Raw genomic sequence first — 144,179 nt, 5'->3', positions numbered from 1 at the left:
GGACAGTTGATTATTGAGCAAATCATCTTTTTTCAAATAAGCGTGTCTGGCAATCTCTTCTAAGAGATTAAGCCTCCTCCCCTTTAGAGCGTCGTGTAAGTCCTCGAGGTTAGCAAGCATGGGTGGTCAATGTCTACTTACTCTAAGATGTTCAGCGAAGGTAGACCGATTTTTAATCTGTCCCTTTATTGTCAGCAAGTTTCTTTCTGAATTTATGCTTTTAAATCGTCCCAGTAGTATGGAATATGACTATCCTTGCTGTTTATAACTTTGTTCTCCACGATTATCTGATGAAGCCCTACCCAGACGAAACGCGTAATAAATAAATTACACACTTACAACCTACGACTGTTTTTCCAGTCAGCACATAATATGATTGCTCTATCAATCCACCATCATGGAATGTAATAGATTTTAAGTGGAGACTTGTCTACACAGTTGTTTTTTCTAAGAGATTCATCCAATTTTATCTTTAACTTGAATGAAGGTAGAAACGTGAGAAAAATGCTCACTCACACATACGATTATAAAGATTTTTTATTTTCAAAAGAACTGCAACAACGCTACTCATGCTTACTTTCGAAAATGTGACATGTGGACAGTTCACGTGGCAGTTGTCGTTGGACGTGTACACTTCGGACACATGCCACAGAAGTTCTGTCACTCACTTTGCGTCATAGATCTCGCACGCTCGTAGGACCATTGATTACACCCGTCGTGATTGTAACGAAGATCGAGGATTTTCTAAATCTGCTGAATAGTTTTGTATTTTTTTTTAATTCCAGAATACTTTATTGCCATGGTGCAATGCGAGCCACCACATTTTGTCACAATCCCAATGAAAAGATTACATATGAATTAGAAACGTACTGTCGCACGATATACAGCGTGGTCCAAAAGTCAGTTAACTTTTGAAAATTCAATACCACATGAAATAATGTCGGTAGAGAGGTACAAACTGACACACATGCTTGAAAAGATATTGGCTTTTATTGGAACCAAAAAAAAGTGCACAAAATGATGACCAACAAATGGTGTTTCTTACGATACAAAAGCAATAATTAGCATAACAGTTGATTTTTGTCAAAGACGATGTTCTTTATAAAAAACGTTCAGCATATCGGCCGTCATTCATCAACAATACTTGTAGTCAAGGGACAACGTTCTGAACAGCACTGCACACAGTAGATATGGTGAGAAACTCCAGTCGGATGTTGTCTTGTAGCATCCCTAATGAGTTCGCGGTAGACTTGAGATTTCAGGTATTCCCACAACCAATTAACACAGGGATTGAGGTCCGGGAACCTGTGGAGCTAAGCAACACGGACGTAACGGTTCAGCACACGATCTTCATCGAACAATGTGCGCAAGAGATCGTTCACACATGTTAGTTGCCAGTATGGGGTGGAGCGCCATCCTGCATAAAAGTCGTACCTTCCAGCAAGTGTTTATCAGCCTGGCCAGAGATGTTGCGATTCTGTAACATATCGGCGTACCTCGCAGGCGTCACACTAACAGCACCTCGCCTTTCGTCAGAGAAAAAGCGTCCAATCACGGACGATGTGGTAAATTTACAGCACACCCTGAGTTTCTAGTCACACAGTGGGGTTTCCATGACAGTTCTAGAATTTTCGGCAGCCCAGATTCTGCAGTTGTGGATGTTGACAGACCCTCAGAGTGTGAAATGGGCTCCGTCAGTCCACAGCACGTTAGACACCAGTCGTCATTTTCCCCCATTTTTTGAAATACGCACAACGCCAACTTGCCGCGTTTGCTGGCACAACTGACTCCCTCTGCCACTACAGCTCATTTTATGTAAGATTGTCATTCGGCGTCACCGATTTGTTGCTGTCCAGAGACATTTTTTGACCAGTTTTTGCACTCGTTTTTGGTTTCAATAAAGTCCCATGTCATTACAGGTATGTGTGTCAATTTTTACCCTTCTATGTACATTATCACTTAAATAAGTGCATCTTCAAATGTTAACGTCCTTTTGGGTCACCTTTACATGGCAGAGCTACTTTATTTTCCTTAATCTCCTTCCTAAAGTAAATTTCAAACCATAACTTACAGAAACTAACTTTCATACTTTACTGCCAAGATTGATCCGACAAACTCAACTTCCAAAACTGAAGTGACGCCACAGACCTGCTATGATCTGTTCTAAGAGTTTCTGTTCTCCTTTCAACAATATGGAAATGGAAGTGCCCTGTAGCTAGGGCCTCCCCTCGGGTAGACCGTTCGCCTGGTGCAAGTCTTTCGAGTTGAAGCCACTGCGGCGATGGGGATGAAATGATGATGATAAGGACAACACAACACTCAGTCCCTGAGCGGAGAAAATCTCCAACCCAGCCGGGAATCGAACCCGGGCCGTTAGGTATGACATTCCGTAGCGCTGACCACTTACTATTTTTTTTTTTCTTTTCATCGTTGTCTTTGGTCGTTGCGGATGTAACGTGACATCCGTTCAAGTTCGTTTGTTGATCCTTGCACTCAGTTTTTTATTACAGAAGCCAACCAGCTCTCTGACCGAACACGCTGAGCTACCGTGCCGGCTACCACTCAGCTACCAGGAGCGGACTTTCAGACATCAAAGGCCAGGAAAGGCAATGCATCAATGGGGGACGAGAAAACATACTTCTCTGTTCATGAAAGAACATCTATGAGTCTTCTGTCTTTTCAGGTGTCCATGCATCATGACACAGTATGTGTTGCCCAGCTGGGTTTAAGCCGTATTGTACCATTACGTCTTCCTCAAGGGCCATCTAGCTATTAATATTAAACAAAAATACGATTTTAGATGGGTACATTATCACATGCGTGCATATACAGCCTTGGGATGATTTTGTCAGTTATGCCAGTTACGTTTAACAAGGGGAGGCCGCCAATTGTGAAATTCAGATTCGATTCATATTGCGCATAATAAAAGCTCATAGCCAGAGGTGTAATGTGGCAAAGCACCAAGATGCACTTCTCAGCCGTTGTCGAGAAAATCGACAGTTAAAAGAAACCGTTGAGGTGAAATACTCTCTACGATTTGTAATTTTCTACAGCGTCGTGGCGCAGCAGTAAGCGCTCGGGTTCGTAATCCGAAGGTCACCGGATCGAATCTCGCGCCATGCAACTTTTTTTTTAGTATTTGTTATTTGTAATATATATATATATATATATATATATATATATATATATATAATTCCCGGCAATCAGTTACAACAATTATGCATATAATAAGTTGTTGAAAGTCGTGTGTCGTGGAAAAACTGGCGACTTCGAACATGATTATGTTTTCTGCAAACACAGGTGTATTTCACAAATGTTATTAATTGTCTTCATAATGTTTACACGTGTAGTTAACGGAAGACGTAGAAACGATATTCCGAAACGAATACCTATAGTGTAAGTCAAACGTTCGAATTAGAGACCCCATGATATATATATATATATATATATATATATATATATATATATATATATATATATATATATTTGAATTACAAAAAACAAATACTAAAAAAAATTTGCATGGCGCGAGATTCGATCCCGCGACCTTTAGATTGCGCTGCGCTGCGCTACGACGCTATAGGAAGTTATAATTCGTAGAGAGTATTTCACCGCAACGGTTTCTATTAACTGTCGATTTTCGCGACAACGGCTGAGAAGTGCATCTTGGTGCTTTGCCACATTACACCTCTGGCCATGAGCTTTTATTATGCGCAGTATGAATCGAATCTGAATTTCACAATTGGCGGCCTCCCCTTGTAAGATAAAAATGTTTATTTATCTTTCGCAAATATTCAATGTGCCCTCCACTGGACACAAACACAGTTTCAGCCGATAGTCGAACTCGTTCCATACTTTTCTGAGCATGGCCTGAGTTACTGCATTCATCGGTGTTGCTATGCGGCGGCAGAGTTAATCCAAAGCTGTTGGAAATGGAAGTAACAGACGGAAACTTTCAAAATTATCCACCGTCATTAAAAATTAAAAATAAAATCAAATGCTGTGATATCAAGTGACCTTGGAGGCGAATGGGGCAATGTGAGACTTCTACACGTGAATGAAGTTGAGTGATTCGGTCTCCCAGAATTGCGATGAGGTAAGTTGAATTTGATGTACGGCTGAACGCTAGCGGGCCAGGACTTAGGGCGCGCCGCAGTACGTCCGGTTAGACGACCGATACGGCTGTCACCAGATACCAAGAGGAGCAGTGTTGCCGGAAATTAGTTTATCGCAAAGCTGCGAATTTGGATGGCTGTCGCTCGCATGGCCTTTGTGCAAGAGATGCACCAAAAATGGCGGAGTGTCATGCAAGATGAAAGATGGCTTATTACAGCTCTTTGATAATCTACAATAATTTACAGTCGAACGTTAATGCAGATCTGAATACATATCTGAAAAAATGAGACTCATCCAATGACACAACAACAATTTCAGTATCTTTAAAACAGCAAATATTAATAATTTAGAACGACTAAATATTTTCACAGTGAACCTCTGAATTAATAAGTTTTGAATGCCTCATACGATTTCAACAAATAACATCTCAGATAATAGCAGTGCATTATAGCTTTCATCTTTGAGAGCTACCCATGTGTACCTATTTTATTTCTTTATTTATTACTATTTTATATATTTTCATTATGCAAACATTTGTCAGAACATCGTTTCCTCCACAGTTACACAGCAAATGCACACCTCACATTTTTTCACACTTGTGCAATTTATTTAATGAACAACTTATTGCCGGCCGCGGTGGTCTAGCGGTTCTAGGCGCTCAGTCAGGAACCGCGCGACCGCTACGGTCGCAGGTTCGAATCCTGCCTCGGGCATGGATGTGTGTGATGTCCTTAGGTTAGTTAGGTTTAAGTAGTTCCAAGTTCTAGGGGACTTATGACCACAGATGTTGAGTCCCATAGTGCTCAGAGCCATTTGAACAACTTATTAATTTGTCAGTAGTTTTATTTAAATATTAATTACAATTGATAATACAAAATCAAGATAACCTAAGAAATGGTCAATTTGCGTGTGTTAGCTGACACTACCTTTGTAAAAGAGTGCCAAAAGACGATTCAGATCATGCCTCAATAACTGCTTAAACAATATTTAACGACAATCTGTTGTCACTGATCATGAAAGCAATTGTGAAGATTGCTGGCATATTTAGTTGTGGACAAACCTTTATTTACGTTCATTGTGAATTATATGAATATAACTGAACGTTTGTGACACTTCTTTATTTAAATATTGCTGTAACATGTTAGTCTGGTCTGGAAAGTGGTCAGGTAGAGTCAAATGAAGTCCGCACAGCTGAAGAACAATGTATTTTTGGTGGAGACGACCTTCGGCCAATGGAAAAGCAGACAATAATGGAAGACTACGTTAGTCGAGTGGAGACAAGGACTTCTTTCAGTGAAGGACTCAAGGGAGTCATTCTGGGCCCTTTTACGCAATTTCTAGAAGTAGAAAGGCCTGCCTTTGGCAACGAGTGGTATTCGATCATGCAGGTGTTTTGAATCTGAGTGGTGAATGGCTCCTATCATACCTAAACCTCTGGTGGGACTTTATATTTCGAGAGGTCTGAATGTGCCAGTGTAGGACTTTTACTGCTTGTATCATGGAACTGAGGATAGGCAGAGTATGAGTTACTATTCTTTGTATCACGTGTGTTGTTTGTAAATCATCATGTCAAGCTCTGAACTGTCATTTCATGTATTTTGATTGCAAAGTGGACTTAGTTTTTGTATATCTCTTATTACATTTTAGTTTGGAGATTTTGCTACCACTCTCGTAACACTCTCAACGTAACCCTAATGCGTTTGATAGGAGTATTTTCTGTTTGTATCTCAACTGAAAGTCTTTCTCGTTTATTGGAGATGGCCATTGTTGAATAAACATTATTCAGCATAATTCTCTGTTGTCTACATCAATTAAAGATTACCCTTGTTATGTAATTATTCCTTTATTTTTATTTTTATTTTTATTTTACTAACTCACAATTCTAGCCAGTGTATAGAATATTAGACTGTAGGACCACAGCTTCAGGTTATTATTTGCAACGAATTAGCTGTGAGGCTCGAAAGCAGATGTGCGTGGTTCGACCCTATGATTACATCGAGCTATTCTTTTTTAACTGGGTCGAGCGTAGCTCGAGTACCTAAAGTACGAATAATCATAGGAAAAAACGCAACTGGTTTGCACCTATGGGATGCTGCATAGAGGAGCTACTACACTATCAGTAACCCTTAGGTACTGTTGGAGCCCCTTGCGGCCAATCCATCGTCGACGGTGCTCACTGTCAACAAATGGTCTTAAATGCACGAGCCAATGAAGCTATTCTCCTTCCTGTTGAAAAATTAAATTTTCGTCATTTTATCGCAACTGTAGAAAAACGCCAGGTCTGCAACTTATCCTTTTCCTCAAAAAATAGACTCTAAACCTCCTCCTCTCGGGAAACGGTGCAAAATACAGGAAACTATGAAGAATGTCTTCCGTGCTATGGTATGAGGACGATGTGTTCCGCACATAATTACGTTTTGGTGGTTCACTTTTCCTCTTAAACGAAGCACCGTCCACTAAACGTGAAAGGAAATTGTTGTCTTTCATTTCCCAGCTGACAATACATTCTTAAAATTCTACACGTTGTTCTTTATCCCCATCATGAGCGTCTTGTACTAAGCGAATACTGTTCGAAGTGAAACACAAACGTTACCGCAAAGAGATATGAGGAATGGCTAACTCTTGGCTGGCATGGCGAACAGACCATTGCAGACTGCGTTCAAAACTGTTGCATGTTCTGTACGTTCTGAACGAGCACACAGGAGCGACCTGTGGACTTCCCTTTACATAAACAATCAGTGTCCGCAACTGCTGGTGCCGTCGTCGAATGTTTTTTAGCTATTGATGGTGCAATATCTTTCCCTTGACGAAAGTCACAAGGCACAGTTGCAGCTTAATTGTTCCTTGTGTAGCGAAGAAAGCTAAACTGTTGTTATAGCTATGTTAGCGCCATCTCGCCCCGACGTACATAAGGTAATGAACGAATGAGCAGACGAGATAACTGCACTATGGAGACCTCTACCGGCAACCACTTGAACCGGCATTTTACAGCTAATGCCATGCGTAAGTTAAAATTCTCCCCAAGTTTCCGTCTTTATTCAGGCAGAACGTAGTTAGATGTGTAAAATCGGACGAATCTTTTTGAAGCTACACAGAAATGGATGTGTGTGTGTGTTTCTCTGTCTGTGTTTCAGCCTAACTTTGGAACTTTGTGATAAGGTCTTACGGGACCAAACTGCTGAAGTCATCGGTCCCTAAGCCTACACACTACTTAATCTAACTTAAACTAATTTACGCTTGACAACACACACACCCATGCCCGGGTGAGAACTCGACCCGCGCCTAAGACCGCGCGGTGTTTCAGCCTAACTCTGTAACTCCTGCGGAAACTTCAGCCAAACCTGATATACATCTAAATTACCATCTGAAAAAAGTTATTGATGGAAGAAGAAATTCCTGGCCCTCTTAGGAGTCATAGTTATGAAATGAGTGACGTGAAAAATTAATCGAAAACAAACTAATTTACTATCGACTCCATAGTTTTCGCGGGTCCTAGGTTGATTGATGACAGTCCCGATGACATCTATTCTCTGTGTACCTTTGTTGCTGCAGAACTTCTAAACATCACATTTGTGAGGACATCTGCTATTTTTTATCTGTCCAAATAACTCATGATTCTTTGAGGGATTGCTGAAAAGTAATGCCTCAGAATTTTTTATGTGAAAATTCTTAAAGCTTTAAAATAAAACAAACGTTATTAACATTCTACATCTTTATTCTTCATGTATATGTATTTATTTCTCAACATAGACACAGATGAAAACTGGATGGAGCTAAGTCGGGACTGCATAGAGGATAATAGACGCTGTTTGTCATGCACCGAGATGGCGGCGTTACATACCGCCATGTTACATGCGACAATTCTGAACCTTCTAACGGCAGAGGGCTGCAAATACGGTGATAGAAAAAAAATCGCAACACCGAAAACGAATTGTGTGATATAAACGAAAGTCGGTATACATTCTTCTACATCTGAAAGATGATATCTATTCAGATTTCGCGCGAGTCGCATTAAGAGTGACGTCAGTAGCGCCACTATGAGGATTCAAATCAGGTTTGCTTTAAATACATGCTTAACGGTCGTGAGCGTTGGTTGGCTTTGAGACTGGGTGTGGAGAGCTGATGTTAGTCAAAAATGTTTTTAAGGCAGCAAAGACGCCTTATCAACACGTCACTGAGTTTTAATGAGATCGTCTACTAGGGCTAGAAAAGCTGGATGTTCCTTCTACGATACTGCAGAAAAACTTGGCAGTAATGTAGCCACAGTACATAGTTGTTGGCAGCGGTGGTCACAAGAATATACGGTCGCAAGAAGACGGGGCTCTAGGGACGGCCTCGAGACACTTCCGAGAGGGAAGGCCATCGACATCGGCGTGAAACGTCCCCTCTGAAAAATTATGACTGACAGTGCTGGAAAAACTCGTACGTTATTTGATACAGCTGAGTAAAACTCAACGTACTCAGACAGTTTTCTCTTTACTTATTCTGATCATCACTAAACTGACACAATATTTTTAGCGCAACGCAATCTGACCTTCAGTAACCCCTACAAAAGAATGGCCCTGACTGACAATAACCTATACCGTTCATGAATCACTTACCTCACAAAAATCTTCGTTACTCGAACTACTGCAATACAGTGAGCGCCAATACTGCCAGCTAAATAAAAGATTCTAACTACTATAGGCACTAACTACTGATAGGCATAGTTAGCAAATGAAAGATTTTGATAGAGAACAAACAATGTATTTACCTTAATAATGTTCAAAAGTCATCATATATATATATATCGTTTCATGACATCCATCTTTACAAATTTCCTTTTTCTGTCGGACACACGTCCAGATCGTCCGCTTATAGTAACCTCTCAAAACTCTGGCACCTCTCTCTCCACTTCCACCGCTGCTGGCGGCTCACCAATTGCCCAACGCCTCGCGCTGTTCACATCCAACAACCCAACAGCACACAAGCGAATATTCCAACAATGAGTCCAACCAACCACAGACTGCACACAGCGCAGTCAGTGATTTTCATACAGAGCACTACGTGGCAGCGAATATTCCAACAATGAGTCCAACCAACCACAGACTGCACACAGCGCAGTCAGTGATTTTCATACAGAGCACTACGTGGCGTTACCAACATAAAAACCTAAACACCCTACTTGCAAGCGTTTGGCTCTGGCGCATTGTACTGCATCTGCAGCAGCAATTTGAGCAGAAGTTGGCACCTCAGTGACACGACCAACTGTTACAAATCGATTGCTTCAAGGACAGCTCCGATTCAGACACCCTGTAGCGTGCATTCCACTGACCTCACATCACCGCTACTTGTAACTTCTGTGGTGTCAAGTGAGAGCCCACTGGAGAGCAGGGTGGAAGTCTATTGTTTTTTCTGATGAAAGCTGGTTTCCGCCTCCGTGCCAGTGATGGCCATGGGTTGGTTAGGAGGTCAGTTGTGGGTCTGTAAACAACCCATCTACGTGATATAAACGCTGGACTACACCTGGAGTTCTGGTCTGGGGTGCGATTTGTATAACATCAGGACCACTCTCGTGGTTGTAGCATGCACCCTGACTGCAAATTTATACGTCAGTCTGGTGACTGGACCTCTTGTGCTGCCATTCATGAACAGTATTCCAGGGTGTATTTTCCATCTGGATAACGCTCACCCATATACCGCTATTGCAACCCAGAATGCTTTCACAGAGTGACGACATATTGGCTTGGCCTGTTCGATCACCAGATCTGTCTCCAATCGAGCACACATAGGACATCATCGAACAACAACTTCAGCGTCATCCACAAAGAGCATTAACAGACCCTGTATTGACCGACCAAGCGCAACAGGCATGGAACTCCATTCCACAAGCTGACATCCGGCATCTGTACAATGCAATGTATGCACGTTTGCATGCTTGCATTCAATATTCTGGCAGTTACACTGGTTAATAATGTATGAGCATTTCACATTTGCAGCGGCTTATGTCACGCTTACATTAACATGCAAGCTTGCTATGTTAATCACATATGTTACCTAGACAAATGTATTCCCGAAATTTCATTACTCTACATTAATTATTTTTTGATGTTGCAGTTTTTTCCGTCAGAGTACGCTGACGAGAAGAATAAAGATTTATAATATTAATAACGTATGTTCATTTAAAAAGCTTTCAGAGTTTTCACATAAAAAATTCGGAGGCGTTACTTTTCAGCACATCCTCGTACATCCCACATTCTTCACCCTGCTGTCATTTGCTGCGTGACCTTTCTGGACTGAGTCCCTAATTAATGCCTTCATGTTGTCTATGACCATTCTAAGTCCAACACTAGATTGTCTGATGTTTGATACTCGGAACATTGACCCCAACTTTTCCTGCAGCCGTTGATGTTCATAGCTAGCAACAAACCTTATCTTTTCCTGTCTAACTGACATTCCAGTTTGGCTGAAATCATCTTCCTACAAGTAGATCCTGTTTCCTGTACTTTTTGGCTATTCCTTTTGGTAAGAGGCTATGGTTGTACTCCTCTGTCGGTCTTCGCCTGAGATAAATTAATTTCTTACTGCATCGACTACACCTGTGCGACTAACTGAAATAATTACATAGAATACTATCGCCATAGTAACAGTTCCTCTCTCTGATATTCCTCTGAAAGAGTGACGGCGCACATTAATCGAAATGCTCTGGTTCAAAGGGCATGAGATTCCTGGTATAAACGGCATGTCTTCTTAATGCATTTCAATACACAAGCTACAACGAGAAAAATCCGGATATGTGCGAGCAAGAGTCACTCACCAAGGGTTCCGTACATACTTTATTATGTATATGGATAGCTCATCCATCCCGGGAACCGGGAATCTCGACGATTTTTGCCTATTATCGACATCGATACTGGCAAGATATTTGTCCCTAGACTTCCAAGACTTTGGAGAATGTTTTAATTTCAAACTTTAAATCGGATAAAAAAATGATAAAAGAAATATTTTTTGAGTGATATAACCACATATTAACAATATTTAATATTTTTTCCTTTATTTTTACTGTGAAACGTTGTTTCTTGCCACATTTCATGATTCGCACGACTAAACTACACTCCTGGAAATTGAAATAAGAACACCGTGAATTCATTGTCCCAGGAAGGGGAACTTTATTGACACATTCCTGGGGTCAGATACATCACATGATCACACTGACAGAACCACAGGCACATAGACACAGGCAACAGAGCATGCACAATGTCGGCACTAGTACAGTGTATATCCACCTTTCGCAGCAATGCAGGCTGCTATTCTCCCATGGAGACGATCGTAGAGATGCTGGATGTAGTCCTGTGGAACGGCTTGCCATGCCATTTCCACCTGGCGCCTCAGCTGGACCAGCGTTCGTGCCGGACGTGCAGACCGCGTGAGATGACGCTTCATCCAGTCCCAAACATGCTCAATGGGGGACAGATCCGGAGATCTTGCTGGCCAGGGTAGTTGACTTACACCTTCTAGAGCACGTTGGGTGGCACGGGATACATGCGGACGTGCATTGTCCTGTTGGAACAGCAAGTTCCCTTGCCGGTCTAGGAATGGTAGAACGATGGGTTCGATGACGGTTTGGATGTACCGTGCACTATTCAGTGTCCCCTCGACGATCACCAGTGGTGTACGGCCTGTGTAGGAGATCGCTCCCCACACCATGATGCCGGGTGTTGGCCCTGTGTGCCTCGGTCGTATGCAGTCCTGATTGTGGCGCTCACCTGCACGGCGCCAAACACGCATACGACCATCATTGGCACCAAGGCAGAAGCGACTCTCATCGCTGAAGACGACACGTCTCCATTCGTCCCTCCATTCACGCCTGTCGCGACACCACTGGAGGCGGGCTGCACGATGTTGGGGCGTGAGCGGAAGACGGCCTAACGGTGTGCGGGACCGTAGCCCAGCTTCATGGAGACGGTTGCGAATGGTCCTCGCCGATACCCCAGGAGCAACAGTGTCCCTAATTTGCTGGGAAGTGGCGGTGCGGTCCCCTACGGCACTGCGTAGGATCCTACGGTCTTGGCGTGCATCCGTGCGTCGCTGCGGTCGGGTCCCAGGTCGACGGGCACGTGCACCTTCCCCGACCACTGGCGACAACATCGATGTACTGTGGAGACCTCACGCCCCACGTGTTGAGCAATTCGGCGGTACGTCCACCCGGCCTCCCGCATGCCCACTATACGCCCTCGCTCAAAGTCCGTCAACTGCACATACGGTTCACGTCCACGCTGTCGCGGCATGCTACCAGTGTCAAAGACTGCGATGGAGCTCCGTATGCCACGGCAAACTGGCTGACACTGACGGCGGCGGTGCACAAATGCTGCGCAGCTAGCGCCATTCGACGGCCAACACCGCGGTTCCTGGTGTGTCCGCTGTGCCGTGCGTGTGATCATTGCTTGTACAGCCCTCTCGCAGTGTCCGGAGCAAGTATGATGGGTCTGACACACCGGTGTCAATGTGTTCTTTTTTCCATTTCCAGGAGTGTACGTTCGAAGTAACTGAGTTCTTCTGACCGAATCATCCTGCTGTTACTCTTTCGGTTCTAACAACAAAATACTCCCAGCCTTCTTTTATACTGATGGTCAACTCTGTGTTACAGACGTCCGGATACTTTTCATCAGACAGTGTATGATATACCAGGGTCGTTCGATAAGTAATGAACCAGTTTTTTCGAGGCCAGTTTCAATTGGAAAAATCTGGAAATTGTTTGGGACAACGTTGAATATTTCCACTTCAGTTTCTACAGTTTCATGAAGTTCCGACAGACAGGTGGCAGCGCTATACGAAACCCTCGAAATGGCGTCTGTAAAGGAGGTCAGTTCCAAGCAGAGAGCACTCATTAAGTTTGTTTTGACGGAAAACCAGAGCACTGCAGACATTCATAGGCGCGTGCAGAATGTCTACGGAGACCTGGCAGTGAACAAAAGCATGCTGAGCCGTTGAGCGAGGTGTCTGTCATCATCGCAACAAAGCCGCGCAAACTATCTCCCGTGTGCAGGCCGGGCGTACATAGTTGTAATACTTACAGAGTTGTAATGCGCAGACACTCCTCCTCGAAGTGTTCGACAGATTACAGACAAACAACTCGGTGAACAACTGCACGTTTCTGTTGGCACCGGCTGGGGTACACAGCGGTCTAATAGAAGACCACAATGAGCAATGAAGGACCATTTGGCGGAGTTTATTGCGCGTTACTAGGCTCATCGTGACAATTTTTTTGTCGAACATCGTCACAGGTGATGAAAAAATATGGGTGTATCACTTCGAACCAGAAACAAAAGGATAATCCGTGAAATGGCAGCACACCACGTCTTCTCTGAGGAAAACCTTCAAAGCCACATCCTCAGCAAGTAAAGTCATCGTGACTATCGTCTGGGACTCTGAAGGAATTGTTGTGTTTGATGTCCTCAACCATAGCACAACGATCAACTGTTCACTGTAGTGTGTTACCATCAGGTAATTGAAGAAACCACTTCAGCGTGTTCGTCACCACAAAAACGCAAACGAAATTCTCTTTCTCCATGATAACGCAAGGCCTCAAACAAGTCTGCGCAGCCGAGAGGAGCTCACAAAACTTCATCAGACTGTTCGTCCTCATCCACACTACAGTGAGTATCTCGAAACTCGGCGTCGACCAGTAGACTGGTACGGTGCGGGCATACAGGCCTTCCCAGAACGTATTATATGTTGAAAAATATGGACTTTTAGCCAAAAGAGTGGGGAATTAGATTAGATTTACTTTCATTCCATTTGATCCGTAGTGAGGAGGTCCTCCATGATGTGGAACATGTCAGAAAAACAATAATACATGACAAATATTTACTATTAAAACAAATAAGCTAATGTACCATTCCACAGGTCCCAAATGGAATGATCGTCATTTTTTAATGAACACTATATGAAAGAGTCATTTTACAAATACTAATGCACTGAATTTAAAATAAAAAAGTTTTTATTTATTTATAAGGTAATAAATGTGTAATACAACTACTATAATACTTATTTACAATGAACACATTACTGCACTGAAATGGTGCAGATGTTAGATTGTACTTCCACAGACCACACACACACACACACACACACACACACACACACACACACACACACACGCACACACACACACACATATTTACAATGAACACATTACTGCATTACTGAATAATATGGTGTATTCGAATCCCGAGGAAAACCAACGTGCTTTCAGAAAAAAAATTGTTCAAATGGCTCTAAGCACTATGGACTTAACATCTGAGGTCATCAGTCCCCTACACTTAGAGCTACTTAAACCTAACTAACCTAAGGACATCACACACATGCATACCCGAGGCACGATTCGAACCTGCGACCGTAGCAGCAGCGCGGTTCCAGACTGAAGCGCCTATAACCGCTCGGCCACTGCGGCCGGCTGTCCCTGAGTAAGCTTTGCATCTTTCAGTGCTGGTTGGACAGATAAATTAAGACCTTTTTACTTCAGCGTTTGTGGTTGTGAGTATACAGTGCTCGAAACGACCGGTTATGCAAGCGTAGCTATTTTGTATGGCTGAAGGAAACATTCGCCATCATGTTTTCTAATCCAGAATGAAATTTTCACTCTGCAGCGGGGTGCGCTGATATGAAAGTTCCTGGCAAATTAAAACTGTTTGCTGGACCTTTGGCTTTCACGGGTAAGTGCTCCATCGACAAAGGTACCCAAGCACGACCCACGACACGTCCTCAGAGCTTCACATCCATTCAGTCGATAGAGCACTTGCCCAAGAAAGGCAAAGGTTCCGAGCTCGAGTCTCGCTTCGGCACACAGTTTTAATCTGCTAAGAACTTTCATACGAACGCACACTCCGCTGCAGAGTGAAAATTTCACTCTGGCAACACCCCCTCAGGCTGTGGTTACGCTATCTCTCTGCAATATCCTTTATTCCAGGAGTGCGAGTCTTGCAAGCAGGAGAGCTTCTGTGAAGTTTGGAAGGTAGGAGACAAGGCGCTGGCGGGTGTAAAGTTGTGCGGAAAGGTTGTGCGTCGTGCTTGGGTAGTTCAGTCGGTAGAGCACTAGTCTGCGTAAGGTAAAGATTCTGAGTTCGAGTCTCACTCCGGCACAGAGTTAATTTGCCAGAAAGCTGCAGGATTTATAAATTTGGTGACGTCGACTTTATGCGGCGCAGTTCCTGTTTACATAACTAGCGGTTTGCCAGTTTAGTATTATATCTTCATATGATTCTTACTTAAATATTTGTTAGCTACAGAAGCTAATGCGTGGCACTGGTCGTAGTACGAGCTTGGAGAAATTAATCCTGTGTCGTTTCAGGTATGCAGAATGTATCGGAAATGATAGTGTATCATGCTACCTGGAAGCATGTTGATGGAGCTTCATTTTGTATATTAGTGCAGATCACTGACCAGTCTTTTTCAGGGTATCTGATATGTATTGGGAGTTGGGGCAGGTTTTGAAGAGCATTTGTTAGATCTCTCTCGTTGTCTTTTGCACCGATCGAGCTATGTAGGCGCCAATCACAGCTTCACTGCCACCAATATTGCTCCCAAACTTTACAGAAACGCTCCGGTATACTTTGCGGGACTAACACTCCTGAAAAGAAAGGATACTGCGGAGAAATGGCTTAGCCAAAGCCTAGGGGTTGCGTCCAGAATGAGTCTTTTACTGTGCTTTTGAAACTTTCTGACGAATTAAAACCATGAGTTGTGAGGGCAGATAGTGAGCTACTCCTCGATAGCTCTGTCGGTAAGTGCGTTGCCAATGAAAGGAAAAGTTCGGGTTTCAGTCCCGGTCCATCACACAGTTTTAACCCACCACGAAGTTTCAAAACTAGTGCACACTCTACTGCAGGCTGATAGATTCATTCTGGAGACTCGAATAACGTTTTGATGTAAAAGCGGTCTTAGGATACACATTATAGCATCAAATATTTTAATTTTCCTCGTATTTTATATGTTACTAGAAGTAATAATAGTAATAATAATAATAATAATAGAGAGAGTACAAAAAGTAGGAGAATAGTCTTGCTTGGACATGTCCTTAGTAGAGGTATTGGAAGAACGGTTAAAAAGGCTTTTGAATAAAGGCCAACTGGAAGATGGTCACGAAGGACATGAAAGTGGTGGACAGACGATGTGGGAGAAGATATAAAATCTCTCAGTCAGAGGAAGGCAGAGTACCAGGCTGAAAAAGTCAAAATCAAGGAAACTTGTTGAAGAGACTAAGAACCACACAGGGTTGTAATGTCACGGGAAGAAGGAGAGAGACAGGTAGCACAACAAGTACGACGGGTAAAAGGTACGAAACAACATTGTAGGTATAATTGAAGCTTTTATCCAGAAGTAATCACCAGAGGCCTGGGCACAACTACCCCAATGTTTCATGAGGGGAAGGATTCCCCGTTCCCAGAATTCCTGTAACTATGACAGCAGCCAGTCCTCCTTCTCTCCTCTTTCTTTAAATTTTTTTTTTTAAGTGGGCCAAATACACGAAAATTGCAGGGCAACATGTCCGGGCTGTAGGGAGGATGATGCCCGTGATGACTGCACGACACAACGTTTACGCCTCGCCTGGGCCCGTCAAGATGGCGAGTCTCGTTTCAAATTGTATCGAGAGCATGGACGTGTACGGGTATGGAGACAACCTCATGAATCCATGTAGCCTCCAGATCGACAGGGGACTGATCAAGCTGGTGGAGACTCTTTAATGGTGTGTAGTGGTGTGTGTGTGTGTGGGGGGGGGGGGTGCAGTTGGAGTGATATGGAACCCCTGATAGTCTGATACGACTCTGACAGATGACACGTACGTAAGCATCCTGTCTAATCACCTGCATCTGTTCATGTCTATTATGCATTCCGACGGGCTTGGGCCATTCCAGCAGGACAATGGGACATCCCACACGTATAGAATTGCTATAGAGTGGCTCCAGAAATATTCTTCTGAGTTTAAACACTTCCGCTGGCCACCAAACTCCACAGACATTAACATATCTGGGATGCCTTGCAACGTGCTGTTCAGGAGAGGTCTCCACACCCTCGTACTCTTACGGATTTATGGACATCCCTGCAGGATTCCTGGTGTCAGTTCACTCCAGCACTAATTCAGACATTAGTCGAGTCCATGCCACGTCGTGCTGCGGTACTTCTGCGTGCTCGCGAGGGGCCTACACGATATTAAGCAGGTGTACCAGTTTGTTTGGCTCTGCTGTGTAGTATTTAAACGGTGGACCATAAAGTTCTTGCAGAAAATGAATGAAAAATAAAATAAAATTCAGTTAATCTATCGAGGGAAGTGACGGGAGATTTTTGAAAATGACACGGTCGATTCCCTAGTCTTCGTTTCGAATTTGTGACTGGTTACTAATGACCTCGACGTGGACGAGACATCCAGCCTCCATCTTCCTTCCTGTATCCTCAAAATTTCACGGTTTCGTCCAAATGTGAGAAATTGTAGCCGTCTCTGTACCGATTTCTCTATGTGCTGAAAGGCTACTTTGACAATGTAGGTATCACCTATTCCACCACACTGCTGTGACATAGAAGAAACCATAATTTACAGTCCCACATAAAACACACCCAGATTAACTAACTTAAGACAGTCTCCACGTTTATCATTCAAGGCTTGTGGATGACATCGGAAGTTCACTGAGGCATTTTGCGGATGATGCTGTGGTATATCGAGAGGTTGTAGCAATGGAAAATTGTACTGAAATGCAAGAGGATCTGCAGCGAATTGACGCATGGTGCAGGGAATGGCAATTGAATCTCAATGTAGACAAGTGTAATGTGCTGCGAATACATAGAAAGAAAGATCCTTTATCATTTAGCTACAATATAGCAGGTCAGCAACTGGAAGCAGTTAATTCCATACATTATCTGGGAGTACGCATTAGGAGTGATTTAAAATGGAATGATCATATAAAGTTGATCGGCGGTAAAGCAGATGCCAGACTGAGATTCATTGGAAGAATCCTAAGGAAATGCAATCCGAAAACAAAGGAAGTAGGTTACAGTACGCTTGTTCGCCCACTGCTTGAATACTGCTCAGCAGTGTGGGATCCGTACCAGATAGGGTTGATAGAAGAGATAGAGAAGATCCAACGGAGAGCAGCGCGCTTCGTTACAGGATCATTTAGTAATCGCGAAAGCGTTACGGAGATGACAGATAAACTCCAGTGGAAGACTCTGCAAGAGAGACGCTCAGTAGCTCGTTACTGGCTTTTGTTGAAGTTTCGAGAACGTACCTTCACCGAGGAGGCAATATTGCTCCCTCCTAGGTATATCTCGCGAAGAGACCATGAGGATAAAATCAGAGAGATTAGAGCCCACACAGAGGCATACCGACAATCCTTCTTTCCACGAACAATACGAGACTGGAATAGAAGGGAGAACCGATAGAGGTACTCAAGGTACTCGCCGCCACACACCGTCAGGTGGCTTGCGGAGTATGGATGTAGATGTAGATGTAGATGTAGATAATAGGTAACGATCGTAGAAAAATCAGATGAAAGACTGAGATGAATGAGGATAATCATATCGAAAAAAGTAGCTTGCGAAGTTCTCGTTCTATCTATACTTTAGTATTGCTTGTTTGTCGGGAACTGTTAACAGATGGGATTGTTGAAACAAATAGAGTGTACTGAAAGAAGAGCAGGACGTTTCGTCACGGATTGCGAAAGCGTTACGGAAACTCCAGTTGCATCAATTTTCCGTGGTGCATTGTCCATTTCTGAGTGGTTCTGTTCTGAAATTCTGAGGGCGTACATGCGTATAAAACCCAATCAACATGTTGCTTTCTCCTAGGTATATCGTATGAAAAAAGCACGAAGCTAAAATTAGAAAGGATATGAATTCAACACGGCGAAGTACGATTAATATTTATTTCTAGGCACCATTACCAACTGGAATAAGAAAGGGGCAAATAATACGGTAATGTTTTCGCGTGGCGCAAGTCTTTCAATTCCGCGCCACTTCGATGACTTGCCTGTCCCTCACACAGCCCAGCAATCCTACCGGGAAAGAGAAGCTATTAGTTTCACGCGGAATCTGACTTACGTGGCGTTCCTGACAAATTCTGACATCATGATGAGATTAAAAGTGGACTTCAAACTCCCCTCGGTCCGACCGGAATTCTATTCCACAACCTTCCGGTTTCCATGGAGCACGATATCACAGACTGGCAGTTCACCACAAGACCAGAAGTCTCAAGAGTGATGCACAAAGCGCCCTCTAACACATACTAAAGTGGCTTGCGGAGTACACTCACTATCTGATCTATACACCTGTATGCCATGCGGAAATGAAAATTACATTTCACGAGAGGTGAAACCTCCCGTATAAAATAAAGGCGGGGAATATCGTGTTGTAAATAGACATGCTGTAACAGCAGAATGTGAACAAGTCATTCGATGTCAGCTGAGTGATGTGAGTTAACGAGCATTGCGCTCTCATTCAAATATATGGCCGAAAGAGTCGGCTTACAGGAATTGTGAAACGACCCCTGTCGTCCAAGACCGCGTGCTACAAAGGGCGCAGATTCACTACGAGATGGGGAAACTCACAGGCGTCTATTGTCAATTGAGGCCTAAGCGCTGTAATGTGCAAGTGAGACAGACGAGAACCTACATCATAGGGAGACCCAATAGAAGCCAATGAGACGTTGTTGTTGTTGTTGTCTTCAGTCCTGAGACTGGTTTGATGCAGCTCTCCATGCTACTCTATCCTGTGCAAGCTTCTTCATCTCCCAGTACTTACTGCAACCTACATCCTTCTGAATCTGCTTAGTGTATTCATCTCTTGGTCTCCCTCTACGATTTTTACCCTCCACGCTGCCCTCCAATGCTAAATTTGTGATCCCTTCATGCCTCAGAACATGTCCTACCAACCGGTCCCTTCTTCTTGTCAAGTTGTGCCACAAATTCCTCTTCTCCCCAATTCTATTCAATACCTCCTCATTAGTTATGTGACCTACCCATCTAATCTTCAGAATTCTTTTGTAACACCACATTTCGAAAGCTTCTATTCTCTTCTTGCCTAAACTATTTATCGTCCATGTTTCACTTCCATGCATGGCCACACTCCATACAAATACTTTCAGAAACGACTTCCTGACACTTAAATCCATACTCGATGTTAACAAATTTCTCTTCTTCAGAAACGCTTTCCTTGCCATTGCCAGTCTACATTTTATATCCTCTCTACTTCGACCATCATCAGTTATTTTGCTCCCCAAATAGCAAAACTCCTTTACTATTTTAAGTGTCTCATTTCCTAATCTAATTCCCTCAGCATCACCCGACTTAATTCGACTACATTCAATTATCCTCGTTTTGCTTTTGTTAATGTTCATCTTATATCCTCCTTTCAAGACATTGTCCATTCCGTTCAACTGCTCTTCCAAGTCCTTTGCTGTCGATGACAGAATTACAATGGCATCGGCGAACCTCAACATTTTTATTTCTTCTCCATGGACTTTAATACCTACTCCGAACTTTTCTTTTGTTTCCTTTACTGCTTGCTCAATATACAGATTGAAGAACATCGGGGACAGGCTACAACCCTGTCTCACTCCCTTCCCAACCGCTGCTTCCCTTTCATGCCCTTGGCCCTTATAACTGCCATCTGGTTTCTGTACAAATTGTAAATAGCCTTGCGCTCCCTGTATTTTACCCTTGCCATCTTTAGAATATGAAAAAGAGTACTCCAGTCATCATTGTTAAAAGCTTTCTCTAAGTCTACAAATGCTACAAACGTAGGTTTGCCTTTCCTTAATCTATTTTCTAAGATAAGTCGTAGGGTCAGTATTGCCTCACGCGTTCCAACATTTCTGCGGAATCCAAACTGATCTTCCTCGAAGTCGGCTTCTATCAGTTTTTCCATTCGTCTGTAAAGAATTCGTGTTAGTATTTTGCAGCTGTGACTTATTAAGCTGATAGTTCGGTAATTTTCACATCTGTCAACACCTGCTTTCTTTGGGATTGGAATTATTATATTCTTCTTGAAGTCTGTGGGTATTTCGCCTGTCTCATACATCTTGCTCACCAGATGGTAGAGTTTTGTCATGACTGGCTCTCCCGAGGCTATCAGTAGTTCTAATGGAATGTTGTCTACTCCCGGGGCCTTGTTTCGACTTAGATTTTTCAGTGCTCTGTCAAACTTTTCACGCAGTATCTTATCTCCCATTTCATCTTCATCTACATCCTCTTCCATTTCCATAATATTGTCCTCAACTACATCGCCCTTGTATAGACGCTCTATATACTCCTTCACACCTTTCTGCTTTCCCTTCTTTGCTTATAACTGGGTTTCCATCTGAGCTCTTGATATTCATACAAGTGGTTCTCTTTTCTCCAAAGGTCTCTTTAATTTTCCTGTAGGCAGTATCTATCTTACCCCTAGTGAGATAAGCCTCTATATCCTTACATTTGTCCTCTAGCCATCCCTGTTTAGCCATTTTGCACTTTCTATCGATCTCATTTTTGAAACGTTTGTATTCCTTTTTGCCTGCTTCATTTACTGCGTTTTTATATTTTCTCCTTTCATCAATTAAATTCAATATTTCTTCTGTTACCCAAGGATTTCTACTAGCCCTTGTCTTTTTACCTACTTGATCTTCTGCTGCCTTCACTACTTCATATCTCAGAGCTACCCATTCTTCTTCTACTGTATTTCTTTCCCCCATTCCTGTCAATTGTTCCCTTATGTTCTCCCTGAAACTCTGTACAACCTCTGGTTCTTTCAGTTTATCCAGGTCCCATCTCCTTAAATTCCCACATTTTTTTATGTTTCTTCAGTTTTAATCTACAGTTCATAACCAACAGATTGTGGTCAGAGTCCACATCTGCCCCTGGAAATGTCTTACAATTTAAAACCTGGTTCCTAAATCTCTGTCTTACCATTATATAATCTATCTGATACCTTCTAGTATCTCCAGGATTCTTCCATGTACACAACCTTCTTTTATGATTATTGAACCAAGTGTTTACTATGATTAAGTTACGCTCTGTGCAAAATTCTACCAGACGGTTTCCTCTTTCATTTCTCTCCCCCAATCCATATTCACCCACTATGTTTTCTTCTCTCCCTTTTCCTACTGACGAATTCCAGTCACCCATGACTATTAAATTTTCATCCCCCTTCACTACCTGAATAATTTTTTGTATCTCATCATACATTTCATCAATTTCTTCATCATCTGCAGAGCCAGTTGGCATATAAACTTGAACTGCCGTAGTAAGCATGGGCTTCGTGTCTATCTTGGCCACAATAATGCGTTCACTATGCTGTTTGTAGTAGCTTACCCGCACTCCTATTTTTTTATTCATTATTAAACCTACTCCTGCATAGCCCCTATTTGATTTTGTATTTATAACCCTGTATTCACCTGACCAAAAGTCTTGTTCCTCCTGCCACCGAACTTCACTAATTCCCACTAGATCTAACTTTAACCTATCCATTTCCCTTTTTAAATTTTCTAACCTACCTGCTCGATTAAGGGATCTGACATTCCACGCTCCGATCCGTAGAACGCCAGTTTTCTTTCTCCCGATAATGACGTCCTCTTGAGTAGTCCCTGCCGAGAGACCCGAATGGGGGACTATTTTACCTCCGGAATATTTTACCCAAGAGGACGCCATCATTATTTAACCATACAGTAAAGCTGCATGCCCTCGGGAAAAATTACGGCTGTAGTTTCCCCTTGCTTTCAGCCGTTCGCAGTACCAGCACAGCAAGGCCGTTTTGGTTAGTGTTACAAGGCCAGATCTGTCAATCATCCAGACTGTTGCCCCTGCAACTACTGAAAAGGCTGCTGCCCCTCTTCAGGAACCACACGTTTGTCTGGCCTCTCAACAGATACCCCTCCGTTGTGGTTGCACCTACGGTACGGCCATCTGTATTGTTGATGCACGCAAGCCTACCCACCAACGGCAAGGTCCATGGTTCATGGGGGTAGCAGTGTTAAATATGGCGGACCTAAGATCGACCATAAACGGAAGCATTTATGAAAACTATTTACTGCTGTAGTAATGCAGGGAATCAAGACAAAGTAATTATAATCTGCCATCCTCCATAAATTTTCATGGCGATCCCAATAAAACTTGAATATTGATCATATCTATAATAGTTTAGAATTTACTGTTACAGTGAAATAAACAAGTTTTGTGTCAAAGACCTGAATGCTAAAATCTGAACACTTTGATCGATCTTAACTTAGATCGACATTTCATATAGAAGCGCGTCATTAAAATGACAAAGATTGTAAATATCAACCCTGTAACTTTATTTGTTTAAAAGATATAGTAAATTTAAATTATCAGTATTTTCAGTTAAGCATGAGATCATCATTTGCTCCACACAAAACACATTGAACGATGACAGCATGACACCTTATTGAATCACTAGGTAATAGAATATTTGTTGTAAAGTTTATTGCATAATAGTTACTTTTGTTCTTTTTTTTTTATCAGAAAGTACATTGGTGCAACGCTGCTGGCCGTGACATTCAAAGTTAAGAAGTAAATTATATTGGTTTTAAGTAAAAGAATTTAATGTTTATTATGTAATGAATATTATTCTTACTTTACTTAGAACGTGAAAGTGGTCAAGCTTTGATTATTTAAATACGTTAAAATGTAAAATAATGTAGAATAATCTGTAGGCAATCATATGGATGGTTTCAGGAGCGGGAACTGCGCTAATCAGTTGAGCAAAGATGTTCGGCTCGCGGGAAACGCGGTCGGAGGCGGGCAGTGGGCAGTTCTGGTCGAGACATCAAATAGTACAGTTCGGCTGGAGACGCAAAAGCGGACAGTCGGTCTTCAGGCAGCTAGGAAGGGAAACGACTTAGAAAATTTCACGTTGTGTGGTATCGCGGGACTTAGTCTCTAAGCGGTGAGCAGCCGCGCGCCTGGTGTGAACTATTAACTTTTCGCATAGTTAACGAGGTAAAGTATCGAACTTGTGACTCTCGATGAGACTGTGAATGATCGAACTGTGTCAAATGGATATGCGCTCGAGTGTAACAGTAACTCTAAAACGATCACTTTTGTTATTAGTTTGCTTTCTGAATAAACACTATCCTAACCAAATCGCAACTGTGTGGCCTACATCGTTTATGGGTCGTTAATTTAGTTCCCGATATTATTATAACTTTTATTATGTGTTATGTTAACTTTGTATTTCGCAAACTTTGCATCGTCCAAACAATTTAACCAAAGGGTCACAATTGTCTAATTTAGGGCGTGTAATGCTACACATGCGGCTGAACCCCTAGACGAGTTTGGGCCAAGATATTTCGACGAAGAGGAACCGCATCTCTGGGATGTTAGCTCGCAGTGACAAGCCAATAAGGAACTGTTCAATCCTTCTAACCATGTCCAAGCCGAGTATTGATGATGTGACTGTCAAGTGCAGACGCGAAGGAACTTCCACTGCTAAAACAAGTGCAGGCAGGTACGTCGCACAGGGGCTTTCAATCACTGCGGACGGTGGCTCAAAATATCGCATGAAATCAGTGGAAAGATTCATTAGTGAATTCGAAAGACTACCAGCAGTCCAGCTGGCACAGTAACCGTGCTCAGGGAGTTAACAACATCGGGGTACAAAGATGGAGCAGTTCCTCACAGACCACACATCTCTATAAGCAGTGCCAAGCTACGCTTGCGGTGGCGTGAAGAGTGACGTCACCGGACGGTGGGTGACTGGAAATTCTACACTCCGGGAAATGGAAAAAAGAACACATTGACACCGGTGTGTCAGACCCACCATACTTGCTCCGGACACTGCGAGAGGGCTGTACAAGCAATGATCACACGCACGGCACAGCGGACACACCAGGAACCGCGGTGTTGGCCGTCGAATGGCGCTAGCTGCGCAGCATTTGTGCACCGCCGCCGTCAGTGTCAGCCAGTTTGCCGTGGCATACGGAGCTCCATCGCAGTCTTTAACACTGGTAGCATGCCGCGACAGCGTGGACGTGAACCGTATGTGCAGTTGACGGACTTTGAGCGAGGGCGTATAGTGGGCATGCGGGAGGTCGGGTGGACGTACCGCCGAATTGCTCAACACGTGGGGCGTGAGGTCTCCACAGTACATCGATGTTGTCGCCAGTGGTCGGCGGAAGGTGCACGTGCCCGTCGACCTGGGACCGGACCGCAGCGACGCACGGATGCACGCCAAGACCGTAGGATCCTACGCAGTGCCGTAGGGGACCGCACCGCCACTTCCCAGCAAATTAGGGGCACTGTTGCTCCTGGGGTATCGGCGAGGACCATTCGCAACCGTCTCCATGAAGCTGGGCTACGGTCCCGCACACCGTTAGGCCGTCTTCCGCTCACGCCCCAACATCGTGCAGCCCGCCTCCAGTGGTGTCGCGACAGGCGTGTCGTCTTCAGCGATGAGAGTCGCTTCTGCCTTGGTGCCAATGATGCTCGTATGCGTGTTTGGCGCCGTGCAGGTGAGCGCCACAATCAGGACTGCATACGACCGAGGCACACAGGGCCAACACCCGGCATCATGGTGTGGGGAGCGATCTCCTACACTGGCCGTACACCACTGGTGATCGTCGAGGGGACACTGAATAGTGCACGGTACATCCAAACCGTCATCGAACCCATCGTTCTACCATTCCTAGACCGGCAAGGGAACTTGCTGTTCCAACAGGACAATGCACGTCCGCATGCACCCCGTGCCAACCAACGTGCTCTAGAAGGTGTAAGTCAACTACCCTGGCCAGCAAGATCTCCGGATCTGTCCCCCATTGAGCATGTTTGGGACTGGATGAAGCGTCGTCTCACGCGGTCTGCACGTCCAGCACGAACGCTGGTCCAACTGAGGCGCCAGGTGGAAATGGCATGGCAAGCCGTTCCACAGGACTACATCCAGCATCTCTACGATCGTCTCCATGGGAGAATAGCAGCCTGCATTGCTGCGAAAGGTGGATATACACTGTACTAGTGCCGACATTGTGCATGCTCTGTTGCCTGTGTCTATGTGCCTGTGGTTCTGTCAGTGTGATCATGTGATGTATCTGACCACAGGAATGTGTCAATAAAGTTTCCCCTTCCTGGGACAATGAATTCACGGTGTTCTTATTTCAATTTCCAGGAGTGTATACTCTTTGGCAATCCAATGGAAGGGTTCGGGTTTGGCGAATGTCTAGAGCTCATTAGGTGTCATCATATGTAGTGCTAACAGTGAAGTACAGGGGTGGTGATGTTACAGTAAATGGGCGTTTTTCGTGGTTGGTGTGTGGTCTCCTAACTACGCTTCAGAAAATGCTATATGGATACAATTTACATAATGTTTACCGCTTGCAGCGGAGGAGCAATTCGGAGACGTTGTTTGTTTGTATCAGGAATCCAATATATACCGCCATAAAGTAGCATCTGTGAGGGAATGGTTTGTGGACAATAACATTCCAGACATGGACTGATCTGCCCAGAGTCCCGACCTGAACCCAAAGGAACACCTTCGGAATGAGTTATGACGTTGGTTCAATGGGAAATGAAGCTTTATTCCTGTAGCTCATACCTAGATTACTGTACACAACTACGCAGCCTGGTCCGAGATGCCTGCTTGGCAGTGTTTGCACCGCAAATGCAGGTTGCGGCCACCCTGCTCTCACATTCTAGAACATTTCCCGAATTTTTTACAACTTTTCGACGTTAACATTAATAAACGCTATATCACTGTGATTGTCTTCTCACGAACAGCGAACGCAGCTAATAAAAGTATACAGTTCCATTTACAAAAAAAAGTGTTTATTTACTTCAATATCTCAGTTGATACCAGCGCTAAAAACATTAACCAAACAAAATAAAATCCGTGCCCCTCGACGCTCTAACATTTGTCGAAAAATGCGTTTCGATATGTGTAAACGATCACGAAATAAAAAGCGTGCTGGCCTTACGTGACTCACGAGTTGTATGTTATTCTCATCGGTAAAATACAGCCACTCTTCTCCTGCCACTCTCCTGCTATTATACAGGGTGTCCCATTCATCTTGACTACCCTAAATAACTATTTGTCCAGATGTAAATTGCAAAATGTTTCAAGCAAATGTTCTTTAGCCGTCAGGGGGACATCACTCAGCATGATCGTCTTCGTTGTAGCTTTGTTTTTACAAAGATATGAACAGCGGTATGACTTTTTAAAATGGTACCCTGTATGTTTTATTCGGTAATTTATTTCCTCTCCTAAAGACCTATTCCAAAATGTATCACAGTGTACCATTCACTGAAACACAACGTTATTAATTACATAAAACAACACTGACTTTGAGCCCGGAATCACAAACTCGTCCGCTCGCTGGAGTTGTCAGAAAACAAATGTAAACCAAGTAAAAACATAAAATTGACTTTGACTCCTCCTCGACCAATCCATCTGGCACGATACCTTCGGTTCAGAGGACGACGTGCACACAAGGCTTTATGTGCTGGACATCTATAGTGTTGATACCACATAAGCATTCTGGTTCTTAGCGGCACTTCATCCAGAAGAGGAGGAAGAATTCGTCCGAGGAAGTTGGCATACGCTGTGCCGTTTGGACTACCATTGATGAAATAAGGGCCAATATTGTAGTACCAAGCATCCCACACGAGACGTTAACTGTCCATGGACGCTGATGTTAAACCTGTCTGAGCCATCGTGGGTTGTCGCTGGACCAATAATGCATGTTCCTTGTATTTACTTGTCCTTCGTTTGAGAAGGAACATTCATCGGTAAATATAACATGGGAGAAGAAGTTCGGGTAGGCGAGGATTTGCTGTTGTGCCCACTGACAGAACTGTACACGATTCTGGAAATCATTCGCATGCAATTCTTGATGTAGGTGCACATGGTAAGGATGGAACCAGTGACGTGTAGGAATACGATGTACACTGGTTTTAGCAATGCCAATCTCGTGTTCAAGCTGTCGTGTGCTCACATGTGGATTCATAGCTACGGAAACGAGAACAGCAACTTCGGCAGCTTCGTCTGTGCTAGTGATACGAGGATTGCGTTGTTGTGGGTTGAAACTTCCCGATTCCTGAAGCATCGCAACAAGACGAGAAAACATCCGTCGGGAAGGTGGTTTCTTGTTAGGATATCGCTCTCTGTACAGTTCCGCTGCCTGCGTAGAATTTCGCCTACCTTCAACAACAACGATAAAAAAACTTTATGCCGATGCAGTTTGAAGGAAAGACAGCCTTTACTGTATGCCTACTCTACACAACAGTATTTAAGAGGACTAAACAACTGTACTAAATGTAGCCATACATAAGAAAACAGTATTGCAATTACTGTTCTGCTAACTTACATTCCCCATAGATGAGTAGCATTTCTACATTCTCTTCGTTGGTGTACATTCTACTCATACAACTCTTCAACTGACGATGGTTGACGAATTGACGGGTATGCATTCTACTTACGTTTACGTTTCTCCTCTGTCAAAGTCAGCTCGTGGATGTGTTCCATTACTCCAAGTACCTGCACTAAGCGCTGGGAGCGTCAACGTCAGTGTTGTGTTAGGTAATTAATAACGTTGTGTTTCAGTGAATGGTACGCTGGGATACATTTTTGAATAGGTCTTTAGGAGAGGAAATAAATTACCGAATAAAAAATACAGGGTGTCATTTAAAAAAGTCATACCGCTGTTGATATCATTGTAAAAAGCAAAGCTAGAACGAAGGCAGTCATGCTGATTGATGTCCCCCTGACGGCTTAAGAACATTTGCTTGAAACATTTTGTAATTTGCATCTGGACAAACAGTTATTTAGGGTGGTCAAGATAAATTGGACACCATATATACCGAGACAGATAGACAGACAGAGAGAGAGAGAGAGAGAGAGAGAGAGAGAGAGGGAGGAAGGTAGGGAGATAGCTGGGGAGCTGGGGGTTGTATATTATTCTCATCGGTGAAAAACTAATCACTCTTCTCATGCTATTAATTTGCTTGGCACGGTGGATACTGGGGCGTTGTAAGGAAGGCGTGAACAACCGAGACTTTAACGTGCGCAAGCGAGAGACAGATCTCGCCGGGGGCGATAACAGATAGCCGGCCACTTTATCGCGGGGTGTCGCAGGAGCGGAACGCGCAATTAAGCTGAAAGGGCCTTCTGGAAACTCGAGCGCTGCGCTACACGCCAGAACAAGTTGTACTCGTACTTGTTACTCGCGGTAACAATTACATGCGAACGTGGCCGACGCACGCGATGGCGTGACGGAAACACTGTGTGGTTCCGGGGCACGCGAGACGCGTCCGTGTCACAGTGAGGGCGCAATTTCTGTTCCGTGCCGTGCAAAGGACCTCCCACCACGGCCGTAACGACAGCCTCCGTCCCGCCGTCTGCCGAGGCCTGTCTGCCCGACGACCCAGTCGCATTCGTTCCAAATGTATACTTCCCAGGGCCGTCGCAGGAAATCCTGTCAAATCACTAAGAGTCTCAGGCTGCTTGTTAATGTCGCTCTGAGTCATACAAACAAATTACAGCGGAAGTATTGCTCTGAAATCGTGCCCAATTGAAGGAAAATTTCTCTGATTAGATTTTCAGAAGCAGCAGTCAGGTACTCAGCAAAATTTCGGTTCCGGAGCAGATCACAATTTCTTACTATCTTAACCCCCAACCCCTTCCGCACCACCAATCATTCAGATAGCGTGACGCCTCACATTGCTGCCTGCTGGCACGTCCACCATCGGCGAAAGTGTAATATCCTTTTTCTGTGCCCAGTCAGTATTCTTCAGGTCGTCGAAATACTTGAAAGCGAGGCGACACAACGCTATCTGTTAGTGCAGTCAGTATATGTTCTTCATGTCTGCTATTTGCGTTAATTTGAATCAGTATCTTTCGTTAATAAGTTTAGATTCAAGTTATTATTATCGGTTAGGTGCGGTTGCCGCCAAAGATGCTCGTTAACAGTTACTAGACCACCGATTCGAGTTTCAAAATGAACTGATATCTCTGATTTGTGAATCACAATCATGTACCCCTAATAAATTCCTTCAAAACTCACAAAGTTCATTTGACACAACACGATGTTTTGTCCGTTGAAGATTATGCTCTTTAATATTAATGTGGAATAAACTATTATTATTATTGCCCAGAGATAATCCAATAACGGTTCACTTCTCGTGATACTCCGTTCGAAATCGTAGGACACTATAGATTTTCCTGACACAGCTTTACGGTATGGTTAAATGATGATGGCGTCCTCCTGGGTAAAATATTCCGGAAGTAAAATAGTCTCCCATTCGGATCTCCGGGCGACTACTCAGGAGGACGTCGTCATCAGGAGAAAGAAAACTGGTCTTCTACGGATCGGAGTGTGGAATGTAAGATCCCTCAATTGGGTAGGTAGGTTAGAAAATTTAAAAAAGGAAATGGATAGATAAAAGTTAGATACGGTGGGAATTACTGAAGTTCGGTGGCAGGAGGAACAAGACTTCTCGTCAGGTGAATACAGGGCTATATACAAAATCAAATATGGGTTATGGAGGACTAGGTTCAACAACGAATAAAAAAATAGGAGCTTGGGCAAGCCACTACGAACAGCATATTAACGCATTACTGTAGACAAGATAGACACGAATCCCACGCCTACCACAGTAGTACAAGTTTATATGCCAACCAGCTTCGCAGATGAAAAAGAGATGTATGATGTGACAAAAGAAATTATTCAGATAATGAAGGAAGACGAAAATTTAATAGTCATGGGGGACCGGAATTCAATAGTATGAAAAGGAAGAGAGGGAAAAGTAGTAGGTGAATATGGAATGAGGGTAAGGAATGAAAGAGGAAGCCGCCTGGTAGAATTTGCACAGCACGTAACTTAATCATAGCTAACACTTGGTTTAAGAATCATGAAAGAAAGTTGGACACGTGGAAGATGGCCTGGAGACACGGGCAGGATTCAGATAAATTTTATAATGGTAAGACAGACATTTACGAACCAGGTTTTAAATTGTAAGACATTTCCAGCGGCAGATGTGCACTCCGACCACAATTTAATGTTGATGAACTGTAGACGAAAACTGAAGAAACTGCAAAAAGGTGGGAATTTAAGGAGACGGGACCTGGATAAACTGAAAGAACCAGAGGTTATAGAGAGTTTCAGAGAGAGCATTAGGGAACACTGACAAGAACGGGGGAAAGAAATACAGTAGAAGAAGAATGGGTAGCTTTGAGGGATGAAGTAGTGAAGGCAGCAGAGGATCAAGTAGGTAAAAAGACGATGGCCTGTAGAAAGCCTTGAGTAACAGAAGAGATATTGAATTTAATCGATGAAAGGAAAAAATATAAAAATGCAATTAATGAACTGGTGAAACAGAAAACAAACTTAAAAAAAATAGATTGACAGGAAGTGCAAAACGGCTAAGCATGAAAGGCTAGAGGACAGGATGTAGAGGTATATATAACTAGGGGTAAAATAGACTCCAACCATAGGAAAGTTAAAGAGACCTTTGAAGAAAAGAGAAGCAATTTTATGAATAGCAAGAGCTCAGATGGAAAATCAGTTCTAAGCAAAGAAGGGAAACCAGAAAGGTGGAAGAGTATATAGAGGGTCTACACAAGGGCGAGTACATGAGGACAATATTATGAAAATGGAAGAGGTCGTAGATGAAGATGAAATGGGAGATATGATATTGCTTGAAGAATCTGACAGAGCATGAAAGACCTGAGTCACAAAAAGGCCCCGGGAGTAGACAATATTTCATTAGAACTAGCATTAGCACTGGGAGAGCCAGCCATGACGAAACTCTACCATCTGGTGAGCAAGTTGTATGAGACAGGCGAAATACCCTCAGACTTCAAGAAGAATACAATAATTCCAATCCCAAAGAAAGCAGGTGTTGACAGGTGTGAAAATTACCAAACTATCAGTTTAATAAGTCACAGCTGCAAAATACTAACACGAATTCTTTACAGACGAATGGAAAAACTGATAGACGCTGATCTCGGGGAAGATCAGTATGGATTCCGTAGAAATATTGCAACACGTGAGGCAATATTGATCCTACGATTTATCTTAGAAGATAGATTAAAGAAAGGCAAACCTACATTTTTAGGATTTGTAGAATTAGAAAAAGCTTTTGACAATGTTGACCGGAATACTCTCTTTCAAATTCTGAAGGTGGCAGGGGTAAAATACAGGGAGCGCAAGGCTATTTACAATTTGTACAGAAACCAGATGGCAGTTATAAGAGTCGAGGGGCATGAAGGGGAAGTAGTGGTTGAAAAGGGAGTGAGACGGGGTTGTAGCCTATCCCCGATGTTATTCAATCTGTATATTGAGCAAGCAAAGAAAAATTTCGATTAGGGATTAAAATCCATGGAGGTTCGCCGACGACGTTGTAATTCTGTCAGAGTCGACAAAGGACTTGGAAGGGAAGTTGAACGGAATGGACAATGTCTTCAAAGGAGGATATAGGATGAACATCAACAAAAGCAAAACGAGTATAATGGAATGTAGTCGAATTAAATCAGGGGACGCTGAGGGAATTAGATTAGGAAATGAGACACTTAAAGTAGTAAACGAGTTTCGCTATTTGAGGAGCAAAATAACTGATGAAAGTCGAAGTATAGAGGATATAAAATGTAGATTGGCAATGGTAAGAAAAGCGTTTCTGAAGAAGACAAATTTTTAACATCAATTATAGATTTAAGTTCAAATGTCTCTGAGCACTATGGGACTTAACATCTGAGGTCATCAGTCCCCTAGAACTTAGAACTACTTAAACCTAAGTAACCTAAGTACATCACACACAAACATTTCCGAGGCAGGATTCGAACCTGCGACCGTAGCGGATAGATTTAAGTATCAGGAAGTATTTTCTGAAAGTATTTGTATGGAGTGTAGCCATATATGGAAGTGAAACATGGACGATAAATAGTTTAGAGAAGAAGAGAATAGATGCGTTCAAAATGTGGTGCTACAGAAGAATGCTGTAGATAAGATTGGTAGATCACGTAACTGATGAGGAGGTACTGAAGAGAATTGGGGAGAAGGAAATTTGTGGCACAATTTGACTAGAAGAGGGGATAGGTTGGTAGGACATGTTCTGAGGCATCAAGGGATCACAAATTTAGCATTGGAGGTCAGCGCGGAGGGTAAAAATCGTAAAGGGAGACCAAGAGATGAATACACCAAGCAGGTTCAGAAGGATGTAGGTTTCAGTAAGTACTGGGAGATGAAGAAGCTTGCACAGGATAGAGTAGCATGGAGAGCTGCATCAAACCAATCTCTGGACTGAAGACCACAACAACAAAACAACGGTTTTTATTAACGCAGTTTCTTTTATATGATTGACTTCTATGAACAGTCACTCTTTAGCCCGATGATAAATGTGCAAACAGGGTCAACAATCGAAAGTCAAGTTGCGGCGCGATGTTTGAACTGTAGCTTCGGCACAACTGAAGTTCTTAAATTGAAATTAATGATATCGATCTTTTATCAATTGAGATGATCGCTGTATGTTAGCGTTATCTCAGTTTTCGCACTTTCGACAGTAAACAAACGAACAGAAACTTACTTTTAATGAGCCCTGCTTCCAATGAAATTAACTATTTCACGCTGTGGCGCATGAAGTTAAGAGACACGAATACTCAGAACTCAAACGATAAAGCTCGGACACTACAATTTCTAACACAAAGACTCCCAGATGCTAAAGACTCCCAAACGCTAGAGACGTTAACAAGACGTGTGTTGGGTTTATATAGTAGTTGTGAAACAAAAGGGACGTTTCTTAAACTCCTTGAAGACAGCCCCTTGCTACTTTGCATATAACACACTCCATTCCATGGCCCTTATTATTCTTTTATTTAATTTTCTCCGCTTTAAAACGGGAATTCGTGATTTTATATGAAATATGGCCGCTGAAGGTAAGGTGGGTAGATCACGTAACTAATGAGGAGGTATTGAATAGGATTGGGGAGAAGAGAAGTTTGTGGCACAACTTGACTAGAAGAAGGGATCGGTTGGTAGGACATGTTTTGAGGCATCAAGGGATCACAAATTTAGCATTGGAGGGCAGTGTGGAGGGTACAAATCGTAGAGGGAGACCAAGAGATGAATACACTAAGCAGATTCAGAAGGATGTAGGTTGCAGTAGGTACTGGGAGATGAAGAAGCTTGCACAGGATAGAGTAGCATGGAGAGCTGCATCAAACCAGTCTCGGGACTGAAGACCACAACAACAACAACAACAACATGGCCAACTGAATAAATTTTAGTTTCAAAAAAAGACCAGATATGTAACGAGGGTTAAAATACACTGCCTGACAAAAAAAAGGTGAAGCACTCAGAAGACATGGTCAGATATTATTATAACTTTGTACACTAACACACGGTCGGTGAGTAACTTGCAGTTATCTGTGACAGGTATAACAGCCACCAGAGTGTACTATTGTTGTTCGTGTTTAGTACCTGCTATCCGAGAAAAAGTAATGAACTTGGTCAGATACTAGCAGCAGCCAGGCTATTGGATAACTCGCCCACGTCTAGGCCACCGTTAACACAAAAACACGAACAGCTGCGTTTGGTGTCTTGACGGGGAAGTGCATCCTGCTGATGAATGGCGTCGCGTTGTGTTCAGCGATGAATTGCCATTCTGCACTATCCCTGATGACAGTCAGAGGCGAGTACGCAGCAACTGGGAAAGATGTCCCACTGACCCAACATTTTGGAGAGGCACAGTGGTGTTATTCCCCACGTCGAAGTGAGAGGAATCATTAGGAATTACCTCAGGTCATGGCTGCTATGGATTGAGGGAATCCTGTCGGCGCAACGGTACATCATAGACATCCTGCATGCGCACGTGTTACCTCTCATGCGATAGTACTGTGGGCTATTTTTTAACAGGACAATGCTCGTCCACACATAACACGTGTCTTCATGATGTTGAGATACTTCTGTGGTCAGCAGAATCCCTACATCCGTTCCCTATAGAGCATGTGTGGGACCTGCTCAGACGTCCAGCACCAGTATGCAGGATGTCATTGACCAGCTTTCTCAGGAAAGAATATGATAGCCTTTCCAACCAAATCACTGCACGCTTCCTGGTCATATGGGGCGCAAAGTCATACTGGCAAGTGGGCACGTACTGCCAAGTTCTTTGTAAATTTGACTCTGTTTTGTAATCACTGAAATAACATCAAATGCCCTCTAAATGTATGAGGTCTCATTCAGTTACCTTCTCCCCTTCTGGGTGCTTCACGGTGATTTTTTTTTTTGGGTCACTGAAGAAGAGGACACTATTGATGCGAAGCAGGCTCATTCCAACTGTGACGCAGTTCGGCATTGAAGTAATCACGATCGTCTGAAAGGAAGTGTGATGGGGCAATGTCTTTTTGCAAAATGAAGTCTCCACTGTCTTGGTGTAATTGTGGAATTGCTGCAGCATGACCAGGTACACGAATCCTATCAAGTATTTTCGCAAAGAAAAATTATTCATAAATGACGAGGATGTTAAACATTAGGAGAATTACGAATGTAATCCGCAGTCATGTGTGGGTGTCTGAGCCAAAACATGCACATTGTGATGACGCACCTTTTTCAGACACATGAAGCGTCGCTTCGTCACTGAATCCAACTCCTGTGAAAAGCTGTCTTCTTCCAGTAGCCGCTGCTTGTCATAGCAAAAGTCAGAACAAAGTTCGTTGTCCCGTAGACGGTACGCTTTTAAACAAAGACGTTTGCATAGAATGCCAGACAACTAACTTCTGTTCACGGCTCATAGGAATCGTCGCTTTCTTTGGCCTCCTGATCAATCATTCTTGTACACGATCCACTTTCTCTGCTGATGATCCCGGTCGGCCTGTTTTCTTCGTACCACTTGGGCTGCCAATCTTTCGTGAGGCATCTGTACTACCCATTAATATTTAAGTCTGCTGGAGCTTTTATCTGGTAGTTGGTACGAAGCAGTTGAATCGATACACAAACCGCACGCATCACTCCGTTATACGCTATGTTCTCACTCGCCTACCTCCTAGTGGCGCACGCTGCTACTACGCCACAGCACATATTGTGTATCAAAAGTTATAGAGATACTCTATCCACTCATATGTTTCTGTTTCCTGCTTGTCTTGTAGTTTTTGCAGTGTCGTCTTCTGAAATACTACTTTTCATTTAGCAACATACTTAAGACAGAAAAACAGAAATACACTCCTGGAAATGGAAAAAAGAACACATTGACACTGGTGTGTCAGACCCACCATACTTGCTCCGGACACTGCGAGAGGGCTGTACAAGCAATGATCACACGCACGGCACAGCGGACACACCAGGAACCGCGGTGTTGGCCGTCGAATGGCGCTAGCTGCGCAGCATTTGTGCACCGCCGCCGTCAGTGTCAGCCAGTTTGCCGTGGCATACGGAGCTCCATCGCAGTCTTTAACACTGATAGCATGCCGCGACAGCGTGGACGCGAACCGTATGTGCAGTTGACGGACTCTGAGCGAGGGCGTATTGTGGGCATGCGGGAGGCCGGGTGGACGTACCGCCGAATTGCTCAACACGTGGGGCGTGAGGTCTCCACAGTACATCGATGTTGTCGCCAGTGGTCGGCGGAAGGTGCACGTGCCCGTCGACCTGGGACCGGACCGCAGCGACGCACGGATGCACGCCAAGACCGTAGGATCCTACGCAGTGCCGTAGGGGACCGCACCGCCACTTCCCAGCAAATTAGGGACACTGTTGCTCCTGGGGTATCGGCGAGGACCATTCGCAACCGTCTCCATGAAGCTGGGCTACGGTCCCGCACACCGTTAGGCCGTCTTCCGCTCACGCCCCAACATCGTGCAGCCCGCCTCCAGTGGTGTCGCGACAGGCGTGAATGGAGGGACGAATGGAGACGTGTCGTCTTCAGCGATGAGAGTCGCTTCTGCCTTGGTGCCAATGATGGTCGTATGCGTGTTTGGCGCCGTGCAGGTGAGCGCCACAATCGGGACTGTATACGACCGAGGCACACAGGGCCAACACCCGGCATCATGGTGTGGGGAGAGATCTCCTACACTGGCCGTACACCACTGGTGATCGTCGAGGGGACACTGAGTAGTGCACGGTACATCCAAACCGTCATCGAACCCATCGTTCTACCATTCCTAGACCGGCAAGGGAACTTGCTGTTCCAACAGGACAATGCACGTCCGCATGTATCCCGTGCCACCCAACGTGCTCTAGAAGGTGTAAGTCAACTACCCTGGCCAGCAAGATCTCCGGATCTGTCCCCCATTGAGCATGTTTGGGACTGGATGAAGCGTCGTCTCACGCGGTCTGCACGTCCAGCACGAACGCTGGTCCAACTGAGGCGCCAGGTGGAAATGGCATGGCAAGCCGTTCCACAGGACTACATCCAGCATCTCTACGATCGTCTCCATGGGAGAATAGCAGCCTGCATTGCTGCGAAAGGTGGATATACACTGTACTAGTGCCGACATTGTGCATGCTCTGTTGCCTGTGTCTATGTGCCTGTGGTTCTGTCAGTGTGATCATGTGATGTATCTGACCCCAGGAATGTGTCAATAAAGTTTCCCCTTCCTGGGACAATGAATTCACGGTGTTCTTATTTCAGTTTCCAGGAGTGTAATTACGACAGCTACTGAAGAGGAGCATTGCCCATATAATTCCCCTTGCTCTCACTTACGATGTTGAGGTTGCAGTCAGTGAATCTGAATATTATTTGTAACAACGTTTTAGCTCCGACCTCTAGTTACGGAAATACAAATAAAACTCATCGACCTGTTTGTCTGGTCAAATGAGGGGATGCCTGCTCCGCATCTTTGGAATATCCGCCCCGATAGCTGAGTGGTCAGCGTGACGGATTGTCGTCCTACGGGTCCGGGTTCGATTCCCGGCTGGGTCGGGGATGTTCTCCGCTCAGGGACTGGGTGTTGTGTTGTCTTCATCATCATTTCATCACCATCCGGCGCGCAGGTCGCCCAATGTGGCGTCGAATGTAATAAGTCCTGCACCAAGGCGGCCAGACCTGCCCCATAAGGGGCCTCACGGCCAATGAAACCAAACTTTCATTTCATTTCATCTTTGGAATGCAAGTACAAGAAGCTCGAGAAAAAGTTCAGCTGTGGCAACCTATTTTTCCTGCCGCTAGCCTGAGAAGTGGCAAAATTCCAGAATATGTTTGGCAAATCTGTGGTCGTGAACTTACTTCTAGGGTCGCTAAAAACGACCTTGCTGCACTCATTTGACATTTTCTTTGTCATTTCGTTAAACAATCTGAATGATTCTTACTTAAATGCTGACAGCGAATCAGCAGATTTATGTTTTTGAATCCAGGAGGCTCGTTCCAGGCAGAAACTATAATTTATTTTTCTAGTTCCTGAGCCATTGGTATTTGCAATGTAAGAGAATTGAATGTTGTTCTTATTTGGTAGCTCCGTTGTAATGTGTTAGAGTCGTAAACTGGAGGCAGTGTTGGCTGCCAGTTTCAGTCTCGCTGGGAACATGATTTTAACCTCTTCTGTGGCAGTGCTACAAGTAGCCAGATTGACAATGGGTTAAGAATTCTTAAGAAAAATTATCTATAAATAGTTTTTTTGCTACCTTGATTCGGTACTCTGTACATCTACATCTGAGATAATTTTCAGTTTTTTTTTTTGTAATACACAGTTTTATTGGTGAAATTGAAGAATAACAAATTTCACAGGGTTTCGTCATGTGTCTGCCACATTTCCGTACTTTCATGGTAATCCTGTAATGCTACTTGCATTTGGCACAGGACTACAGTTGATACAGATCGATTAGAGATCAGTTACAAACAGTTTCTTAGCAATTCATGAAATTTTGCGTGTGCTCACTTAAAGGTTACGTTAGGTTTTATTAAAACATACTTTCATCGTAACGTTATCATGATAGACTATAACTCATTTGTTCTACTACAGTTCACGTTTTATACCGTTTATTCGTTATTTAAGTGAACACAACAGACAAACACAAGACAGAAGTTAATCACCAACAATACATTCTCCAACATTATCTGAAGCAGTCCACAGCTGTTCAGATTGTTTTTCGATTCCGTGCCTGTGGAAACCACTAATTTCTTTTCAAGAAGTTAGCAAACAGCAAACACATCTTGTCACCAGTAAAGATATAGCTGTAGGTATGCTCAATCAGGCAGCTGACGATGTTCAAGCGAAAGTGTTTACATGGCCACCCATTGATTTTTGGTACTTTTAAGTAGCGTGCTGCATCCCTAAACCAGACTTCTTGTTCGGGAGTAGGACGATTAAAATTCCCCTCTGGGTGTCTTAATTTAGGCTTAGGCAAACGCTGGTTTGTGTAGTTGATTAGTTCTATCTTAGTACGCCGAAGGTCTCGTTTCCTATTCGTGTCTGGGGAAAATATTTTAACAGGCACCAAAAGATCTGTTTCACTTCTGGCAATAATAAATAACACTACTCTCTGCTGATAAGCAGAATACGCTTTAAACTTGATGTGACCCCACTATCGGACGGGGATGAAGTCAGTTTAGGTTAGACTATAACAGAGGCAGATGTCGCGTCAAACGAAAACTCTGTTCCTTACCCACAAAATTTAAATTTTTATCATATTATTGAAAAATAAGAAATAAAATTCAAAATGTGATTGAAAAGTTTAGGTTGACAAATCCTTTTGGCGCTACAGAATTCCCCGTTGATATTTTTCTTTTCTACATGTTCAGATCTTTTCAAGATTACCGGCTTTATTTTTAGTTAAATTTCTGAGAAACAGGATAAAGAAAAATTTATTTGAACCTTAGCACAACTACGAGGACGACTTTTATACCTAACTGGAGACATAGAGTCACGTTAATACTGATAAAAAGTGCTTATAATTTTATCACATCCTTCCCTAAAGATATTCATTATAAGCAGCTTAGCGACCCACCAAACGTCCGTCTTCTCGACCTGGTGTGATCAAGATGACAGAAACTTGAAGCTATAGTTACTGCCGATAGTTTGCTTCCCATCATATAATTCACGGAATTCTATGTGATGTAATATCTGTTTCATTCTAAAGAATCAGATATGTCTGATTGGTGAGTCCAGACTGCGGCTTCTCAAGACTGACGATGTGTTGTTCACTCAAAATATGATAACAAGGATGTTGAATACAATGTAGCAATCGTGAAGAGCTTAAGGGGGCACGTTGATGAAAAACACGCACTATTTCAAAAATGTGCCAAATCCACAGTTTTTGAGATATTGCAATGAAATTTTGTACCATACTTTACATGAAAGTAAAATCCTTTGATTATATATATTCAACTGTTTTTGAAAGAAATTTGAAGTTTTATTTTCAAAAAATAATGTATGTTCCTTTTCCTCAGAAAGTATTCAAGAGATTTCTATAAAAATTTCTTTGTTACATCTCTTTATATGTTGTAAGTTTCTCTCATGAGGTTTCTGTGATAGGTCTAATAGGAGAATGTTCATAATTTTTTAATTATAATACCACAAGTACAATTTTAAATTCATGCAAAATTCCAAGCACTTTGCACCATATCGCAGCTTGCAATCAGAATTTCAAAATTTTCTCGTGCGACAACGTTTATTAGGTTCACGGAAATATGTGTACAAAATCTCATAATTCTAGCATTCATAGAATCTGAGGAAAAGGTAAATAAACTTTAAAAAACAAACTTTTCAGAAAACGTAATTTAAAGTTCAACCTAACTTTTTTTCCTTATGTCACTTCTTCAGAACGCACCACAATTGTACTCTGGGTCGTCTTTCCCATCAAGGTTTCTCGTCTAGTGTCTTGTTTACTGTCTTATTTCCTTTACCAGGTCTTCAACTGATTTTCCAGCTGCAGAGACGCGCTGTTAATCTATTTTTCTCAGAATGTCTTGAGTAAAACTTCGCGTCTTGAAGCCTATTCTTTATCTTCGTCCTTCCAACGTTCTCATCATTAAATACAATAACTGCATCATAAGTTGCAATTCTGACAACTGTAGCAGATGCAAATGTTTTTTTAGGGCATCGTTTCCATATGAGTGAATTTAGAAACTCATTTGGAGTTGGGTTTTGCCATGAACACACTTTTTGAGAAGTGCAGGATCGGCCAAAGATGATCTGTAAAACCAGAGAGTATGTATCACGGCCTTCTAGATGCATCCCGCATACGTTTGGTTGAAAGTAATACACAGAATATTTGTTCAGTGATCTGGTATTGAAGTACTGCTTCAAAACGTGGGCGTGGCAGGGAGACCGCGTCACACTTTTAATTAATTTTCAGGCACTTCGGGTGCGATTTCAACATTAAAACTTCGGGAACTTATTGTCCATGAGATATACTAACAAATAAAAAAATAAATCGAAAATTGTCAATTTTTGGTGAATTTCATTAACGCCCCACCTTAAAATGTGAGACAAATAAAACTGCTTAGCAGTTAGAAACTCCGTTTACGAGATCCGAATCGTGTCGTACAAAAAAGCGCACATCATTAAAAATATTATTATTACTGGCTGTGATACTCGTAGATAACCATTTTCCTTTCATCTGTTACACCAGAAGAAAACTGAGCATTTTGTTAAACTTTTCGTAGTGAAAATTCGTTTTTCGTTCACTCTTAACATTGGTCCAGTTGCTTTCTTACTTTTTGCTTCTTGTAAAGTTGCTAGTGACACATGTGATGTGGCAGTATGTTGGTAGCACTGTCTCCTCGCCCTTTTTGCTGTGAAGAAGACTGTAAAGCTTTGAGGTTCAGCATAACGACATGGCGAGGGGTCCCGCGAATTCTGGCCCTACCTGCGCGTCGTCAGGTCTGAGATAAGCTGTTCCCCTGTCGGCGCCCAGTACTGTTCCCATGTCGACCGCCGAAATTTAATCAATGCATCCCCAAGAAGACTCGCTGCATAAGCCGGCTCGATAAATCACAAACTTCGCTTTTGGCAGCAAGTGTTTTCTTTGCATACTATTGTATTCCAGCATAAAGTACGAGTAGTTTACAGCCATAACTTCAGCTACACTAGGCGATTTCAGAGAGAATCTTACAAACAGATCCTCAATAAAAATGGTTCAAATGGCTCTGAGCACCATGGGATTCAACATCTTAGGTCATAAGTCCCCTAGAACTTAGAACTACTTAAACCTAACTAACCTAAGGACATCACACACACCCATGCCCGAGGCAGGATTCGAACCTGCGACCGTAGCAGTCCCGCGGTTCCGGACTGCAGCGCCAGAACCGCTAGACCACCGCGGCCGGCAGATCCTCAATACATTCCTGGTATAAGTTGCACTGATCAGAAACCATTTTGCATCTGGTGTGTAATTGATCAATTCCTGTGTATTTTTGGTTGTAGAATCAAAAAGTATCCTTACAATTGTGGTATCACATAAATGTTCGAGAGATATTTAAAGTTATGGATTACTTTTTTACATTTTCAGTCAAATGTGTTATTTTATTTTTTTATATAGTCAGAAGAGAAATGGCAATAAATTTCCATCAGTGCATTTGGCTCATTCAGTGGATAAGAAGGAAATATATGAAAACATCATCCTTCTACTGAAGGTCATCAAATATTAATATCATGAGTGGATGATCTACTGCGATTGAAGAGCTGTTGCATTTCTTACAAGTTTATCGAATGATTTAACAAAATTCTATTATTTATTGTGTTTTTGGGTCATAGGAGACATAAAAAGCACTACATTCTCAAGGATGGTCTATGAGCAAATGTATATTGCAGGAAAGAAAAATATTATGAATAACCATTAAGTAAGGTCATCACACATCCGCTCCATATTAAGTTACAAAAGCGCTTGATAAACAGGTTGTGGATTTCAATCAATTGAAAGAAGTTTTTGCCAAGATCTGTGAGGTCAGTATCATAGATGGGCCACAAAGCAGAAAATTCTTGAACGATGTGGTCTTTGACTCATAAGGGCCGAGTTACATGCTCGAACTTCTTTTGAAGCCAATGATCATGGATTGTTTGGCAACAGAAATATGTTCCTTTGTAGTCTGAACTGTCAGTCGACTACAAAGAAATAGGGTTTTAATTTACCAATGAAAATCTTTTTCCCCCTTCAAGACGTTCTTACCAAGGAACATTGCTATGAAGGAAGCTGGAACACTTTAGTTATGAGCAATTACTGTTGGCTTTTGCTCAGAGAGACTCATGAAACATCCTAGAAAAGAAAAGAATCCTCATTAGATTTTTCCAAATTAATCAGCGTACCAAAAGAAACATTTAGGTTTGTTCCTTGATGCCTTTAATACTTCCCCCTCGAATTTCTCTACGAACAGATTGGCAACCGACTGAGAGTGGGGACTGTGCTTAGCTACGGAAATTGGAAATTTGTGGTAAGATCTCATTGGACCAAACTGCTGAGGTCATCAGTCCCTAAGCTTACACACTACTTAATCTAATTTAAACTAACTTACGCTAAGGACAACACACACATTCATGCCCGAGGGAGGACTCGAACCTCCGACGGGAGGAGCCGCGCGAACCGTGACAGGACTCCTGAGACCGCGCGGCTACTCCGCGCGGCGCTTAGCTACTCCCTCTGTACTTAACAATAGCCATCAAGTGAGAAGTACGTCCATGAATTGGTGCATCAGAGGATCGTCAAACGTCTCTGCAATCAGTTCCAATGGTTCTTTCGGTGGCACCTTGGCGAAGAGGGAGAGCACGTCAAAATTAACCACTGTATCAGACTCTGACACTCGTATGTAGACCCTTAATTCCACTGATGAAGGATGTAGTGAATGCTCTTCACAAAATGTGAGCTCAGCAGCCTCTCCAAGTACATACCTAGCTGGAAAGTTGCCGTCCCAAGAATTACGTCTGCAGTATCTACAGGCAGAAGACGTACCAGAATGTCAATAGGCTGGACAAGCTTCGACAGACGAAAGGATGGATGCTCAGTTCGCTCACCTTCTGCTGAGATATTGCGGTGTAGGAATAACACAGATTTTCGCCAGGATCAAACATCACATGAACTCCTGAGCAGTGAATAATATCAAATGTTGAGCAATCATGGCACTCATGAAGGAAAAGATTTGAGGTATGAGCCACAGACTAAGTTCAGTTGCCTAGGAATCTTAATACCTACATCTGCAAATGGAAACTTCGCTGGCAGATCGCCGAGCGAGGTGGCGCAGTGGTTAGCTGACTGAACTGGCATTCTGGAGGACGACGGTTCAAACCCGCGTCCGGTCATCCTGATTTGGGTTTTGTGTGATTTCCCTAAATCCCTTCAGGCAAATTCCGGGATGGTTCCTTTGAAAGGACACGGCTGAATTCCTTTCCCAATCTGATGCGACCGATGACCTTGCTGCCTGGTTCCCTCGCCCCATTTCAACAAACCGTCTGGCAGATCAAAACTGAGAGTGGATAGACAGCACCTTCTGGTCTCTAGTAGAACGCACACGGGAAGGATGACACAGCAACGCCAATCTGCTCAGTTTGATAATATCAACAAGAAGTCGCAGCAGGCAGTTAACTCACACACTGTGGTTAATTTAAGTGACAAACATTTTCATAAACTCCCCCTGAAGATACCCAGCACGGGTCACAACTTTGCAGCAACACAGAGCAACGTGCTTATTTCAGTCTTTGTCAATACAATGGAGCAGGTTGGCAGAAAGATTCCACCGAGTGTGGCTGGGGAAGTCCGTAGTGAAGCCTGCAGAGCAATTACCAAGACAGAACCACCGTACTGAACATCCCGGAGGCGAGAGATTGGCACTGAAGAAAGCCCGAGAAGACAGCAACATTGTGGTGTTGCCGACAGACAATGGAAGCTCCACACTCATTATACAGCGAACAGATTATAATGAAAACATTCTCCAGCTCCTTGATAACCTGGAACGCGATACGAGGTCTGGAGTGGATAGGAAGACCAGCGCTTTATTGAAGGTAAAAGGCATGCTAGAAAAAGTCATCAAAGAATTGTGGTCAAGAACTCCGGTACCACCAAGGCTGTATGGACTACCTAAGGCAGTGGCGTTAGTGAACAGAGCCACATGTCAACAGTACATCAACTGAAATTTCTTTTGAGAGCCAATTTTTTAAACTTAAGCCGTGTAAGAGGGTACGTTGTTATTAACGTAATTAGGGTACTCCCAAGCTGTCCGTCCCTTAAAACCCCAATATTATTGAGATAGGTTCTGTATGGCGAGCGCTCCCATCTTTCCTATCCACATTCGTGTACTTGTTCCGTTTATTTCCTTTCTTTCGTCCTCTCTGTATCTCCAAGCCAACTCAACGGACGTTTTTGAAATCTCGGCACTACATTTTCTTTCTCTACAAAAGGCATCCGAAAATTAACTTAACAAACTTTACCTAAAGTTTTAAATTATAGTCAAACTGTACATTGTTGAATAAAACCTTGAGTAACGATCTAACTCATTAGTCAAATTAAATTGTGAGGTATCCATGACAATGGCTGACAAAGACTAATTGATCAGTGACCTTGCAGCTTCTTGTAAAATTTGGGTAAGTATTTGGGTAACTAAAATTTGAATGTTGTTGTTATTGTTGTAAATTGTAAACACTATTGCAGGTTCTCATCAATAATACGACTTCTCAGTTTTACAAGATTCATCCTTGAAAATGATTGTTCACTCAGTATGCAATCTGAATGAGGAAAGAAGAGCAAAGCTAGTTTCGTCAGCTGGATACTATTCCAAATGTTACAAATAATGTACCTCTCTTCTCCAGGTATTTCAAAGCAGGCCGCTTGTGCTGTGCACTAAATTCACCTTTGTTTTTCTCCAATATTTCTATGTCAATACAAAGAGGTTCGAATTCTGAGTTCCTGAAATTTTTGATATTGAAATCCAGCAATTGCATTTCAGAGTTACCATTGTCAATATGAAAGGAAGAAAACTTAATTCTATTTCCGTAGCTTCAAGAGCTTTTTTTTTTTTTTTAGAGAAAGAACAACGTCGCCTTGTTGTTTCCGAATTTCTCAAATCTGTAGAGAAAACCTTCCCTTACATTTGAAACAGCAAATGTCATTATCAGAATGATTTTATTATGTTTCCACAGGCTTATAAAGTGAATACATGTTCCTTTTTCAAAATCTTGAGAAAAAAGTGGTAATTTGTTTTCCAATCAAATGACTTCTAACATTGCAAAAACTCTGTTTCCTTTCCCCTTTAGTTTACGAATAAAGTCGTTTGGATAAGACTTAGCGTCTGCCATGAAATAAATTTTTTAGATCCACCTATCGTTCCTTAGTTCTGGATAGTGAAATACCTTCTCAAGCAAAAAAGCTTTAATTTCTCTTGATGAGGAAACGAATCCTCTCAAGAAGTTTGCTCTTGATAACCAACGTGCCGCGGAAGATACCCGTGTTCTCTCTCCATTACAACAAAAAATTCTTTAAACAAGCGATGTTTAAAATCTTTTAGCATTGTACGTGTGCGCCCGCACGTGGTATTTTGTGGAAGAGCCACACTCAGCGCCCCAAAGACCCGCATGTGGCCCGCGAACCGCGGTTGCAAACACTGACCTAAGGGGAGCAGAGAAGGTGCAACAACATTGTCAACTACCAGAATGAGATTTTCACTCTGCAGCGGAGTGTGCGCTGATATGAAACTTCCTGGCAGATTAAAACTGTGTGCCCGAGTCTCGGTCGGGCACACAGTTTTAATCTGCCAGGAAGTTTCATATCAGCGCACACTCCGCTGCAGAGTGAAAATCTCATTCTGGAAACATCCCCCAGGCTGTGGCTAAGCCATGTCTCCGCTATATCCTTTCTTTCAGGAGTGCTAATTCTGCAAGGTTCGCAGGAGAACTTCTGTAAAGTTTGGAAGGTAGGAGGCGAGATACTGGCAGAAGTAAAGCTGTGAGTACCGGGCGTGAGTCGTGCTTCGGTAGCTCAGATGGTAGAGCACTTGCCCGCGAAAGGCAAAGGTCCCGAGTTCGAGTCTCGGTCGGGCACACAGTTTTAATCTGCCAGGAAGGTTCATTGTCAACTACGTTGGGGCGGCAACATGCCAACAGCATAAGCACTTGGAAAGAGTGCTGAGCCCATACGTCAGCGAGTTCATTCACCACGCCCACAACTCACTGGACTCTATGTGATGTCTTGTGTATGTATTCATCTCAGAGTCGGATATATTGGTTAGTTTTGATGTGGTCTCCCAGTTTTCCAAGGTTTCACCCATTGAATCTGATTGCAGAGAAGCTTGACGATGTCTGATGGACATGTTCAGTTATATACTAACCTCTTCGTACTTCTTATACGGTGGTGATTGTTACGAATAGTCAGAAGGAGAAAACATGGGCAGTCTCCTCGCTCCGTTTGTATGACAACTTTGTTTTTTAACCCCATGGTAGGAAGAGTGTCATCGGGCTTTTACAACACCTAAACTAAAATCATTCGAACACAACGTTCACCATGCAGCAGGAAAAGGATGGTCATCTACCACCCGTGAATATGCTGGTCAAACGGAAAGCACTGAACAAGATTACGCAGTCGTTAGTACACTGGACTCGCATTCAGGAAGACAACGGTTCAAATACCTGTCCACTCATCGTGATTTAGGTTTTCTGTTATTTGTTCAAATCGTTTAACAATTCACGAAATTGACCGAAAATGTCAGTTTTCAATTTATTTTTTATTTATTAGTGGAACTCAATGACAATAAATTCATATAGTTTCAATGATGAAATCGCATTCGGTTTGAAAAATAGTTGAGTACGTGACGCGACCTTCCTGCTACGCCCACTTTTTGAAGCAACACTTCAATATCTACACGCTCAGAGCGACAACAACCCTTACATTCCAAAGGAAAGGATTCCAAATAGTGTCATGAATGTTGTGAAGCCCACTTACTGGTTTCTGTCTGATCCTGAACTTCTAAAAAAAAGTGTGTTCATGGCAAAATCCAGAACCCAAATGAGCCTCAAAATTCACTCATATGGAAACGATGCCCAACAACCACAGTTTTTCGTCTGCTGAAGTTGTCAGAATTACAAGATAAGAGGTATAAGAGGTGTTAGAGGTAAAGTCAGACAAACGCTTATAGATGTTGACTCTGAAACTATTTATGTATCAGAGCAGCATTTAAACAATGTGACAATTCAGAGGCTTCCTTTACCAGAATATAGACTAGCCGGCTGTTTTTCAAGGAGATCTTTGCGGAGCGGGGGAGTGGCCGTGTACGTAAAAAACAGTATTCAATTTGAGTCCGTAGATGTATAAAAGAACTGCACTGACCAGGTATTTGAATGTTGACTATCCTGAAACTAAACTTTTAATTATAGTTATTTATAAGTCCACTAACTCTGTCTTCAGAGCATTTCTGCTCAAGCTAGAGAGTGTAACATTGCAGAACGATATGAAGTGGAACAAGCATGTAATGGCAGTTGTGGGGAAGGCGGATAGTCGTCTTCGGTTCATTGGTAGAATTTCGGGAAGATGTAGTTAATCTGTAAAGGAGACCGCTTATAAAACACTAATACGACCTATTCTTGAGTACTGTTCGAGATTTTGGGATCCCTATCACGTCGGATTGAGGGAGGACATAGAAGCAATTCAGAGGCGGGCTGCTAGATTTGTTACTGGTAGGTTTCATCATCACGCGAGTGTTACGGAAATGCTTCCGGAACTCGGGTGGGAGTCTCTAGAGGAAAGGAGGCGTTCTTTTCGTGAATCGCTGCTGAGGAAATTTAGAGAATCAGCATTTGAGGCTGACTGCAGTACAATTTTTCTGCCGCCAACTTATATTTCGCGGAAAGACCACAAAGATAAGATAAGAGAGATTAGGACTCGTATAGAGGCACATAGGCAGTCATTTTTTCCCTCGTTCTGTTTGGAACAGGGAGAGAAGATGCTAGTTATGGTGCGAGGTACCCTCCGCCACGCACCGTATGGTGGATTGCAGAGTATGTATTTAGATGGAGATGTAGGTTCTTGGTGTCCTTTATAGGAAGTACCAAAAATTAGTTGTAAGTGGATTTTAATTTTGTATGTGATTGTGCAAAAAACAATATGTTGGAAGATCTCCTAAATTCGTATGATCTGATCCAGACCTTATTTTTTCCAATCAGGGTGCAGATGAACTGTAGCACAACCAAAGATAATATTTTTATTCATCCTTCATTACTAGATGGGCATTCTGTAGATAAAAGTACAAAAATTTTAACACCAAAAGGCATTAGTACTAAAACAAATGTTATATATAATTACAAACTATGCAGAAAGGCTAATCCAAGGGCAATGTAGAGTTTTTAAACCTCGTTTAGGAAAAAGAGTGAGAGGATGTTTGTAGCACTGATAACATACGTGACAAATATAAAGATTTCCTTAACACATTTCTCATGTTCTTTAAAGCTGCTTTCCGTTAGAAAATTCAAAACAGGATACTAGCAATGAAAGGCATCCTGGATGGCTGACTACTGGAACAAGGATATCATGTAGAACAAAGTGGGAACTGTATTAAAATGTTAGAAGCAGTCACAATAGAGCCACAGTAGCCCATGACAGTACTGTAAGATGCTTAAAAATGTTATTAGGAAGGAAAGAAAGTTGTGGTACCCAAATAAAATAGTTAATTTACAGGATAAAATTGAAACCATATGATCAGTTGTGAAGGAAGTGTCTGGTCAGTAACATAAGGTCGAGGATATAAAGTCAGTACGTAGTGAAAACGTTCCAGTTACTGATAAATCAGACATATGCACAGTATTAAACAATCACATTCTGAACATAGCTGGTGAATTAAATGAAAATTTAGTTCTTACAGTGAATTATATAACTCTCTTGGAAAATAGCTTTCTGAGACTGATATATGAAATACTCCTGCGTGATACTGAGAAGGGGGAGATAAGTCAATAATTAAATCAGTGAAGACTAAAGCTCTTACGGATATGATTGAGTATACAGTAGGATATTAAAGCACTTTGCTGCAAATGTTAGCCCTGTGCTTAGCTATATTTGTAATTTTTCCTTTAGAAATGATCAGTTTCCTGATCAATTAAAGTACTCAGTAGTAAAGCCGATTTATAAATAGGGAGAAATGGATAATGTAGATTATTTCAGAGCTATTTCTATGCCATCATAGTTTGCTGAAGTTATTGAAAAGGCTGTGTATGTAAGGATGATTGATCATTTCATTTCACATAATTTGCTGCAAAATGAACGGTTTGATTTTAGAAGTAGTTTAACAATTGAAAATGCTACGTTCTCTTTTCTCTGTGAAGTACTGGATGGATCAAACTAAAGGTTTCGAACGCTAGGCATCGTTTTTTATTTAACTAAGGCGACTGATTGTGTTGATTACAAAATATTGCTCCAGAAGTTGGTCTACTACAGAACACAGGGAATAGCGCACACGTGGTTCACCTCTTACTTTAAGAACAGACAGCAAAAGGTCATTCTCCACAGTTTTCAGAATGGCTATGAGATGCGGCCCGAGTGGTTAACGGTTAAATGGGAGGGGTGCCCCAGGGATCAGTGCTGAGGCCACATCTGTTCCTTATTTATATAAATATTTCCTCTAGTATTACAGGCGGTTCTAAAATATTTCTGTTTGCTAATGACATTAGCTTGGTAGTGAAGGATTTTGTGTGCAACATTGGCAGTGTTCTAAAATGTGCAGTCCAAGACACAAGTTCGTGGCTTGTAGAAAATAAACTAACGCTATATCACCGTAAGAGTCAGTATTTACAGTTTCTAACACACAATTCAACAAAACCTGACCTTCTAATTACACAGTATGGGCATATGATTAGAGGGACTGAACAGTTCAAATTTCTAGTTGTTCAGATATAGATAAAACACTGTCGTGGAAACTCCATCTTTAGTATCTTGTTCAGAGACTTAATGCTCCTATTTTTACTATTAATACTATATCTGAAGTAAGTGATAGTTCGACACGAAAAGTAGTCTACTTTGCTTATTTTCATTCGCTTATAACGTATGGTATTATGTTTTCGGGTAGATCTTCCCTTTCTCAAAGGGTATTTTTGGCTCAGAAACGCGCGGTTCAGTGTAAGTTCGCGAATCCCTTGTCGTCTCCTGTTGATGAGTCGTGGTATTTCGGTGTCAGCCCTCGATATACGAGAGTTGGAACTTTAATAGTGGCAACTATTTATTTACAGTTCGTACTACATAGATACGTCTCTCAAAGTTTTGCTAACCTTCAAAGTAGTCACCAGCATTGTGTATAACCCGTTGCCAGCGATGTGAAGTCGTGGGATACTCTTAGCAGTGCCAGTTGTGTTGACTTTAATAGTGGCAACTATTTATTTACAGCTCGTACAAAATAGATACGTCTTTCAAAGTTTTACTGACCTTCAAAGTAGTCACCAGCATTGTGTATAACCTGCTGCCAGCGATTGGAAGTCGTGGGATACTCTTAGCAATTCCAGTTGTGTTGACAGTTCGAGCGGCGCGGTCTATTGCCCGATGAATTTGTAGAAGTTCTGAATCGAAAGCCGTGAAATGTTTCCTTCAGTTTAGAAGTCGAGTTGAACTTACGAGGTCTTAAGTCAAGGGAGTGCAGTAGGTGGTAGAGCACTTAGCAGTCCCATCAGGCAATCAAATCAATAACAGCTTGCGCTGTACGTGCTTGAGCATTGTCCTGCAAAATGATGGTCAGGTCCCACAGAAAGTGTCATCACTTCTGTGTCTACGCTGTTCATTTCTGGAACACAACCTACGACCAGCTTAGAGACAGAAGTGATGACACTTTCTGCAGGACCTGACCATCATTTTGCAGGACAATGCTAAACCACGTACAGTGCAAGCTGTTACTGATCTGTTTGACTGATGGGGCTGCTAAGTGCTATACCACCTACTGCACTCCCCTGACTTAAGACCTCGTAAGTTCAACTCGATTTCTAAACTGAAGGAAACACTTCACGGCATTCGCTTCAGAACTGCTACAAATTCGTCCGGCAATAGACCGCGCCGCTCGAACTGTCAACACAACTGGAATTGCTAAGAGTATCCCACGACTTCCAATCGCTGGCAACATGTTATACACAATGCTGGTGACTACTTTGTAGGTCAGTAAAACTTTGAAAGACGTATCTATTTTGTACGAGCTGCAAATAAATAGTTACCGCTATTAAAGTTCCAACCCTCATACATGTTCTTTAATGTCGTTTCCTGTTAACAAAATGAGCTTATCCCCAAGAATTAGCGGCTTTCACTCAGTTAATACTAGGCAGAAATCCAGTCTGCATTTGGATCGCGCCTACTTGACTCTTGTGCAGAAAAGCGTGCAGTATTCTGCTGCATCCATTTCAATAAACTACCTCAAGAACTCAAACATTTTGGCAGTAATCCAAGCGCTTTCAAATTTAACCTAAAGTGTTTCCTCATCGGTGACTCCTCTTTTCTGTCGAGGAGTTCCTTGGTTCAAATGGTTCAAATAGCTCTGAGCACTATGGGACTCAACTGCTGAGGTCATTAGTCCCCTAGAACTTAGAACTAGTTAAACCTAACTAACCTAAGGACATCACAAACATCCATGCCCGAGGCAGGATTCGAACCTGCGACCGTAGCGGTCTTGCGGTTCCAGACTGCAGCGCCTTTAACCGCACGGCCACTTCGGCCGGCAGGAGTTCCTTGAAAAATTAAGCTAATTCCTGCGTTACATTGTTGATTGCGCGTATATAAACTTGTAGCTTGTTTTCTTTTTACGATTCGTAAACATTTTCTTTTATCAAATATTACTCATACTTATCTGGTATAATTTCATGCACTGACCCGTACCATGACCGTGGAGATTTGCTCCTCAGTTTAGTGTCATGGAACAAGACGTGTAACATAAATAAAATAAAATAAACTTATATTGCCGTTGGCGTATTTAATTATGGGAACGTAGGAAGGACGACGTCTTAGAGAAAATGACCTTTAAGATAGGAAATGTCAATTGATAATCTGGTAATGGCAATAAGGTATAAAACAAGAAACCAAAAGAGAATTCTTGAAGGGAAAGAGGACCCCGAGTACAAATCTGCCGTCTTCTGAAAGTGTGACACAAGAAAAAACATTAGATTGAACTGTAAATTGCATTTGCTGAAAATTGTAGTCTTTGAAGTTTATGTACCTTTTTTCTCGGAATTAATGAGGGCTATAATTATGATATTTTATATACTTATTTTTATAAACCCAATAAATGATGTCTCAAGAGTAAATTTTGAAATTCTGAATGTAAGCTGATATATGGGGCAAAGTGTTTGGAATTTTTCATGAATTTTATATTATGATTACAGAATTAAAATTTAAAAATTATTAAAATTCTCCTACTCGATATGTTTAAAAAACTCCTGAGAGAAGCTTAATATGCAAAGATATTAAACAGATAAAATTATGTAGAAATTTCTTGAATACGTTCTGAGAAAAGCTACACATATTACTTTTTAAAAATAAAATCGTTGTAAAAATTAAATATACGTAATCCAAGTAATTTACAGTAAACGTGTTAATTTCATGTAAAGCATGGGACAAAATGTCATTGTCTTATCTTCAAAATTGTAGATTTGGTGCATCTTTTAAATAGTGTGTGTTTTTCATGTACGACCCCACTTGAGGCAAATTTCGGGTCGGCTTCTTGGACAGAACACGGACTATTTACTTCCCCGTCCTTCCCTAATAGAGTTTGTGCTCCGTCTCTCACGACCTCGTTGTCTACTGGACGTTAAACACTGATCTTCTTTTCCTCCTTTTTTATTTTTATTTTTGCACAGTATATGGGTCAAACCAACGCACACTGATTTATGTCTACAGGATGAAGCTGTCATCATGCAGCACATAAGAAAGGGATACTTAAAATGCTGGACGATAAGGCACACCCATTATCAGACGACGACAGATCATGGAACAACTGCGCACAGTGTTCTGAAGAAATGGGAACCCTGTCAATCAGACTGAAACGGCCGTTCACCCAAACACTCGAACACGTGACGAGAGAAAAGAACAAGATAAATTCAAGGTTTATGTCCCTGGTGCAGGATCCGTCATTGCCAATGTCAGCAGGATACTGAGAAAATACAACAAAATTAGTCCTGCCCATCAATCAAGATCAGAGGAGTGCTGCGAAATGTTAAAGAGGACCTTGGTTTACGAAAGTCAGGAAGTTGTAGCACTGCTTGCCAATGTGGCACGTCATATTTTGGACAAACTACAAGAATTGTTGTCGTCAGAAGCCAAGAAGATGGACAGTCATCTGCAACAAGAGCTAAGTTAGACATAGTTGTATACTATTTGGAACCTGATCATTCCATGAGCTATGAGGAGACGAGAATCCTGGACCAGACGTCCAGATATTAGGGCGGCGTACTGAGGGAGTCAACTGAAATTCGAGTGACTGCAGACCTAATCAGTCTGGACACGGACTATCTCCTGAGTGAAACCTGCACGCGACCTGACGGCTTGAAACTAAATCAGAATATCGAGGGATTCCAAAAATGGTTCAAATGGCTCTGAGCACCATGGGACTTAAATTCCCCCAGAACTTAGAACTACTTAAACCTAACTAACCTAAGGACATCACACACATCCATGCCCGAGGCAGGATTCGAACCTGCGACCGTAGTTGTCGCGCGGTTCCAGACTGAAGCGCCTAGATTAGAACCATTCGGCATTCCGGCCGGCTAGGGATTCCAGGCAGCGCGGATGGCCAAGGGTGTCACCTGCGCGAGCGGACTGCATACGTAGCGAGAAGGTAAAGGGTACAAGTTAAACACAGCCTCCATCCGACGATCAGCATCACGTAGCACGTGGTGAAGGTGACGAGTCACGACAACGAAATACCGTGCAGGGAAATCGTCAAAATCAGGCAGAACACGTGACAACTCAAGAATGTCAGAATGAATTAGTTTTTGGACCCCATACCATCAACGAGTAACTGAATGCACGGGCACAAGCCCTAAATAATTGGGGCGCCGGAGGTAAGGAGAGGGGGGGGGGGGGGGGGGAAGCGACAACTTAATTGATCACAAGGGGGTCTCAACAGGAGATACCCTGCAAAAAGATAAACAAACTAGGGCATAAAACCGTTTTTCCTGGTTGCCTCTAACGATATATTTCCATGACATTTAAAACTCTTATAATCTGCAAACTTAAACCTGGATTATTAAGTATTTTGTGATTACTAAGTCTAAGAAAGTTGAATAATCGTAACATTTAAATTTATCGACAGAGTGCGTGTGATTATTATGAATTAGATCCTAAATAATCACGAAACTATTCCACATTTGATAGTTTTTCCAACTCAATAAAATCTTCGTCCATGCAAAATTTCGGCTCAGTCGCTGAGTGGAACCGTAACAGGCGAAGACCTCTATATTTTAAATGCTATGTTAGTTTGATTATTAAAACCAGTTTAAGACAGTGAAAAGAATCCGCAAAAAACAGTGTATTTCGTAGTTTAAATTACAAAACTATGCTTTTAAAACCTAGAACAGGTTGGGAATTTACTACTTTGCAAGAATACCCTCGATACATTCATATTGTGTTGTTTCCTTTTACTGAGTAAAGCGGGAAAAGCCACGACGGGTAAATCGCTAGTGTCTTAAACACCTCTTTGTCGGGAAGAATAAAGGAAAAATAAAATGTACAGAACTTAATGGACTATATGCTATATTTAGATCCGTTTGAATAACACAGATAAATTCTTCTAGACTGGGTGTTCTAGTGAACTGTTGTGGTAAAACTGAGTAAATTGGAATACATTTTGTAATAAATATTTAGTTAGCATCATTGCTTCATTTTTTAAGAAAAGACAATCTTGATGAATTACCTTGAACTCTCTTCGTAATATTTCCTCTTGGCATATGCACTGACTATAACTTTAATATTATACGAAACTATAAACTAAATCCCATCCTAACAAGCTTCGAGGGGGGGCAACGTTACCGACCGACCGCCGCGTCTTCCTCGGTCGATAAGTGTCGCTGGATTCGGATATTGAGGAACATATGGTCAGCACACCGCTCTCATGGTCGTCGTCAGTTTTCGTGACCAGAGCCGCTACTTCTCAATCAATCAGCTCCTCAATTGGCCTCGCAAAGGCTAAATGCACCCATCTTGCCAATAGCGGCCGGCAGTCCCGGAAGGTCACCTATACAGGTGCTAACCAAGCCCGACAGAGATTAACTTCGATGATCTGACGGTAACCGGTGTTACAACTGTGACAAGGCCGCTGGCATTAACATACCAAAACCGAACTGTAAGTGACCGTCGCGATGACGTTAGATTGTTAGTCGTCTGCCTCCTGGCCACTCCTCCTATTAACTTACAGTAAAACCGAGCACACTCGTGCATATGTTCCCGGTGCCTTCGTCACTCGTAGCTTTACCTACAAAATTCATTAAAACATATTGTGTTTCAAGTGAACAATATAAGTGAATTTGATTTACTGCCACGTTAGCAACTCCTCAAAATCATTAAATCTTACTGTAAGCTTGGATACATTCGATTAAGGGTGTCATTTTTTGTCAACTAAGACTCAAAAAATTGAAATTTCTTTTCAGAAGATACTGGACGGACACTACTCCCCTTTCCCCCCGCGGCGGTGACGCCCATGCCTGAAAGAATCATCTGGATGCAATGACAAACGTGTGTTCAAAACTGCGTAGGGTATTTTGGTTGCTGACAATTATATTTTTTCTTTCAAAGTAACTGAACGCTTCTTGCGCCGCTGTTCTTGCGCTAAGCGCGGAAGCGACCATTCTTTCATTTTTTCAGCAGGGCTCTGGTGGAATACGCAGTGTAGCCATCTTTGGTTTCGAAGTAACTTCTTAGATTTGCTACTAAACCGTCGGAGGTTCTCATCATCCCCCTTTATCTTACGCCATTTATTTAATGTAACACGTCTCCTACAACACTCTCGAGTTTGTGCAACCGATTTACAGGCTTTGTTCCCTATCGCTAAACGATTGTCCGTTGCTCACGTATTTATGAGGGACAGTCAAATGAAAACGAGACAGATGGATAAAAACATTAAGTAAACTGTTTATTATTTCAAAAGTAAGCGCCTTAACTGTTAACTTCTTAGATTTGCTACTAAACCGTCGGAGGTTCTCATCATCCCCCTTTATCTTACGCCATTTATTTAATGTAACACGTCTCCTACAACACTCTCGAGTTTGTGCAACCGATTTACAGGCTTTGTTCCCTATCGCTAAACGATTGTCCGTTGCTCACGTATTTATGAGGGACAGTCAAATGAAAACGAGACAGATGGATAAAAACATTAAGTAAACTGTTTATTATTTCAAAAGTAAGCGCCTTAACTGTTAATAAATTTATCTCACTGTGAGACAAGACCGTCAACGCCTTCATGGATAAATGTTTTCGGTTGCCTACGTAACTTTTATTGTACCCAGGTGTGCAGATCTTCGTTCGAAGCAATGCGACGGCCACGAACGTCTCTCTTCATGGCTCCAAAAATATCCCATGGGGAGAGATCAGAACTGTACGGATTATGGGTAAGGGCTTCCCAGTGAAACTACTGCAGCGTACTCAAAACAATCTTTGCATCATAGGGGCGGGCATTATCCTGCTACATAATCATGCCGTCCGTCAACATTCTTGAGCGATTGGGCGTTTGGACTTGATGGCGTGTTTCAAGTTTTGCCAGTGTTCACGCACCCCTGTGCTTTAACTATGGTGCTGTGTTCCAGAAAGTCGATGAGCGGTGGGCCCCTATGGTAAAAAAAAGGTCATCATGGATTCCCGGACATGGCGTGCCTTTTATTTCGACCACGCTGCAGAAGTATCACTGGGGTGCCTTTATACATCCTCCATACAGTCTCTCTCTCTACCCATGTGATTTTCGTATTTTTCGAGCCCCAAAGAAAGACATTCGCAGTCGTCGATTTGATTCGGACGATGAGGTACACACCTCGGTACAATCATGGTTCCGCAAGCAACCGTAAACATTTTTCCATGGAGGCACTGACTGACTTGTCTCATAGGGGATAAACCTAGTAAAGTTATAGCGATTACCGTTGAAAATATGAATAGTTTACTTACTTTTTCCCATGTTTCGCATCCTCATTTCACTACCCGTTATATAAATGAGTTACTTGCGACAGTTTTTAAACAGACAGATTTGCTTTTTTCTAACAGTTATTTAAACACCACCAATCTTCGGTGCTATAACAGCCTTACGGTAGCTACGTTTCGCCTGTACATTCTGTAAATCGAAAATCTGGGGCTCAAAGGGGCTACAATCGATTGTGGTGCAGTACAGCGATTAATGCAATTGGAGTGGCCTTCAACAAGGTAGGCTGACGAATCGTTCATAAACTAATTGTCTTCCGAATGCAAGCTTTCGTGCCTAGCGGCTATACAGCTGTTACGCGTGCTTCACCGGGTCATGGATAATAATTAACCAGACGTTCCTGGTACAGGCGTATTTCAGCTGATACAAACCACACCGTTCTGTTGTCGGTCGACTATCTGAAAAGCTGTGAATCGTTCCCCTTCGCAGAACCTCTCGACCTGACAATGTAAAATAACTGGTGAAGTCTTAGAATCGTTAGTATTTTTTCACGTATCCTCCTCCCTTCTGAAAGTTTACAACTGGCTCCTATGCGTGTATCACGCTTTAGTACTAGCAGTTACTGAGTTCAACACAAAGATGTGAGCAAGGACAGCTTTGTCGATAATACTCTTTGGACAACCAATACACAACAGTATACTTCTTTTACTAGCTATTGTAGGACACTCATATTCAACAAGTAATACCTAAAATCACAAGGCTCCTATCAACAGGCGGCTTAAATAGATATACGGGGTGTCCAAAAAGAAAAACGAAAACACCGAAGAGCTCTAGGACCAGGTTTCTTACACCAAACCAAGAAAAAAATGCCTGGTAAACATATACTCTAAAATGCATACCTTAAAGGCTGTGAGGGCTTGTTCATCTTCAGTAGAGAGAAAAACATTTATTCTACTAAACTAGTGTTCATAGCTCTTAGGATATGAATTTTAGAAACCATGTTTACTAGACTTTTTCTTGCTCTGGTCCATACTACCTCCCCCCCCCCCCCCCCCCCTCAAGAAGAGATCTGTTTCATAGTATCGAAGATGAACAAGTGCTCATAGCTCCCAAGGTATGCATTTTAGAGCCTATATTTACTATAGGTTTTTTTATTGTTTTTATGTAACGAACCTGTCCCTAAAGCCTGGAGTTTTCTTTTTTCGAAGGGGGGGGGGGGGGAGGGAGGGACAACCTGTAGAACCACTACACACTGCTTTCAATATAATCTACTGAAAGTTATGCACTTTTTCTGCAAACAGCTGAGATCTATTTATTGTTTATTTTAATTGATTTTTTTTTGAGCTCCTACTACATTCCACCACTCAAATTCATTTCTTACCCAGCGAGGTGGCGACGGTTCAAACCCGCGTCCGTCCATCTTGATTTAGTGTTTCCGTGATTTCCCTAAATCGCTTTAGGCAAATGCCTGGATGGTTCCATCGAAACAGCACGGCCGACTTCCTTCCCCATTCTTCTCTAATCCGAGCTTGTGCTTCGTCTCTAATGACCTCGTTTTCGATGGGACGTTAAACACTAATCTCCTCCTCCTCCATCTCATGTTGCACCCGTTTTTTCTCGGACCTGGTAGTCGAGTGGTACAGGGAGTGCATTCAGCCCGATAGTTCGCGGGTTCGAATCTCGTTCGAACTATGGATATTTCAATCTTGTTTTTAATGTAGCATCCACCTCTCAACGGTGTGAGGACTCGTTAGAAAGGTCACATGGTTCGGATTCCACGTTAAACAGCAGGCCACCCTTCCCCAGTTGGATAACTGGGTTGTCTAGGGACACACAAGTCGTCGAACTAGCGTCCAATTGAAAGACTTGCACCAGGCCGTTGAGCCACACTAATTTATTATTTGTCGTGTGTTGTCGTGGGTTGCAGATCCACGGCTTCATACGTATGTACGAGGTGACCATTTAGCGTTATAAATAACAAACAATATTTCTGACAATCTTGCTTTATTATTGTTCTGTTCGTAAGCAAAAAGATATCGATACACTGAGCGACTGACGTACACTGTGTGATCAAAAGTATCCGGGCACCTGGCTCAGAATGACATACAAGTTCGTGGCGCCCTCCATCGGTAATGACGGAATTTAATATAGTGTTGGTTCACCCTTAGGGTTGATGACAGCTTCCACTCTCGCAGGCATACGTTCAATCAGGTGCTGGAAGGATTCTTGGGGAATGGCAGCCCATTCTTCACGGAGAGCTGCACTGAAGAGAGGTATCGATGTCGGTCGCTGAGGCCTGGCACGAATTCAGCGTTCCAAAACATCCCAAAAGTGTTGTGTAAGATTCAGATTAGGACTCTGTGCAAGTCATTCTATTACAGGGATGTTGTTGTGTAACCGCTCCACCACAGACCGTGCATTATGAACAGGTTCTCGGTCGTGTTGAAAGATGCAATCGCCATCCCCGAATTGCTCTTCAACAATGGGAACCAAGAGGGTGCTTAAAACATCAATGTAGGCCTGTGCTGCGATAGTGACAAGCAAAACAACAAGGGGTGCAAGCCCCCTCCATGATAAACGCGACCACACCATAACACCAACGCTTCCGAATTTTACGGTTGGCACAACATACGCTGGCAGATGACGTTCACCAGGCATTCGCCATACCCACACACTGCCATCGGGTCGCCACATTGTGTACAGTGAATTTTCACTCTACACAACGTTTTTCCGATGTTCAGTCGTCTAATGTGTACGCTCCTTACACCAAGCGAGGCGTCGTTTGTCATTTACCGGCGTGATGTGTGGCTTATGAACAGCCGCTCGACCATGAAATCCAAGTTTTCTCACCTCCCGCCTAACTGTCATAGCACTTGCAGTGGATATTATTGCAGTTTGGAATTCCTGTGTGATTGTCTGGATAGATTTATACCTATTACACATTACGACCCTCTTCACCTGTCGGCAGTGTCTGTTAGTCAACAGACGAGGTCGGCCTGTACACTTTTGTGCTGTATGTATCCCTTCACGTTTCCACTTCACTGTCACATCGGAAACAGTGGACCTAGGGATGTTTAGGAGCCTGGAAACCTCGCGTACAGACGTATGACACAAGTGACACACAGTCACCTGACCACGTTCGAAGTCCGTGAGTTCCTCGGAGCGCTCCATTCTGCTCTCTCACTATGTCTAATGACTACTGAGGTCGCTGATGTGGTGTACCTGGCAGTAGGTGCCAGGACAATGCACCTAATATGAAAAATGTATGTTTTGGGGGGTGTCCGGATACTTTTGATCACATAGGGTATCTTCCTACCTCTACGAGAACTGCCATCTTCACCCTAAAAAAAACCAATTCAGCACCATGTTGGATACACACACACATATGTCGTCTGCTAAAGGATCAGTAACGTTTTAAATCAATTATCGCTTGACCATACATTTTGCCTACACATACAGTACGAGTTTTTAATTGCGTGGAACTGGGGAACGCAGCACACAAACACAGACGCACACACATAATATGTAACTGAGCTAGGAGTTTGTAATTGGATTGCAAGTGCAACAAAAATTAGAAGGTATGATGAGAAGATCACATGACTCGACGCACTGCCATCTTCAATCTTTAGAGTACAAAAGAATCAAGGAAAAATAAAATAACTGATTGGTCTTCTATGGTAGTGCAAAGTTTAATCATGACTTCCGCTAACGTGCTAAACTTCCCTCAGCTATTAGGGAGGAAGACGTAACCAACCGACAAACCCTTTGATTTGTGGTTACTACTGGAATACCTGGAAAATCTTGTTACTGATATTGTTAACATAAATTGCGCTGAAAATGTTACATTCCTTAGCAAGAAGAATTTAAATGTGTTTACATCCGTTACAACAGCGTTTTGCGACAACATTACGATGGTTAAAATCTTTGATCAAGTGGACTGTCGGAAGCAATAGAGAAGAGACAATTTACAATTTAAGGAAGAAAATGTGTGGCTCATTTATCAACACAGGAAATTCTCCAAGTTCATCTCTGCAAAACAGGAGATCAAAACGAAGCTACCATTTCTCCTACAGGGGAACGATAATGTGGCAACAAGAGGAATGTTGGGAAAAAAATGGGCAAGGAAGCACTGAAAACCGCTTCCAAGAAATATAAAAATCCTTTAGCTATACTATGTAAAGTGGAATTGGCTCATGCTAAAATGGATTATTAATGGAATAGCTGCATGGGATTTTGTAGCAGCTTCGTGTAGATGACTGTTATGTTGTGGATCTGGATATAACGCAAGATATCGCTGCAGTTTTTGACAAAATGGTTATGTGAAACTACCTAATATCAAACCATGACATCTGTGTGCCAGAGAAGCAGCAATGTGACTGTAAACCACAATAAGAGAGTTGGGATTGGCTGTTTACCGTGGATCAGCTCCAGTTGTAGAGTGAATTTTTATATAAAATATCTGTATTTCAAATCATTAGCCCAGGAGTGAACAAAGCTATCGGTAACCTCCTTATAGATTTTATAAAGTGCTCTGATATGTCCGGCCCCGGTAGCTGAGTGGTCAGCGTGACGGAATGTCAATCCTAAGGTTCCGGGTTCGATTCCCGGGTGGGTCGGAGATATCCTCCGCCCAGGGACTGGGTGTTGTGTTGTCCTAATCATCATCATTTCATACCCATCGACGCGCAGGTCGCCGAAGTGGCGTCAATTCGAAAGACCTGCACCAGGCGAACGGTCTACCCGACGGGAGGCCCTAGCCACACGACATTTCATTTCAGTGCTCTGATATGCATCTACTAGTAACTTTTACGTCTCCTTGGGTAAAAAACATTATATTACAACACTTGAGGTTGCAGTTTACAACCACAGAATTGACTGTGTGTTTTTGACCTTTGCATTAAATGCCAACGAACAGTATTTACAACGTGCACGGCTGCACTCAGTGCCTGGCGCTTCTGTGTGGTGTCAACCAATGAATAACTCACAGAACAGTTGCTGTGTGGTGTTTATCAGTGTTCTGTAGTTTGTCTGCTGGGGCACTAAGAGTACCCGAAAACTGACTGGCGTACAAGTAAACCTTGCAGATAATCAAGACTAAAAAATATTATGAACTATACTAGCTGACAAACCCGGCATTCCACAGGTATTCGTTTTGCCAATTTTCTATTAAAAACGAAATCCTAATTGTATTACTGCATTAGACTCGGTGTGAGATAATCCCAGACAGTTTCCGTAGACTGGGTGCAGCTGCTTCGTATGTCTGCAACGCGATTCCGTTGACGTCTCAATGGCAACGCCTCTTCATTGCTGTGCGGACGACTATAGTGTTCACATACAGTCGTATGCACTTCGCAATTGAAAATTGTGACAATCGTTGCCACATGCCAGGGATTACCTTAAGTTGATTCGACTGTGGGAGTTGCCTTACTAGTAAAGAATAAATATACACACATCAAAAATACTTTTGCATCACTTCGGTTCCGAGAGTTCCGGACACTGTACAGAAAATTGGAATACACATCAACATAAATATCATTTACGCCCTTTTTATTGCTCATGAAAACCACACATCGCGTGTTGTACCACCATACAGCGAGTCCTTCAGAGGTGGTGGTCCAGACTGCTGTACACACCGATACCTCTAATACCAAGTAGCACGTCGACTTGCATTGATGCATGCCTGAATTTGTCGTCGCATGCTATCCACAAGTTCATCAAGGCATTGTTGGTCCATATTGTCCCACTTCTCAACGGCGATTCGGCATTGATCCCTCAGAGTGGTTGCTGAGTCACGTCGTCCATAAACAGCCCTTTTCAATCTATCCGAGACATGTTCGATAGGGTTCATGTCTGGAGAACATGCTGGCCACTCCAGTCGAGAGATGTCGTTATCCTGATGGAAATCATACACAAGATGTGCACGATGGGGGCGCGAATTGTCAACCACGAAGATGAATGCCTCGCCAATATGCTGCCAATATGGTTGCACTATCAGTCGGAGGATGGCATTCACGTATCGTACAGCCGTTACGGCGCCTTCCATGACCACCAGCGGCGTACGTCGGCCCCACATAATGCCAGCCCAAAACATCAGGGAACCTCAACCATTCTGCACTCGCTGGACGGTGTGTCTAAGACGTTCAGCCTGACCGGGTTGCCGCCAAACACGTCTCTGACGGTTGTCTGGTTGAAGGCCTATGCAACATTCATCGGTGAAGAGAACTTGATGCCAATCCTGAGCGGACCATTCGATATGTTGTTGGGCCCATGTGTACCGGGCTGCATGGCATCATGGTTGCAAAGATGGACCTCGCCATGGACGTCGGGAGTGAAGTTGCGCATCATGCAGCCTACTGTGCACAGTTTGAGTCGTAACATGACGTCCTGTGGTTGCACAAAAAGCGTTATTCAACATGATGGCCTTGCTGTCAGGGTTCCTCCGAGCCATAATCCGAAGGTAGCGTTCATCCACTGCAGTATCAGCCCTTGGGTGGCCTGAGCGAGGCATGTCATCGACAGTTCCTGTCTCTCTGTATCTCCTCCATGTCCGAACAACATCGCTTCGGATCACTCCGAGACACCTGGACACTTGCCTTGTTGAGACCCCTTCCTGGCACAAAGTAACAATGCGGACGCGATCGAACCGTGGTACTGACCGTCTAGGCATGGTTGAACTACGGACAAAAACTCCTGTCTCTAAGCTGGTCGTAGGTTGTGCTCCAAAAATGAACAGCATAGAGACAGAAGTGATGACACTTTCTCCAGGACCTGGCCATCATTTTGCCGGACAATGCTCAAGCACGTACAGTGCACGCTGTTACTGATTTGTCTGACTGATGGGACTGCTAAGTGCTGTACTATCTACTGCACCTCCCTGACTTAAGCCCTCATGAGGTCAACTCGATTTCTGAACTGAAGGAAACACTTCACGGCATTCGCTTCAGAGCTGCTGCAAATTCGTCGGGCTCGAACTGTCAACACAACTGGCACTGCGAAGAGTGTCCTACGACTTCCACATCGCTAGCAACGGGTTATACACAATGCTGGTCAATACTTTGAAGGTCAGTAAAACTTTGAAACACGTATCTATTTTGTATGCGCTGTAAATAAATAGTTGCCGCTATTAAAGTACCAACCCTTTAACATTAATCCATTTTATATATTTATGGATGGACTGAACAATCTACATGTTTTTATTGATATTGTTGAAATCTTAGGCACGTGAGTCAGGTTAAGTGCGGGGATGACGACAAGTTATACTGGGAGGAAGGGGACAGTAAACCTGTGACTTCCTCCCCAGTTTTTCCTCTCCTCGCCCTGCTCCCCGACCAGAACTGAAACGAAGAACCGCGGCTGAATAACATTGTGCGGATATAGGCAGGGATAGGATCGTAGCGATACGACAGCATTGAATCAAAGTGTGATTAGCAACCAAGGGTAAGTGAATCACGAAGTGACTTATACTGAGTGGTTATAATTAAAATGCAGCCTCTCGCAGAGGTCCTTTGTGGGCAGTGATTACGGTATGGCAGCGAAACTTGTTAGATATTCTCATACGTCAACGAGAAACCGATTCACGCTGGAGAAACATTAGTTCCAATTTTGACGACCTGGTGGAAATCTGGTGCTGAACAACATTCCGCCGTCTCCGATGCTCATATTGAACAAACTGTGTAAGCGGCAGTTAACAACGATGTCAACATTATGCGTTTCTCACTTGTTTGATCTTTTCTACCCACGCCCTCTTCCTAATCGATTATACAGGGTGTTACAAAAAGTTACGGCCAAACTTTCAGGAAACATTCCTCACACACAAAGAAAGAAAATATGTTATGTGGACATGTGTCCGGAAACGCTTACTTTCCATGTTAGAGCTCATTTTATTACTTCTCTTCAAATCACATTAATCATGGAATGGAAACACACTGCAACAGAACGTACCAGCGTGACTTCAAACACTTTGTTACAGGAAATGTTCAAAATGTCCTCCGTTAGCGAGGATACATGCATCCACCCTCCGTCGCATGGAATCCCTGATGCGCTGATGCAGCCCTGGAGAATAGCGTATTGTATCACAGCCGTTCACAATACGAGCACGAAGAGTCTCTGCATTTGGTACCGGGGTTGCGTAGACAAGAGCTTTCAAATGCCCCCATAAATGAAAGTCAAGAGGGTTGAGGTCAGGAGAGCGTGGAGGCCATGGAATTGGTCCGCCTCTACCAATCCATCGGTCACTGAATCTGTTGTTGAGAAGCGTACGAAGACTTCGACTGAAATGTGCAGGAGCTCCATCGTGCATGAACCACATGTTGTGTCGTACTTGTAAAGGCACATGTTCTAGCAGCACAGGTAGAGTATCCCGTATGAAATCATGATAACGTGCTCCATTGAGCGTAGGTGGAAGAACATGGGGCCCAATCGAGACATCACCAACAATGCCTGCCCAAACGTTCACAGAAAATCTGTGTTGATGACGTGATTGCACAACTGCGTGCGGATTCTCGTCAGTCCATACATGTTGATTGTGAAAATTTACAATTTGATCACGTTGGAATGAAGCCTCATCCGTATAGAGAACTTTTGCACTGAAATGAGGATTGACACATTGTTGGATGAACCATTCGCAGAAGTGTACCCGTGGATGCCAATCAGCTGCTGATAGCGCCTGCACACGCTGTACATGGTACGGAAACAACTGGTTCTCCCGTAGCACTCTCCATACAGTGATGTGGTCAACGTTACCTTGTACAGCAGCAACTTCTCTGACGCTGATATTAGGATTATCGTCAACTGCACGAAGAATTGCCTCGTCCGAAACCTTCGTTCTGGAAATCTGTCTCGATACAAACGTACCGTGCCACGGCTATTGCCCCGTGCTAATCCACAAATTAAATGGGCATCTGTCAACTCCGCATTTGTAAACATTGCACTGACTGCAAAACCACGTTCGTGATGAACACTAGCTTGTTGATGCTACGTACTGATGTACTTGATGCTAGTACTGTAGAGCAATGAGTCGCATGTCAACACAAGTACCGAAGTCAACAATACCTTCCTTCAATTGGGCCAACTGGCAGACGTACTGACGAAACTTTTTGTAACACTCTGTGTATGGAAACATTTCTTGCATTAACGGCACCAAACTTGCAACTGGTGGCCAAAATTGGAACTAATTTCTTCAAGCAAACATCACTTCCACCTTAACACATTATAATATCTACCAAATTTCGCTGCCATACGATAATTACAGCCCACGCTGGAATTCTGTGAGTAACTGCACTTTAATTATAAGCACGCGGTACTTACCCGCTTTGGGAGACTTTCGAAGGCAGACGACGCGCGTCGGCTGCAGCGACGCGCCGGCCGAAGATGCGGTAGACGACGCTCCGACGTCTGCCTGGGACGCGGACTGTGCGGGGGCGGCGTCGGCAGCCGCGGGCGTGGCGGCGGCGGCGGTGGCGACGGCGGCGGCGGCGGCGGCGTGCTCCAGCCAGCCGCGGGGCGTGGCGGCCAGGAAGGCAGCCGCGGCGGCGGGCCCGTCGCTGTCGTCGGCGTCGCTGTGCTCAGGGCTGAGCAGCGACACCATGGTGACGACGTCGACGCTGCCCCTGGCGCCGCCGCGGCGCCCGCCCCCCGCCTTCTTGGCGTCCGCGGCCGCCTCCCGCGCCGCCGGCTCCGCCGCAGACGGTGCGGCGAGCTGCGAGCGCTTTTCGGCGTCGCCGTCGCCGTCGGCCACCTCGTCTGAGGAGTCCTCGTCTCCGCGGGGGCGCGCCAGCCGCAGCTTGGCCGTGCGGAGGCGGCGGCGCGCGGGGGCGGACTTGACGCTGCGCTCGAAGCGGACGCGAGCCGCGCCCTGGGCCATCTCTTCCGCCGTCTGCCGACACCAGAAACAGATCCTCAACCGTGACCCACACTCGAGTTTAGGAAGCAAACGCCACTCCCCAATACACCAGTAAGAAATCACCCTCGCTGTAACAACTACACTGCCTCACAAAAAAACTGAAGGACCCAGAATAGATGGTCTAGTGCTGACGTACATTAGGTAGTCCTTATTTGTATGTAATTTTCTTAAGTTTAGAGCTTTGCTTCTCTCACCCCCACCTTTAATACCAACGGACAAAAAAAACTGTGAAAAATTCCATCGCAATCCGATAAATTCTAGATGATCATCAAACGCCTTCAAGTTGGCGCTTAGCATCCGCAGCACCCATTTTCCTTAAAAGTCATTGCTTTCTTCTTTATCTCCACTGTATACGTGTCTTTCTCGAGGGTAATGACACAGTCAGGCAAACCCATTAATTGTTTAAAATCATTGTGATTGAAAATTCATTCGAGGAATTCAAGAAACAACACGAAAATGTAAACATCAAATTTATTTTTGAAGATAGATACATTTTCAGTCTGACAAACTTTTTCTTTACAATTATCATTTTAGACATTCATTTCTATAGAATCAGAAGATAATGTGACTTAATGAGGACTGGACATTATTTATTCATAACAAAAGAGTTGGTAGCAGCTGAGTACTTTTTACAGTCTGTAAAACACATACATTGTTCCTCAGTTGCGTCTTTTAGGAGATTGTTACTGTAATGTTGAATGAGTCTGACACCTCTTCCTGCAACGTCATTCAGAATAACCATCTGCTCAACTTCTTGAATTACACTCTTGTAATGGGAGTCGTCTTTCCATATTTCAAGGTTCTTTGTGGAAAAAAATGAGTACTGATAGAAAATCTGGTGAAGAATGTTTTCGTAACAGGTGTTACAAAAGATGGAAAGTCAATATTGCTAAAACAAGAGAGGTCATCTCTGTGTAAAATGTACCGTTTCACTTGATTGCCGGCCGAAGTGGCCGTGCGGTTAAAGGCGCTGCAGTCTGGAACCGCAAGACCGCTACGGTCGCAGGTTCGAATCCTGCCTCGGGCATGGATGTTTATGATGTCCTTAGGTTAGTTAGGTTTAACTAGTTCTAAGTTCTAGGGGACTAATGACCTCAGCAGTTGAGTCCCATAGTGCTCAGAGCCATTTTTTCACTTGATTTTTTTTTCTTGCTCTTCTTCATCTTTTCCTAATCCCTAGATAACTTGAGCCACATTTGCCTCGACCTTTTTTCGGATATTGTTATCAAACAAAACTAAAGCCCCAGTTTCTGGAGGTATGTACTAATGGTATTTGAAAACTGTTTTGTAGCAGCCTTACTGATTACTCGATCAAGATCATTATAATTTATCAGTTCACTCACGAATAGAAAATCATGGTAACGTGCCTTTTTTGCTCCTGTTGACGAAAATCAGTCCCGCATGTACATGTGTACGTGAAAATTACATATTCCTGTTAATGAGTTCTCCATACCAGACAAGTGGAGTTGATCTTGAACCATGTATAACTTGAATGCGTATATGGGCTTTGCCATCCATCCAGAATCAGTTACAGTTCCTGGGATGAGAAACGATATCCCACTGTTTGGAATGCCGCCAAGAAATGTCATCGTTAACACCAGCAGTTCTCAGTAATCATCTTGCGCTTGTTTCTGCGTAGAAATTTGATTTTCATGAAACTCAAGAATAACAACTCGTACGTCATCAGGTACTTCATTGCCGCCAACCAAGTACTGTTTGTGCAGAGTTTCGACTCTAAATGTCTTGAAGAGTTCCTTGTCTTGGAAAGTTCCAGAAACAGCCCCTTTCAGTGAGTCATAACACGTCCTCAACACTAATTCAAAAATTTGTTAACGGCTGCAGAAGATAAATAATAGGCAGAGGCCACTTTCACCCCCACTGGCTAGTACAGGTGTCTATACTTATACAATTAATGTTTTACTATTAATAGAATTATGATATTTATTACATATTACAATATTAGGATTACAATTTTGAAAGAGGGTTATCTCTAATAATGTGGCTTTATTTAATAACAATAACAATGGCAAATTTCGTAACGAAGTTCACACAGCAAGAATTCTAAACTTCATGATCGATTAGAATCGTCTTGTAGTTGTCCGTTTGAGCTGAAATTTTGCACATACCGTCTTTTTTATTAATTCGAACAAAACGGGGAGGTGGGAGCTATTTCTAGAAAAATAAAAATAAGGGCTACCCTAATGTACATGTACGCACCTTCGGCGGTTATGCATATGTTTATAGTTGCAGTTCCCTGTGACTGGTTAAACAGCCACCAGAGTGCTTTTGTATTGTGTTTAGTGTTGTTACCAGGCTACAACAAAGGACCTAAAAGAAAACAATATCGGAAGTTTGGCGGAGTCAACTGGATGCTTCCTACACAGGAAGATGGGTTCACGCCTTTCGTCCAGACGTCAAAGAAAGATTGAAACAGAAAATATTGGAACCGTCACAGGGACTAATACTTTTTCTCGCCGATCTTGATCCCTATACGGCGTATTTGCATCGAACACTTAGAAGATGAACATCGGAGTGTTCCTGTGGCGTCCTTATGGGGACACGCTAGCACATCATATATGAGTGCCAAGACGTCGAGCAGGTTGTCTCTGACGAGAAGCAACTAATAACTACAAACTATATCTTAGAGATCGTTCAATACTTGCAAAAACTGACGATCTTTAAGAAGCTGGTTGATAAAATATCGAAACATGCATATACGGAGTATGTTCAAAATAATGGGGGGTCCAATGTTTAGACAAGTCTCACACCTCAGATACATCTGAGATGTGTTGGAGGCTAAAATGAATTTGCAAAAATATGTGTTAGCCGGTGTAAAACAGAACATTTGCCGGGACTTACGAACATTGAATCTGGCCAGAGAAGTCTCTCCTGTCTGTTGGAAAATAGACATGGAGGATACCTGGGATGGATTATGGTTCACGGTTGCCTTCCTGCTCGTCCAATACTTAATACTCAAGACTGTAGTCAAAGCTCAACCAGCGCATCCCGAACATGACTAAATTACCCATAAAGACAACCACGTTATGTACAACCTATTCACTGCTGGTAGTGTAGTTTGTTTGTTGTTTTGCTTGAAAAGCAGTTAATTTTGTAAAGTAGTGTGTAGTTCAAGAAGAGCTTGTAGGGAACTGTAAAGTAAAATTAGACTGGCAGTGGTTGTAGATACTAGAGGCCTGCTCCTCATGGCATCATGGCAGAGACGGGCAACTTCCCAGATTAGCTGGGGAAGCTGAGTGATCAATTAGGTATCAGTATCACAAATGTTTCACGTCACTGTAAAGATAAACACTATCAAAATTGCTATAAATTAGTAATGTATAGTCAGTAGTGCCCGTTTAAAATGTATTTGATAAAGAGCTATTGATACACAAACAAATGAAAAAAAAGAATGTTGCCAGGCCCGGTACGGCATACAAGGGGCGTTAACAATACATGTTGAATGATCACTGTGAAGGGCATGGAGGTGTTGCATACTTGTGTGATAGCGTTACCAGCACCTGACACAGTACGTTATGGTCACATTGTGAGTCTCCAAATGAGAAGCTGGTTGAATTGTGTGATATCCATATGTTGGGGGGATTCGGTTGTATAGTGGGCTCACGTTGGAATGTATGGGAACCTCATGGCAATCTTAATGATTTCGGAGGTTCCAGTCGACCATATCTGACCAGCACAAGTGAATATCGGCGTACTGTGCACCAAGCATATCGTAACACCTTTACATCTGTGCACGCCATCCAAGAACAAGTATCGGACTCGCTGCAACACTCTGTACTAACTGCTGACGTCCGCCGCTGTGTATTAGATTACTTTAATAATAATAGCAATCATCTACTTTACAAAATTGTTGAGGCTTTCGTGGCCACTTGTTGACAAACTGCCTATTGGCTTCTGTCTCGGGTTCTTCGGCCGACGTTCATCTAATGATTTTTCTGACGTTTCGCCAGCACGAGTGGCTGGCATTGTCAAAGCTTCACCCTCCATTGCCGGTGGTGAACTGGAGCCGAGCTTTTTTTTTTTTTTTTTTTTTTTTTTTTTTTTAATTCCCACACCTGAGAGGTGGTGGGCGGGCTACTGCAGAGCTACCAGCTCTATTTAGCCTTAGCTTATGTAATTCTGTTGGGGCTCTGTTTATTTTTTGGTCTGGGGTAAGTGGAGGGATTTTTTTCTCCCAGTTGGGAATTTATTTGCAGGAACTTTTGGGGACAGCTCCGGTATTCACCTTACAGCCTAAGGAAAACCTGCAAAACCCGGCTGGAGCTGCTGGTTGTTTGCAACCTTCTGCCTTGATTTGGTTGAACCTATCTAGGCTTCCATTGCTTGATATACTCGTACTCCCTCGAGTATGGAGGTCGTCTCAGTGGCACGGCCGGCGTTGTGCTGGGGCCACGTTCTTGTGCGTCGCCTAGTATTCGTCGTATTCCGAGGTCTTCTACCTCTGGAGAGGGAGGTCTCGGAATGAGAGGTTTGCTGCTCGTTGTGATCTTATGCAACTTCCATGGAGACCTAGTGGGCTCCATAGCTGCTATTTCGGTTTGCGTGCCGATGGACTCCGCATCCGCCGTCTCGGTTTGGGCGCCTCGATGGCGCTTGTACCGCTTGGACGACGTCTGGGTGCCCACTTCGACACGCACGCAGATTTCCGCGGGGATGGTTGATGCGCCGTCTGTGGTCTGGCTGGCGCGGTTGATCACCATCTTCTTCTTCTTGGTGTTGTCCTCTGTTTGTGTGGCCGCGGACGCGCTGCTATGCGTCGTTCGCGGCCGCAGACTATATGTACCTGGCGCGCCAACGTCCGAGGGCTTCTCCGCGGTCATTTCCGGTGCGGTTCTCCTCTTGCTACCTGCGACGGTCGTTCGCTGCAGTACGGGAAGCCAGGATCCGTTTACCTTAAGGCTTTCCTCTTTCTTGTTCAAACTGTTCGCGTGTTTTTGTATTTCTACAGCTTCTCTGAACAAGCGCGTGTGATAGTGGTTCTCTACAGCCAGAACTTCCGTGTCGGCGAATTTTATTACGTGGTCGGTCTCATCAGTGCGTGTTCTGCCACGGCCGATTTCTCCACCTGCCCCAACCTGCAATGTCGCTTATGCTCCTTGATCCTGGTGTTAATGGATCGTCCAGTCATCTACTTTGTTATGCATTTTTACTTAAACTAATACGCGTTTTGGGCTTTCACCCGTCTTCAATTAGGGTAATACATATTTGAGTCTTCAGTCAGTATTTAGTTACAAACATCGACAGCCTACTGAATCCTGCAGCTGCCCTATACTAAATAACAAATGCAAAGTTTTGCGTTTATGGTTGTGGCCCAAACACTTTTTACTGCTATTTTGCATGAAACGAACCCAATATCAGCCATATTGCCAACTGACATCTTTTTTTACATCCGAAAAATACATATGGTCAAACATAATATTTTGATTAAGCAAAATATAACCTCTGACCCTAACAGAACCTGTAAGCGAAACATAATCCTTGACCATATGTATTTTGTGGCTGTAAACAAATATGTTAGTCCACAATGAGATTTTCACTCTGCAGAGGAGTGTGCGCTGATATGAAACTTCCTGGCAGATTAAAACTGTGTGCCGGACCGAGACTCGAAATCGGGACCTTTGCTTTTCGCGAGCAAGTGCTCTACCAACTGAGCTACTCAAGCACGACTCACGCCCCGTCCTCACAGTTTTACTTCTGCCAGTATCTCGTCTCCTATCTTCCAAACTTTACAGAAGCTCTCCTGCGAACCTTGCAGAACTAGCACTCCTGAAAGAAAGGATATTGCGGAGACATGGCTTAGCCACAGCCTAGGCGATGTTTCCAGAATGAGATTTTCACTCTTCAGCGGAGTGTGCACTGATGTGAAACTTCCTGGCAGGATGGCTAGTTTTGCAAGTCTCGCAGAAGAGCTTCTGTGAAGTGTGGAAGGTAGAAGGCGAGGTACTGACATAATTGAAGCTGTGATGAGGAGTCGTGAGCTGTGCTTGGGTAGCTCAGTTGGTAGAGCACTTGTCCCCGAAAGGTAAAGGTCCCGAGTTCGAGTCTCGGTCCGGCACACAGTTTCAATCTGCAAGGAAGTTTCAAATATGTCAGTCGGCAGCCATTTTCTGCAAAACAGAAGTAAAAACTTGTTTGGACCACATTCATAAACTCAAAAATCTGACAGACAACAAACAGAGTAGTACACCTAAACAGCAGTACATCGTAAATATGCCACTCACTAAGTGTAGTAGCTGAACAAAATTGTTAATTTGTAAGGCAACTGCAGCATCCAATTTCCTGTCGATGTTACAACTATGTACAAACTGAAAATTCAAACATGGTTCCAATGGCTCTAAGAACTATCGGACTTAACATCTGAGGTCATCAGTCCCCTAGACTTAGAACTACCTAAACCTAAGTAACCTAAGGACATCACACACATCCATGCCCGAGGCAGGATTCGAACCTGCGACCGTAGCAGCAGCACGGTTCCTGACTGAAGTGCCTAGAACCGCTCGGCCACCGCGGCCGGCATTCAAACATGTATTTCGCTAACTGAAGATGGGCGAAAGCCCGAAATGCGTATTACCTTAAACAAAACTACATAACAAAGTGGCTGGTTGTTGTATTTATTAAAGTAAGATTCTGCATCATCCCACACCATTCGTCGGAGACTGCTAACAGCCGGATTAGGGATTTGCCGTGCCATGAGTACGCTGCTGCTGATATCACAACACAAGCGGCTGCGTACGGAGCGATGTTGTGACCCGGCTGCAAGGACTGCTGATGAATGCCGTAGCATTGTGTTCAGTGATGAATCGTGGATCTGAACTGCCCCAGATAATCATTGTCGGCGAGTATGTCGGCCACCTAAGGGACAAGTATGTTCTTCCAGTGTTTTGGAGAGACACAGTGCAGTTACTCCAGACGTCACAATGTGGGGATCCATAGGATGTGCCTATACGTCGCGAAAGGCAGTGATGAGGGAAGTCTGAGGGTACGACGTTACGTCAGGAGCATGCTACTTCCTCATGTATTACGTCTCTTGTGACAGTATCGTCGTGCTACTTTTCAACGGGATAATACTCGTCCACACACAAACACGTTTCTCTATGAACTGTCTGCGTGATGTTGAGGCACTTCCATGGGAAGCAAGATCAATAAATCTGTCCCCAACAGAACATGTGTGGGACCAGCTCGGACTTCAACTCTATCCCAGTGCTAGTAACCACTGCATCAACCACCACTTAACAACAATTTTGGACCTGTTTGCCTCAGGTTGGGGTACCAAGACTTTATGACCCCGTTCCGAACCGAATGACTGTCTGCATGCAGGATACAGGTGTGCAACGTCATTCTCCTAAGCTGGCTCATACGGTTAAATTATTTGTAAATATAACTAGATTTTGTAATCACTGCAATAACATCACATACCAGCTGAATCCGTGAAATTTCATTTCTTTTCCTCCTCCCCTTCCGGATGCTTTAGTTATTTTGTGAGGCACTGCATCATGTCTTACACTGCTGATCACTAAAGTTGCAACACAATGAAAGACAGCAAATATTTTCAACTATGGTGCGTGTCTCCGTCAAATGGTCTCATTTCAGTTCGCATATACTCACGTACATTTCCTAAAAGAATGTTTTGTAAATCAAGTGGAGTCCATTGAACTGTTGTTCCCAGAAATACTAATATTATCAGGTAAGCCTATAAAACATCATTTTCTTAAAGAGGTGGGCAAGGTATAAAGGAGAAATTTTCTACTGGTGAGAGAGTTATCAGAGCAGAAGCTGTGTTCGAACTAGATTTTGTTCATGAGCAGACAAACAAAAAAATTACTGTCAGGGGTAAACGTGATGTGTACATCTGTGCAAATAGTCAGGGAATTCCACAACGAATTTTCACTCTGCAGTGCGCCGATATGAAGCATCTTGGCAGATTAAAACTGTGTGCCGGAACAGAAGTCCAACCTGGGACCTTTGCCTTTTGCCAGTAAAAGCTCTACCGACTGAGCTACGCAAGCATGACTCATTGAGCCTTCTCAGAGCCATTGTTCCACCAATACCTGATCTCCTACCTTCCAAACTTCACAGAAGCTCTCCTTCATGACTTGCAGGTCTAGCACTCCTACAACAAAGGATATTGCGGAGACATGGCCTAGCCACAGACTGGAGGATGTTTCAAGAACAAATTTTGTCTCTGCAGCAGAGTGTGTACTGATATGAAACTCCCTGGCAAATGAAAAAAGTTGGCTAAGCCCTGTCTTCGCAATATCATTTCTTACAGGAGTGCTACTCTTGCAAGTTACGCAGGAAAACTTCTGTGAAATTTGGAAGGTGGGAGATGAGGTATTGGTAGAAGTAAAGCTGTGAGAACGGGTCGTGTTAGTAGAGTGCTTGCCCGCGAAGCAAAGGTCCTAGGTTCAAGTCCTGGTCTGACACACAGTATTAATCTGCATGGAAATTTCAACGAGGGGATTATATATATGACCGTCAGAACATTTTCTTGTGTTTTGTTTCTGTTCTGTTCTCACTTGCGAACTTGATCATTTTATTGCGTTTACTTGAGTAACTATAAATTGTGATGTGTAATTTACACACAGAACCGTTTCGCGTTTTATTCACAAGGCATTATCAATGCTTTTATATTATACTTGTGGGGGTCGATATTGTTTCACGTCCGTAGGTATAAACCTCAGAGTGCTCAATACGTAACCCCTGGATGCTGCTTAGAAAGCAACACAATTAGTTGCCAGACTATCTTTCTAGATCTGCTGGTAATACAAGATGTACATAACAGACTTAGAAGGAATGACTCAACATTACGTCAGAAGCCCTTTTCAGGGCCAAACAAATAGAAAACTTGGACCAAGCATTAAAATAGTAAACTGAACATTGAAGGTATTAAATATAACAAAATTCTAAATTCTACACAAACATTGATTGAGGACAATATCGACGAAGTTGTCATACGGGCAACTCATACAGATAATGAAGATTATATACGCTCTAGAGGAAAAATACTAGGATATGAAATCACTGGCGCTGCCATGCCAATTTTGTAGCCACATACGTCCAGAATAAAACAGAGAATGCTCACCTGCTACCCACTGTCATAGACTACAACATCCACTCAGCGGCTATTAAAATTGGGAAATTGATCATATGTAACATCTACAAATACAACTTCTCCCTGACCAACGTATGTTCTTCAAAGATTCCGATATCCTGTGGTCTTTGTAGGAGACTTTAACAGTTACCACACACAGTAGTAATTTAAAAGGACTGATATCAGTGGTGAAGCCTTAGTAAACTGGGCATAAGAAAGCAACATCCGTCTTATTTTCGATACTAAAGATCGCGTTATTTTCAGGTCAGCAGTTTGGAAACAAAAGCACTATGCAGATTTATGTTTTGTCACAGCTTATGAAAAGCATCGCTTGGTCAGCGCAACTCGGAATACTCTGTCATGTATCCCTTATAGTCGACACCGTCCAGCTCTAATAGAAATCGGCACAAATATCTCACTGATAACCTCAATTCCTCAACCTAGGTGGAAGCTACAAAAATCTAATTGGAGTGCCTGAGCTGGATTCCTTCATCTGTTGTCAGCTATAAGAAGTCTCAATACAGCAAAAAAAAAAAAAAAAACTATATTCAGATGATATCGAAAATACGAGTAATACATTCCAGACTGAGATGACAAGTGCGAGGTACGTTACAATGATTTTCAAAGCAGCGATGACAGAGGAAAACCAGACGAATTGATACACAGTCTCGATACTGCATGACAAAACAAGTGAGCGGAAACTTCTCAGACGATACATTTCAAAAGATCCAGTAGAAAAGCATGTTCCCTGCTTCAAAAATTAGAAGGAGAACATAGCCTCGACCGAGCGAGGTGGCGCAGTGGTTAGACACTGGACTCGCATTCGGGAGGACGACGGTTCAATCCCGCGTCCGGCCATCCTGATTTAGGTTTTCCGTGATTTCCCTAAATCACTCCAGGCAAATGCCGGGATGGTTCCTCTGAAAGGGCACGGCCGACTTCCTTCCCCATCCTTCCCTAATCCGATGAGACCGATGACCACGCTGTCTGGTCTCCTTCCCCAAAACCAACCAACATAGCCTCACAGCTCCTAACAAAATAGCTTCGCACATTGTCAAAACATCTCAAGTAGAAATTACCGAGAGACCACAACACTTATTAAATGAGAACTCAAGAAACTAAATGCAACAGCAGGATTAGACACTAAATATACCTGCAGCATCACCCCTAAAGAGATTTCAGCAACAGTAAAGGACACAAAAGCTGGTGAAGCTCCTAGCTTTAATGACATCTACCCAGAGTTTCTTATCCCGGTAAATAAATGAAAATATGACAAGCAGAATTCTTCAACTCACAACTAAAGACGGAAAACATGCTCCAAGAACTTAAATATGTCAACATAATTGTTCTCCTAAAGCCAGCAAAATATGGAGATCTCACGCAAAGTCATGGTCCCATTTCACAGTACGATACATACATTTTTGGAACGAGTACTGCTTAACAGTATTGGTTAAACAATACTCGCGGCTATCCGTGTATAATAAGCCGGCTTTTTCCCCAATTGAAGATGTGCAGGACAAGTCCCGGCTCCCACATCACATTCTGAAGCGGGTTTTCAAGAGACGTTGAAAATATCTGTGGCTTTTTACTGATCTCTATAAACTTATCAACATAACCCCACGCGAAAATGTTACAGAGCTTATTGACAAGATGACGTAACAGAGAGATCCGGATCATCGTGGTAAACAAAATCAGTAGTCAGAAATTCCTCCAGAATGTCTTACCACAAGGCTCGGTATTAGCATCATTGCTCTTTAGCCTTTACATTGTCGGCATGTCAGAAAAACATTGTGAAAAATTTGGCTATGCTGATTTTGGGCCACAGCTACAAAGCACACACATTTTGATACAATGGAAGAAATTCTGATATCCGATTTTTCTGCACTGGCTGAATACTTTCGAAGATGGAGGCTTAGACCTAATGTTGCTAAGACAGAAGTGATTTGCTTCAATCTTAATTAGAAACAATGTAATAGAGCTCCGGAAGTATATGTTGATGACACATGCCGTAACCACAATAAGGAGGCAACATACTTGGGTATCGCGATAGAAAGAAACCTCTCTTTTAAATCCCGCTTCAAGAAAACTCCTACTATTCTGCGGACAGGAAATAAATAATCTCGTTCAAAACTTTGTGGAGTCACATGGAGATCATCAGCGACATCTCTGCGCACTTCTGCATTGAGCTTGCTGCACTCGGCGGCGGAGTACCGTGCATCGGAACAGCTGAAAAATACTCATGTAAACAAACTTGATGTTCAACTTAATAATACCATGCTCATCATTTCGGGAACAATTAGGTCTACTCCCACCATCTGGCTGCCTGCAGCGAGGCACATATTATCCCCAAATCCGTGAAGGTAAGAAGACTTGGCCAGGGAATACAACAAGATGCTAGCAAACACTAGATTACCGCAGCATTCTGACATCCCTGAAATCAGAAGCAACAGACATCGTTCGAGACATCTCCCTCTTGCATTTGCATAGAGTCTCACTAAGATTAACAACCAATTTCTGTAAGAGAAAATGGCTCCAAAATACGCCAGTAACATGACCGTTGTATTCCTGAGAGAGTCCCTGGCTTTGCTCAATCCCTCAAGATTCTGTCAACTGTCAACAGACTGAGAATGCGACATGACAGATGTGGAGATTCACTTCTGAAGTGGAGAATGCTGTCCTCACCAGCATGTGACTGCGGTGTGCCGAGGCAGACTACCCAAAACGTGAGGAAAGAATGCAGCGCCGGACCATGTAGAGGGGGTTTCGAAGAATTCCTGTTGGCAACGCCAGATTCCATCAAATATATACGGTGTAACTGTTATAAATTCTATTGTTGACTGAGGTCAGTATATTGAACAACATTGAATCAGTATTTACGTTATTTTCAAATAAATAATTACAGCTACTGCAAGTTGTATGTTTTTAGGTTGGGTACTGTTTCCAAGAGCAAGCCATTAATGATTATTTTTCCCTGAGCAGCAGGTCAGGTTTTGAAATGTGGATGCTTGGACACATAACGGTTATTTCTATACTGCCCACTTCGTGGTGCAGTTACGACCATTCAGAAAACATCACGTAGTGAAGTTTGTGACGTGTTTGTGGGAACCGTTCTACACAGAGAAAGAACAACCAACACACTTATGTGTGTACATATTAAGGTACCACATATCGAAATATCTGCACTTAGGCCCGTTACATCCCGTATAGAAAGACTACATGTTTGTGATTAATGATTAAATGTTTAGAAATAACGTTATGCAATTCAAAATTGAAACGTGCTTCGATGCCACACGTCAAATAATTAAATTTTATATTTGTGAATATCTATGGTTAGTCTATATAATCGACTGCACGACTTCGTCGGGCTGATTGGGCTGGAAACAGTTGAATGGTTTACTGATTTGTGGGACTGTCTGAATTTACAATTATCAATTTTCCGTAGCACTTACATAACTGTAATCATTCATCTGTGTCTATTGTAAGGACTAATCAAAGAACTTCAGAACGTGCATGAAGATATAAACTTTTGTGTTTATTGATGACGCAGACGAACGAAATTTTAGCTGTTGTGCGCGGAACGAAAATACACTGACTGGCACGAAAAACGCAACACCAAATAAATGATGGGTAATCATTGTGTAATTATCTATTTAATCAAGCGCATCAACCAGTTTTTTGAGACGGGATATGTTATTGGCGTTGCTTTGCGAGCAAACTGTGAAATGGTGATTGTTTATTGCACTGGCCTCAATTGTTTTTTCTCGCGCAACTGGAAAACACATCACTGAATGTGAGGCGAATAATGTTTTCCCGCTTTTGTAGCGCTTATTGTTGTATCCTCAATTGTTCCCTTTTCAATCATACGTGTTTGTAGGGTATTTCTGCGATTGTCGCAATCAACTTTCTGCATTAAACATGCCGTTAAGCCCTGAACAAGCTGCAAAAGCTGTTGCTTTGGTGGAAGCTGTCCGCAACATGCATTACGTTGCAGAAGTGTGGCGACTACATATTTAACGACTTCCAGATGCGTACGGAGGTACAGGGAAACTGGAGGATTTGCAAGGAGACCAGGAACAGGCCCGAGAAGAGCAACATCGAAGAGAGATGACCACTTCTTACCACTTCAACCTCTCTGCAGCCCTAACACCATCGCTATTGAAGCACGAAAACGAGTCCCCAGGTTCGAGGGGTCAATGTTAGTGAGAGATGCGTTCGAAGAAGACTGTAAGAAGATATTCAATCCAGAAGACCTGTTACAGGTCCGGAACTCGCCAGAGAGCACTGCATAGCTCGACTACGTTTCACAAGGCAACATCTTGGCTGGACAGTTCAACAATGGGATCAAGTGTTGTTCACCTATAAGTCGCGATTTGGTATCCGATCGCCTGACGGAGGAGAAAGGGTCTGGAGAAGGCCAGGGGAAAGGTATTCCCATTGCGCATTCTCATCCAGGACGCCTTTTCAGGGTGGTTCTCTGATGGTGCGGGCAGGAATCAATACAGCTGCAAGGACGGATTTGGTCTTCGTGGAGCATGGTAGCCTTACCGCATATCGGTATGTGGAGGAAGTCCTTCTGGAGCATGTTGTGCCTTTCGCTTCATTTATTGGTGATGATTTTACACTAATGCACGACAATGCACGCCAACATGTTGCGAGAATTGTGCAAGTGTTCTTGGATGAAACAGGGATTCATGCTATGGGTTGGCCTGCTCCAAGCCCTGATTTGAATCCTATTGAGGACTTTTGGGACCGACTGGAGAGAACAGCCCGTCAGCATTATCCAGAGACCCTACAGGACCTATGGAACGCCCTCCTGGAAGAATAGGAAATGATTCATCAACAGGACAATACCGCATTAATGAACAGCGTACCTGGAAGGTTGAATGCCGTCATTGGTACAAGAGGTGGCAATACACGCTTTTGAGGATGCGAACAGAGGTCTCCGATATCGTCTGCGAGGTCTGCTAAGTAAAGAGTGAAGGGTATAACATCAAAACAGTTGCATCTCTTGCTTCATTTGTTAAATTTGTTTGTAATCGTCTTTCTTTTTTCATTCTTGGACGCTTAGATGAGGTCGCACCACAACATTCCATCATAAAATAGTGGATTAGTGTCATAAATTTAAAACAAATTTCAGTTTTCGTAAGAAATTGAAGTGGTGCGTTTTTCTTGCCGGACAGTGTAGATGTGAAAAATTGTAGGTGATTTGGGGTGATCATTGTGCGAAATTTAGTACACAGAGCTGAGTTCGATATACTTGTTTTAAACTCGCCAGCTAGTCCTGTGACGTCATCTTCGAACTGGCCGTCCCCGTGTGCCCTTAGACTCGACTCGCGAGTCCCGGCCACAGTCCAGTCGTCACCACAGTCTGTTGTGGGGTACAGGTGGACTCGACTCGCTCAGAAAGGAGAGCGAGTACCGAGTTCGCAAGTATAACCACGGACTCGCGGCATTCCCCCTACAAACGCAACAGTTTTGAAAGAAATTTTCGCCATTAAACCGTAGATTACTCTCTATTTATTCCGCAGAATCATGATTTCGGCTCTATAGCCATTCTTGAATGCAAGTTGAAATCTCACAAAATGTCCGACCTGCTTAAATGACGGAAGCAACGATTGTTGCATACCAATGTAACGACTGATCGGTTAGCAATGAGCATTGTTATGTTTACACACACATTTATATACATAAAACTTTTTCGAAGAAAGCTGCAGATTTATTTAAATCTGTTGAGGGAATGTCTAACAATTATGTTGGCTTATACACGCTTTAGTCGTCACCCAGTCTGTAAAGATATACCAGATTGTGACGTGAGGATGAAGTGGAATCAGTAAATGGTGAGTAGTTGTTAAAATAAATTACAGAAATGAATGATGAGCTCACAACTCGCTATTAGCCAATAAAAGCAAGTTGAAATGACCAAATGAATGTAGAAATAGCGCGCTGTATTGCGACAGTGACGTTGCTCTGTGCCCAGTTTTCGTTTGGTTTGATGCAACACATGCTTTTGTTCAGCGTGTAGGTGGAATAAACAATAATACAACCATTTTGTTTGCATGGAACCAAAATTGCATGTTTTTCATGTGAAGCATGGACTATAGCGTGAAACTTTTCCATATATCACTCCTTGTCTGATGGAGCATGTTTGCGATTGCGTACTTTGCACCAATCAATTTTCGTATTTCACACTCCACAGTGTCACTAAAGACGGCTTCGTTAAAGGCCATCTGATCTTGACAATCGGTCATTTCGCCTTGTAAGTGCATCAAGATCGTGTAATGATCTTCTGTACTAACAGTACGTCACGACTATTTTTACATCCCTGCATGCTTCAGTAAGAACGAACGAATATGCAAGTGTGAAGCGACCGCGGAGCCACAGTTCTCAGACTCGTCATACTTGCGAGTCAGCAGGGGGAACGAAGGAAGGACGTTTGCACAACGTAAGGTCAATACGACATCAAGTACCCAAGCGAAGAAAATATCCGACCGGCAGGGAATCGAACCCGGGTCCCGTCGGTTAACAATCTACCGCGCTGGCCAAACAGCTACCGTAGCAGACAGTAACAGCGTCTAGATTTGTGAAGTATGCGGCCCAAATACTGGACTCGTACTCGTCCATTTCTGAACTCCAGTACGTGTACGTCGTTCCATAGTACTTCAGCTATATCCTAGAGATCACGAATTGTTGTGGCAGGTCATTGTTTCCAATGGATTCGATACTAGTCGCGTGAAAATGTTAATTTTTTTCACTCTGTCGGCTTCGAAGTGTGTTGGTGCATATGACCTAAAATACGTGATACGACTGCTGAACTTAAGTTATACTGTAAAATTAACGTATTAGAACCAATATTGCAGTATGTCAAGTTTCTGCTTAATTTTTTTGAGAGTTATGTTATCAATATTTCTATGACAACTATCACTTTGAAAAGCACAAATCGCAACAAGTAAATTTGCATGCGCCTGCTCGATACTAAATGTGACATATATTACATTTTATCTCTTTTTTATCGGTTTTGTTACCGATGTAATAAAAGCTATTACTAAAAGTGAAAGCAGAGAGAAGGAAAACAAAATCCTCTTTCGACCAGAATCCAACCAACGTCCTTGATCGTGCTTGCTCGTGCCCTTACACACTACGCTATTGTGTTTTTCAGAGACTGTTGTCAGTTTAAGGATATTCATCTCGTCCATCTCCCGAGGATGTCTTTAACAAAGGCCCACCAGCATTAATGGTTTTAGGGCGGGGTACCTGCCACCTTAAACCCCGTCATCATTCAGTCCATACGGCAGTCCCCATTTGAATCCCCAAGCTCTCCCCCTGGCCAGAGTTACTTTGCTAGCTTTGAATTCCAATTGTGTGAGACATAAGATGTGACGTTTTCACAAAGTTGGTACTTTCTTTTTTGTTCGTAATACTACAGAAATTGCCGCCAAATTACACATGTATCCACATTGTCAATGACATATATATTGCGTGCACTTCGTTGCTTTTTCTTTCAGGTAAATAAATACTTCAGTTCAACTCATTTCAGCAGCGTGTTCCTCTTGGCGTAATTCGTATACCATCGAGTTGCTCAGCTTTTAAAATTTCCCTTGGACTTCCGTCTGCACAGTCACGGCTTTCTGCTCCTCATTGACAATAAATGTAATTTTGTAACAGCACGCTTGAAGTGACAAGTAACAATGCACACTACTTTAACAAGAGTATGGCTGTACCTAATCACGCGACAAAGTTGCTTCCCGCAAATGTCCGTTGTGTAGTTCGCTTTTCCGAGTAATACGCTAAGCCAGTCCTGACAAAACTCTACCATCTGGTGAGCAAGATGTATGAGACAGGCGAAATACCCTCAGACTTCAAGAAGAATATAATAATTCCAATCCCAAAGAAACCTGGTGTTGACAGATGTGAAAATTAACGAACTATCAGTTTAATAAGTCATAGCTCCAAATACTAACGCGAATTCTTTACAGACGAATGGAAAAACTGGTAAAAGCCGATCTCGGGGAAGATCAGTATGGATTCCGTAGAAATATTGCAACACATGAGGCAATATTAATCCTACGATTTATCTTAGAAGAAAGATTAAAGAAAGGCAAACCTATATTTCTAGGATTTGTGGAATTAGAGAAAGCTTTTGACAATGTTGACCGGAATACTCTCTTTCAAATCCTGAAGGTGGCAGGGGTAAAATACAGGGAGCGAAAAGCTATTTACAATTTGTACAGAAACCAGATAGCAGTTATAAGAGTCGAGGGGCATGAAAGGGAAGCAGTGGTTGGGAAGGGAGTGAGACAGGGTTGCAGCCTCTCCCCGATGTTATTCAATCTGTATATTGAGCAAGCAGCAAAGGAAACAAAAGAAAAATTCGGAGTAGGTATTAAAATCCATGAAGAAGAAATAAAAACTTTGAGGTTCGCCGATGACATTTTAATTCTGTCAGAGACAGCAAAGGACTTGGAAGAGCAGTTGAACGGAATGGACAGTGTCTTGAAAGGAGGATACAAGATGAACATTAACAAAAGCAAAACGAGAATAATGGAATGTAATCGAATTAAGTCAGGTGATGCTTAGGGAATTAGATTAGGAAATGAGACACTTGAAGTAGTAAAGGAGTTTTCCTATTTGGGGAGCAAAATAGCTGATGATGGTCGAAGTAGACAGGATATAAAATATAGACTGGCAACGACAAGGAAAGCGTTTCTGAAGAAGAGAAATTTGTTAACATCGAGTATAGATTTAAATGTCAGGAAGTCGTTTCTGAAAGTATTTGTATGGAGTATAGCCATGTATGGAAGTGAAACGTGGACGATAAATAGTTTGGACAGGAAGAGAATAGAAGCTTTCGAGAAGTGGTGCTACGGAAGAATGCTGAAGATTAGATGAGTAGATCACATAACCAATGAGGACGTATTGAATAGAATTGGGGAGAAAAGAAGTTTGTGGCACAACTTGACAAGAAGAAGGGACCGGTTGGTAGGACATGTTCTGAGGCATGAAGGGATCACAAATTTAGCATTGGAGGGGATCGTGGATGGAAAAAATCTTAGAGGGAGGCCAAGAGATGAATACACTAAGCAGATTCAAAAGGATGTAGGTTGCAGTAGGTACTAGGAGATGAAGAAGCTTGCACAGGATAGAGTAGCATGGAGAGCTGCATCAAACCAGTCTCAGGACTGCAGACCACAGCAACAACAACGCTTAAGGTAGCTGACACACAATCCTACCCAGACATATTAACGTAACCACCTGTCAAAAACCGAATAACCGCCTTTTGCAGCGCGTACAGCTGCGAGACAGTATTAAGTGAGTACGTTGAGCGCACTTGGCATGTTTGTATTGCATAACCTTTTTTTTACGAATTAATTATATTATATAAACTTTTTTATAAGACAAAATAATCTTAGAAGATTTTTACCTTATAAAAAATTTATATAATATAATATAGTTCATTTACTTAATTCCCAAAAACACGTTCAGGAAAAGAGCCATTGATGTTCTGGAGGGTACCGACAGCGATGTGGAATCATGCCGACTCCAGTGTCGTGACTAGCTGCACTAGGTTTTCCGGCTGAGTATCCATGGCGCGAACAGCCCGCTCAAGGTTGTCCCAAGGTCATCGATTGGGTTTTAATCCGCCAAGTCTGGAGGCCAGGCGAGTAAGGTACACTCAGCCTGGTGCCCTTCGAACCACGGACGTACACTGGAAGCTGTGCGACACGTTGCATTTTGCCACTGGCAGATGACACTCTACTGAGGAAAAAACAAACTGCATGTAGGTGTGGACATGGTCCCCAAGGATAGATACATACATGTGTTGTTCCATTACCCAGGGAATGCCACGAAAACATCCCCCACATCATAACGCTCCGTCTGCGAGCCTGGACCCTTCCGGCAACTGTTGCAGGGTGCTTGCTTTGAAACGTTCCACGCCGTGCATGCCAATGGCCATCTGACATCCGAAGAGGCCACTTGCCGCTACTGAGTTGGTGTCCAGTTGCCGTATTGACGTGCAAATCCCAACCTTGGTCGCCGATGAACAGCAGTCAAAATGAGTGCATGTTCAAGGCGTCTGCTGCAGCAACTTTCGCTGAAAGGTCATTGAGGAGACGGTAGTCCCTTGGTCGTTTCGGCGGTGTTACTCAACAGCTGCACGTCTTTTCACCCGCACACATCTCTATAGGCGTAGTTCACCCTTGTCATCTATAGCCTGTGGTGCATTATAGTTGCTGGGTTGGGTTGTTTGGGGGAAGAGACCAAATAGCGAGGTCATCGGCCTCATCGGGTTAGGGAAGGACGGGGAAGGAAGACGGCCGTGGCCTTTCAGAGACACCATCCCGGCATTTGCCTGGAGCTATTTAGGAAATCACGGAAAACCTAAATCAGGATCGCCGGACGCGGGATTGAACCGTCGTCCTCCCGAATGCGAGCCCATAGTTCTAACCACTGCGCCACCCGCTCGGTGCATGATAGTTGCCTCATCGCCGATGGATGCGCGGTACTCTTTAACCATGGCGGCATGCTAACGGTCTACAAACTTAGCTGTTTCGGAAATGCTTCCAACCTTCGCCCAAAAGCCAATCACCGTGCCCTTTTGGACGTCAGCTGAATCGCTCCTCTTCCGCATTCCGACAACGACTGTACTGTTTTCCGCGTCCTCTGTACAAGCCAGAGGATGCGTTCTACTGCCAGTGCTTCGGCCTACCGTCTGTGAGTGGTTATTGCTCGTTTCGAACATATTCGATGGTCACATTAATGTCACTGGACGGAGCAGTCCGTCAGTCAGTCATTGAGTTGCCTCTTCTGCCAAAAAGTATAATTGGGTTCTTGCAATCAATTGCTTCCATCATCATTTGCTGAAAGTGACCTTAGCAAATAGTAATAATAACAAAATTTCTGCAAATGGCACAGCATTAGACATGTTCCTAAAGCCGGGCGCTATGACATTTTCTGCAGGGTGATTTGCTACATAGGGACAAACTGCAGGAAACGATCCTCCGATACGTACCTGTTTTCTCTATGTCTTATAGTTTTCACACAGTTGTCTCCTGAAACCCCAGAGGTACTTATGAAGAACCATGTATTTTATGTTATCCTCGTACATGGTACTTTACGTGCAACGTACGGTCAGTTTGAAGATGTAGATAAAGGATTAAAAGAAGAACATATAAACAATTAAAAATAAATGTGATTATAACCTTGTTGCGGAATTCAGGGGAACTTGCAGATAACCAGCGTCTGTAGCAAAAATTTGCTCTGAACATAAATAAATGTAATGCAATTCATATAAGTAATGGCAAAGATGCGATATTGCTTGACTTCGTAATTAGCGGTCAGTAATTGGAATGAGTCATAACCTTCGAATATCGAGGAATTTCTCTCTGGGGAAATTTAAAGAGGAGATTCTGAATAATCCTGATGATGTGTAAATAATGCATGAAAGAGAGCGGTTACAACACCCATTCTTCTGAATTGTCCCTCACTCTGGGATCCTAAGATTCGTGCCTGGTACATTTAGCCATCGCGAGAGCGTTACAAATCTCATTGAAAGTTTGAAGTGGGACACACTTGCAGATAGACAACGCGCTAAACGGAAGGGGCTGCTCACTAAATTCCGAAATCCGATCTTCGCCGAGGATATAGAGCATATATTATTACCACCAACTTTCAAATAGCGCAAGGATCACCATTCAAAGATAAGGGAAATTAGAGCTCGTACTGAGGCGTTCGACAGTCGTTTTTCCCTCACGTGATCCACGAGTGGAACAGAGAGGGGGGGGGGGGGGAATATGACTTTGGTGCGAATTGTGCCCTCCGCCACCCACCGCTTGGTGGCTAGCGGAGTATATATGTAGATGTAGATGTAGATGTAGAACTTGAATTAAGGGAACAGAAAAGGAAAGATTTAAAGCCGGCCGCAGTGGCCGTGCGGTTCTAGGCGCTACAGTCTGGAACCGAGCGACCGCTACGGTCGGAGGTTCGAATCCTGCTACAGGCATGGATGTGTGTGATGTCCTTAGGTTAGTTAGGTTTAATTAGTTCTAAGTTCTAGGCGACTGATGACCTCAGAAGTTAAGTCGCATAGTGCTCAGAGCCATTTGAACCATTTTGCAAAGATTTAAAGAATAGTTTCGTGACAAATTTGTTCGATCATTGTGAGAAGTCACTGGAATGCTCAACACACTGCAGTGGCAGGCGTTACAAGAGAGACGAGGGGCATCGCAGAGAGCCTTACTTGTAAAACTCCGAGAGCCCACGTTCCTATGTTACCCAAGAAACGTATTACTTCCTTCGAGTTATGTCCCACGTTAAGATCACGACTCTAAAATGGAAATTCGAGCCTATGCCTAGGGTTATGGACATCTTTCTTCTTGCATACCACCCTTGAATGGACTAGGAAGCGGAAATTGAATCTGGCGCAGCGTCTGTCCTCCGCCACACACCGGATATTGGATTGCAGCGAATGATGTATGTTACATAAGTCGTGATTGGTTTGCCGTTCCTACGCTATCTTCCGAAAGCTACACTACTTGACAGTTGCTAAGGAACAGACACATTGCTGGACAGGAATGATCACAGGCAATGGCGGACGCTTGAAGGTGGAGGTAAAAGATGTTTGACAGCGGACGCAGTAAGATGAAATGATCATTTGCAATTATTATCCGGAAGACCCCATCTGGGGACGTTTATCCACCTACTGTAATTCTTTCGATTCGACGCCACTTCGTCGACTTGCACTTCGATGAAGGTGAAATGAAATGATCAGGATAACACAAAGACCCGCTACCCCAGCGAATAAAATCTCTAACCAAGTCAAGAATCTAACTTGGGACCCCGTGGTTTAGAGGCAGTAACTCTAACGACTAGACCACGAACTGTGGATGGTGACCATGGTATCATCACCAGGCATGTGGCTTGCCATTACGGGGTAAGCCAGATTACGATGTGAAACATTCTCCACGGTAACTGCCACTATCCGCGTCACCTACAACGTGAGGACGGCTTGTTGCCTCCACGGAGAGGGTTTTATCATTGGTTCGTCACAAAGGCCACTCTGTTACGTATGTACTGTGTTTAATGTCGCCCACCACTACCAGTGATTATTTTGTCCAATATTGTCTCTTCGCAACTGCCAAGCAGTGTAGCTTTCGGAAGATAGCGTAGGTATCTGAAACCAATCACGACTTTTATAATAGTACATCATAGGCTGCAAGCCAATATGCGGTGTGTGGCGGAGGATAGACGCTGCGCCAGAATCAATTTCTCCCTCCCATTCCAGTCAAAGATGATACACAGGAGGGAAGACGCTCGTATCCCTCCGTGTAGACTTGAATTTCCCTCGTTTTAGAGTCGTCGTCTTAACATGGGGCGTAACTCGAAAGAAGTAATACGTTTCTTGGGTCATGTTTGAACGTGAGCTCTCGGAACTTTTTAAGTAAGGCTCTCCGCAGTGCGCGTCATCTCTCTTGTAACGCCTGCATTGCTGTGTGTAGAAGAATATTTGAGAGACTCTGTCACAATGACCAAACAAATCTGTGACAAAGCTATTCTTTAAATCTTTCGTATCTGTTCCTTTAATTCAACTTGGTAAGGATCCCAGACTGAGGGACAGTTCTCAATAATTAGTGTAGTAAGCGCTCTCTTTCACGCGATGATCACACATCCTCATTATTATTAAGATTCCCCTCGTTAAATTTCCCCAGAGAGAAACTCGCCGATATTTGAAGGTTATGACTCATTCCAATTACTGGCCGCTAATCCCAAAGTCAAACCATATCGCATTCTTGCCTCTACTTTTCTTTTAATCCCTTAGCTATATTTTCAAAGGGAACACATGTTGCGCTTAAAGTAGTACATACGAGTATAACACATAAAATACCTGGTTCTTCACAAGTACCTCTGGGGTTTCAGAAGGCGACTGTGTGAAAACTATAAGACACAGAGAAAAAAAAAAAAGAGTACGCATCAGAGGATACGGCATCCCTCCATCTCTGCAACTCACATTGCAGGTTCTCAATATGAACACCTTTGGTGACGAGGCAAATATCAATACGAATGCAACCAACTGCACTCGCAGATATGAAATGCCAGGGAGCGCGCGTCAGCAACCCGTTTTGGAATTCCGTACAATGTGTTGCTTATCAGCAGGCGCGAACCAGTTCGATCTAATTAGATGCGAGAATACGGAGCGTATGGTTTGTCTTCACGACACGCCTGCCCCCTAGTGGTTCGCTCTACAATTTCGTCACAGCGCAGCACGAATCGGAGAGATCGTCTAGCCACTGATAAACACTATCTTATCAAAATTATCCTGATATATATTAGCGGACAGCAATATGGAGTGTGTACTCCCTTCGCCTTTCTCTGGAGGCGCTTTCAATAATATGTCTGAATGTCTGTAAAGGAATGGCAACCCATTTTTCTTCAAGAGCCGAAATTAAAGAAGGAAGTAATGTTGGACGCTGTGGTCCGCAGCAAAGTCGACGTTCTAACTCATCCCAAAAGCGCTCCATTGGATTCAGATCGGGACGCTGAAAAGGCCAGTCAATTTCAGAAACGTTAATGTGCATAAATCATTGCCTGATAGGTGTCCTCCTAATAACGATAAGCACCCCTATACCGTAACCCCACATCCTCCGAACTTCATTGTTAGCACTATACATGGTAGTAAGTAACATTCCTCATGCATTCGCCAAGCCCAAAGCTTCCAGCGGATTGTGTGATTCATCAGTCTACATCACTTCTTTCCAGTCGTCCACTGTCCAGTGGCGTCGCCCTTCAAACAACCTTCAGATTTGCTTAGCATTGACCACCGAACCGTGTGCGTTATGAGGAGCTGCACCACCACTGTAGCCCGTTCTTTTTAACTACTTATCAACAGTCATTGTCTGGTCTGCTGATATCATTTTAGAACTCTGGAGTGATTCTTTTAGCAGATTTCACGCGATTTTTACAACCGCTCCGAGAACACTCGATGGTTCCTTTCCATCAGTACATGTTCACAATCACATCCCCAATAGTCGACATGGGCAGCTTTGGAAGGGTTGAACGGTTCGCTATGGACTTCTTACTCAGTTGACATCCAATGATTAGTCCACGTTTAGAGTCACAGAGCTATCCTCACCGATCCATTCTGCTGTTACTGCTTCTCTACTAGGAGTACAATGTTGCCCGCCTCCTTCTATAATGGTCGGTCCACTGCTCGTGACGTCTAGTGATCAATTTCGCATTACCTACATACACTCTAAAACAAAAAAACGACTTGCCTCGATCGACTTATGCAAACTGGTTATAAATTGATACTTATACAGGAATCGACGGAAAATGCGAAACTGTAAAATTTGGCGGTCGATGGATGAATGTGTGACACCGCAGAACAATTTCACCACGCAGCTAACAGTGACAGTAAACAGGGAACATATCGGTACCATGTAATAAAGTCTTTGCAAATTTCATTCCGTGTATTCAGTTGGAGAGTAACTACGCCTCGCAGACCCCAGCATTTTAGAGAGGACGTGAACCTGGAGTCAAAGAAGCCGGTCGGAGTATTCGGCGAATCGCTCGACGTTTGAACAGGAGTGACGTCACAGATCGACGATGTTGGCAGGGGTGGGTGAACCGTGCCCAAGAAGAAAGCAGTCGACCTAGAGGGACGACAGAACGAGAAGACCGACCAATCGCCAGAGAGGCACTCAGAGCCCGGATTTATCGTTATCATCGATCCTACGAACAACGGATGCTTCAGTGACCACAAGGATCATTAATAGGCGGCTCACAGAGAGCGGGGTGAGCTCACGGCGCCCTTTCGCCAAGTACCTTTGACCTCCATACACCAACAAGTCCTTTTGCAGAGGTTTCGGTCACGTTCTTCCTTGAATCTCATCGGTTGCAGTAGAATTGTCTTTAATGATGAGTCCCGCTTCAAACTGAGTCAGATGGCCAAGGAAGACATGTCTGCAGACGTCCCTGACAGCGGTGAGATACCAGCCTGACTCTTACTGAACATATGGCCCAACAACCAGGAGTGCTGGTCTCGGGTGTCATTTCATTTCATAGCAGGATCCCTTTGGTTGTCATCCGTGGCACCCTTACAGCACAGCGGTACGTCGACGATACTCTAAGCCTTGTTTTGTTGCCCTTCATGGCAAGCCACCCTGGGCTTATATTTCAGCAAGATAATGCTCGCCAGCACACGAAGAGAGTTTCTACTGCTTGTCTTCGTGCTTGTGAAACCCTAAAATGACCAGAAAGGTCGTCGGATGTGTCCTCAACTGAGAACGTTGGGCGCATTATGGACAGGGCCCTCCAACCAAATAAGGATTTTGACGATCCAACTCACCAGTTGGACAGACTTTGGACAATATCCCTCAGTAGGACACCCAACAGCTTTGTCAATGTCAAGCCAAATAGCAGCTTGCAGAAGGGCTAGAGGTGGACCAATTTTTGAAGCTCTGTCTCTTGAATAAATTTTCCTGGAATTGTAGTCATATATTTCTCTGTGCGTGTACATTACATCTACCTACACTCCTGGAAATTGAAATAAGAACACCGTGAATTCATTGTCCCAGGAAGGGGAAACTTTATTGACACATTCCTGGGGTCAGATACATCACATGATCACACTGACAGAACCACAGGCACATAGACACAGGCAACAGAGCATGCACAATGTCGGCACTAGTACAGTGTATATCCACATTTCGCAGCAATAAAGGCTGCTATTCTCCCATGGAGACGATCGTAGAGATGCTGGATGTAGTCCTGTGGAACGGCTTGCCATGCCATTTCCACCTGGCACCTCAGTTGGACCAGCGTTCGTGCTGGACGTGCAGACCGCGTGAGACGACGCTTCATCCAGTCCCAAACATGCTCAATGGGGGACAGATCCGGAGATCTTGCTGGCCAGGGTAGTTGACTTACACCTTCTAGAGCACGTTGGGTGGCACGGGATACATGCGGACGTGCATTGTCCTGTTGGAACAGCAAGTTCCCTTGCCGGTCTAGGAATGGTAGAACGATGGGTTCGATGACGGTTTGGATGTACCGTGCACTATTCAGTGTCCCCTCGACGATCACCAGTGGTGTACGGCCAGTGTAGGAGATCGCTCCCCACACCATGATGCCGGGTGTTGGCCCTGTGTGCCTCGGTCGTATGCAGTCCTGATTGTGGCGCTCACCTGCACGGCGCCAAACACGCATACGACCATCATTGGCACCAAGGCAGAAGCGACTCTCATCGCTGAAGACGACACGTCTCCATTCGTCCCTCCATTCACGCCTGTCGCGACACCACTGGAGGCGGGCTGCACGATGTTGGGGCGTGAGCGGAAGACGGCCTAATGGTGTGCGGGACCGTAGCCCAGCTTCATGGAGACGGTTGCGAATGGTTCTCGCCGATACCCCAGGAGCAACAGTGTCCCTAATTTGCTGGGAAGTGGCGGTGCGGTCCCCTACGGCGCTGCGTAGGATCCTACGGTGTTGGCGTGCATCCGTGCGTCGCTGCGGTCCCGTCCCAGGTCGACGGGCACGTGCACCTTCCGCCGACCACTGGCGACAACATCGATGTACTGTGGAGACCTCACGCCCCACGTGTTGAGCAATTCGGCGGTACGTCCACCCGGCCTCCCGCATGCCGACTATACGCCCTCGCTCAAAGTCCGTCAACTGCACATACGGTTCACGTCCACGCTGTCGCGGCATGCTACCAGTGTTAAAGACTGCGATGGAGCTCCGTATGCCACGGCAAACTGGCTGACACTGACGGCGGCGGTGCACAAATGCTGCGCAGCTAGCGCCATTCGACGGCCAACACCGCGGTTCCTGGTGTGTCCGCTGTGCCGTGCGTGTGATCATTGCTTGTACAGCCCTCTCGCAGTGTCCGGAGCAAGTATGGTGGGTCTGACACACCGGTGTCAATGTGTTCTTTTTTCCATTTCCAGGAGTGTATTTTCGTCCCATTCGCATAATTCCTTCGCGGTGCACCGATTTCTTTGTCTTAGAGTGTACTTCTTTCTGGATAAGATCCGTTAAATAAAAATCAACGTCTAAGCAATACTGAATATGAGAAGAACTTGCCTTGGAGCTGACATCGACACTGCTGCCGTGGTGGGGCGGCCTCCTGACGAGTATGCCCCTCGGCTGCGGCGGTGGGGGCGGTTGAGCCGTGTGGGTTGACGCTGGCGGCTGGGCGGGCGGGGGCCGAGGCTGCAGCTGCGCTCTGTTGGAGGGGGCGGACAGCGAGCGCGCCAGAGCCTGCTTGGGCGGCGGCCGCTGCTGTGGGGGCGGCGTCGGCACCGGCAGTGGCTTCTGTGAGGCCTGTGCCTGTGCTTGCGGCTTGGGCTGCCCCTGTGGCTGCGGCTGTGACTTGGGCTTAGGCGGCGGCGGCGGCTGCGGTAGGGGCTGTGGCTGCTGCTGAGGCGGAGCCTGCGGCGTCTTGGGCGGCGTGCAGGGCGGCGCGTCGGCCTCTCCAGCGGCGTCGGCGTCGAGGACGCGCGCCTGGTGGCCGGTGCTGCGGAAGCTGGCTCGGCGGGCCGCTGCAGTGGTCGGCCGACCACACAGCCCCAGGCTACGCGCTGCGATCTCCTTCTGGCGTGCGTCCAACACCTGCATTCCGTTCGAGAGCGTGACAAACATCTGATCATGCTTTCAAAGGAGTTTTAAGGGAGATCTGGAAGTAAAAATTTTCAGCTACACAACTACAAGGAGCGTTCAATAAGTAATGCACCACATTTTTGTCTCAGCCAATTTCACTTTAAAAATGCGGAATTTGTTGTAGGACGCTTCAGTCCGTAATTTCGTGAACTTCCAGTAGTTGGCGGCGCTATACATAGCCTTCAAAGTGGCGTCTCTAACGAAGGTTCGTTACAATAAGAGAGCTGTCAGTGAGTTCCTTTCGGCAGAAAACCCAAGGAACAGAGATTCATAAGCGCTTGCTGAACATCTACAGAGACCCGGCAGCAAACAAAAGCACGGTGAGTTGTAGGGCGAGTCGTCTTCCATCATCGCAACAATGTCGCGCATACCTGTCCTCCCTCTTGCCGGCCAGCCGCACACAGCTCTGATTCCTGCAGTTTTGGATGATGATGATGATGATGATGTTTGGTTTGTGGGGCGCTCAATTGCGCGGTTTTCAGCGCCCGTACAAATTCCCAACCTTTGCTCAGTCGAAACTCGCCACTTTCAGGAAAGATGATGAAATGATGAGGACAACACAAACACCCAGTCATCTCGAGGTAGGTGAAAATTCCTGACCCCGCCGGGAATCGAACCCGGGACCCCGTGCTCGGGAAGCGAGAACGCGACCGCGAGACCACGAGCTGCAGACTTCAGTTTTGGAAGGCGCAGGCACTCTCATTCGAGGTGATCGACGGATCACGATCAAACACTTCGCTGCTCAACTTGCTGTCACACTCGTCCACCAGTTGGTGTACTCAAAGAAGTGTGCCTGTTTGGTTCCTCGCAGCCTAACGGAAGACCGTAAGGAGGAACTAAAGATCATCTGTGCGGAATTGCTCTCGCGTTATGAGGCTGATCGTGACAACTGTTTGCCGAAAATTGTCACAGGCACTGAAACATGACTTCATCACTTCTAAGTGGAAACAAAACTACAATCCAAGGAGTTGTGGCTCTCTAACACTCCTCCAAAGAAAAAGTTCAAAGCCGCATCCTCAGTCGATGAAGTCATGGTGACGGTCTTCTGGGACTGTGGAGGGGTTCTTTTGTTTCACGTCCAGCCCTTTGGTGCAACGATCACCTCTGAGGTGTATTGTGCTACCCTCAAGAAATCGAAGAAACTTCAGCGTGATCGTCGCCACAACAATGGAAACGAACTTGTCCTTCTCCATGACAACACAAGCCTCACGCAAGTCTGGGCGCTCGCAGTACTTCGTTGGATTGTGCTTCCTCAACCACCCCACAGGCCGGATCTCGCACCTTCCGGCTTCCATCTGTTTGGCCCAATAAACGATGCTCTCCGCGGGATGCAGTATGTGCAGTACGTGGATAATGGTGGGGTTATTGATGCAAACGACGTTGGCTCTGACGTCGAACAGTAGACTCATAATATGTGGGCGTATAGGCCCTCCCAGTAAGGTGGCGTCGCACTGAACGGAAACTGGGTCGAAGAACGGGCTTTGCAGTCAAAAGAGTGCGGAATAATATGATGTATTCGGTTCCTAAATAAAATCAACCTGTTTTCAGAAAAAAGTGTTGCATTAGTTATTGAACGCGCCTCGTATAAAAAACTGGTATACCTTGTTTACTCTTACTCTGTTGTGTGATACGGTACCATATCTTGTAGTAACTTCATTTTCACTGCAAGAGTATATGACGAAAATTGATTCACTTTCAAAGCTAATGAAGACACACGTTGACAGCATTTCGTGTGGACTGTTCTCTGTTTTCGATTGCTACCAACTTAAGCGATCTTTTATCAGTATTAGCTCTTTCGAAGCGTTGAGAAATGTTGTGTTGTGTTAAGCAGTCCAAAAACGAGTGTGTTTAGCAATACCAACGCATTTTTCATAACGCGCATTACCAAGGTGGGCCAGTGGGGGGGGGGGGGGGGTCATACTTTATACCCATCCGAGAAAAAGTTAAAAAACAAAATTTGTTTATTGTTCTTGACATTACAACAAGCATTTAAAAAGGTACTGATATGTAACCAGGGCTCATGTCCTGAATACATCTTTTAGCAGACTCTTAGCAATATCAACGCATTTTCAATAAGGTGAACTACCAAGCTGGGGCACTTTATGAGCAAAGAGATACTGATCTCTTAAGCAAGGTCGTGCACATCACATTCATTGTGGAAATAGACATTTACTATTAAGACTTGCGTTTCACTTAAGTTTAAGTGAAAGTAATAAATATTTGTGGTATCAGGTCCAAGAACTCATTAAAAACAATTTTTTTTCAAAATTTTAAAATATAAATTAACTGACTACATTACAGTATTTTCAGAATGTGATGTGCGGTCAAGAACCCCCCCCCCCTCCCGCTCCCCTCACCCCCTTGGTATTGCGATGATTAAACATGAACGTCTCTGTAGCAGACTTCTCGAGTCGTCGTTACTTCAGTGTGTTGTTTTACCACATAGCCGCTGAATGAGATGAGGCAGGCGCATCCGTGGTTTGCCAGTACTGATCGATAAACAAGTAAACATTCCCTTTCTCACGACCCTTCTATAAGTGTAGGCTGCGTCATTCTTTCTCCGCTCCTCGCATTCCCTCTAGCCACACCATATTCTTTCCGTAGACGCACCAACAGAAAAAAATACCATATGTCGACAATAGTATCGATTCTTATACGAAGACTCTTCGGCAACTGATGGTCAGAGAATTTGAACTATCGGTACGAGAGGTGTTCGATGAGCAATGCAGTATTTTTTCTGAAAGCAGGTTAGTTTTATTCAGGTTTCTAATGCACCATGTTATTTCCCACTCTTTTGGCTACAGGACCCTTTTTTCCAATACACTCTCTGTTTAATACGATGGGCTTATGCCACCTTACTGGGAGGACCTGCATACCAGCATGGTACCCCTCTACTGGTCGACGTCAGATCCAACGTCTTCACCTATTGCTTCTCAAGGGATGCAACCTTCAATGGGCCAAACGGGTGGAATTCTTCTGTTAGGCAGCGCCGAAACCAGCAGGCACACATCTTGAAATAACCCAACTGGTAGATTAATATGAGAGCACTGCCAACAGAGACGTCCACTTGAGCAGCGAGATCTTTGTGATCCGTCGATCGCCCCGAATGAGAGTGTCTACACCTTTCAAAGCTGCAAAAGTCAGCGCTGTGTGCGGCCGGCCGGCACACGGGAGATCGGACAGGTATGAGCGAGATTGTTTCGATGATAACAGACGCCTCGTGCAACGATTCACCGCGCTTTTGTTCACTGCCAGGTCACCGTAGATGCCTACAAGTGCCTATGAATATCAGCAATGCTCTGATTTTACACCAAAATAAACTCAATGACAGATCTCTTCTTGGAACGCACATCCATTATAAACGTCGTCTTGAATGCTACGTATGGCACTGCCATCTATCGGAAATTCATGAAACTGTAGGGACTGAAGCGGGAATATTTCACCATGTCCCACAGTAAATTCAGGGTTGTTTTAAGCGAAACTGTCCAAGAAAAGAAAGTGTTGCATTACTTATTGAATAAATCTCGTAGTTATCGCCTGATAAACGTTTATAACAGTGATAACTGACGAAGTATACGGAAGAAACAGGCAATCAATAAGGTATCCAGGACAATTTTAAAAAATTTCTATAATAGAAGAGAGCCCTGTAAATACAGGAGAGTTGGTCACCTTACGTTCGTACACGTCTTTTGACGACCTGTTCCCACGTAGCTCTATAACAGGTACTGGGTGTTCAGACAGGAACGTCACTTAATGAAAGCACTCCGTCTTCAGACCACAAGTGGCCCATCGGGACCATCCGACCGCCGTGTCATCCTGAGATGAGGATGCGGATAGGAGGGGCGTGTGGTCAGCACACCGCTCTCCCGGTCGTTATGATGGTTTTCTTTGACCAGAGCCGCTACTATTCAGTCGAGTAGCTCCTCAATTGGCATCACGAGGCTGAGTGCACTCGAAAAATGGCAACAGCGCTTGGCGGCCCGGATGGTCACCCATTCAAGTGCCGGCCACGTCCGACAGCGCTTAACTTTGGTGATCTGACGGGAACGGGTGTATCCACTGCGGCAACGCCGTTGCCTCACTTAATGAGAAAATGATTAATTTATAAAATCTGAAACGTTTCTTTCTCGTCTCTAGAGCGCTTAGGTGGCGTCGCGCGAACTCTCATTCTCGGACTCGGATGAATTCCTCTGTGTCCTAACCTCCAAGTCCTCTGTGAACAAATCGGCAGCTAAGGGCCATAAAGGGTTTCATGTCAGCACACGACGACAGATTTATGAATTACTTAGGGGATTTGACAGCAAGGACTTCAGTTTTGCAACCAACGTGCTCCTGCAAGTACTTTGATAACACCTATTTTGTCTGGCTCCATGAAAACGATACTCTTAACCGGTCTTTGAACAATTTAGAGTGTGCTTATCCCAGCATTAAATTTAAGATGGATGTTTAAAGTGACGGGAAGCCTACATTTTTGTACGTAATGATTTGCAAAAAAAAGAAAAAAAACTGGTGCTCTGGGACATAGAAAACTGAGGCATATCGATATTTCCACGCAAAGTGTTTCCATCCATCATACCTACGCAGTGAAGTCTGGCACACATAGCATACGCTGTTTCCGGCGCGGATTGTCTAACACTGGAACCTGCACACTCAGCGTCTGTGTTTAAGGAAAACAGATACTCCAAGAAGCAGACTCGTCGAGCTACTGATTTTGAAAAAATCCTGAAGGTGCATGAAGAGGAGAATAGGTCTGTGGCCTTTATTCCTATGCGGGGGGCATGTCCTTGAAGATTGGGAGAATTTTAAGAAGACTTGACACGGAAAAGGGGACGATCAGATCACGGATTTTGATGAGCCTTAGGTATGTTGTAGAGGGACCTGTCCTGAGTACCTGGCTAGTGGCTTTTCAGTGACACGGCCCCTAGTTTCCGAGAATTTAGATGCTGAAATCTAATGCCTACCTACTATACCTGTAACTTTAGAATTGTTTCGGCGTAGCGCATGTGCTAAAGTTAAAGGGTAACATGCTGGCGTTATGGGTTCACACCCCGCCTAGAACTTACCGGCTGATCAAAAAGTCAGTATAAATTTGAAAACTGAATAAATCACGGAATAATGTAGATAGAGAGGTACAAATTGACACACATTCTTGGAATGATATGGGGTTTTATTAGAACCAAAAAAATACAAACGTTCAGACAGATGGCGCTTCATCTGATTAGAATAGCAATAATTAGCATAACAAAGTAAGACAAAGCAAAGATGATGTTCTTCACAGGAAATGCTCAATATGTCCACCATCATTCCTCAACAATAGCTGTAGTCGAGGAATAATGTTGTAAACAGCACTATAACGCATGTCTGGAGTTATGGTGAGGCATTGGCGTCGGATGTTGTCTTTCAGCATCCCTAGAGATGTCGGTCGATCACGATACACTTGCGACTTCAGGTAACCCCAAAGCCAATAATCGCACGGACTGAGGTCAGGGGACCTGGGAGGCCAAGCATGACGTAAGTGGCGGCTGAGCACACGATCATCACGACGCGCGCAAGAGATCTTTCACACGTCTAGCAACACTTTTTTTTTTGTTCTAATAAAACCCCATGTCATTCCAAGCATGTGTGTCAGTTTTTACCTCTCTATCTACATTATTCCGTGGTTTATTAAGTTTTCAAATTTATACTGACTTTTTGATCACCCGGTATTTTATCATCTCATCATGCAAAATATCATTAATTAGTATATCTCATCATACAGAATATCATTAATTAGTATATGACAAGCAAAATTAATCAAAACTACATTAGTCATTTTCCGCCGTAATAATTCATTTAATAACGATCATTACAGAAAACGTTTTTCAAATGTGTACTCCGTTTGTTAAAGAATAGATTACAGAATCGCCGTATTCACTGTCGCTTGCATCACTTGCTGTGATCCAACAGAATTCCGGGTGATATTTCTCGTAGAAGCAACTATAACACAAATTCATAGAGCACCATGCACGTTTTATGGAAGCTATTGCATTGTAGGCACACGGATTCTTCAGAAGAGATACCGAAAAAAAAAAATATTTCGTTTAAATTCAAAAAGATTGTTCTTTCTTCTATCAATTTCGTTGCGAACCACGTGTATTTGATCATTCATGTGAGTGCAAGTGCACTAAACAGGTACATACTCTATAAAAACTGTTCATAAACTTCCATGATTTCGTGCTGGTCGAAATCACATTTTGTAGTTTGTTAATCAATTCGTCAACTCTTTTTTGAACAATCCGACCAAATTTCTCAGATGGTTCTTGCATACATAAGAAAAAGTAAGGGAATATCTTCCCTGACACAGCTGTAGCTTACTGTCCTGTGAAGCAATACGTAATCTTGTTCAAATATTTTTCCTGCGCAGGCAAGGTCTTCGAGCCTTGTTCCACAAGGAAGCCATTTGTTGGTACTGCCAGCCAGTTTAACCGGAATTAATTACACAATCGAAGTCAAAATTAAGGATGAGTGCTTTCGTTTCTACCTGGAATCTTTCTGCAGTTGCTATTAATTCGTCCGGCCGGCCAATGTGGCCGAGCGGTTCTAGGCGCTTCAGGCTGGAACCGCGCGATCGCTACGATCGCAGGTTCGAATCCTGCCTTGGGCATGGATGTGTGTGATGTCCTTAGGTTAGTTAGGTTTAAGTAGTTCTAAGTTCTAGGGGACTGATGACCTAAGATGTTAAGTACCATAGTGCTCAGAGCCATTTGAATCATACTGCGTCCACCGTTGCGAACTCCTTGGAGTTGTACACGTATTTTGAATTTTGACTACCAACCACAAACGGCGTACACTTATAAAGAATGTGAGCTGTAATGATTGGCTTATTAATGAAATTAATACGACGAAAATGACTATTTTTTAATAATTTTACATGATATATATTATTTAATGATACTCTGTACGATGAAATTGGAAACAGTGAAGTGTACGGACTTGGTTTGAACCCATACCGCCATAGTAACAGTGAATCTTAGCCCTTGGGCTACGCTCGCTCGATCGAAACATTATTAGCGTTACGAATATAGGATATACTCATAGAAATTCAAAATCAATTTTCTTGGAACCATGGGCGGCCGTCGCTTGAAAAGCGTGATACTTAAGACGGTTCCCTCTACGACATACCTATAGCTCATCGGAATCAGTGATTAACAGGTCAAATGGTCACTTTGTGCGAGTGTGTTCCGTCCACTTGTCAAGATTAGGGCAATACTCGACACTATCATGGATGACTTGCGACTCAAATCCGTTCCACTGTGAGAAGACTTCCACCGGACGGTCGTTCGTACAGTTCAGAACAGGTGGGTGGAACATCTCCGTCACATGCGGCTACAACAAACTGAAAAATCGGCGGTAGTGGAACATTGTCTGAACGAAGGAAACGGGATGAAATTTGACGAGACACTGGTAGCTGCGGGTACGTCCGCTTTTTCGGGCGTTGTTTATAAGGAAGCAATTCAAATTATACTGGGTGTTTCCGTAAAGGTGTGCAAAAATGCAACAGGACATACAGAATGCTCCACTGAACAATTTGAGGTAGGGATGCTGGGGTCGGAGAAGCCAGCTAAAGGAGATATGGAAGTAAACTCGTCCTGGTTTGTCTAGCATTACTGTTTTCCAGCTTATTTACAACTAACATGCTTACAAGTTTAGACGTACTGTGTTGTTTATTTACATGTGCACTCTTCATTTCCTGCAAGAAAACAAGGAGGATGATCCTGATTACTAGGAAGTCCCTAGTGGATACGGAGATGGAAATAGTTGCCAGAATTGTAGCCGCCGTCGATGTGATTCGGAAGATATGAGAAATATTTGCCAGGGTCCGTCAGAATCGTGTTCACCTATGTCACGCTTGCATTGAAGTAAAAATGGCACGTTCATTGTGGCAATGGTGGTATTTTCAGTTAACTGTAACCATTGTAAAAAAGTACACAGTAATGTGATTTTATTTCTTTTATCTCCTTAAGCTGGCTTCTCCGACCCAAGGTTCCGTGCCTGAAATTGTTCAGTGGAGCATCCTCTATGTCTTGCTAAGGTTTTGCAACCTCTTACGGAAGCACCCTGTACTGACAGACTTCTTGGTTAATAGAGACCCGTATTTCTCTCATAGTAGGAAGTGGAATCCTGTATCAACTCCTATCAGAACACAATATTCTTTGGGACGTCCGGTCCGAGTTTTTGAACGCGATACATCGTTGCCGCTGCGGGCTGTACCACAAGACCAGTCTTGGGTATAGCACCTGTGGTGGGCAGCGAATGCGCCGTGAACGGTACAGGGGCGTATATATGCCGGCGATTTCCAGCACTGGCATCAGTTTTCAGCGGTACTCAGCAACAGCAGCGTCTCTCCTGAAGATCGCAACAGGTGGTTCGCCGATACTTCAAGGCTTGTTGATTTTAGGATCCGGCAGCATACCCGTGGAGACTAACAGCAGTTATTACAGGAAAACCTACGGAGTCACGACTGGGGGCATTTTTGTATCAGGATATCCCAGCTCGGAAAACCTTTGAGATTACTGAGTGGTACGGAGCGAGAATTTAGACTGAGCGGTAAGGGTCTAGGCCACGAAAATATTTAACAAACTAAACAGTCACTTTATTGAGTCAAAGAACAAAGAACTAAATTTACCATTTCGTAACAGGAAGAACATTTCAAATTTAATTTTACAATGATGTAGTTCCGACCCTCAGGGAAGGGTTCTCTGACTGGTTCCTTGGACAACTAAAACAGACAGAAGGTAGAATGTAAAAGATACACAACATAAAATATTAAGGCCATCCAGAAACGGCCACAAATAACCTAAGTAATAAAATTCTAAGGATTGCTTTCAGCAACTGAGCACCAAGACCTTAACTAATGAAACCTTTAAGTTTTAGTTTTAGATAATTTTACAAAACCTTTAAAACAAGGAAACTTAAAAAAACTCCGCAACAAGTAAACTTATTTTAATTAATTCTAGATAATTAAAAAAACCTTACGACAAGGAACCTTAAAAAAACTCAGTAAAAAGTAAAATTTAAGACTTGTGATCTTAACTGTAGATAACGAATTCTTCAAGAACATTTAAATAACCCTGACCTAATGTAAAACTTTAGTTTCATTAATTTGACCGAGGAACTTTACAGTGAACTCAATAACTCTCGTGCAGAACCACAGCAGACAAATGATTTATAGTAAACAGCTTTCGTACTTATGATAATGCACAACAGTTCACAATGAGCTAAACAAGAAATTTTAGTTCCACAACTGACATTTCGTGGTAAGATTAATGTTCAACTTAGAAGTTAAGCACAGGGCAAATGGCCATCAAAAACTGATCATTAAAACCACAATAAAACATACAAAAGGTATTCAAGGTGAATCCTTAGGAGAATGACACGCAGTGAAAGTGGCTCAGAAAAACAGCTCATTTTCAAGGGAACAGTACATGCATCGAACACACACGACGCTCGCCTTTTCCAAACAACGCTCTGCCAAACGACGTGTCCAACAGTTTGGGTCAACAGTTTCCGCAAACGACCCTCTCGTATGCAATCACGATACTGCAGAGTGTATGATGTCACACCCCGTGCCAAAATAACCATCTACGGCCGACGTCCAAGAAATGAGTCAACTCTACCAAGGCACCATCGCGTCCGTAATTCACAAGTGATGGCGGGCACGATGACACACAGGCTGCCCATAGGTGACAAGGGAAACTCACCATCGCAACCCTCTCACACTTAGTGGTAACAGGGCCCAGTGCACAGCCCGTCAAAAACTGAACACAGATCAAGCATGAAAACAGGAAGAACGTGTACCGGACAATGAAAAGAAAAAGCAAAATAGAAACAGTGAACTGTCCAAGTAGAAGAAACACAACACAGAGCAGTTTGGAACACCGATGGTGGCAGAGCGGTCATCGGTTCGACTGCAAAACAGGCGAACCGTGTACAAAGCTCCCTCGATTCTATTTTCTTTTTTTTTCTTTATTTCGCTGTCTGCTGCATTCAGATTTGTGTCCGTGGTGTAACGGCCATTTGCAACAACGAGGTGTAAGGAAGGGACCTGTAATGAAAGTTGGTTCTGCACAACTTCTCTATTGGCAGCCGAAACGAAGTGGCTTTCGAATGGGAACCGCAAACCTTTGATGACAAGGCGACAAGTCAACCTAATCCTTCACCGGAAAACACATCTGATGTGTCGTACACGGCATTTGTGATAGAACGTGTGTCATATTATAGGAATCTCTTACCGACGCACCTAATTTGTGCGGTGTTACTTATAATCCCTCTTGATTGCAAAATATTTATTCAAATGACCTGTTTCGGTTCCTCTAGAACCATCTTCAGATCTGCAAACATTGGTTACATGAACGTGACGCAGCATGCGAAGATTGCTGAGTGTGGACGGGTTACTCCTGTAACCGATATTGGCAGATCTGAAGATGGTTCTAGAGGCACCGAAACCGGTCACTTGAATAAATATTTTGCAATCAAGACGGATTATAAGTAACACTGCATAAAAAAGTGATTACGGTCTCCCTGCAGACATTATGTCTGTTTTTGCACCTAATTTGTACGCCTGGTAAGTGAGTGAGGTATGCCTCCTTGCCCGATGCAGGTGTTCGTATGAATGTGAATGTGAATGTGATCACTCCCAAGGAAATAATAGTTTGCCACATAAGCTGCAACAAATGATTGCAACACTTTCACAATCACAGTTTCTCTGTGATCTGCCAAAACATATGTTTTTAATGTTTTTGAAGTTGCGTTCCGTTTTGGAAGTTCTGACTCCTGAATTCCTTTGTTGTAACGTAGTTCACACCCGTTTATTTGTCGTTTTCATGAGACGTCTATGTGGTATCTCCGCTGCACTCACCATTCATCACATTTATTTGTGACGGCAATGTATGCTTACCACATGACTCATATTCTATAACCAATGCATAGTATGACAACTGCCAAAGTCTAGTGGCTAGCGTTGCTGCCTCTGGATCATGGGGTCCCGGGTTCGATTCGCGGCCGGGTCGGGGATTTTCTCCGCCCGGGGACTGGGTGTTTGTGTTACCCTCATCATCTCACCATCATTCGGGAAGTGCCGAGACTGGAAAGGGAAAGATTAGGCACTCATAAGAGGGTTGATGACCACAATGTTGAGCGCCTCACAAACCAACATCATCATCAAAACTGCCAAGACTACAGAAAAAGAACAAAAATTTGAATGCCCCGTCGGACAGTTCATAATGTCGGGGAAAAAATAAAAATAAATGGCACAAACAAGTTTTGAACCCTACTCGTCTACTTTGCTGCCAGCTGACCACTTTTTTTATCTCGTTTTGTTGCGTTTATTCGGGGCGGACGTCCCGTGACACGTGTTCAAGTTTATCGTTAATCCATTCACTCAGTTTTTTTTTGTTAGAGAGGGCAGCCAACCTTCTGACCGAACAAGCTGAGCTCCTGTGCTGGCATTTTGACCACAACAAAATGGTTCAAATGGCTCTGAGAGCACTATGGCACTTAACATCTGAGGTCATCAGTCCCCTAGAACTTAGAACTACTTAAACCTAACTAACCTAAGGACATCACACACATCCATGCCCGAGGCAGGATTCGAACCTGCGATCGTAGCGGTCACGCGGTTCCAGACTGAAGCACCTATAATCGCTCGGCCACTCCGGCCGGCTTAACCACGACACCGTAGCGCTTTTACTTGGCTCAGTGCTGCATTTGTTAAGCTTGTACCGTTCACTGTTTTTATTTTGCTTTTTTTCATAGTTCAGCACACCTTCTTCCTGTTTTCATATTTGATCTGTGTTCAGCTTTTGACGGGTTATCCCCGGGGCCATCTTACCACTAAATCTGAGGGGGGTGAGAAAGAGGTTTGCCCCCTGCACCTACCAGACTCGGACTTCAGCATTACCACGTCTGCGAAACTGAACCGACTGCTGCCGACAAGAAGTCGTAGCCATGGCTCAGAACTTCACTGGTTAGCTCCCTGGCCGACTCTACGCCAGCATCTCAACTCACCGCTAGAAGGAGCCTCGCCACCAGAGGGGCCGCTGCCAACATTAGGTGAATGATAGCACACGTAAAATCAAATCGAGCTATTGCACTCGAGATCGAGCGAACAGCAAACGTGCTCATCGAAATTACAGTATTACTACAGAAAGCAACATATGGACCAATATCAACAGACAAAACGAGGAGACCACAGACCGACCGAAATCACTTGTCCATGAAAACACTAATCACAGAAAGCCATGGTATTGTTGACTGTGTGAACAGTAGCACTGTTCTGCTTAAAGTGTGTACACTGTAGTTGATCTTCAGGTTTAGTGCTCGCACATTGGTCTACTATGTGTATGAAGCTTTCTCTGTTCATTGCGCTTTGCGTACATGTAATAAGGATTCGCCTGTGTTCACTGCACAGCAAACATCCACTTTTTGTAAGCACACAGAGAACTCGTGCAGCTAATACGAATTTTCCGTAGCCAAAATGCGTGAATTCTGTGCATTCTCATGTCCAACCATGCCTTGTCAGACCAAAAATAGTTATCGAATTATTCCCCATCTGACGTTCCAGATGACAGAAAACTACAACTCTACATATTTTAAACTGTCATCATCACGAATTCGATACAAATCCACCTTTAAGTAGGGTAGGACGTCACAAAATTAAAAATTTCGATTTTTCAAAAATATGCCTATTTTGTAGCGCACATATTCGCGAATAATTTGATGTATAAAACATATATATTTTAGAGAGTACAAGGCACGTTTTTTGGTCTTAAGTGTAGCACGATGCTGCGCCACACCTCCTTGGACAGCATTCCTCTGTCATACGTAAGTGTATTTCACGCTGTAGAATTCGTTAGTTTGTATTTGCTCCAGATATTGTCACTAGACTTAGAGGGCTGAGACAAGATTTGTCAGGAATAAATTACCTGAAACTTCCTGGCAGATTAAAACTGTGTGCCGGGCCGAGACTCGAACTCAGGATCTTTGCCTTTCGCGGGCAAGTGCTCTACCAACTGAGCTACCCAAGCACGACTCACGCCCCGTCCTCACAGCTTTACTTCTGCCAGTACCTCGTCTCCTACCTTCCAAACTGGCACAAGTAAAGCTGTGAGGACGGGCCGTGAGTCGTGCTTGGGTAGCTCAGTTGGTAGAGCACTTGCCCGCGAAAGGCTAAGGTCCCGAGTTCGAGTCTCTGCCCGGCACACAGTTTTAATCTGCCAGGAAGTTTCATATCAGCGCACACTCCGCTGTGGTGTTGTTGTTGTCTTCAGTCCTGAGACTGGTTTGATGCAGCTCTCCATGCTACTCTATCCTGTGCAAGCTTCTTCATCCCCCAGTACTTACTGCAACCTACATCCTTCTGAATCTGCTTAGTTTATTCATCTCTTGGTGTCCCTCTACGATTTTTACCCTCCACGCTGCCCTCCAATGCTAAATTTGTGATCCCTTGATGCCTCAGAACATGTCCTACCAACCGGTCCCTTTTTCTTGTCAAGTTGTGCCACAAACTCCACTTCTCCCCAATTCTATTCAATACCTCCTCATTAGTTATGTGATCTACCCACCTAATCTTCAGCATTCTTCTGTAGCACCACATTTCGAATGCTTCTACTCTCTTCTTGTCCAAACTATTTACCGTCCATGTTTCACTTCCCTACATGGCTACATTCCATACAAATACTTTCAGAAACGACTTCCTGACACTTAAATCTATACTCGATGTTAACAAATTTCTCTTCTTCAGAAACGCTTTCCTTGCCATTGCCAGTCTACATTTTACATCCTCTCTACTTCGACCATCATCAGCTATTTTGCTCCCCAAATAGCAAAACTCATTTACTACTTTCAGTGTCTCATTTCCTAATCTAACTCCCTCAGCATCACCCGACTTAATTCGACTACATTCCATTATCCTCGTTTTGCTTTTGTTGATGTTCATCTTGTATCCTCCTTTCAAGACACTGTCCATTCCGTTCAACTGCTCTTCCAAGTCCTTTGCTGTCTCTGACAGAATTACAATGTCATCGGCGAACCTCAACGTTTTTATTTCTTCTCCATGGACTTTAACACCTACTCCGAATTTTTCTTTTGTTTCCTTCACTGCTTGCTCAATATACAGATTGAATAACATCGGGGAAAGGCTACAACCCTGTCTCATTCCCTTCTCAACCGCTGCTTCCCGTTCATGCCCCTCGACTCTTATAACTGCTATCTGGTTTCTGTACAAATTGTAAATAGCCTTTCGCTCCCTGTATTTTACCCCTGCCACCTTCAGAATTTGAAATAGAGTATTCCGGTCAACATTGTCAAAAGCTTTCTGTAAGTCTACGAATGCTAGAAACGTAGGTTTGCCTTTCCTTAATCTTTCTTCCAGATAAGTCGTAGGGTCAGTATTGCCTCACGTGTTCCAACATTTCTACGGAATCCAAACTGATCTTCCCCGAGGTGGGCTTCTACCAGTTTTTCCATTCGTCTATAAAGAATTCGCGTTAGTATTTTGCAGCTGTGACTTATTAAACTGATAGTTCGGTAATTTTCACATCTGTCAACACCTGCTTTCTTTGGCATTGGAATTATTATATTCTTCTTGAAGTTTGAGGGTATTTCGCCTGTCTCATACATCTTGCTCACCAGATGGTAGAGTTTTATCAGGACTGGCTCTCCCAATGCCGTCAGTAGTTCCAATGGAATGTTGTCTACTCCCGGGGCCTTGTTTCGACTCAGGTCTTTCAGTGCTCTGTCAAACTCTTCACGCAGTATCGTATCTCCCATTTCATCTTCATCTACATCCTCTTCCATTTCCATAATATTGTCCTCAAGTACATCGCCCTTGTATAGACCCTCTATATACTCCTTCCACCTTTCTGCTTTCCCTTCTTTCCTTAGAACTGGGTTTCCATCTGAGCTCTTGATATTCATACAAGTGGCTCTCTTTTGTCCATAGGTCTCTTTAATTTTCCTGTAGGCAGTATCTATCTTACCCCTAGTGAGATAAGCCTCTACATCCTTACATTTGTCCTCTAGCCATCCCTGCTTAGCCATTTTGCACTTCCTGTCGATCTTGTTTTTGAGACGTTTGTGTTCCCTTTAGCCTGCTTCATTTACTGCGTCTTTATATTTTCTCCTTTCATCAATTAAATTCAATATTTCTTCTGTTACCCAAGGATTTCTACTAGCCCTCGTCTTTTTACCTACTTGATCCTTTGCTGCCTTCACTACTTCATCCCTCAGAGCTACCCATTCTTCTTCTACGGTATTTCTTTCCCCCATTCCTGTCAACTGTTCCCTTATGCTCTCCCTGAAACTCTGTACAACCTCTGGTTCTTTCAGTTTATCCAGGTCCCATCTCCTTAAATTCCCACTTTTTTTAAGTTTCTTCAGTTTTAATCTACAGCTCATAACCAATAGATTGTGGTCAGAGTCCACATCTGCCCCTGGAAATGTCTTACAATTTAAAACCTGGTTCCTAAATCTCTGTCTTACCATTATATAATCTATCTGATACCTTCTAGTATCTCTAGGATTCTTCCATGTGTAAAACCTTCTTTTATGATTCTTGAACCAAGTGGTAGCTATGATTAAGTTATGCTCTGTGCAAAATTCTACCAGACAGCTTCCTCTTTCATTTCTCTCCCCCAATCCATATACACCTACTATGTTTCCTTCTCTCCCTTTTCCTACTCTCGAATTCCAGTCACCCATGACTATTAAATTTTCGTCTCCCTTCACTACCTGAATAATTTCTTTTATCTCATCATACATTTCATCAATTTCTTCATCATTTGCAGAGCTAGTTGGCATATAAACTTGTACTACTGTAGTAGGCATGGGCTTCGTGTCTATCTTGGCCACAATAATGCGTTCACGATGCTGTTGGTAGTAGCTTACCCGCACTCCTATTTTTTTATTCATTATTAAACCTACTCCTGCATTACCCCTATTTGATTTTGTATTTATAACCCTGTATTCACCTGACCAAAAGTCTTGTTCCTCCTGCCACCGAACTTCACTAATTCCCACTATATCTAACTTCAACCTATTCATTTCCCTTTTTAAATTTTCTAACCTACTTGCCCGATTAAGGGATCTGACATTCCACGCTCCGATTCGTAGAACGCCAGTTTTCTTTCTCCTGATAACGACGTCCTCCTGACTAGTCCCCGCCCGGAGATCCGAATGGGGGATTATTTTACCTCCGGAATATTTTACCCAACAGGACGCCATCATCATTTAACCATACAGTAAAGCTCCATTCCGTCGGGAAGAATTACGGCTGTAGTTTCCCGTGCTTTCAACCGTTCGCAGTACCAGCACAGCAAGGCCGTTTTGGTTAGTGTTGCAAGGCCAGATCAGTCAATCATCCAGACTGTTGCCCCTGAACTACTGAAAAGGCTGCTGCCCCTCTTCAGGAACCACACATTTGTCTGTCCTCTCAACAGATACCCCTCCGTTGTGGTTGCACCTACGGTACGGCCATCTGTATCGCTGAGGCACGCAAACCTCCCCACCAACGGCAAGGTCCATGGTTCATGGAGTGAAAATCTCATTCTGGAAACATCCCACAGGCTGTGGCTAAGCCATGTCGCCGCAATATCCTTTCTTTCAGGAGTTCTAGTTCTGCAAGGTTCGCAGGGGAGCTTCTGTAAAGTTTGGAAGATAGGAGACGAGGTACTGGTGGAAGTAAAGCTGTGAGGAGGGGGGCGTGAGTCGTGCTTGGGTAGCTCAGTTGGTAGAGCACTTGCTCGCGAAAGGCAAAGGTCCCGAGTTCGAGTCTCGGCCCGGCACACAGTTTTAATCTGCCAGGAAGTTTCATATCAGCGCACACTCCGCTGCAGAGTGAAAATATCATTCAATAAATCACCTGATGGGAAGGAATAAAAGGGAGAGGGTGACTGAGGGATGCAGAAACCGACATGCTACAGACATATTATGGCTTGGCAGTAAGAAGGAACACAGGGGACTTGAAAAATATGAAGCAAGCAGGTTGGGTCTTATACGTCCACAAAATATCCACAGACAATAACCCTGTCCACAACTTGTGCCCAAAATGAAGTGAATCATGTTATGGCTACCAAAAGTCAACTGTTGGTGGTAAAGAATATCAGCACAGGAATTCTCTACCAACTGCTGTAATAGAAGCCATCAAACCTATATTCAGGGACCCTGCCAACGAAAACGTATTGCAGAAATGTCTTCATGGTGGTACCCAAAACTCCAATGAAAGTTTTAACAGATTTGTACGGGAAAGATTGCCAAAATCCATTATTGTGGGAAGGAATGCACTTGCTATTGGTATTTATGATGCAGTTTCATTTTTTTATGATGGTGTACAAAGCAAGAAATATATTTTAGAGAAAATTCGAATTAAGCCCAGAGTGAACTGCAGAAAATTTTATTATGCGACAGACAGTGTGTAGTGAAAACAGATAACTCATTTTTGGAGGTGATAAAATGAAGAAGAGTGCATCATAGGGATCTGAAAAGGAAGAAAACTGATTTATAAAATAAGAAATAAGCTGTTAATAGTGCTGGACAGTTCTAAAAGAATGCCAAATACAAGGAAAAACTTTAACGGTTAATTTCCGCAAAACACAAATTTCTGCATTTAGGTACATGTAACATCCAAAATAAATATGCTGTTACTTTCAAACTTGGTATGCTTATTAAACACAAACTCCTTAATGCACAACTCTAGAATTTTGCAAATCTGTTGAAAACTGTGGAAAATTGAAATAATTAACTGTAAATTTTGAGTTTTCTCTAAACATGAAGTTTAAAATTTAACAATTCCTACATTTTTTCATATATTAAATAAATTATAGAGCTTCATACACCTGTAAGTATGATTTATATGCTGTGCAAAATTCACCGAAGAATCTCTCTTACTTATGAAGAAAAGTGTACCTATAGCAAAAAATGCAGCCGATAGTAAGCGAAAAAAATGATGAAATTTCACATGAAAAAAATTTATTTTGTTAAGTTGTTGAACTTCCACTGCTATGAGCGTGCATCTTGAATTCTTCCTGGTCATGCTGTCAAAGTTTTATGAATTTATTTGTGAAAGTATAGACAGTGGAAATTAAAATGTCCTGTGGTGCTTCTGCTGCTCCAAGTCGGCCCGATAACGTCCTACACCCCTTAAACACTTGCGCAATGCCGAATGGTTAATAGGAACCAGAGAGCAGACTGGCTAAACAGGGTCACATTGATTGAGTGGTACTCAAAGAGTATGGACGCTCAACGCCAATCAACCTTTCTGGTCGACCATTTCTGGCTGCATTTGCGACATTTCGTGTCTTCTGAACATACACCCGTTTGATGGTGGGCTTTGTGGTGTCACCGCCAGACACCACACTTGCTAGGTGGTAGCCTTTAAATCGGCCGCGGTCCGTTAGTATACGTCGGACCCGCGTGTCACCACTGTCAGTGATTGCAGACCGAGCGCCGCCACACGGCAGGTCTAGAGAGACGTCCTAGCACTCGCCCCAGTTGTACAGCCGACTTTGCTAGGAAAGGTTCACTGACAAATACGCTCTCATTTACCGAGACGATAGTTAGCATAGCCTTCAGCTACGTCATTTGCTACGACCTAGCAAGGCGCCATTACCAGTTTATATTGAGATTGTTATTAATGTATCAACAAGAGCGATGTTCTCCAATTATGGATTAAAGTTAAGTATTACATCAACTACGTACTTTATTTGCTACTGTAAATTCCCTTAACTGTTCCAGACCTCACGCCAGTCTGCGTGAGCGTAAACGCGTGCATTTCGGCCTCCTCTAGCAACACGGTGTAGGCTCTTCTGCCAACACATCAGGCTTGTGTTGTACATCCTTACCAAACTTTCTGAGAGGGCATCTGGGCCCGTCATACTTCGGAAATCTTGTGTACTGGGTGCACTGAATAGTCTCTGCTGTAATTTGTAACCCATTTCTTTCACACGAGGAAAGGGCACGACGTTCGGATCACGGATTTACTTCAGATTTTGTGCACTTTAAATAGTCCATTAGGATAATATAACGTGCAAGTAGTAAGGCGTACTACTTAGGTGATTTCGAGAAAATAGCAAGAGATGTACGCGTCACTGATGCACCGGTGCGTTGCGACATTCAGGACGTACTGGCGGTTGTCCTGTGGCTAGCGTTCAACCTCCGAAATCGATGGATTGCTGAATGAAGTCCTGTTCATGTTTGTTTTAATTATATTTTTTTCAGCACTAGTCATATTATTTCACACATACGAGGTACGAGTTATTGAACTAACTGATATAAAATCGTCATAACTTCTGAACGGTTTGCGTTAGAACGTTCAGACTGCACGGTCAGCGGCGGGACATGATGGGTTTTAGTATGCGCATCGTTGTTTGGTTCAGCGACGAAGCCCACTTTTATTTGGATTGGTTTGTAAGTAAGCAAAATTGGCGCCTTCACCCTCAACGGGTGAATGTGTGGTGTGCAATGTCCAATCACGGAATAATCGATGTGATATTCCTTGAAGGGAGGATATAAGATGAACATCAACAAAAGCAAAACGAGGATAATGGAATGTAGTCGAATTAAGTCGGGTGGTGTTGAGGGTATTAGATTAGGAAATGAGACACTTAAAGTAGTAAAGGTGTTTTGCTATTTGGGGAGCAAAATAACTGATGATGGTCGAAGTAGAGAGGATATAAAATGTAGACTGGCAATGGCAAGGAAAGCGTTTCTGAAGAAGAGAAATTTGTTAACATCGAGTATAGATTTAAGTGTCAGGAAGTCATTTCTGAAAGTATTTGTATGGAGTGTAGCCATGTATGGAAGTGAAACATGGACGGTAAATAGTTTGGACAAGAAGAGAATAGAAGCTTTCGAAATGTGGTGCTACAGAAGAATGCTGAAGATTAGATGGTTAGATCACATAACTAATGAGGAGGTACTGAATAGGATTGGGGAGAAGAGGAGTTTGTGGCACAACTTGACCAGAAGAAGGGATCGGTTGGTAGGACATGTTCTGAGGCATCAAGGTATCACCAATTTAGTACTGGAGGGCAGCGTGGAGGGTAAAAATCGTAGAGGGAGACCAAGAGATGAATACACTAAGCAGATTCAGAAGGATGTAGGTTGCAGTAGGTACTGGGAGATGAAGAAGCTTGCACAGGATAGAGTAGCATGGAGAGCTGCATCAAACCAGTCTCAGGACTGAAGACCACAACAACAACAACATTCCTTGATGGCGCGGTGACTACCGAACGGAACGTGAAGGATTTGGAAGATGATTTCATCCCCATTATCCAAAGTGATCCTGATTTCGACAAGACGTAGTTCATGCGAAATGGAGCTCGACCCCATCGGAGGAGGTGAGTGATGTCCTGGAGGAGCACTCTGGGGATCGCATTCTGGATCTGGGGTATCCAGACGCCACTGGCATGGTCTCGATTGGCCACCATATTCTCCGGAACTGAACACATGCGACTCCTTTGTGTGAGGCTATATCAAAGACAAGGTGTACAGCAATAACTCCAAAACCACTGCTGAGCTGAAAACAATCATTCAAGAAGTCATCGATAGCGTCTATGTTCCGACATTTCAGCGGGTCATGAAGAATTTCGCTATTCGTCTGGGCCACATCATCGCCAATGATGGCAGGCATATCGAACACTGTCATAATCTAAATCCGAAGATCTGTAGTGACGTTTATATGTAAATAAAGTGTGTACACGCAGTAGTTTGTAAATAATTTACGTTTATCTTCCATATAGTTCAATAATTCTCACTCTGGACATACATACATCTTTGACGCGTAAAACTTCTCTTCCTATTTTCTCGAAACCGCCTAAGTATTAAGCCTTACAACTTGCACATTATGTTGACCTAATGGACGACTAAATGTTTACGAAGTCTGAAGCACGAGTAAATTCGTGATCCGAGCGTTGTGGCCTCCCCTTGTCAGTTAAACAAGGGTCATTCTTGCAACAAAAAGGAAACAAGTAACACAGGTTATACACCATCTTTTGCGACTGTAATAAAAGTCTTGTGTAGATCATAGATGTTTCGCTTTAAACAAGGCATCTTCAGTGGTCATTGTAGCAATGTGGTTTAACTTACCAATCTGTATCCCAAGATCGTAAACAGTTTCAAATAACTACTATTAAACAGTACTAAATTTTTACTCACGTTTTCGCCTCCTGTTTCATTCCCTACGTTCCTTTACGGGACTCTAAAGTACATATCTTAAGAGCTATCAGCACTTGTCCATCTTCACTACTGTGAAACTATGTTTTCTACTGAACAAGAGCTCATAGCACTTAAGGTGCTCATTTTAGAACCCATAATCACTATACCTTTTTTCTTGTTTTACCCGTACTACCTCCTTCCTAAATATGCAAAGCAAAGAGTTTGCAGTAGAAGTGTGTGTGTATGTGTGGAAGGCTTAGGGACCGATGACCTCAGTAGTTTGGTCCCAGAAGACCTTACCACACATTTCCAAATTTCTTGCTTCGAATGATCGTTCCTGTCATATCCCCGAATACTGCCCTTTTTTTCCCGTGCGTCTTGTATTTTAGTTATCATGCTGTATACTTGGTACACGAGGTTAAGTGGCTCTACACGTAGTGCCAACAGTAAGGTTCCGAGGAGGTGGTGTTACGGTATGAGAGTGTATTTCCGTGGTTAGGGAGTGGTCCAGTTATCGTGCTCAAGAAAGCGCTAAATGCGAAAAATATTAACCCATTTTATAGCATCTACATCTACATCCATACTCCGCAAGCCACCTGGCGGTGTGTGGCGGAGGGTACCTTGAGTACCTCTATCGGTTCTCCCTTCTATTCCAGTATCGTATTGTTCGTGGAAAGAAGGATTGTCGGTATGCTTCTGTGTGGACTCTAATCTCTCTGATTTTATCCTCATGGTCTCTTCGCGAGATATACGTAGGAGGGAGCAATATACTGCTTGACTCTTCGGTGAAGGTATGTTCTCGAAACTTTAACAAAAGCCCGTACCGAGCTACTGAGCGTCTCTTCTGCAGAGTCTTCCACTGGAGTTTATCTATCATCTCCGTAACGCTTTCGCGTCGCGATTACTAAATGATCCTGTAACGAAACGCGCTGCTCTCCGTTGGATCTTCTCTATCTCTTCTATCAACCCTATCTGGTACGAATCCCACACTGCTGAGCAGCATTCAAGAAGTGGGCGAACAAGCGTACTGTAACCTACTTCCTTTGTTTTCGGTTGCATTTCCTTAGGATTCTTCCAATGAATCTCAGTCTGGCATCTGCTTTACCGACGATCAACTTTATATGATCATTCCATTTTAAATCACTCCTAATGCGTACTATCTATGGAATTAACTGCTCCCAGTTGCCGACCTGCTATTTTGTAGCTAAATGATGAGGGATCTATCTTTCTATGTATTCGCAGCACATTACACTTGTCTACATTGAGATTCAATTGCCATGCTCTGCACCATGCGTCAATTCGCTGCAGATCCTCCTGCATTTCAGTACAATTTTCCATTGTTACAACCTCTCGATACACCACAGCATCATCTGCAAAAAGCCTCAGTGAACCTCCGATGTCATCCACAAGGTCATTTATGTATATTGTGAATAGCGACGGTCCTATGACACTCCCCTGCGGCACACCTGAAATCATACTTCGGAAGACTTCTCTCCATGGAGAATGACATGCTGCGTTCTGTTATCTAGGAACTCTTCAATCCAATCACACAATTGGTCTGATAGTCCACATGCTCTTACTTTGTTCATTAAACGACTGTGGGGAGCTGTATCGAACGCCTTACGGAAGTCAAGAAACACGGCATCTACCTGTGAACCCGTGTCTATGGCCCTCTGAATTATGCAATGCATACAATAGAGAAACAGTACGGAGAAGTAGACTGTATCAGCATCACAAGTACCTTGTCATAAAACAGTATGTGTGGGGCTGTGGTTTGTATACCATAACATTGCTGAAAAGGACTGGGCTGCCCAGAGTCACGATCAGAACCCAGTGGGATAAGTTACGATGTCGATTTCACTCCAGACCCTACTGTTTAACATCACTACCTTCTCTGGTTTCGGCTCTTGACGAAAATTAGGATGCTATTCCTCCACATACATTCATGCACCCATAGAAAATGTCCGCAGTAGAATGCAAGCCGTCATAAAGGTGAAAGATGGACATACTTCGTATTGAAATGAAATGAGCGTAAACCGGCCGCTGTGGCCGAGTGTTTCTAGACGCTTCAGTCTGTAACCGCGCGACTGCTACGGTCGCAGGTTCGAATCCTGCCTCGGGCATGGATGTGTGTGATGTCCTTAGGTTAGTTATGTTTAAGTTCTTCTAAGTTATAGGTACTGATGATCTCAGATGTTAAGTCCCATAGTGCTCAGAGCCATTTTGAAATGACGATCGTTGGCCGGGAGGCCCCATTAGCGGAAGCTCGGCAGCCAAGTGCAAGTCTTATTTCATTCGACGCCACATTGGGCGACTTGCGCGCCGATGACGAGTATGAAATGATGATGAGGACAACACGACACCCAGTCCACGAGTGGAGAAAATCTCCAGCCCGGACGGGAATCGAACCCGGGCCCGCTCGCCTGTGAGGCAAGCACGTTACCACCCAGCTAAGCATGAGGACACACCTCATACTGATGTCCACTGACACAGGAGCTGGACAAAAATATGGAAACACCACAGAGACAGCACGTTGTCATGTTTAATACTGTGTAGGAAAACTGTTGACATTCATAATAGCTTCCAGTTGTCTCGGAATGTATAAATAGAGGACCTGGGTGGATTTCAAGGGAATCTTACACCTATGTTCCTTCAAAATAATGGTAAGTTCAGGTAATGATGAAGGAGATAAATAGCGATCGTAAGCACCTCTCTCGAAAGTAGACGACAAAGGCTCAATAATATTGAGATCTAGTGACTGTAGCGGCCAGGGGTGATACAACATTCATGCATAGAAAACCAGTTCTGGACTGTGTGAGATGAGTGAACAGGGGTCCTGTCTTTTTGGAACACAGTATCACCACTTGGGAACAAGGAGTACCATGAAATGGACCTGATTAGCCAAATGGTCACATAATCCTTGGCAGAAATGCGGCCTTGCAGTGTAACGACAGAGCCCATGGCATACCACGATGTAGCTTCCCAAATCGTCACCGAATCTCCGCCGTATTTTGCCCTTGGGACGTAAACTCGGCCAGCAGTTGAAAACAGTGTGAAACAAGATTCGTCCGACCAAATAACATTCTTCCATTGCACCACGGACCAAGTTTTATAGCTTCAGCAACACGTCTCCCTGTTACGATCACTTGCGTCATTGATGATTTATTTTGGAATTCCAGCTCGCCATGCAGTTCCCCTGCTTCTGCAGTCCCCTTCGTGTTGTTTTGGTGCTGACAGGGTTCGAAATTACGACGTTCAGTTCTGCAGTGAAATTTGTACCGGTCTTCTTCTTATTTTTCGACACAATCCCCTTTAATGAGCGCCTGTCACCATCTCTCAACACATACTTTGGCAGCCTTGTGACTTAGCGGACGATATTTTTCCGTTTTCTCTGTTGCGGTATAAATCTTCGATACGGTACCTCTTGAAACACCAGGGACTTTGGCCATCTTGGTTACGGAAGCACTCAGAGACTTTTTTAAATAATCTTTATTACTCCTCTTATATTTTGTATAGTGAAGTTGTATCTCCGCCGCGAAATTTCTCCAGCGCAGTCGAAACAACTTTGGCAATATGTGGGCGGGCGTTTTGCTGGCAGGTTGTTTCGACTATATTTCAGACGTTTCGCTGGGAAGTCCGTATGCACTCTCCGCACAGTCTTGATCTCTTCCCATGCGAATTCCACGTTTTTCGAGCTTCGAAGAAAGACATCTGTGGCCGTTGAATTGCTTCGGACGAAAAGGTGCACTCCTGGGACAATCATGGTTCAGTAGGGTAGTAAAACCGGGGCTACAGAACCTTTTCCCCAATTAGTGATGTGATACTATCTGAATTCTGGCCAGATTTGGCACTGTTTTCGTTTATAAAGTATATAATCCAGTCGTGTAGACGTTTACAAACGTTTCAAACTATCGAGCTTAGATTCCGTCGTAAATATTTTTTGTTTCTGTATCGATATGTTCACTTTATGCAAAGATGCACTTTGAGGATGAGTTTACACACATTCAAAAGGAAATCCTATTTACATAAAACCGTATTCCAAATAAAACTTGTCACAATTTATATTTTTATATTTCAAAAGGAAATCCTGTTTACACAAAACCGTATTCCAAATAAAACTTATGTCACCATTTATATTTTTATATTTCTTATATTGATATGTAATAGATCATGCAACGTAACAGAAAGCATTCACTTTCTATATTTGCAAATGTTTTAATTATTGTTATCAGTGGTTATTACTAAAAAGTTTGCATATGAATACCGTAAAATGGGGTTACTTCAAACACTTTTGAGAGCCCTCAGCATCCAGTTTTCTTCAGTTTTACAAAAATGTTTATTTAATGAATTTCAAAGTACAGGTGACATTACAGTGAATACCCTGCTGCCAAAGTGTTGATGTTTTAGGTTAAGCGAAATTCGCGCACTCGTGCTTCGCAGTGCGACTCTTCACATGCCAGCGATAAAAAAAAGGTCTCATTTCGTCCGGCAAGTGCATCCAGCAGAAGAAGGACGTTAAAGAGTGGCAATCTGGCAACACTGCAACCACATACATGGTAACTACCTTTGTCAGTACAAGATGATCGTGCTGCACAGTTGGTGCAGAGGCTAGAGTTTTGGGTTAGCATGCAGGATGATCGTAGGTTCGATCCTGGGTTGGGTTACATTTTTTTTATTTGCTAATTTCATTCTGATATTTTATCCTGTAATATATGCCGATTCTTAGGTCACATGTGTACTAAATTGACAACATTTTGTAACTCTGAACGTAACAAATACGGGTTGGACAAATAAGAAATAGACAGCTGAAATAAATGACGTGTCATAGGACAGAATAACTACAAAAACAATATCAATTTCGAGAGGCCAAAGATGATAGCATAGTACAATACGACAACATCTACTTTTCATTTATACTACATGTAATATGAGCGCTCTGATGTCGCACATTAGCAACCAGTGACAATAACAATATCCATATTAATGACCCCATGACCTTCACAACAAAATATGTTGTTCTCAGAACAACAGATGCTGAAAGCGACCTCCCTGTATGCCCAACATTGCGCAGCCAGCCGGATCACACAGCTCTGGACCCTTCGCAGCAAAGCTGCGTCCACAGTAACAAGAGGAGCATGAACACGTACTACCAATTCTTCCACATTTTTCGGCGGAGTAGAGTACACATGCTCCTTCAGGTGTCCCTACAGGAAGAAACCCAGGGGATTTAGGTCAGGAGAACGGGGTGGCCATACAACTGGACCTCCACGTGCGAGCCATTTCCCTGGAAATGTTGTGTCCAAATACTGTCGCACATTAATTCTAGAGTGTGGAGGTTTACCATCATGTTGGAACCATATCCTCTGCCAAACACGTAGCGGAACATCTTCCAGCGCATGAGGCAGATAGTTTGAGAGGGATTCATGATCGTGCAGTCAGCCTGTCAGACAACATGTAGGGGCCCAAACACCTATCGCCCGAAGTTCTGGCCAGATGTTGATACCAAAGCAATCTTGATATCCACGGTCGCAGACGACGTACGGGTTACCCTCACACCAATGGTGGGCATTGTGCATATTGAAGACACCCTCACGAGTGAATACTGCTTCATCCGATCATATTACGGTGTTCACGAAGTCATCGTTGGCTTCCTGTTGTTGTTGGAACCATTCACAGAATTGCATCCGCTGATGGCGATCTGCAGCATGCAGATTTTGCGTTAAAGCATAATAATAGAGGTGCAGCCTATGCTCGTGCAGCACGTTAACGATCGTGCATTGCAAGACACACAGCTGCCTTGCTATGCTACGTGTAGTTCGCTGACGTTCTTGGTGTATGACCTCCAGAATCAGTCCCCTAGTACCTAACCAACCTAAGGACATCACACACATCCATGCCCGAGGCAGGATTCGAACCTGCGACCGTGGCGGTCTCGTTGTCCCAGACTGTAGCGCCTTGAACCGCTCGACCACTCCGGCCGGCCAATCCCATTGAACCACCCATTCTTAGATCTGTTGTACCGGCAGCATGCAGAGACCCCTTCAGTCCATTAGTATTACAGGTGTTCAGTTTCTTAACAAATATAGATTGGTAAAAGAACTCCAGAGGCTGAACCACTAAACATTAACGATACACTAGATTATGAATGATCAATTATTCGGTCTGGATGCTTACTTTCCCTGCGAGCAATAACTTTTTCCTTTGCGGGTCATCAGTCATGTTGGTTTCATCATAATTTACGATCGCCTCTTGAGCCGCCCCATCCAGTTATTCTTTTCAATTCTTCAAAATATTCTACCTATCACTTCCGCAGTGAGAGCTGCTCTTGCTCGAGTAATATTCTGACACAAACGCTCTGACAGAACTGATCGATATCTGTCAAGGAATCCTCTGACCCTGACTCTTTTTTTTTGTAAAACGCATCTTTACAATGCCTCTTCGATCTAAAATCCCTTTCACAACGAGGCGAATATCTAGCTGAGTCAACGGAACCCCCTTCTAACTTGTCAGCATAGCTCCCTCTGCAAGACATTTTTCATCCTCAGGCGTCAATACAGTTGGTCGGTCAACATTTTTCATATGTTTGCCGCGTAATTTTCTGCTGAGAGCTCCTGCAGAGATTTCATACTTCTGTGCTGCCTCATTCGATTAAATAACACCACTCCGTATTTCCTTCGAAGTCTCCTGCAAGGGTAGGCTGTTTAGGTTTTTATGTTGGTAACGCCAGGTAGCGCTCTGCATGAAAATCAATGACTGTGTTGTGTGCAGTCTGTGGCTGGTTGGCATTGTTGCAATATTCGCTATTGTATTGGATGTAAACAGCGCGTAGCGTTGTGCAGTTGAAGGTGAGCCGCCAGCAGTGGTGGATGTGGGGAGAGAGATGGCAGAGTTTTAAGAGCGGACGATCTGGACGTGTGTCCGTCAGAAAAACGAAATTTGTAAGACTGGATGTCATGAACTTATATAATGACTTTTGAACACTATTAAGGTAAATACATTGTTTGTTCTCCATCAAAATCTTTCATTTGCTAACTATGCCCATCAGTAGTTAGTGCCTTCAGTAGGTAGAATCTTTTATTTAGCTGGCAGTATTGGCGCTCGCTGTATTGCAGTAGTTCGAGTAACGAAGATTTTTGTGAGGTAAGTGATTCATGAAAGGTATAGGTTATTGTTAGTCACGGCCATTCTTTTGTAGGGATTATTGAAAGTCAGATCGCGTTGCGCTAAAAATATTATGTGTCAGTTTAGTGATGATCAGAATGAGTAAAGAGAGAAATGTCTGAGTACGTTCAGTTTTGCTCACCTGTTCGAAAATCAAATAACGTAAGAGGTTTACCAGCACAGTAATTCATAACAACTTTTAGGGGATGTTTCAGTAATGAAGGGGGTTTCAGTCAGTCACTGTTGAGGGCTGAGGACTGACTCTGAGCACTATGACTCTGAGCACTATGGGACTTAACGTCTATGGTCATCAGTCCCCTAGAACTTAGAACTACTTAAACCTAACTAACCTAAGGACATCACACAACACCCAGTCATCACGAGGCAGAGAAAATCCCTGGCCCCGCCGGGAATCGAACCCGGGAACTCGGGCGTGGGAAGCGAGAACGCTACCGCACGACCACGAGCTGCGAGGGCTGAGGAGATAGCGAGCTTGGGACGGTGAGACGATATATTTTTAACTGCACGTGAGTGAGGACACGTTTACAAGTGTCGTGATCGATACCTACCTGGCGCAAAATTGTATCGATTATTTCATTAGTGTGGAATTTCCCGCGATTTTATTGCAAAGTATAGGAAGCTGTTCTTTGACTGCGTTGCGTTTAATATGCAAGGTTTGAAAAGTGCAGTAATTGGTCTAGAGCATGATGAGTGTAATTGCTCTCTGAATTTTGTCAGAGTCAGGCTCCTCGCATTTTGCACGACATTTGACGAAAGGTCACGTGATTTTAAGTCGGGACGGGTTTAATCAAGAGTGGCTTGTACGCTGTGTCAGTATTTTGATAGTAGAATTCGTGAGTCGTTAAAATACGGCGATACTAACGTTTTGACTTAAGTAATTTTGTCTGAAAAGGTCGGTGTTGTGTTGCCTATGATACTGGTTAGGTCACACGCCAATGGATTTGGGTGTTGTAGTTGTGTAGGGGATATTTATGAAGGCACACTCTAAGTGTAAGATGGGCATATCATTAATTAAGATTTTTGTTAGTTATCAATGTGGAAGTCAGGGTGAGAGCAAGTTATGTCACTGTTAGGTAATCTTTGGTCTTGTTGTGGCACAGTCCTTACCTCAGCGTAGTCTGATTCATTCTTAGTTGAAGTGTGACAGGTTATGGACGTATTCGGTAGTGTTGTGTTGACTTGTGATTGTATCTGTTAGATGAAGAAATATTTATTGTAAAGAACAGCAAGGATGAACATACTGCATGTATTGATTGCAGCACTGCGCAGTCAGTTTATCGGAATGATTATTGCCAGCTAGTTAGCTTTGTTCACTTGCTCAGAGCTGAGAGAAAGACCACCCCATTTCCTTCAGTTACGCATTAACATATCAACTGCTAAAGCTGTTTGCTATTTATAGAAATTCTCTCTTAACATTGTACTCTTTTTAAATCATTGTTCGCTTTGTTAAGCACAGTATTATAGTTGTCTTAGGATATTATTTCACAGGAATAGTTACATTACCACATTGCACCATATGGTATGCATCAGTTTGAATACTGTTTGAAAATTTTATTTAAAAATAGAAATCTAGCTTAGACGACGGCTGCTTGCTATTGTGCTTCCGAGAAATCTGGAAGAATGTTGTTAAAACGCGAGGCAAGTGAAAATTTTGATTAGGGCCAGATAATTGTTTTACTTCAGTTGTGTATTAAATATAAAGACAAGTTGTATTCAGACCAGTTACAGTTCAGTTCAAATTAGGTTCTATCTAGTCAGAGGTTAGCAAACGAGATTAAGTTGGATAACAGTTTTGGCTACATGGGTTTGGTAATACGTAGACTTTTTATAGGGTGGGGGTTTCCTACAGAAATTTCCTACAGAAACAAGTAGTGAGAAACTTGCATAAGGTAGCTGAGTGTCAGCCGTGACAGTATTTTATTGGAGTGTAGAATCGTGCTGCGTTTGGTTGATTGATTCGGGGGAGGGGACCAAACAGCGAGGTCATCGGTCCCATCGGAATAGGGAAGGATGGGAAAGAAAGTGGGCCGTTTCCGTTCCAACCCGGTATTTAACTGAAGCGATTTAGGGAAATCGCGGTAAATCTGAACCAGGATGGCCAGACCGGGTTTGAACCGTCGTCCTCCCGAATGCGAGTCCAGTTTGCTAACCGCTGCGTCACCTCGCTCGGTCGTACTGCGGGCTAGTAACGTTTTTGTGTATGTGGATTAGTTGTTTACCTAGCATTATTCAAATGGTTCAATGGCTCTGAGCACTATGGGATTTAACTTCTGAGGTCATCAGTCCCCTAGAACTTAGAACTACTTAAACCTAACTAACTTAAGGATATCACACACATCCATGCCCGAGGCAGGATTCGAACCTGCGACCGTGGCGATCGCGCGGTTCCAGACTGTAGCGCCTAGAAGCGCTCGGCTACCCCGGCCGGCCCCTAGCATTATTTTCGAAACTTTTCTTGACCGGTGAATCCAGCACAGGAAAACACGGACCGGGGGTGAATTATTACAAACAGTGTATTTTGCCCGTACATGTTGTTACTGATATAATCATTGAGATGACACTGTCAGATTTGAACCATTTTAAAACGGAAGTTTCAACTGCTACCATTATTTCCGTAGTAAAAGTGATGAGTGACTTTACATTTAGGATTTGCTAGTGGGTAGGCGAGCGGCCAACATCCGAAGAGGCTTCTATTTTGAAAATGTGAAACTTAAGTTGAGATATAAATTGGTGGTGGCACCTAAGATTTATTTCGAGTTTTTTGTTTTTTCATCTCGCTTCGCGTGGGGCTGTTAGTTTTCTGGCACTCGTTCAGTCACAATCGATTATTGATCATTGTAGAGCACTTACATTTGAAAAGGAAATAAACTACACTTTCATTATTTACAAACGAATTTTAGTCTCCGAGTTATCATTTACCCACGACGTCTATCAACTGTGAAAATTACCGAACTATCAGTTTAATAAGTCACGGCTGCAAGATACTAATGCGAATTCTTTACAGACGAATGGAAAAACTGGTAGAAGCCGACCTCGGGGAAGATCAGTTTGGATTCCGTAGAAATGTTGGAACACGTGAGGCAAAATGACCCTACGACTTATCTTAGAAGAAAGATTAAGGAAAGGCAAACCTACGTTTCTAGCATTCGTAGACTTACAGAAAGCTTTTGACAATGTTGACCGGAATACTCTATTTCAAATTCTGAAGGTGGCAGGGGTAAAATACAGGGAGCGAAAGGCTATTTACAATTTGTACAGAAACCAGATGGTAGTTATAAGAGTCGAGGGACATGAAAGGGAAGCAGTGGTTGGGAAGGGAGTAAGACAGGGTTGTAGCTTATCCCCGATGTTATTCAATCTGTATATTGAGCAAGCAGTGAAGGAAACAAAAGAAAAATTCGGAGTAGGTATTAAAATCCATGGCGAAGAAATAAAAACTTTGAGGTTCGCCAATGATACTGTAATTCTGTCAGAGACAGCAAAGGACTTGGAAGAGCAGTTGAACGGAATGGACAGTGTCTTGAAAGGCGGATATAAGATGAACATCAACAAAAGCAAAACGAGGATAATGGAATGTAGTCGAATTAAGTCGGGTGATGCTGAGGGAATTAGATTAGGTTCAAAATAGTTCAAATGGCTCTGAGCACTATGTGACTTAACTTCTGAGGTCATCAGTAGCCTAGAACTTAGAACTAATTAAACCTAACTAACCTAAGGACATCACACACATCCTTGCCCGAGGCAGGATTCGAACCTGCGACCGTAGCTGTCGCTCGGCTCCAGACTGTAGCGCCTAGAACCGCACGGCCACTCCGGCCGGCGCCTATACCAGTTTCTTTGGCGCTTCAGTGTAGGAAAAACGAAAACCTGTATCTATCGGTGCTATTTCTGATTTCTCTTATTTTATCATGATGATCGTTTCTCCCTATGTAGGTGGAGTCAAGAAATATTTTGGCAGGAGATAGTTGGTGACTGAAATTTCGAGAAAACATCTCACTACAGCGAGGAAGGTCTTTCTTTCTAAGATTACCAACTGAACTCAGTTATTATATCCGTGCCAATTCTCTATTTCTCAATAATACAAAATAAGCTGCCCTTCTTTGAAGTTTTTGATTTTTGTCTACCTGATAAGGATAACATGCCACGCAGCAATATTCCAGAAGAGTGTAGGCAGTCTCTTTAGCAGAGTTGTTAGATATCTTCAGTGTTCTGCCAATAAAACGCAGTCTTTAGTTCGACTTCACTGCAACGTTTTTTATATGGTGGCTCAAATTTAAGTTATTGGTAATTGTAATTCCTAGGTATTATTTAAATAGAAAACCATCAAATTTGTGTAATTTATCGCGTAACGGAAATACAACATATCTTTTTTAGTAGTGATGTGTAGGACCTCGTCCTTTTTATTGTTTAGGATCAATTGCGCTTTTCGCAGATATCTTGTGTAAAGCATTTTGCAATTCCTTTTGATCTATTGAGGACTTTAATAGATGGTAAACAACAGCATCATCTGCAAAGAATCTAAGAGGACTGTCCACATTGCCTACCGAATCTTTTGTATAGATTAAAAACAGGTGAGGACATATAACTTTCCTTTGGGGAACCGCAGATACCACTTCTGTTTCTCTCGATAAGTTTCCGTCTTCCGTGACCTTTCTTACAGGAAATCACGAATCCAGTGATACTACTGACGCGATGCTGTGTACAGAATATGATTAGAAGCTGCTTGTGAGGGACAGTGTTAAAAAAGTTCTGGAAACCCAGAAATATGGATTCAACTTGTAATCGCCTATATAAAGTGCTCATTTGTTCATGTGAATACAGAGCCAGCTGCTTTTCACAGGAACAATATTTTGTAAATCCGTGCTTGCTATGTGTCAATAGTTTCTTCGAGGTAGGCCATAATGCTGGAACACTGCATATGTTCCAAAATCAGTGTCAATGATTTGGGTAAAACACAGGCTATGGCTGCTTGTAATATGTAAGTAACATGCAAATATATCAACTGATAAATAAAAACTGATGAACCTGTAGTTTGGTCCCTTTCTCTCCAAACCAAGGAACCTAATAAATAAATAAAAATCTCAACATAAGTATTCGTAAATGTGAGTAGTAACAAATACCGACCTGTTTCTCAGCGACGCTGGTGAGCCGCGCACTGACTTCAGCGAGGAATTTGTCAGGAACAGTAGCTGTTACGCAGGGAATCTGCTCGCTTGCTGAGCTGGCCACACTGTGAACTGCAGCGTCGTCTTTCTCGTCCTTTACAGAATTCGGCTCCTCTGCCACAGTAGCAGGCGCCACGACATCGAGCTTCTGTGTTGCACCTGCCTCACACACGTCATCTCTGGACCCACCAGACGGCGAGTCTGCCGGCAGCTCCTGTGAAGCCTGTGCTGACAGTTGTGTGCCACACTCGACAGTCGCCTTTGTGTCTGTGTCGCTGTCGACAGACGAGCGATTGGAAAAATCGGACGGGTCTCGCACGTCGAAGCTGGTCAGATCCACAGACAGATTTACGGAGGCCGGACGTGTCGGCAGTTCGTTGGCCGGGCTGTACCTGTCCGTGAGTGGGTGATCTTCCGGAGACTCGGCAGCTACACTGGGATCTGCCGGTCTCTCAGGGAGTGGGCAGTTCCTCGGAGTCACTGGACTGCTACAGGTCGAAGACGAGAGGAAATCGAAGGCGTCGCCGAATACGCTGCCAGCGATCGGCGAGAAGAGGGGAGAATTCCTCGCGTCCGCGACCAGTGGCAAGTCCGCCGGCCTCGCGGGCTTTCGCGGGAGGGTCTGGGGACTACTCCTGCCGGAGGAGCACGACTCCAGGTCGGACGCGATCTTGTGGACGCTCCGGGGGGTCCTCGGGACCAGTGGGCTGCAGCTGAAGGGGCTCTGGTTGTCAGGCGTGCGCGGACTGTTTCTTCCCGAAGGGGGCAGCTGCAGGTCCCCCACCTTGGCCGGCAGCCTCTTGAACTGCAGGCAGGGGCTACCGCCACCCAGCGGCGACTGGCACTCGGGCGTCCTGCGGCCGGCGGCGACCTCTCTGTCGACGAGAGCCAGCTGCAGCTCGCTCAATCTGGCATTCCGCGAGTTGCGAGCCTGCACCAGCGGACTGCTGCCGCCCAACGGAGACGGGCACTCGGGCGTGAGGTTGCCCTTGCGCTGCGCCCTGAACAAGCCTCCGCCCTTCTCGGCGGTCACGGCCGGCGAGAACTGCGGGATGCAGCCGGTCTTGGCGGCGCCTTCGCCGGCGAGGATACGCGCCTGCGGCGACGGGGACGGGCTTTCGTTGCGCGCAGTGGCGGGGCTGTCGGCGCGCTGCTGCCTCGCGACGAAGCTGGCGCTGCGCGCGACCAGCATGGGGCTGCGGGCCTGTGGGGCGGGCGACGGCGACTGCGCGCCGGGGCTGTGCGGCGTCTCCGACCGCGACTGCTGCTGCGCCTGCGGCGGCTGGTGCGCCAGGAAGATGTCCAGGTTGGGGCGGCGCACTTCCCGCTCGCGCCACGCGCGCCGCAGACGCTCGGCCAGCTGCTGCCGCGAGAAGAGCAGCGAGTCGTGCAGTTGCGGCAGCGGCGCGTGCGCCCAGGCCACGCGCACGGCGGGCGGCGCGTGCGGCTGGTGCGGGGGCGGGATGGCGCTCGCCTTCACGCTGAGGGCCGCTGCCACCCCCGCCGCCTCCTCGGACCGTTGGCGCCGCAGCAACTGAGGGCGGCGGCCCGCGGCGCAGCCCTGCAACGACAGCTGCCGCGACGGACCCGCGCGACGTCGCTTCTCCATATCTCACGCCGCACTCTGTCTCTGCAACAAAAAACCGGTAGAATCAGAGGTGCCGCAGTGACCTGTTCTTGGTCCAAATGGTTCTGAGCACTATGGGACTTAACTTCTGAGGTCATCACTCCCCTAGAACTTAGAACTACTTAAACCTAACTGACCTAAGGAAATCAAACACATCCATGCCCGAGGCAGGATTCGAACCTGCGACCGTAGCGGTCGCTCTGTTCCAGACTGTTTCGCCTAGCCTGTTCTTGGTCTATTACTTTTCTTACAGGTTGACAGTTATTGAACTATATGAAATAAAATCGTCATAACTTCTCAACGATTTGCACTGGGACGTTCAAATAGCAAGGTTTACCACAGAGCATGATGGGAATTTAGCACGCACATTGTTATTTGGTTTAGCGATGAAGCCCACTTTCATCGGATGGGTTCGTCAGTAAGTAAAATTGCATTTGGGGGACTGCGAATCCGCATTTCGCGATCGAGAAGTATCTTCACCCGTAACAGGTGACTGTGTTGTGCAGTTTCCAGTCACGGAATAATTGGTGCGATATTCCTTGATGGCATGGTGACTACCGAATGGTGCGTGAAGGTTTTGGGAAATGAATTCATCCCCAGTATTCAAAGTGACCCTGGTTTTGACAAGACGTGGTTCGTGCAAGACGGACCTCGACCCCATCGAGGCATGAGAGTGTTTGATGTCCTGGAGGAGCCCTTTTGGGACCGTGTTCTGGCTCTGGGGTACCCAGAGGCCACTGGCATGGACCTCGATTGGCCGCCATATTCTCTGCATCTGAACACATGTGACTCCTATTTGTGGGGCTGTATTAAAGACAAGGTGTACAGCAATAACCACAAAACCATTGCTAAGCTGAAAACATCCATTCAGGAGGTCATCGAAAGCATCGATGATCCGACACTTCAGCGAGTTATGCAGAATTTTGCTATTCGTCTGCGCCACCTCATCGCCAGTGATGGCAGGCATATCGAACATGTCATAACCTAGATCCGAATATCTGTAGTGACGTTTACATGTTGAGTAAATTGTGTGCAGGCCGTAGTTTGTCACTAATTTACGTGTTTTTATATAGTTCAGTAATTGTCACCCTGTAAATCAAAGGTGTTTCACTGAGAAATGCACATACGATGTGTGTGAGAAAAGTAATGCCACTAATTTTTTATCTACCGAAGTTCTTATACTTTTTCAGACAGCCATATTGTCCCCTTCAAAGAAGTTCCCTTCGGCGTTAAACACCTGCGGAGTCGTTGTTCCCACTCTCGGTCTTGGTAGCAGCGCTGATAGAATTCAACTGGTAGGGCCTTTAACTTGCCGGTCACATTCTTTTGGATCCTCTCCACAGTCCCAGAATGACGTCCTTTTAAGACATTATCAATCTCAGGAAAAGGGAAAAGTAACAAGGACTCAGATCAGGTGAGTAGTGGGGCCGTGGAACAACAGTAATGCCTTCTGAGGTCAAAAGTTACGTGATAGAAGTGGCCGAGTGACATGGGGCGTTGTCGCGACGCAGCATCCACTTGTCTGCACTGTCCGTTCTCATTCGATTCTCCTGAACCTTTCAAGGACATCTTTGTAAAGTACTTAATTGAAAATTTGTCCTGGAGGAACAGCTTCTTTATGTATGACACCAATACTGCCGAAAAAGCAAATCAGCATTGTTTTGATCTTTGATTTAATCACTCGAACTTTTTTCGGTGGAGGAGAAATCTCAGGGTACCACTCCTCCCTCGCTTTGCCGCTTTGTCTGAGGATCGTACTCAAAAATCCAGGACTGTGATCACACCACTGAACCACTGGTGGTCTTTTTGGCAGTTCTCTCAACAAGATCAACGCACAAGTTTCTTCGATTATCTTGCTGCTCAGCATTGAGGTTTTTCGGCACCATTTTTGCACAAACCTCTCGCATGTGCAGAACTTCGGTCAAAATTTGATGTACGGTGAAACCGCTTAACAGGTCACCCACCTTCCTTATTATTAAACGTTGGTCTGACCGCACAGGACCACGCACGGGTTCGACGTTCGCGTAGGTTTTTTTTAATTTGAATGTCTCCCTTGTGAGATTCGTCTTCATCGAGTTCTTGGCCTTCAAAACACGATTCGTGCCAGCGAAAAACTTGTGCTCTTTATAATAAATGTTCCCCATAGGCCTGTCTCATCTTTTCAAATGTCACACTTGTGGATTCCCCAAGTTTAACACATAACTTGATCGCATAACTTTGCTCTAAATTCCGCTGTTCCGTTTTCGTGGCACACAACGAAAACACAACTTCGCTGACGGCGCTCTCAAAAGTGACGAGATGGCTGTACGGAGCTGAAACTCGGACTGAACATCTGAAAGGGATGATCACGGCGGTCTACACAAGAACAACGATAAACCGTCGCCAGATCGCTCGCGGTATTGTCAGTCTCATTACTTTTCTCAAGCATCTTGTATCGTCGTTGAAAAATCAATAGCACATTGAGCTAGCGCAAAATAACGTGTCCTCTGCACGGTAAGGCTTTCTCATACTTAGGGTTGGGAAAACCCGTCCCATTGTTCCGAATGGTGGCCGCGTCAGTAGACTATACCCGTCAACTTATACCGTCCGTCCAAAAAATTCCGTGACTGACTTTATTACTGGTGTATTAGTGACATCAGAGCATTAACTATGGTGGAAGCTTGAACTAACGACTGTACAACAGGTGTGAATTCCACCAGCCATTTGTGAGCAGACAGTGTTAAGCAGCGAATGTGTGCCTGTAGTGTGTGAACGTTGCGTCACCAATAGCAAAAGAGCAAAACTGTGTGCAAAGTTTGTCTCGTATATGCCTCGACTACTGAACAAAACCAACGAGGCACGAACTCCTGCTGCGAATTGACTGAAATGCCAAACGTGGACAATTCTTTTCTGGAAAAAAAATCACCATTGATGAGATTGGATGTTATCATTTTGAAGCTACCACAAAACGACATCGTGCGGAAAGGCACATGAGGGGTCGACGCTTTGGCGAGCTAACCGGCTTTTAACCCAACGTGATGCACGAGTTGAACAGCATCCTAAGAAAGGACGTTTTTGGTAGTTTCACCTGGTTTTATCAACGTTATGTGTGTTGTACTTAACTAGTGGGAGCGTATGTAGAACACCTGAAGTTTAAAACCATCTCCTCAATGTTTCTCTATTTTTCATGAAATGATGGTTCAAACGGCTCTGAGCACTATGGGACTCAACTTCTGAGGTCATTAGTCCCCTAGAACTTAGAACTAGTTAAACCTAACTAACCTACGGACATCACAAACATCCATTCCCGAGGCAGGATTCGAACCTGCGACCGTAGCGGTCTTGCGGTTCCAGACTGCAGCGCCTTTAACCGCACGGCCACTTCGGCCGGCTATTTTTCATGAATCCAGTCTCGAAACTACTTGAACTAGTATGACACCACAGTTTTCGCGCGCTATAGCTGCTAGTAAAGTTCCTCACAAATAGACACGTGTAATTATACGCTCTGCCAATAAATTTTCGTCGGGAGAAGCGAACGAGCCTAGAATAATCTCATTAACAACTGTACTTGAGAGGGTTGTAGTAACAGTTAGCTATTCCAGTCGCACAATAAATTAATTAAAGAAGGAGGCACAAAACAAAGCTTCAATAAATTTTCTGGGCTTCACTGCTTCAAAAAGATGCGAAAGAAGGGGAAAAATATTATTTTTAGGGCAATATTTCCAAACAGTTTGTCAGGGGATTGACACACAACTCCGAAGTGAGACATGTTCTTTCTTTTACATTGTTGATATCATAATAAACTATATACTTCTGGATTAAAGGAGACTAATCACCAAAAAACAGAAACAGGTACACGCAAAAGAAAGAAAACTTACTAGCTTTCGGAGTTATCCTATGGAGAGTTAGAGTAAAATAAACACATTTTACTCTAGTGCGTCATAGGATAACTCCTTTGTGTTTTTCTGTCGACAGGTCGATGCTTTTACTTTTTGGTGAATGGTCTCCTTTAATCCAATTCTCTACATTGGTCAGTCAGGCAGAAGTTACGAGATTAGATACAAAGAAATCCTTGAGGCCTTAAGGTTTTAAAACACGTTTGCAGTCCACATTGCAGAAGAAAACCAATCAGAAGAAACATTGGGAGCAATAGAAAAACATTACATTTAGCAGAAAAAGGAACCACTATGAATCTGTTACAGGAAACAGAAATACGCACACACAAAAACACTTCCCCTGGTAATATCCTTAATGAGCAGACTGAGTTGGCTAACACTCCTTTCCTGAAAAACTTCCGCAAAGTACTTTCATTACTCTAATATAAATAACGTTTGTACACCTACTGCAGATAAATAACTACTCTTATAATATTGTCTATGCCTACAATACTCAATATTCTTCTTGGCAATAAATACTAATAAATATTAATGTATTATCATCATCAATGTTCAAATAGCACATAAGGATTACACACACTTTCTTGTCCACATATGTTTCTCTGTCGTTATATAAAATAAGTTTGTAACGCTGTAATTCACCAAATCCCATGTATTTATCCTTATCCGCCTGTATCTAATGCCCTATATTTAATGTAAACACTTTTTCAGTTTAACACAACAGTAATTTACGCTTCCTTTTCCAAAAATGCAATATCTTTGTATCATTATATCGCAGTATTTTGACATTCATTTGCTTTGTAAATTCTGTATTTATTTTCGAATGTTACGAAACAAAATATTGGTGGAGATAGAAAATTCGTTTTGTGACAAAACGACAGTGTTTTACAATGCAAATCAACGTATGTGATTGTGAAAATAAGAACATCCTTGAGAATACATTTCACTGGAAAAAACTGCAAAAACAAATACGCCAGATCGACATTTGATGTAAATTGCATTCTAACACAAATCTGTACCGCACCCGTTTTTGGCTCTGAGCACTATGGGACTCAACATCTTAGGTCATAAGTCCCCTAGAACTTAGAACTACTTAAACCTAACTAACCTAAGGACACCACACACACCCATGCCCGAGGCAGGATTCGAACCTGCGACCGTAGCAGTCCCGCGGTTCCGGACTGCAGCGCCAGAACCGCTAGACCACCGCGGCCGGCGCACCCGTTTTTGTTACACGCTTGTAATTGTGAATTATTGTTTATACTCGGGCAACTCACAGGAAACCAATGTATCATTCGTTTTGATGAAAGGACGAAAAACTGTATGTTGACGAACTTTGAAAAATTCGAAGTCGGTAACGATAATTTTTGAATAAAGTAACATAAAATCAATTTTTGGCTGATTGTGTACACCATCAACAATTTATTTCACGCAACAGCCACGGTCTTTATTTGACAAAATTGCATGTACGCTGAAGTATTTCCTGAGGGTAGCACAATACACTTCGGAGTTGACCGTTGCACCATGAGGGAGGACAAAGAGAATAACCCCTTCAGAGTCCCAGGAGAGCGTCACCATGACTCTATCAGCTGAGGGCACGGCTTTGAGCGTTTTCTTTGCAGGATTGACGTTTTTTTCCGGTTCGAAGTGATGAACGTATGTTCCATTGCCTGTGACAATATTGGACATAAAATTGTCACGATCCGCGCCGTAAAGCGCAAGCACTTCCGCACAGATGATCCTTCGTTGCTCTTTATGGTCTTTTGTAACACAGCGAGTAACCCAGCGAGCACACGCCTTTGAGTACCGCAACTGGTGGACGGGTGTGTCAGCACTAACAACAGGTTCATCCAGTTGTGCAGCGAGGTGTTTGGTTGTGGACCATCGATCACCTCCAGTGAGAGTCTCCATACGTTCCAAACTGCAGGAGTCACAGCTGTGTGCGGCTGGCTGGCACGCGGGAGATAGGACAGGTTTGGGCGGCCTTGTTGCGGTGATAACAAACGTCCAGCCCAACGACTCACCTTGCTTTTGTTCAGTGCCAGGTTTGTGTGGGCATTCTGCAATCATCTACGGATATCTCCGATGCTCTGGTTTTCCACCAAAAGAAACTCAATGGCAACTCTCTATTTCGAACGTACCTCTGTTACAGAAGCCATTTTGGAGGCCATGTACAGCGCCACCACCTATCTGAACTACATGAAGCTATGGGAGCGGAAATATTCCACCAGTCCAACAGCAAACTTCACATTTTTCGATCGAAACTGGGCGAGAAAAAAATGTGTTGCATTACTTATTGAACGCCCCTCGTACGCTTTGCCATGTTGGAACTGTTATTTCTTAGGTAAGTTTGATGTAAGATAGGTACTGTATATGTGAAACCCTTGTCCGACGTTAGACAGAGTCCGATGGCCCTGATCAGATCTGGTTAAATAAATAAATGAAGGAGGAGGCAGAAAACGGAGCACAAGTATCTCCCTAGGCTTCGTAGCTTCAGAAAGGCGCGGAAGAAGAGGATTAAAATGTTATTTTTAGGTAATATTTCCAAACGGGTTGTCAGGAGATTCACACATAACTCCGAAGGGACACATGTTCTTTCTTTTACTTTTTTAATATAACGAGCTACGTCCACTACTTTACTTGCCCTCCATCCCTCTTTTGTTTTATGAGTTTTGCTTCTAGAGTGGGTTGTCGAGCCTCTTTTGCTGCTCGATCACTTGTTTATTCGGCTATCCCTGGTTTATTCTAGACTTTTAACATCTGTATTTGCCGAATTATTGTGCATACTAACGTAACTTGTTAATACGATCGTTTAGAGACTCGCTAGCTGTGCCTCACAAATTACGTGAGACACACTTCTCTGCACTGGCTTCAGCTGCCAAACTGCACCTCCCCTATCGTTCTTCGGTCGTTCACGACAGAGCGTTCGTTGCTCCTCGCTCTCCTAGCGTTTGCGCCTCTATGGTCCAAGTTATCTTGTGCGTACTCTAGCTGGCATTTTCCTGTTTTTCGGATTTCGGTCAGTTGGTAATTTACCAGTGTATCTACTATTACCTTGGGAATGACAGATTTCCAATTCTTCAGTATCAAAATGAAGCTGAAAAAATACCGCGTAAAGTCAAATAATGTAAAAAAGTGTGTTAATTCACTTAACTTCAAAATAATGAAATATGGTGTTACTACAGCATCGAAAGGTGTGTGAGCTATTCGCAAACGATGCTGTTGTCTTATAGGTACGTTGCAGCGGTGGAAAACTGGCGAAATACAGGAAGAGCTGCAGAGGGTCGAAAATTGGTGCAGTGGCTGTCTAAAAACAGATCATCACTTACGTACGCTATTTCCAAGTGAGAGACGATTTATTTCCCTATGAAGAGATCGTCTTCTGAAACACCCTCCATTCCTTTCAGCTGAGGTTTTGATTCAAGAACTTTTTTCTGCACAGAGAACTACATAACAAAAATAACAAAGTGCTGTAGCTGCGCCCCGTTTTGCATGTACGAGGCAGATAGACACGGAGTCAGTTACACAGTATGCTATCGTGGTGTGTACATAAGACACTGAAGAGCCAAAGAAATTGGTACACCTGCCTAATATCGTGTAGGGTCCCCGCGAGCACGCAAAGTGCCACAACACGACGTGGCATGGACTCGACTAATGTCTGAAGTAGTGCTGGAGGGAACTGACACCATGAATCCTGTAGGGCTGTCCATAAAACCGTCAGAGTACGAAGGGATGGATATCTCTTCTGAACAGCACGTTGCAAGGCATGCCAGATATACTCAATAACGTTTATGTCTAGGGAGTTTGGTGGCCAGCGAAAGTGTTCAAACTCAGAAGAATGCTCCGGGAGCCACTCTGTAGCAGTTCTGGAGGTGTGTGTTGTCGCATTGTCCTGCTGGAATTTCCCAAGTCCAGCAGAATACACAATAGATATGAAAGGATGCAGGTGATCAGACAGGATGCTTACGTACGTGTCACCTGTCAGAGTTACATCTAGAGGTATCAGGGGTCCCATATAACTCCAACTTCACGCGCACCACAACATTACAGAGCCTCCACCAGCTTGAACAGACCCCTGCTGACATGAAGGGTCCATCGATTCATGAGGTTGTCTCCATACCGGTACACTTCTATCCGATCGATACAATTTGAAATGAGACTCGACTGATCAGGCAACATGTTTCCAATCATCAGCAGTCCAACGTCCGTGTTGACGGACTCAGGCGAGGTGTAAGCTTTGTATCGTGCAGTCTTCAAGGGTACACGAGTGGGCCTTCGGCTCCGAAAGATAATATCGATGATATGTAAAACATTCATGGTTTTCTTGCCGGGTCAATTCGGGAGATTTTATCCCGAATTGACGTGGCTAGAAAAATGGTTCTAATGGCTCTGAGCACTATAGGACTTAACATCTGAGGTCATCAGTCCCCTAGAACTTAGAACTACTTAAACCTAACTAACCTAAGGACATCACACACATCCATTCCCGCGGCAGGATTCGAACCTGCGATCATACCGGTGGCTAGAAAACTGAGAATGTTTTACATGTAAGTGCCGTCGCGAAAGACTTCGTTCCCAATATCGATGATGCTTCGTTGAATGGTTCACACACTGACACTTGTTGATACCGATGCACTGAAATCTGCAGCAGTTTGCGGAAGGGTTGTACTTATGTCAAGTTGAACGATGCTCTTCAGTCGTCGTTGGTCACGTTCTTGCAGCATATTTTTCCAGCCGCAGCGATGTCGGAGATTTGATGGTTTACTGGATTCCTAATATTCAAGGTACACTTGTGAAATAGTCGTACGGGGAAATCCCCACTTCGTCGCTACCTCGGAGATGATGTGTCCCATCTCCCGTGCGCTGACTATAATACCACGTCCAAATTCAATTAAATCTTGATAACCTGCCATTGTAGCAGTAGCAACCGACCTAACAACTGCGCCAGACACTTCTCTTACGTAGGCGTTGTTGACCGCAGCGTCCTATTCTGCCTGTTTACATATCTCTGTATTTGAATACGCATGCCTATACCAGTTTCTTTGGCGCTTCTGTGGAAGGCGGGTGGGGTAGCACTGTCGAGAAGCAAAGGGTGGTGTACCACATGACACTCCAGCTAACAGCGTCGTTCTGCCGCGTCTGTCTGTAGCGTGCGCCTAAAACATTTAGAGTTTATTTTCGTGTTTAATTATACAGGGTGTCTCACAAATGGTGCGCAAACTTCGAGGGGATATAGAGAGTGTCTTCAGGAACAAATCGAGGATTGGAACTCGTGTACAGAAACATCACTCAACGACACTATAAAGCGTTGAAGTTACAGGCGCCGGTACCTGCCACCAGGCCACCCCTCGTCAGCAAAGGTGACTTTGTACGCGGACGGGTGATAGGCGGGACGTCTCGTAATATTAATTGTTGCTCAGCGGTCGCAACTGATTGCCACGATCGCAAGTAGAGAAGATGTACCTAGCTGCTGCGTAGAGAGAACGTGTCTCATTTGAACGAGATTCTCTAGTAAATCAGAGAATGACAGTTTTGGACACGGGTTTCATCATCAGTTTATTTTTATCTGGTTTAGTGAAAAACATTCGAGATTTGAGAAGGTTCCATAAGAAAAATAAACTGTAGTTGAAAACATGGGTCGAAAACTGTCATCCAATGAGACGACAAGGCATCTCATTCACAGCAGACAAAGACTTTCTACGCAGCAGCTTGCTCTCTCTTCTCCATTGGCAATAGTGGAAATCGTTGCGATCACTAAATAACAAGTGAAAAAATGAAATCATCGTAATGCTTTGTTGACTGGGATGTCCGGGTTCGGCCTCCAAGAGCAAGCCTTATTTCATTCGGCGCCACATTGGGCGACCCGCGGCCGATGATGAGGACAACACAACACCCAGTCCACGAGCGGAGAAAATCTCCGACCCTGCCGGGAATCGAACCTGAGCCCAGTGCATGGGAGGCAAGCACGGTACCACCCAGCTAAGCAGGCGGACTGAATGACAAGCAACATAGTGAGACGTTCCGCCTATGGTTCGTCAGCGTAGAAAGTCACGTTTGCTGCCGAAGCGGTGGCCTAATAGCAGGCTCTGGCGCCTATAATTTCGACGCTCTGTAGTGTCGTTGGGGTTCGTGTTTGGACACAGCTTCCTATCGTCGGTTTGCTCCTCAAGACATCCTCTACAACCCCTCGAAGTTTATCGCAACATTTCTGGGACAAACTGTATATGATGAAGCTACTTAAACACCACAGTGTTCATTATGGGTCGCATAAAACAAATAAGAACCAAGAGGAAACCATTTGAATGGAATGCGAAGAACGAAGTACAAGGACTATAAAGGATGTAAGAAAAACGTACAGTATGTCTCTCCTACTGCTGAAGCTGCATATCGAGGAAGCAATGGTGGAAACAACGGAATGTTTCAGGAATGGGATCAAAATTCTGGGTTAAAGTGTGTCAATGAAAAACATCACTGGCTACATTGCTTTCCTCAGTTAAAGAGAGGAAGAATTACAGGATCTGTTGGGTGGAATGAGCTGTTCAGTAAGCATAGAATATGGATTGACAGTAAAGTAATGAAGAATAAAATGGTTAAAATGGCTCTAAGCACTATGGGACTTAACATCTGAGGTCATCAGTCGCCTAGACTTAGAACTACTTAAACCTAACTAACCTAAGGACATCATACACATCCATGCCCGAGGCAGGATTCGAACCTGCGACCGTAGCAGCAGCGCGGTTCCGGACTGAAGCGCGTAAAACCTCTCGGCCACAGCGGCCGGCAATGAAGAATATCAGAAATGAGATTGGTGATAAACTTCATATAAAAATTGGGGAGCATTAAATAGACGAAGTAAAGGAATTCTACTACCTTTTTAGCAAAATAACATATGACAGAGAGTACACAAAAATTAGGCTGGTACACGTAAAGAGAGCGTTCCTGGGCAAAAGAAATTTACTCATACCAGCCATTGGGCATCATCAGAGGAATATATTTCTGAGAATAATTATTTGGACAATAACAATGTTTGGAAGCGAATAATATGCAGTGAGAAAACCTAAAAAGAAAAGGATAGAACCGTTTGTGGTGCTTTACTACAGAGGAAAGTTGAAAATTATATGGACAGAATCGGCGAGGAAAAGAGTGTGTGAAAAACACTGACAAGAAAAAGGGGCAGGATAATAGGAAATGGAGTAAGAGTCAGGGAGTAACGCTGTGGTACTAAATGGAGCTGTGGAAGGTAAAAACTGAAAGGAAAGACAGAGATAAAAATATCTCCAACAAATAATTGAGGTGTAAGTGGCTGGCTGGCATAGGATATAAATTAGTGAGAACACTGATAAGCTCCCGCCCGAGCCAATGTGGCACTTACCCCAGCGATGCCAGATACGAGTGAGGGCAACGGTTGGAGTGTGTGGCGTGGGACAAACACGCCATAGGGAATTCTCCCTCTCAATCTGCGCGTAATGCATCACACAGCAGCTTTCCTACTTGCACAGCTACTGTTTGGATAAGGAATTTACGTGTACTAATCCCCGAGTTGGCGTCGGTGTGGTCTCAGTTACATACGTACAACACAGTTCGTCATTCCCTGTCCCTTACAGATGTCGCTCTTATTGGCTGAAAGCATTTCGTGTGTTATTGTCTATATGGCTTGAGTGTTGTGGTACACCCGTCCTTAATACTCGAAGTAGCCAAATGTACTATCTTCCTGAAGCGATCAACTTGAACAAAATTGTCATCACTTTGCCGACGTCTCCCATCACTACAGCTACGTATGCTATGCATAAAGCACAGGTGATGTGCCATAATTCCGAAGTTCCTATTTTCTATTTCAAATACCAATCGTCTTAGCAACACACAAAATCAAAGTTGAATCACAAATTCATCATATGTGACATGTAATGTGTCCTAGACCATGTCCGAGTCAAGACTAAATTTTTAGCATGCTTCACTTCAGTGTCAGATTTTTCGCAGCGTGTATGCCACCTTCAGCTGTTTTCGGCTCGACAGCACGCTGAAAATTCTTTTACAAAGTATTGATGTTCATGTAATTAAAAATAGAATAAATATGCTAAATTTATTAAAAGATTTATGCCTGAGTCAATACCGGTGCCCAGTACCTAATATGTTTGATGTTTGTCATCAAAGTATTTCGTTCCGCCACTCAAACTGCAGGCAGATTCCATCATCTCGTGGTTTATCTGCAAGCAGTATTCCCACGACGCCCACCGTCCCTCACTCTATTATGCCCCACTGGCGTGACACCTGTTGCTACTGATGACGTCTGTGCCTGACTGCCTTTGGGAACAGTCACTCATTGCCTCTCAATTGCAACCCACGCAACTAGGACATTATTACCCGAGTCTATATTTAATACTATTTGCAATAAAATGAGTAAAATCTTGAGAAGGGCCAGAATGTCATAGCAAACTAAACTACGCAACAGAATTAGAGGATAACCTTCTCGAAATCCCGTAATTGTCTCTGATTTGAAATCTTGAGTCTAAGTAGCCTACAACCTTACTCTATAATGTTGCCAAAGCGTGGAGCCATGCGATGTCACCAGCTTGCTCTACGACGCTTCAAACAGCGAGGTGTCGAAACATACGCAAGAAAGACCATGGCTCAGAAGTTCGTGTGACATGTAACCTGTGTTGATGATGTCGGATCGTCACCAGATTTCAACACAATTCCTCCTAACGCCACCGTGGACGTGTCATACGATAGGAAGGTTATCACAGCCTCTCTTACCCATATTTTGTCCCTTCTTTTGACGCCTCTGCAATGAGAGTCAGAAACGCGACGCCCAACCTTGAAATCACGCTGTTTTCTCACAAGTGGCCGATGGAAAGATTTCACACACACCGCAACTAGGATTCAACATAAAAATGGCCCAGGTCTACAATGAAACCACCCCTTTCTTTGGGACATTGATTGTCACACATTTCGCTTCCGAAAACCGCAGGTTGCACTGCGAAGAGCAAAAGGAAGACAATCTTTGATACTGCTGATTTCTCGCGGAAGCTTCTCTAGGGACATCACGGGCTAGGAACCCCACTGATGCGATCTCACCCAACCGCAATATGGTGTACAGGATGGAGCTATTGGGGACCGTTCAAAACCATTCGATAAAATTCGAAAGTGTTCCGAAGCAACAAAGGCCGCTTATGATTTTTCAGTGTTCCTATTTCACGCTCTCCTGTGACGTGATTACAGAAAGGTGCGGCATTGACAGACGCGTCGCTAAAACGGCAATGAGCCCCTCTTCAATTCAGGAAAACCCTCAGTGGCGCCTACCACTTTTATTGGGAATTTTAAAAAGATGCCTTTACAGAGAAAACCTGTGGAGTAGCACTAGGTGAATGCAGGCAGGCAACTGGTCTCGGAGGTACGTCGGAAATGTGGTTCCCTACCTGCAAGCACCTGGAGTTACTGCTCAGGTT

General features: G+C 43.8%; 1 protein-coding gene across 1 annotated transcript; it reads right to left on the bottom strand.

The window, feature by feature from the left end:
* Positions 1–61,370: 61,370 nt before the first annotated feature.
* Positions 61,371–130,840, bottom strand: LOC126260555 (nascent polypeptide-associated complex subunit alpha, muscle-specific form-like). Its single transcript, XM_049957889.1, has 6 exons — positions 130,505–130,840; positions 129,191–130,435; positions 95,120–95,686; positions 67,721–67,908; positions 67,341–67,642; positions 61,371–61,375 (listed from the first exon to the last, which is right to left on the bottom strand). The coding sequence occupies exons 1-6, from the start codon at positions 130,838–130,840 to the stop codon at positions 61,371–61,373; spliced, it is 2,643 nt and encodes an 880-aa protein (XP_049813846.1).
* Positions 130,841–144,179: the final 13,339 nt, after the last annotated feature.

Source organism: Schistocerca nitens, chromosome 5, assembly GCF_023898315.1.
Source record: "Schistocerca nitens isolate TAMUIC-IGC-003100 chromosome 5, iqSchNite1.1, whole genome shotgun sequence".
NCBI lineage: Eukaryota > Metazoa > Arthropoda > Insecta > Orthoptera > Acrididae > Schistocerca > Schistocerca nitens.
This window is presented reverse-complemented; position numbering and strand designations above follow the sequence as displayed.

What these genes read in the sequence shown, in the direction of transcription:
- LOC126260555 (XM_049957889.1), bottom strand. Translation starts at nt 130,840, where the DNA reads ATGGAGAAGCGACGTCGCGCGGGTCCGTCGCGGCAGCTGTCGTTGCAG. An exon ending in CCAGCGTCGCTGAGAAACAG is followed by an intron (nt 95,687 to 129,190) that starts GTCGGTATTTGT and finishes CTCCTTTGAAAG; the next exon opens with CATGATCAGATGTTTGTCAC. An exon ending in CGCTCGCAGCTCGCCGCACC is followed by an intron (nt 67,643 to 67,720) that starts GTCTGCGGCGGA and finishes CGGCGGCGCCAG; the next exon opens with GGGCAGCGTCGACGTCGTCA.